Source organism: Trichomycterus rosablanca, chromosome 3, assembly GCF_030014385.1.
Source record: "Trichomycterus rosablanca isolate fTriRos1 chromosome 3, fTriRos1.hap1, whole genome shotgun sequence".
Lineage (NCBI taxonomy): Eukaryota > Metazoa > Chordata > Actinopteri > Siluriformes > Trichomycteridae > Trichomycterus > Trichomycterus rosablanca.
In genome coordinates, this window is record NC_085990.1 from 25,588,188 (window position 1) to 25,703,789 (window position 115,602).

At 39.9% G+C, this 115,602-nt stretch overlaps 1 protein-coding gene across 3 annotated transcripts; it reads left to right on the plus strand.

The window, feature by feature from the left end:
* The first annotated feature begins 12,373 nt into the window (after window positions 1–12,373).
* Window positions 12,374–104,779, plus strand: LOC134309792 (rho guanine nucleotide exchange factor 4-like). Of its 3 annotated transcripts, XM_062991105.1 has the most exons (14): window positions 12,374–12,597; window positions 13,941–15,271; window positions 18,174–18,440; window positions 20,605–20,734; window positions 76,497–76,642; window positions 84,395–84,574; window positions 84,717–84,911; window positions 85,540–85,719; window positions 88,192–88,424; window positions 90,175–90,304; window positions 95,236–95,367; window positions 101,256–101,499; window positions 102,340–102,417; window positions 103,774–104,779. In XM_062991105.1, exons 1-14 carry the CDS (start codon window positions 12,420–12,422, stop codon window positions 103,929–103,931), a joined length of 3,582 nt encoding a protein of 1,193 aa, XP_062847175.1. In that variant the 5' UTR covers window positions 12,374–12,419; the 3' UTR covers window positions 103,932–104,779. The 3 variants fall into 3 exon arrangements, with proteins under 3 accessions (XP_062847175.1, XP_062847176.1, XP_062847177.1); XM_062991106.1 differs by lacking the exons at window positions 12,374–12,597; window positions 13,941–15,271; window positions 18,174–18,440; window positions 20,605–20,734 and adding an exon at window positions 26,466–26,710 and having other exon boundaries at window positions 76,500–76,642; XM_062991107.1 differs by lacking the exons at window positions 12,374–12,597; window positions 13,941–15,271; window positions 18,174–18,440; window positions 20,605–20,734; window positions 76,497–76,642 and adding an exon at window positions 78,789–78,851.
* Window positions 104,780–115,602: the final 10,823 nt, after the last annotated feature.

Below are 115,602 nucleotides of genomic sequence, written 5' to 3' on the forward strand. Positions count from 1 at the left end.
TTTGGTGTTAGAGAAACGGTTGTAGATGGGGAGGGTGGGATAAGGGGATTAGGTGAACACAACAATCTCCTGATTGTATTGTTGTATCACCTTGTTACAAAACTCAATAAAAAGAAAGAAACTAAACATCCACAAAGGTCTACATAAATTCAAAGCTGATGGAACATAGATGACTCTGTCTACAGTCAAGCTATATTTCAATTACCATGCGTCTCCCACAATATCACCTCACAGTTAAGGTTTGGTGCAAATTACATGGATGGCAGTCTCTAAGCCTGGAAAAATGTGCAGTGTCACCTGTCACATAAGTTACAGCAGCTTTAAGGAATGGCAAAAATTTACTGTGATTTTATTATTTTAATAACAGTTATTTAGGTTGTTGTATTCATGTTTTGACCCAGAAAAGATTTCTTTCTTTCTTTCTTTCTTTCTTTCTTTCTTTCTTTCTTTCTTTCTTTCTTTCTTTCTTTCTTTAATTTTTCTTTTCTTTTTTCTCTCTTTTTTTCTTTATTTTCTTAATTTCCTTTTCTTTTTTTCTTTTTCTTTCCTTCTTTTTTCTTTTTTCTTTTCTTTCCTTCTTTTTTCTTTCTTTTTTCTTTACTTCCTTTTTCTTTCTTTCTTTCTTTCTTTCTTTCTTTCTTTCTTTCTTTCTTTCTTTCTTTCTTTCTTTCTTTCTTTCTTTTCTTTCTTTTTTCTTTTTTTCTTTCTTTTTTTCTTTCTGTTTTCTTTCTTTTTTCTTTTTTCCACATTCCAGTCAATGCATTGGCTTCTGTTGATGGCTCTGAATATACAGGATTTCATCAAGCTCTAGTCTTGCATGAGGTTTAACTAAAATCCATTTTTGCTAATGTAATAACCTATTTTAACCAACTGTCCTACTGTTTACCTAAATCTCAATGTTCTTGTTCTGTTCTAAATTCACTCTGTATTTTAATCATAGTGTAACAGCACTAGAGAGAATTATGGGAATTTTAGCACTTATCAGAATGCAGACTACAGGCCTGGTGCGGTTTCCTCTCGGCTAGTGTGACTGGAGGTGACAGATTTCACACCAGACAATTGTAGGAGTGCCAAAAGAAGCTTTTAGATTATGTGTCATGTGTGAAGGAAACAGAATGCTAGAACACAGTCACTTACTCCTTCAGGCTGTTTAATCTGATCTCAGTGTGATTCCTGATACACACTTAAAACAGCTGGGATGTGGCAAAATAAGAGTGAAAACTTTATAGAATATTCAAGTAATACTGTTCTGAAACATTCCACAATAAGCAGGTGAGATGGTAATAGGTGAAGAAATCACAGAGTCCCACTTTTTGTAAATGGGGTTTGTACACCTACATTCCAGTTAATCAGTTACAGCTACAATATACCACACCTGTTAATTAAAAGGTAGAACTAAGGGACCATCACTGAGCAGGTTATGATTTTGATGGTGAATCACTCTTTGACAACTAGTGTATTTACATTCAAAAATAATCCAATCAAAAACTGATTTTCTGCTGTCCAATTTAAAATAAATAAATAAATACAATTAAATACCAGTTGCATACTGGGGCCTTGATCTTTTAGTCATGGAACTTAAGTTGTGCGATTAACATCCAGGAATGATGAACTTAAATGCAGATATTTTTTTATTAAAAGTGTCTGCTAAATGCTGAATAAGTTTAATGTAAATGTTGCACACTGATGCTGGTCTCTGGAGATTGAAATGAGCCTCTTGAAACACTTCATATGATTGTTTAGTCTGTTGATGGCTAAGATAATAAACATGTATAAATCTTTAAAAAAGATTTATTATTATTATTATTTTTTTTATTATTATTATTATTATTATTATTATTTAACCTACACATTAAAGCAAAAAAAAATGTGGTATGGAAATGTTAATATTCATATTATTATATTATTAGTGTTCATATTAATATTATTGATATTATATTAATATATTATATTATATTAATGTTAATATTAAAATTGCTACATGTTTCTTGCCTAACAGTGTGGCAGTGAAGGTATTTTTAATCAATTTGCTAAAGCATAAATTCTCACGTGGTCAGGTCTACTTATATTTCTCTATATATGCCCATTTTTTACACTGCATGGTACACTGCAGTACAAAATTCAGAACTTACCATATTGTACCTAACGTGCTATAGTCTGTTTCCAATTGCACTATTTGGACGAATGCTCTTTGGACTACATGGGCACAAATTCTCACAGATATTCTTTAGAGTCTTGTGAGAAGCATACTCAAAAGAATGGCTGCTGTATTGCTAAAATGATCAAATGTCAATACAGCGGTTGTAGCCTAGCGGTTAAAATGCTGGACTAGTAATCAAAATGTCACTGGTTTCAGTCCCACCACTGCCAGGTTGTGCTTTTAGGCCCTTGAGCAAGGCCCTTAACCCTCAATTGCTTAGACTGTATACTGTACCAGTACTGTCGCTTTGGATAAAGGTGTCGTAAATGCCGTAAATGTCAATATCATAAATGTCAATATCATTTGTTTTACCATGGTCAGGTGTCCAAATACTTTTGGCCATATAGTGTACATTACAGATCCTTTAATCCCCAAACAACCAGTTGACATTGGACATAATTAAAACAAGAGATAAACAAGGGTGTTGACCAGGGGTCCCACATTGGCAACTTGGCAGCAGTGGGGCTTGAACGCTCAACCTTCTGCTCTATATATACAGGGGTTGGACAGAATAACTGAAACACCTGGTTTTAGACCACAATAATTTATTAGTATGGTGTAGGGCCTCCTTTTGCGGCCAATACAGCGTCAATTCGTCTTGGAAATGACATATACAAGTCCTGCACAGTGGTCAGAGGGATTTTAAGCCATTCTTCTTGCAGGATAGTGGCCAGGTCACTACGTGATGCTGGTGGAGGAAAACGTTTCCTGACTCGCTTCTCCAAAACACCCCAAAGTGGCTCAATAATATTTAGATCTGGTGACTGTGCAGGCCATGGGAGATGTTCAACTTCACTTTCATGTTCATCAAACCAATCTTTCACCAGTCTTGCTGTGTGTATTGGTGCATTGTCATCCTGATACACGGCACCGCCATTGGATGCACATGGTCCTCCAGAATGGTTCGGTAGTCCTTGGCAGTGACGCTCCCATCTAGCACAAGTATTGGGCCAAGGGAATGCCATGATATGGCAGCCCAAACCATCACTGATCCACCCCCATGCTTCACTCTGGGCATGCAACAGTCTGGGTGGTACGCTTCTTTGGGGCTTCTCCACACCGTAACTCTCCCGGATGTGGGGAAAACAGTAAAGGTGGACTCATCAGAGAACAATACATGTTTCACATTGTCCACAGCCCAAGATTTGCGCTCCTTGCACCATTGAAACCGACGTTTGGCATTGGCACGAGTGACCAAAGGTTTGGCTATAGCAGCCCGGCCATGTATATTGACCCTGTGGAGCTCCCGACGGACAGTTCTGGTGGAAACAGGAGAGTTGAGGTGCACATTTAATTCTGCCGTGATTTGGGCAGCCGTGGTTTTATGTTTTTTGGATACAATCCGGGTTAGCACCCGAACATCCCTTTCAGACAGCTTCCTCTTGCGTCCACAGTTAATCCTGTTGGATGTGGTTTGTCCTTCTTGGTGGTATGCTGACATTACCCTGGATACCGTGGCTCTTGATACATCACAAAGACTTGCTGTCTTGGTCACAGATGCGCCAGCAAGACGTGCACCAACAATTTGTCCTCTTTTGAACTCTGGTATGTCACCCATAATGTTGTGTGCATTGCAATATTTTGAGCAAAACTGTGCTCTTACCCTGCTAATTGAACCTTCACACTCTGCTCTTACTGGTGCAATGTGCAATTAATGAAGATTGGCCACCAGACTGGTCCAATTTAGCCATGAAACCTCCCACACTAAAATGACAGGTGTTTCAGTTATTTTGTCCAACCCCTGTATATAAGCATTTACCAACAGCTGTGTTCACTTCAAAATGAAAAAATATTATTTTTAGATGTATCCACCTTGAAGAGTGGACTGAAAAACATGCTTTGAAGGACAGGAGGGCAAAGTAAAAAAGGAGCATAGGTAATTGAAGGCCTAAGTGTGTAGCAGTCATGCTCAGTATACTATAATCACTGCTTTGACAGCGCTAGTCTTTAAGCCTGTATTTACTTGCCACAATATTTCTGCCTCGTGGATCCCAGATGATTACATGATGTTCAGTGGTAGGTGCTTCTAACTCATGCATGCTCATTGCTGGTTGCCATTGGTTGACTTTTCTTCAGTGCAGATTGATAATGGAGGTATTATCAGAACTCAGATGCTAATCAGTCACCTGTAATGATTTTAAATGAGGTTGCTAAGTTGCATAAACCATTGCATTCACCTTACTCAAAATGATGACTTGCAAAGGGGACCATGAGCTTAAAAAAAAAAATATGTACACAGATTCAAAGGTTTTTGTGCTCTTTTTGTTTTTCACAGTGGTGTGCAAAAGTAAATGACCCTCTTCTAATTTACCTCTGATGCATATTTTTCAACAACCTGGCAACTCACTGCTAGTTGTGGGATGAGACTTACGATCGCTCTGGTATTTATTTCCTCCTTATATAATAATTATAATACCTAACAAGTAGAAACAATGATGTCTCGCAGCACTCACAGAATGTTTTTTTCTTGTATTACCAGGTCATGGCTGTTTGTCAGACTGTAACCCAATTCCTTTCTGCTCTCTTGCTTTTTAAGAACACATAAAGTTACACAATGTGCAGATTTACACATTCAACATGACTCCTCATGTGGAGGGAATGATGGAAACTTCTAACCAGAATGCAGATTAACAGGCCTGGTGCAGTTTCGTCTCAGCTAGTGTAACTGAAGGTGACAAATTTCACACCAGATTGCATGGATAACACAAGCTTTCTGTTAGTCCCCTATACAGATTATCATCTTGAGCTGTTATGTTGATGTTGCTAAATATAAAGGACACAAGTTTTGGGTATTATTCACAAAAATGTCATACTGATTTATTGAATGCACCCTGCAAAACAGTCCCTGGCTTGGATTATTTTGCAGATCATTCACTTTCACCCAGTGCTTTCCTGATCATGTTTTTTTTAGCATATTCAAAGAACATCCCACATCTGTTTTATTATTTATTTTATTTAGCACAACTGATCTTTGTTTCTACATCATTATGGCTGTTCCATGTAAAGTTTTCATACATATTTATGAGGATGAAACTTAATTTGTGAGTAGATAATAGAATGTGTGGCATGAATTGGCAACTGATTGTGTAGTGTCCTCTACTGAATGATGTCAAAATGGCAATCACAAGCAAGTGACATAATCTGTTTAAGGTTTAACTAAAAGTGCAAATCCATTGTTCTGCAAAAAATCAAGGGGTCTGAATACTTTCTGGCACCCATTGTGATGGACTGCCACAATGTCCAGCATGTATATACAGAGACACCAAAAAGGATGATTAGTGGTTGCTGGATATGAGTAAACAATTCAACATCATTCCTACTTACTGCTAGTTGAGGGATAACACTTAATACTTGATTATGACCTCTCTGGTGTCTATGTCCTCCTTATATAATAATTGTAATACCAAGCAAGTAGAAACTATGACATACTCTGCTTAAGGTTTAAGATTATTTTTAGAATTATTAGGATTTGCTGGACATGGTTAACATAAGGCTTCTTTTTTGCACAGTAAAGTTTTAAGTTGCATTTGTGCATGTAACTCCGTTTTGTAGTGCTTAACAAAGGTTTGTCAAAGTAATCCCTCGCCCATGTACAGTAGTTATATCAGCTATTGTTGAGTAGCGGTTCTTGATGCAGTGCCGTCTGAGGGATCAAAGATCACAGGCGTTCAGCTTAAGCTTGCGCCCTTGGCCTTGACACACTAAAATTCCTCTCGATTCCTTGAATTGTTTAATGATATTATGCACTGTAGAGGGAGAAATATGCAAATCCCTTCCAATCTTTTTTTGAGGTTCATTTCAATCATTTTTTCACGCATTTGTTGACAAACTGGAGATCCTCTGGTCATCTTTGCTCATCAAAGACTCAGCCTTTCCTGGATGCAGCTTTTGTACCAAACCATGATTACAATCACCTGTTGACATCACCTGTTTGGAATCACATCATTATTTAGTTTTTTCACCTCATTACTAGCCCTAAATTGCCCCCGTCCCAACTTTTTTTGGAATGTATTGCAGGTCTGAAGTGCAGGAATGGAGGTATATTAACAAATGAAATTAAGTTGAGCAGATAAAACATGAAATATCTTGGGTTCAAACTGACTGCAAACAAATAAAAGTCAAAGTAAATGTAAGGAACACTGCATTTTTATTTTATTTGCATTTTCCATACTGTCAGCTAACTGACCAAAATAACATATTTTGTGATAGGCAGATCAGATATTGTTATTAGGAATTGTCAGTTCCCTGACTAAACATAATTGAAAACTGACAAATATTGTGGTTTTGAAATATGATATGCATGTAAAACAGCCTTAGAAGGAATATCTCAGAACTGAAAGTGTTATTTAAGAAAGAGTTGGTACACAGAAAGGGTGTTTGCAGTCTGTGATACCTGCCAAGTAGGGTTTCACATGAGAATAGAAAAAGTCGTTAATCCATTCATTTTAATTAATTTTCATATTGTTTTTAAATATTAAACACTTATTGCCTGAGGATGATCTGTTTCACTATGGTCTTTGATATCTGATAAATCTTTAGTTTTAGTATACACTCATTTTTAAGGAGTAAAGCATGTTTAAATGTGTTGGTTTTCTTACATCTCATGCTGGAGAGGATCTGCTCGGATTAGGCTTAGCTTAAGTGTACCAGTCGTTCTTAAAGCTCTTACTGTACCAGTCCTAACCTTTTACCTACTGTCTCTCACCATCTGTTCACCTTCTCTGGCTGCTGGTGGTGGTTATTGTGAGGGTTTTCATTATGGCTTTACCCACCTCTGTGTCTGTAAGGTAGGATTCCTCTCCATGGGGAATGGTCAGTGGAAGATAAACAAAGAGATGAGAGGAGTCAGCTAAAGTGTAATCAGCCATTGTAATTGTAAGAAGCCATGGGTGCAGTTTTCAGCTGGATCTCAACACAAATATGTATGCTGTTGCAACACACCACTGCTATCATCAAGTTTTGGACTGAGAATAGTGGAGCCTGACTGACTGTGTGTGTGTATGGGTGCTGGTACAGAGATGGTTTAATAGTTAGGTGTTGTGTAATGCTTCCTCACCTTGTGTTTGTTTTGGTCTCTAGAGTTTTTATAGCTGCCGATTTATTAAAATTAAAACCCCCTTTTTTCTTGGTTTTAAAAGAGCCATTTCTCCTCTGGGAAGGCTTTTCCCAAGATTTTAGAGTGTGTCTGTGGGAATTTGACTTGTCAGACTTGGTAAATCGGGACATCTGTTTAATTATGTAGTAAACAATAAATGTACACAAATATACACTGATCAGCCATAACATTAAAACCACCTCCTTGTTTCTACACTCACTGTCCATTTTATCAGCTCCACTTACCATATAGAAGCATTTTGTAGTTCTACAATTACTGACTGTAGTCCATCTGTTTCTCTGCATGCTTTGTTAGCCCCCTTTCATGCTGTTCTTCAATGGTCAGGACCCCCACAGGACCACTACAGAGTAGGTATTATTTGGGTGGTGGATCATTCTCAGCACTGCAGTGATACTGACATGGTGGTGGTGTGTTAGTGTGTGTTGTGCTGGTATGAGTGGATCAGACACAGCAATGTTGATGGAGTTTTTAAACACCTCACTGTCACTGCTGGACTGAGAATAGTCCACCAACCAAAAATATTCAGCCAACAGCGCCCCGTGGGCAGCGTCCTGTGACCACTGATGAAGGTCTAGAAGATGACCAACTCAAACAGCAGCAATAGATGAGCGATCTCTGACTTTGCATCTACAAGGTGGACCAACCAGATAGGAAGTGGACAGTGAGTGGACACGGTATTTAAAAACTCCAGCAGCACTGTGTCTGATCCACTCATATGGTAAGTGGATCTGATAAAATGGACAGTGAGTGTAGAAACAAGGAGGTGGTTTTAATGTTATGGCTGATCAGTGTATATATTGTTAAATGGTTTAAGGTTGGTGATATAGGTTGATTAGTATAGAAATATTATATATAAGAAGTAATGATACACGCTTAAAGGGGACACCTGATACATGGGGGACACAGGTTGACAGAAAGTAAAGTATTGTCCTCTCTGAATTACGCTTCAAAGCAAGTGCTGCACCTCAATAAGCGTTACTCATTACACCTGGTGGAAATGCTTGAAAAGTTTATATTTGACTCAGTTATGGACTGAATCCTTTGACTCCCTAATGTACTCCCTGGCTGTGTCCGAAATCACATACTTCTATACTGAACAGTACGTGGAAGCAGTACGTGAGAGCGGGTATTGTGTCTGAATACGTAGTATTTATTAAACAGTACGCGAAAAGTACCCAGATGACCTACTGCATGAGCAGCCATTTTTGAGTATGCAAACATAGCACACCTGTGGTCCAATAATCTTTCCCATTATTTAACTGGAGCTTCAAAGGCATCCATAGCAATGAAGAAAGATGGCAGAAAGTGGAGTAAGACAAAAATTTAAAATGTTATGATTAAGTACAACTCTGAGTAACGTTATCAGTAGCTTTGTGGAGAATTACAAAATTAATTTTGTCTGATTTTAAAATTGTTATAACTGTGTCATTGTGACGTTGCATCACGTGACGTTGGTAAAATGGTGGACGTAGTACGTCCACTGTTATGTGCATACTGCACACTTGTGTACTGAAAGAGATTACTGCTTTACTGGTCAAGCACTGCCTCCAATTTAGTACGTTCTGTTTAAGTATGCGATTTTGGACGCAGCCCCTGTCTATCCTTTGCTAGTGTTTTTCGGCTCTGGTACTCTGCAAACTGTAGCAGTTTTCTGATTTCTCTAGCTGCCATAATGATCCTTAGTTCTCGGGTATTCCTATTGTTGGAGAGGCAGCTTCTTTAGTTCTTAGTCTCTACTGGTTTTTAACATATGGGTCAAAACTTGCTTGTGGTTTGAGGAGCTAGCAAAGTGCCAAGTGCTGTTTTGTTTCTTCTCCAGTCTCTTTGTTTTCCATGTTTCCTTGCACTGCACTCACCTACCCTTTTCTATTCTTGATTATTTGCTTATGGCTTGTTTTTGCTTTATTAACTTATCATTTGGTTGTCTCCTGCAATCTTAATATCCGTTTGTCCCTGTCCCCTCACGACCTCATGACACCATTCTATATAAAACCTTAAAGTTATCAATGTATTCATTGTTTTCTTATTTCTTTGCAGTTGCGGGAAGCTATCGAGGAGGCACCGAACAACTCATGTGGAGCAGAAGATTCTGAATTCAGATCAGACTTACAAGATTGTAGAGAGCAGGAATCAGACTGGATATACTCATATTGGGAAACATATAACAATGAGGATGAATTCCTGGACCTGTTAGATGTGGATCATCTTCACACTGGAGGGAATGTAGAAAACGGACTGGAGGAGACAGACTGTGAAGCACAGCGAGGACTAAGGAATACACACTGCGGAAAACAGGAGGGACAAGAAGCTTTTTATGCAGAGCAACTAAACACAAAAAATGTAAACACTCATGGTGCAAGCACAAACAGACTGAATAAACATGCTGACTTACACAGTGCAGAACACTTTACAAGAAGCACTAAGGAACTAAAAACAAATGACACAAAAACATATGATTGCAAAAAAGAAAATACAGACCTTTTGGGTAAAACTTGGAGGGAAACTGAAAGCAAAGGAAGGCCACACCGCAACAAAACCACAAATCAAATTTTAGCAAGGTCACAATGTCAAAACAAGACAGAAAATCAGAAAGGCTGTACACACAGACTAAGTGAAGGAATACGAGAAGTTGGTGAGAAACCTAGCACTGAAACGAAAGACCATGTAGATACACATTGTCAAGATGGAGGTCAGAACGACAAGACTTGTTTACAGAGAAATTCCTTTGACACACTTAGCAAGAACAACTTACACAATATTATATCTACCAATGACATAAAAAGTGCAAATAATTACATGGTTACTGACAGTGATGCTCTACCCAATGCAGGTGTGCCAACTTGCTTTCAGAACTTGCAAAGCACAAAAGAAGTGGATTTTGAAATAGGTGAACACTTTAAAGACTCCAGTAGGACAGCACATTGCCAGGAAAGCCACTGTATCATAACAGACACTGCTATTCACACTCTAGAACAGCTAGTACAAACGGGAGATGACAAAGGCTCACAAAGCACAAATGATCAAAATCAAAGGCTATGCAATACAGAGACACCTAGCGGACAGGAGAGAGGCAACACATACTCTAAAAGCACACAAGCCTTAGCTTATCTAACAGAGGAAAATGATGCCAAAACTCACAATAGTGTGAATGAAAAAGCACTAAACGCTGTCAAGCCCTGCAAAGACACTCAGATTGTTAAGACAACAATAGCGTGCCGAGATGATACATGTGCAGATGTAGGGTCATCCTGTAATGAGACACATTACTCCAGTATCCTCAATGAATGTGAAGCAGAAACACATGTCAACACTTTTGTTGTTGGCACCAAGCCTCCCGATGTGGTTAATGTAATAAGTGTTTACTCATCGGATATGCCAGCAGTGCCTTTGGCAGGTGAAAAGGCGTGCTTAGACGAATCTCTAAACTCTCTGGGGTCTGTAACAGAGGCTGGTCTTGCTATTACCTTAAATGGCAACCAGTTGCCTGATCATTTAAAAAAGAAGGAAGAGACATCCGCACAGACAGACTCTTTTGGATTATACACTGAAACATTCCCTGTTGATTTTAAAGAAGGGAGCACGTTACAGTCTTGTTTGAGTAAATGTGAGGATGTTGATGCAATAAACTCTCAGGTTATTTTTTTAGACAAAACTAAAAGTACACTGTCTCTCCTCGAAGGGTCTGAACCTCCCCTGACTGGAGAGGAGAGAAGAAGCAGATACAAGGATACAATTTCCTTTGAACCTCCTTCTCCTTGTAACATTGCACTGCAACCTGAATCTTTAGACAGCATTGAGGAAGAGGTTCCAATCCTTCAGATAAATAGTGAGTGCAAAGTTCTTAACTCCTACAGCCTAGAGCACCTGATATCCATTCATTCCTTGGATAGATCGAGTAACTCCATCTTTCCAGGGGATGAGGTGCAGAATGTATGCCAGGAATTTGCAAGGTCTGTAGAAGGGGAGAACAACTTGTACTTGAAGGAAGAACTGAAACTACAAGAGCTAAGTCTAGTCAAGTCAGCTGGTGCTAATCATTGTTGCTTGACTAGCACAACCACAGATAATTTTGTGGCATCCAAGCTGCTTGAAACACAGGCTCAGTTATGTACTGAATTTCAGCCAACGCATATGCATGAGAAGTGTGTCGCTACCTTGCAGGACCATACACTGGTTGTTGACCTGGTACACAAGCAAGACATTGACACGTCTAAGAGAGATAACCAAGAGAAACCATTTTCAGACACTAGAACTGTTGGGATTATTGAAGAACCCCATGATAGCCTGATAGAAAAGGACAGTGCTCAAGCAAATCAGCTTGTGTCTTGCTCTGCAAAAGCTACAAGTGTTAAGAGCTGTTTTTTACCAGTCTGTAAAGAAGGGTTTTCCAACAGTCCAGAGTGTGACTCTAAGAATAGTAATCAAACAACTTCTACCCCTCAATATGAATGTAACTGCCTAAAATATGAGGGTAGTGAACAAACCACATCTAGTTGCTTGAGCTTGTTCCAGAATCAGGAAGCACTTAAGCAAGATGTGTCCAGCTCGAAAGGTGTAGGTCTAAAAGAAATATCAGGTCTGTGTCCTTTAGATTGGATCAGTGTTGATTCTGCAGTCTCTGGGCTGGGTGAAGAAGACTTGGAGGTGTTTCATTGTGATTTCTACCAACCACAGGTGGGAAGCCTTGGGTACCTTCAACAAAAAGTGTCCCTTGATAACGATTCATGTTTACACTCTCAATGTAGGATTAAATGTGCTGACAAAAACTTGAACAATGTTGACAAAGACACAGAATCTTGCACTGGAACAAAGCCTATGCAGTCACTTCATGTTGGACACAATCAGTTTACACACTCTTCAAAGTGTGAAGATACTAACCACACACATGACTGCATACAAAAGACTGATTCTTCGAAGTCTGATGATTTTCTGGTGACAAGGAATATTCTTTGCCAGGGGAAGGATGACATATCTCAACCTGCCCAGTTTATTTCTGACTGTACAGAAAAAGAAGAAAGTTCACTGACTTTGTCTAAAGTATCAACAGTTCAGTATGCCCAGTCTGAGAAAGGACCTGTCCACCTCTCGTCTCAAAGCCTGGATATGATTCCAGAGGGAGGAATCTCCCTGAATAAGTCCTTTGCTTCCATGGACGAAGCCTTAATAAGTCATGAAAAAACAGAAGCTGAGCAGTTCATAAGTCAAAAAATTAAACCTGCAGAGTCAGATCAGGACATCCCTGAGCTGTCCTCCTGTGAGCAAAGTCTGCTTTTAACCACAGGTAACTCTCTATATGCTATCCTCAGACAATGTATTTATTTTTTAATTGGTGTGCTTACTGAGTTCCAATATTACTGTGATCCAATTCAAAATTTTTTACCGTAAATGTGTATTTGCACATAATCTAGAAACAATATACATTGTTCTCCAAATACGGCATTTATATCACTAATAACATCTTACTGTGCTGATGTAAATGGGAAAATATTATATTTATATAAATTTGAATGCACTGTCTACACCGATGAGGCATAACATAATGACCACTTTCCTAATATTGTGTTGGTTCCCCTTTTGCTGCCAAAACAGCCCTGACCCGTCGAGGCATTGACTTCCCCAGGTAAGCGATGCACACACACCCGGCAATCCATGTGATGTAAAAGAAAACGTGATTCATCAGACCAGGCCACTTTCTTCCATTGCTCTGTGGTCCAGTTCCGATGCTCACGTGCCCATTGTTGGTGCTTTCAGCGGTGGACAGGGGTCAGCATGAGCACCCTGACTGGTCTGTGGCTATGCAGCCCCATACGCAACAAAATGTGATGCACTGTGTATTCTGACCCCTTTCTATCAGAACCAGCATTAACTTTTTTTAGCATTCTGAGCTACAGTAGCTCATCTTTTGGATCGGACCACACGTGCCAGCCTTCGCTCCCCACGTGCGTCAGTGCGCTATGGCCACCCACGACCCTGTTGCCGGTTTACCACTGTTCCTTCCTTGGACCACTTTTGATAGATACTGACCACTGCAGACCGGGAACACACCACAAGAGCTGCAGTTTTGGAGATGCACTGACCCAGTCCTCTAAGCCATCACAATTTGGCCCTTGTCAAACTCGAGCAAATCCTTACGCTTACCCATTTTTCCTGCTTCTAACACATCAACTTTGATGGCTAATATATCCCACCCACTAACAGGTGCCGTGATGAAGAGATACAGTAATCAGTGTTATTCACTTCACCTGTCAGTGGTCATAATGTTATGCCTAGTCGGTGTATAAAATCTTCTAAACAATGCCAGCTTCTTTTATGAAAGCATGTCCAATTTTCAAAAGATATAAAAAATTCAACCATCAATTTAATTTGTAAAACATTTTACTGACTTTTCTGGTCATAATTCTATGTGCAAAGTCAAAGAACATATCAAATGTGTTAATAAGTGAATGTATGCCATAAAATTTTACAAAATAAAAAACAGTGATTGAGTACTTGAGTCCTGGCGTTGTTTAGGTAGGACTATTATATCTTAGCTTTATTTTAATCAAATCCATAAATAATCAATAGTTCATTTTTCTTTAAAACACTAAACTTGTAATAAAAATTAAATATTTTCTTTTCCATCAGGAGAATCACAGGATAAGCAGTGCTCTGACACCTCAGAAACAAATGGATTTAAGCCCCTACCGACTGATGAGGAGGTTTCAGTCAAATGTCCATCTGCAGCATCCTTGGAGCTGGACACGGGCAGTGTAAACTGTGAGGACCAAGAAGAGCAGCATTCTCCAAGCATTAAACCTCAGAAACTCATGAAAAATAAAAGCAAGCTGCCCAAATTCTCAGTTTTTGCCAAAATGCCCTCATTCAGACGAGGAAAGGGTACATCAAAAGATGACAAGGCGAGTAAATGTGAGACTTCACTCATGGACTCAGTAGAGGACCCACCTGAGGATGAAGGAGAGCAAGAGAGTCAGGCTGACAACTCAGATGATGATGTATTTTATAAAAGTGAGGTTGGTAATAAACCAAATACACCAACACATCAGGTAGACACAGATGAAGAGGAGGAGGACAGCCTTGGTGATAACGTCCTAGAAACAGGAGATATGGAAGTGAGTGAGGGCACTGAGTTTTCTCATCCTAAACATAGCACAAACAATGACTGCTCAGGCTACAAGAGGAGCAAGAGCACAGAGGGCTTAAGTTTTCGCTTGCGTTTTGCTCAGGCCCAGAAGTCTCTGTCCAGCTTGTTTGAGACTCGTTCCCTAGACAAGGACAATGAGTGTCTGAGTGCAGAAGATATGAGAAACAAGCCATTATGGAGAAAGCAAAAACGTGTCAAGGACATGGACCCTCAAAGGCGTACTGTCTCTGTTCCCGAATCAGATGAAGATGGAACTACTAAAGCAACTGAGCACCACACTGATTCACTTGTTAAACGTGATGTCCATCTGGACAAATCTGATGAATCTCTTCAGGGCAGCAAATCAGATGGCCGCAGCAGAAAGTGCCTTTCAATTAACTTCACTGAAACTGGCAAACTCTCATTGGATGATTTCTCAGAGGCTACATCAACTATCGACTCTGGTCCCCTTTCATCCATGGACATGTCAACAAATCAGTTATCTTCATCCTGGTCCCAAACACAACCATGCACTAATGAGAGTCCTGAGTCGCCAATGAGACCAATGAGTCCCAAACCCAGCAGTCCAAGGTCTGCCGTGCAGAGGCGTGGATTCCGTTATCCCTTGTCACGGGCAAACGCGATCTCTTTGATTCTTTTTGGACAAAGTGTTAATATTACTGACCCTCCAGAGAGACCAAGGACCCTTAAACCCAAAGTGGGGGGACAGGGTTTGCTTAGCCCAACAGGAGCCAGCTTTTCTTTTGAGGATGGCAGTGTAGACGGCCAGTCTCACATAAGCCTCATACATTCAATAAACACCAATGGATGTGAGGTAGGCAGTGTTATTTAGATCTGTGCTTTAATTTACAGTGATATCTTGTTTGCCAAGCAATTTATGTATATTCTGTGTAGTTTATAGATGTACTATATGTGCTGTATTTACCTAATAGATGTACATAATGCAATTATAGTTACAATTAACTGTAACTGTAACCTCTCTGTGCTAGTTAGACTACACATACAAAAGAACTCTTGCCAAAGTCAGACAGAAAACTCAGTCACCTAGTGCTAAGGGAAACTGGGTCTGGATGGTAAGATGTAATCCAAGACTTAAATTTGAAAGCTGCCAAAACACAAGTGACACTTTTCACAGTCTAGCAAGCTTTACATCACCGTAACTTTAGAGGCAAACAGAAAAGTTGGGGCAGTATGAAAAAATGCAAATAGAATAAAAATGCAGTGTTCCTTACATTTACTTTGACTTTTATTTGATTGCAGACAGTTTGAACCCAAGATATTTCATGTTTTGTCTGCTTTCAATTCTGCATTTCAGGCCTGCAACACATTCCAGAAAAAGTTGGGACGGGGGCAATTTAGGGCTAGTAATGAGGTGAAAAAAAAAACTAAATAATGATGTGATTCCAAACAGGTGATGTCAACTGGTGATTGTAATCATGGTTTGGTACAAAAGCAGCATCCAGGAAAGTTTTTGATGAGCAAAGATGATCAGAGGATCTCCAGTTTGTCAACAAATGCGTGAGAAAATGATTGAAATGTTTAAAAACAATGTACCTCAAAGAAAGATTGGAAGGGATTTGCATATTTCTCCCTCTACAGTGCATAATGTCATTAAACGATTCAAGGAATTGGGAGGAATTTCAGTGCATAAAAGCCAACGGCACAAGCTCAAGCTGAACGCCCATGATCTTCTATTCTTCAGACAACACTGCATCAAGAACCGCCACTCAACAATAGCTGATATAACCACATGGGTGAGGGATTACTTTGGCAAACCTTTGTTAAGCACTACAATACAGAGTTACATGCACAAATGCAACTTAAAACTTTACTGTGCAAAAAAGAAGCCTTATGTTAACCATGTCCAGAAGCGGCGTCGACTTCTCTGGGCTCGGATACATCTAGGATGGACCATCACACAGTGGAAACGTGTATTGTGGTCAGATGAATCAGCATTCCAGGTCTTTTTTGGAAAAAATGGACGTCGTGTGCTCCGGACCAAAGACAAAAAGGACCATCCAGACTGTTATCAGCAAGTCCAAAAGCCAGGGTCTGTCATGGTATGGGGCTGTGTCAGTGCCCTTGGCAAAGGTAATTTACACTTCTGTGATGGCAGCATTAATGCAGAAAAGTACATTGAGATCTTAGAGCAACATATGCTGCCTTCAAAACATCATCTTTTTCAGGGAAGTCCATGCATTTTTCAACACGACAATGTAAAAGCTGCACACATTACAAAGGCATGGCTGTGGAAGAAGAGGGTATGGGTACTGGACCGGCCTGCCTGCAGTCCTGACCTGTCCCCAATAGAGAATGTGTGGAGAATTTTGAAACATCGACGACCCCGTACTGTTGCACATCTTAAGACGTGTTTGCAGGAAGAATGGGACAAAATAAAAGCTGAAACACTAAATCACTTGGTCTCCTCAGTGCCAAAACGTCTTTTAAGTGTGGTGAAAAGGAATGGCAACATTACAAAGTGGTAAATGCTTTACTGTCCCAACTTTTTTTGGAATGTGTTGCAGGCCTGAAATGCTGGATGTTTATAAATAAATAAATTAAAGTTGAGCAGATAAAACATGACATATCTCAGGTTCATCCTGTCTGCAATCAAATAAAAGTCAAAGTAAATGTAAGAAACTCTGTGTTTTTTATTTTTTGCATTTTCCATGCTGTCCCAACTTTTTCTGATTTGGGGTTGTAAGTTCCCTCAGTGTGCTGGCTTTGATCAACATTCAATTATCAATGAATCCAGTCACAAATATGGTGGCCAGCTTAAACTTTGAGAACATTGCCATCTAGAGCTGTCCTGGTAAATCACAACAAACCAGCAGACATCGTTTTAAGTTCACAGAATGTAATTCACAGAGTGTAAGCCAATTTACTTTCTTATTGAAATTAAAATGAATAAAACTACACTTATTTTAGTTACCCATGGATATTTTGTTCCTTTTTTAAATGATTAATTAACAAAAATTAGAAAATAATAAAAAAAGATAAAAAAACTACACCTGACATTTTCATGAACACAAGAACAGTTTTAAATGGAATAAATAAACTCTTAATTAATAATTAAAATTAATTAATAAAATAAAATAATCAATATCAGTTAAAAAAAAGCCATTATATTCATGTTTACTATTCATAAAAATGTCCCCATCTGCATGTCACATGACTTTTTGGATGCATTGTCCTTCTCATCTAACATCAGTGTCAGACCTCACAAAAGGTATTTTGACTAAAGTAACACAAATTTCCACAGACACAATCTAACATCTTGTGAAAAGCATTTCAGAAGGTTTGAGTCTGTTATCACCATAAAAAAGAAAGGGACATCCAATAAGCTAATGGTTAGGTGTCCACATACTTTTGACCAAATAGTGCATATCAACTTTGACCTATAATAGTGTGCACTACCCACTTTTTTTTTTTAGCTGTGCCATAGTGACAAGTTACCTGTAAGTTAATTTGCTGATTTAAATGCATTTTTGGCAGGATGTCATCATTATTTTGCCACATGCTAGTACCCATATGGCTGTGCCATAAGGGCCTAAGTATGGTCCTGCCAACCCTATTGTTTAGAGCTTATTCTTCCACTAGTAATTCAGTCTTGCCTTTTAAAACATGGAACCTTTGGTTACTGTTTTCTTTTTTACTATTACGTATTTTTACAACTCATATATGTTCACCACCTAAAAATGCTTTCTCTAAAACAGCCCTGTGTGCTGCTGAAGACATCACCTGAAAGTCCTCATCTCTCCAGTCACCCTGCAGTAAAGAAGATAGCAGATGTTCCTCCTCATGGATCTTCCATCCTGAGATGTGGATTCAGGACTGGCACTGTCAATACTGTATCCAGGCAACCTGCAGCACGAAGATGTTTTCATGATGATATGTGGATTGAGGAGGAGAAGAAGCTACAAAGGAGGCTGGCGAGAACTGGGCCAAAGCTGGGTGCTCGCCCGCTGGAAGTGCTGGATCAAGTAAGATTGCAAATCACTGGCTACTGGAGCAAGACCAGAACATTCTTCTACTTCGACTTCTTTTGGTTTTCTTTTTCCTTTATTTCTTCTATGAGCTAAAGAACTTTTGCATTGTCTACTTTTGTTCTGCCTTAAAGTTTGTCCTGTTTCTTCTTTTTCAAACAGCTTTATACTTGATTAGTTAGCTAGCTTGTTTTTGATGTTCCAATTCATTCTGAAAATGTTCAGAGGGGTTGAGGTCAGGGCTCTGTTTATGTCATGGTAGTTATTTTAAACTTGTTAAAAGGGGACACAGTCATGTTAAAACAGGAAAGTACCTTCTCCAAATTGTTGCCACAAAGATAAAAACATTTATGGAAACTTTTTTGTAGTCCCCCCCACAAATACTGGCATCCCTGAAATTCTCTGACTTTCTGTTTCTTAGTCAATCTTCAACATGAGAAAGACCAAAGAATTCACAATTGAAATAAGGAAAAAGTATGTTGACCTTTATAAGTCAGTAAATAGCTATGAAAATAGCTACTCAGCTGTAAATGTCCCCAATCAGCTGGAACTGTTGCAAACTTGCCTGCACAAGGACCCAAATTTTGTTGTCCCATAGACACATAGTGCAGAGGATGGTAAAAGAGGCCAAAAAAATCCCCAAGGATCACTATTGGAGAGTTATATAAAAAAGGCACCTGGGGCTACCAAATCTCCAAAAGCCTTTCCTGTTATCTGTCCTCAATAATAGGCACCTGGAGTCTGCTAGTACTTTAACAGGAACCATGTTCTATGGTCAGATGAAACAGATGATTTTGGCAACAAACACTGAAGGTGACTTTGGTGTAAGAAGAAGAATGAATACGTTGATAAGAACCTGATGCCCACTGTAAAGTAAAGGCTTTTCCTCCAAAGGCCTGGGGAACCTTGTCAGGGTAGTACCAGGACATTATAAGTCTGTCTGCCTCTGTCAATAAAAATGGGTCCTTCTGCCAGGGTCATCTCAGTCCCCTGATCCTACCAGATGGGTGAACTAAAGAGAAGAATGCCCTGGAACATCTGGAGAGATTCTGTAAAGAGGAATAATCTGTTTTATTGGCAAATGGCAGTTGTAGCCTAGTGGTTAAGGTACTGGACTAGTAAGCAGAAGGTTGCTGGTTCAAACCCCACCAGTGCCAAGTTGCCACTGTTGGACCCTTGAGCAAGGCCCTTAACCCTCAATTGCTCAGATTGTAAGTCGCTTTGGATAAAAGCGTCTGCTAAATGCCGAAAATGTAAATGTAAATGGACGTTGTACAAAGTATTAAATACTGGGCTACCAATGATTGTGGCACATGGTTTGTAAAGAATAATTTTCCACACTCTGGACAGGGCGCCAATCCATTGCTTGATAACTCCACCCTCAATACATAACAAATCGTGTCTCCATGTAGATACCTGACCAGCTGACAGCACCACTGGTGATTCAAACCCTAGATCCCAGCGGTAATAAGCTAGCACAATTTACTTCTGAGCCACCCGAGCACCCAATATCAATTTTAATATTTTAATAACCGTGTTTATTGCAGGCACGCAGGAAGATGTAAAACAGCATTTTTTCCCTTTTCCCAATCTACGTAGTTGTATCCAATTACCTAGTTTCTCTACTGCTGCAGATTTCTACCTTGACCAAGGTGGGCCATACTTAACACATGCAGCGTTTGACATGTGTGCAAGAGCCAACCACTTCTTTTCACCTGCTAGAGACGCATTCACACAGTGATTATTATCTTGTACAGGGAGTCATGCAACATTTTCTATTATTTATCATCTATGCAGGAAAGGATTCCAAGTGACACTTATAGGTTGCTAGCTGACTTGAACCTTGATGTATTACTATATATACAAGTAACAAGCAGGCTCACGAAACAACTTAAACAGAGCCAAACAACTGCTCAGATGGATAGGCTCTATTGAAGAACACCAGACACACTGGGCATAAGATTTTCTAAGAAAATTGTGGGTGTTGTTTATTTCAGTCACTGATATTACTTCAGCCAGATGTTTCTTCTAATCCAGCTTTCAACATAACTGGGCCAGGTAATGAAATACCACTGTTGTGTTGGAATCTGGACAGAAGCCAACCTCTGGATTGGTGGGAATTACCAAGGAGGTGTTTGTAATAAACAACTTCTCTCTCCAGGTGAGGACCCGGTTGTCTCTTTCTGCTCTAAAAGTCTTTCCTGAAGTGCCTCTACAAACCCTGATCTTCTCCCACAGCACCCCTATTGACCTGGACTGCCCTGGCTGGAGACGACGCATGTCCTCGTGTGGTGAGTACTAAGTCTGTACATGTGACTGACTAGTCAGATGTGGGACAATTGGTTGATTTTTTGTACAGCTTATGGCTGGCATTTGTTATGTTAGTGGTGTTTCACATAAGCACACAAAACCATGTCATTACCATGTTAGTGTCAATGCAGTGCTGTTTTTAGGCAACATAATAAAAGGCTTATATGTTTGAAACCTAAGGCCCTTAAATCCTCAACTAGACGGATACAGCATCACTTTGTATAAACGTTAACAATTTAAACATTTAGAGAGCCTAATTTATTTACTGATAAGTGGCGCTTGGGTTTTTACTGCTGCTTTTAGCTGACACGTTCTAGAACAATGTTTTTGTAACATTGACATACTACCAGGAGGGGGCATCTGAACTAAAATCAAGTCTGCCGCAGATCATTATTTTCTTTCATACCTGCACATTTCTAAATGTCAATCCACTCCTCCTCAGAGAATACACAGTGCTCTAATAAGCTATGATGTACTGATTTTTATTGTTTTGTTTAATTGTTTTTTTTATATGTATACAGCACTAACAGTCCCCATACTCATAGGTTATTGTAGTCTAGGTTGTTGCAGTATCCTACACATATGTATAGTGAAGGTACTTCTCTTTTTGGTTGTGTAATGGTACATCACAGTGTGTTATATTATTTTTGTATCTACTAAGGCCTAAATTTCCTTCAGGATCATACTTAAATACCTTCCTACTTACCTACCTATCATGTTGAAGATAAACAAACTGCCTACATTTTTCAAGAATCAAAATGATTAAGCAGCCTTTAAACAGGAAAGAACTGAAAAGCCATAGCAAACACCTTAAATGCCCATGCCAGTACAACTGATTAGATAATCCCTAGGTGAAGACTAATCATGAAGTAAGTAAGGAAAAACTTTTAATGGTCTGAAAACATCAGTTAGACTGGAGTATAGAATGCACTGCAATTATCTACCTTTGCTAAAAACAACTGGCCAGTCTACACAGACACTTGGTTAAATGCATTTCCGGATGCAGACAGTAATAGTGGCTGAGCCTCACAGACCGAGAGTGAGGTCACTGTGTAATTTAATCCATTTGTGTTTACTATGCTGGGATAACAATTTGTGGCTGCCCTTAACCATAAGCTTTGAAACCTTTGAGGACTCATAGCTGATTCCTTTGAGACATATTAGTGGATTATAGTATGCTGGTATTTATTATGGTCCTTGTCTAACCCAGTTATGGCTTTAGGCAAAATTAGCATAATAAAACAGCACTTTTAAGCAACAACCCTTCTCCTATAACACCTTATAATACCATTTCTCCTAAAGAATCTCTCCAGATCTATCTATCTATCTATCTATCTATCTATCTATCTATCTATCTATCTATCTATCTATCTATCTATCTATCTATCTATCTACCTACCTACCTACCTACCTACCTACCTCTCTCTCTCAATATATACACGATCAGCCATAACATTAAAACCACCTCCTTGTTTCTACACTCACTGTCCATTTTATCAGCTCCACTTACCACATAGAAGCACTTTGTAGTTCTACAATTACTGACTGTAGTCCATCTGTTTCTCTACATGCTTTGTAGAGACATTCCTTTCATGTTGTTCTTCAGTGGTCAGGACTCTCCCAGGACCATTACAGAGTAGGTATTATTTGGGTGTTGGATCATTCTCAACACTGACATAGTGGTGGTGTGTTAGTGCGTGTTGTGCTGGTATGAGTGGCTAAGACACAGCAATGCTGCTGGAGTTTTTAAACACCTCACTGTCACTGCTGGACTGAGAATAGTCCACCATCCAAAAATATCTAGCCAACAGCACCCCATGGGCAGTGTCCTGTGAGCACTGATGAAGGTCTAGAAGATGACCAACTCAAACAGCAGCAATAGACGAGCGATCGTAGGTCTGTAAAATTAAGCAAATTTCCCAGTGAATTTAGTAGGGCCTTAATCATCAACCACAAGAGCTCTATGTGCCGCCTTGTTTGATGTAAAAAAAAAGCTTTATTCTTTTACTGCAACTTTATTACAAATTAAAATTTTTTACTTTTCCATTAAATCTGTGATGCAGTGCATTTGCATTCAAGTTGGTCAAAAACACATTTCAACTTCCAGTGGTCATTCCAATAAATTTGACCCAAAAATTTGATTTTAGTGTTTGTTTTGGTGTTTGATTACATGACTGTACTAAATTATACAGCAAGGTCATGTTTAAGACAAGACAATTCTGAACCACAATGGGACATCCTGGCTTAGGGCTGGCTCAATGTTTTGGGCTTGTGTGGTGTAATGGTAAGAGCCACTCTGCTGGTAACAGCATGGCCTGTTCTGAGTTCTGGGTGTTTGAATCCCAGGCTGTGCCCCCAAACAGCACAGATGGGTGCATAGCATTATGTGAACCTAGCATTGAGGGAACACATATCGGTGCAATCTTTATGCCAAAAGGCCATGCAACACTGGGTGAGTTACCCAGAAAGAACATATGGAATGTTGACATATGAACTGGTGGAAAACCCAGTCTGGACTGTGCACAGTATTACAGGCTTGGAGAAAACAAGTGAGAAGCCAGTAACAATCTGGAAATGAGGCTGGTATTTAATAAGACTCCCTCAGCAGAAAGAGGTGCGCCATGATTAATGAGATGCGAAGCCTGCTAACTGGCACTGTTTCCATGCCCACCTGCTGGTCATTAGTGTCATGGCAGGAAGGCATGATATTGTTATTGTGCCCCCTTGCTGAGCTATACAATATATACACCGATGAGGTATAACATTATGACCACCTTACTAATATTATATTAATCCCCCTTTTGCTGCCAAAACAGCCCTGACCCGTCGAGGCATGGACTCCACTAGACCCCTCAAGGTGTGCTGTGGTATCTGGCACCAAGATGTTAGCAGCAGATCCTTTAACTCCTGTAAGTTCCGAGATGGGGCCTCCATGGATCGGACTTGTTTGTCCAGCACATCCCACAGATGCTCGATTGGATTGAGATCTGGGGAATTCGGAGGCCAAGTCAACACCTCAAACTAGTTGTTGTCCTGTATCATATTATTGTCTGTATTTTTGTAGATTTAGATCTTTCGATGTTGATCCTGTAGTACTGATAAATACACTTTTGGACTTTGTAATGACTTCCTCTGTGTACTACTAATAAATTATGTTATGAATGTTTCTGAACACTGGGAGTATCATATATCATTATCAGGCTGCCAAATCATTAAGTAAGTGGTTGGGTGAACTATTTGTTGGGACACTTTAGTTCAGCGTACCACAGCTGTAGTTTATGAGGGTTATTAATACTTATCACTGACGGAAAAGTGCCTGTATAAATTTAGTTTTATTTTCTTTTGTGGATTATATATGGATCATATGCATTTACAGTTGGATTGAAGTATATAAGCTTTGGTTATTAACACTAGTGTGTGGATGGGAATAAGATTTGGTCCATGAGGCAGGAAATTCCATCGCTATAGCTTCCTGTGTGACAGGCTGAAAGCTCCAGGGTTTACCATTACTGCCAGATTTCAGCAGGAGAGAGAGAATGTGATAGTGAAAAGAACAAGAGAGAGAGAGGTCATGTGAAGGGGATATATGCTTGTTTTAAGCTTCTTTAAGTGCCAGTCAAATGGCACCTTTTTCATCTCCTGCATCCCCTTTAGTGCCTGATTGTGTGTCTAAACTAGGCATTGTGTATGCTATTCTAAGTAAGAAGTAACAGAATGAGTGTAAGAGTGAGAAAGCATGCGAGTTTTAGGCAGGTGTGGAGCAAATGCCTCAAAGAAAAAATGCTTTTAAAATAAAAGTGTTAACAGTTTGTTTTTGTCAGTTAACAAAACTGACAAATCAGTATTTAGTGTGACCACCCTTTGCCTTTGAAACAGCATCAGTTCTTGTACACTTGCACAAAGTCAGGGATTTTGTAGGGATATAGTCAGGTTTATGATTAAACAGTTGTACAAAACATGTGATAATGATCATCATTTTCATATGTACGTAGGTTGAAACCCAGTCATTAACTGAAACACAAACAGCTGTGTAGGAGGCTTACAACTGGGTAAGGAACAGCCAAACTGCTACAAAGGTGAGGTTGTGGAAGACACCATAGCTAGGGTGACCATATGTCCTCTTTTTCCCAGACATTTCCAATTTTTGAGACCTAAAAAATGCGTCCGGACAGGAATTTTAAATCACCAAAAATGTCCGGGATTCGGCTTTTCTAGTCTGCACTCGCTGTTCTGTGTGTATGTTTTTGCATTGGTTTGCATTGGTTTGTTTTTAGGTCTTTTTAGGAGTGCATCTGTTTTGTTAAAATAAGTCTGATTTTCACGTGCATGTACTAACACAGAGGCTCTTGTCAACCCCGTGATGGCACTGTATTCTTTGGAAATTGCTCAGCAAGCACTAGAAGACACATCTTACTGCTGGGTTTCTACTGATGGGAGACTCATTTGTCAACTATTTAAACCTCTACCACATTGACATTGCCATGGTGTCATCAATGACATGAAATACCCCCCCCCCCCCCCCCTTTCCTTTCCCGAACCTCTTTTTTAAAAACCAAAATATGGTCACCCTACCATAGCAAGAATGAGCAACAAGACACAAGGTAGTTACACTGCATCAGCAAGGTCTTTGAGGCAGAGATTTCATAGCAGACTGGCATTTCAAGCTCTTTTGAAGAAGCACTAAGCAACAGAAAATGCTGAGGACTGTAGACACTCTGGTCGGGCAAAAACACTTAGTTCAGCAGATGAGACACATCATGCTCACTTCCCTTTAAAATCGCAAGATGTCCAGCAGTGCCATCAGCTCAGAACTGGCAGAAAGTAGTGGGATCAGGGCACACCCATCTAATCTTTGGAGAAGTCTGTCCAGAAGTTGTCTTCATGAAATAACTGCGGCCAAGACGCCATACCTTTAATATCGAAACAAGGCTAAGCGACTCAACTATGTATGAAAACATGGAATCTGGGTGCAGAAAAAATGGCAGCAGGTGCCCTGGAGTTATGAGTCAACCTTTGTTCACCAAAGGGCTGGAGGGCGGTACAATAATGAGTGTCTGCAACCAACAGTAAAGCATGGTGAAGGTTCCTTGTACGTTTGTGGCTACATTTCAGCAAATAAAGTTGGGGATTTGGTCAGGATTAATGGTGTTCTCAATGATGAGAAATATAGGCAGATCAGTTCTCCCACAACTGATTGACTTCAAATTTATTCTGAAGCAAGACAATGACTCCAAACAAACAGCCAAAGTCATTAAGAATTATCCTTAGCGTAAAGAAGAACAAGATGTCCTGTAGGTAATGATATGGCCCCAACTGAGCCCTGATTTCAACATTATCAGGTCTGTCATGCAGAGCTGTAATAATTGCACAGTGTAGACTGTACTTCTTTGGCAACAAAGGTCTCACTGTCATGTCAACAAAGCTTCTGGAATCAGAATTTTAAAATGTGAGAATACGTGAGAGTGATAAAGACAAGGAGTGAAGAGAAAGATTGAGTGAGAGTGAGAGAGTAAAGGAATGAGAAAATGAGAGAGTGAGCTAGAGAAGAAGAGCGAATATGAGTAAGACCTAGAGAGAGCAACGAAGAGAATGGCGAGAGAGAGAGAATGAGTGAGAGAGAGAAAGAGAGAGAGAATGAGAGGGAGCTGCAGATCCAGTAGTACAGCAGAAACACTGTTGCGAGTAAGGAAGCAGCACCACCAGCTGCTACTCTCTGGATCACATACATACATTTAGATCTGGTGGTTTGTGCACTGCCATGCGCACCCAGCAGGTAAGCACTGAGTGCCCAGTACCCCTGCCCGGCAGCTGTGGCAGCAGCAGTGGGAGCTCTGGTTTGTCACCTGGATCTGACTCGGATGCCAGTCTCGGCCCTGGAACTTACCCCAGCTATGAGGGCACACTCCGAGGCATTTTATCACGATATTGGAGCCTTGAGAGCCTGCATTCCACCACAGGTAGGCTGCAAGAATATCTTTAGTACTTGTGGGTCATGTTTGTTTACCTTTCTGGTTAGCAACATATTAATACATTTGTGACAATTCACAAATAGAAATTCTGAATGTGTAAGGGTAAGGGTAAGGTTTGGTTTAGGGTATAGGCAGGGTTATCATTCTTAACTTTTAGTTATGACTTTTGTTATAAGAAACTGCACAAAATACTACTGTATTAGTTTAGCCAGTATGCTGAAAGAATACCAAATTATTCTAGCAGAAGCTGTGATTTCATGGTGAGGACTTCATGAGTGAAGCTCCTGTCATCTGTGCCCCCATAATAAGCCCACTTGTGTGGGAAAAAAATGCACTTGTTATGTTATTCTAGATACACTCTCCGGCCAATCACAAAAGTATTCAGACCTGCAAAGCTTCTGCAGTTCATCTCTACAACTACTGCACACCTGATTTTGGGCAGTTTATCCCATTCTTCTTGCAGTTACTTTTAAACTCTAACTGATTGCATGGTGAGCATCTGTGAACTGCCATCTTTAGGTATATCTGTAGATATTTGACGAGGTTTAAGTCTTAAAGACATTTAGAGACCAAAACTCCAGTGTTGTTCTGGCTTTTGTAAGAAGAACTGTTTCTCAAGAGGTTTTTTTAAGGAGCACGCTGCCATATACAGTGTATCACAAAAGTGAGTACACCCCTCACATTTCTGCAGATATTTAAGTATATCTTTTCATGGGACAACACTGACAAAATGACACTTTGACACAATGAAAAGTAGTCTGTGTGCAGCTTATATAACAGTGTAAATTTATTCTTCCCTCAAAATAACTCAATATACAGCCATTAATGTCTAAACCACCGGCAACAAAAGTGAGTACACCCCTTAGTGAAAGTTCCTGAATTGTCAATATTTTGTGTGGCCACCATTATTTCCCAGAACTGCCTTAACTCTCCTGGGCATGGAGTTTACCAGAGCTTCACAGGTTGCCACTGGAATGCTTTTCCACTCCTCCATGACGACATCACGGAGCTGGCGGATATTCGAGACTTTGCGCTCCTCCACCTTCCGCTTGAGGATGCCCCAAAGATGTTCTATTGGGTTTAGCTCTGGAGACATGCTTGGCCAGTCCATCACCTTTACCCTCAGCCTCTTCAATAAAGCAGTGGTCGTCTTAGAGGTGTGTTTGGGGTCATTATCATGTTGGAACACTGCCCTGCGACCCAGTTTCCGGAGGGAGGGGATCATGCTCTGCTTCAGTATTTCACAGTACATATTGGAGTTCATGTGTCCCTCAATGAAATGTAACTCCCCAACACCTGCTGCACTCATGCAGCCCCAGACCATGGCATTCCCACCACCATGCTTGACTGTAGGCATGACACACTTATCTTTGTACTCCTCACCTGATTGCCGCCACACATGCTTGAGACCATCTGAACCAAACAAATTAATCTTGGTCTCATCAGACCATAGGACATGGTTCCAGTAATCCATGTCCTTTGTTGACATGTCTTCAGCAAACTGTTTGCGGGCTTTCTTGTGTAGAGACTTCAGAAGAGGCTTCCTTCTGGGGTGACAGCCATGCAGACCAATTTGATGTAGTGTGCGGCGTATGGTCTGAGCACTGACAGGCTGACCCCCCACCTTTTCAATCTCTGCAGCAATGCTGACAGCACTCCTGCGCCTATCTTTCAAAGACAGCAGTTGGATGTGACGCTGAGCACGTGCACTCAGCTTCTTTGGACGACCAACGCGAGGTCTGTTCTGAGTGGACCCTGCTCTTTTAAAACGCTGGATGATCTTGGCCACTGTGCTGCAGCTTAGTTTCAGGTTGTTGGCAATCTTCTTGTAGCCTTGGCCATCTTCATGTAGCGCAACAATTCGTCTTTTAAGATCCTCAGAGAGTTCTTTGCCATGAGGTGCCATGTTGGAACTTTCAGTGACCAGTATGAGAGAGTGTGAGAGCTGTACTACTAAATTGAACACACCTGCTCCCTATGCACACCTGAGACCTAGTAACACTAACGAGTCACATGACATTTTGGAGGGAAAATGACAAGCAGTGCTCAATTTGGACATTTAGGGGTGTAGTCTCTTAGGGGTGTACTCACTTTTGTTGCCGGTGGTTTAGACATTAATGGCTGTATATTGAGTTATTTTGAGGGAAGAATAAATTTACACTGTTATATAAGCTGCACACAGACTACTTTTCATTGTGTCAAAGTGTCATTTTGTCAGTGTTGTCCCATGAAAAGATATACTTAAATATCTGCAGAAATGTGAGGGGTGTACTCACTTTTGTGATACACTGTACCTATTAGTGGTGGACTGTCTTACCACTAATTAAAGGTCTGGTTTATGAAATGCTTCAGCGATGGTCTATCTAATGCATTCTTCATCTAACAGGTTTTGAAACTGTTTTAGAATGACCTTTAGGTACTTTCTTATCTACCTGACCAAGGCCCTTCTTTCCCAGATTGCCGGATGGTTAACTGCCATCTTTAGGTACCTCTGTAGATAGTCTTAAGGACATTCAGAGACTTGCACCAAAGCCACTCCAGTGTTGTTATGGCTTTTGGAAGAGAACTGTTTATTAAGAGGTTTTCTTTAAGGAGCATGATGCTGTCTCCACTATGTTTTACCTTAGAAATGGTATTAGCCAGATGATGTGCATTGTCTGTTTTCCACCAGACATATGGCTTGCTATTCTACCCAAACAGTTGCATTTTCCTCTCATTAGACCAGAGTCTAGTCTATTTCTTCATAAGTCTTGTCCATGCCATTCAGCAAACCCAGAGCTTGCTGTAATATATCTTTAAATCAGTGTTGGACTCTGTCTTATCACATGCTTCAGCGATGGTCTATCTACTGCATTCTTCATCTAACAGGTTTTGGAACTTTTTTAGAATGACCTTTAGGTTCCTTCTTATCTCCCTGACCAAGGCCCTCCTTTCCCCAGATGGCCAGATGGTTAACTCTTTAAGGGTTTAATGTTGTGCCATGCTTTTTCTTCTATTTGAAGCCACTGTGGTCTTAGGAACAATCAAAGCCCTGGATATTTTTGCCCTGACCAGTGCCTTGCCAAAATTTGATCTTTGAGATATACAGACATTTTTTGGACTTCATGGCTTGGATTTTGTCCTGATAATGAAGTGTGGGCATTTAAGTATGTGCCTCTCCCAACTTTGTTTTTGTATCAACTTACATTGCAACAGGTGGACTCGAGTTGAAACACATCTTAATGGTTAAACAAAATGCACCTGACCACAGTTTAGAATGCCACAGCAAATGGTCTGAATACTTTTGTGAATAAGAGATTTCAGTTTTTAAAAAATGTTAGGATGGGGTGAAATAGGAGTCTTTTACCATCTACTTACTGTACATAATATTGTGAACAGATTCAGGGAATCTGGAGAAATCTCGTATAAAGTGTGTGTAGGGTAAGGCGAGAAACCACTGTTGAATTTTTGAGCCCTTTGTGATCTTTGAGCCCTCAGACAGCACTGCATGAGAAGCTGTTATGCTACTGTGATAATTATAGCCACATAGACTTAGGAGTGCTTTGAAATAAGGTTGTCACTTATACAGTCCTTTGCTGCATCAAGAAATACAACCTGGGCTTGAGCTTATCTTAAATAGACTGACGTATGGCACATCATGAAGAGAAGACTTAGACAACAGCAAGCACAAACTGTGCAGCAGGTGAAGTCTTGTGTCATGCATGACTGGCCAAAATTACACTTGCAAAAGTGCAACAATTAGTGTCCTTAGTGGTAATGTAACTCAATGGTGCCTCTATCCCAACTTTTTTAAATATGTTACAGCTGTCAAATTCTAAATTGAAAACATTTGAATCTTTTCTTTGTAATTTGCTCAGTAAATATTCAAGAGAATAAACAAATCAAATATTCTTCTTTAAAATGTACCAACTTGGTTTGTAGACTGATTGGTAAAAAGGTCAATTATGTGTATTCAAAATTAAATCCACAACACAATCAAGTATGCAAACAGTGGTCTGAATACTTTCTGAATCATTCATCCAGAGACACTGAATCAGTCTATTAGACTGATTAAAAAAATACACCTGGGTTCCACTGCTGTCAACAAAGAATGTAGGGCTAAAGTGGCTCAGTTGAGGAACGAATAAATCTGGTCTGATTAATCCCTAGTTCTATTTTAACATACATACGGCAGAGTCAAAATTTAGCATAAACAGCATGAATTCGTGGACTCCTTAAAGGAGGTACAAAAGTGTGAGGAATCCACAGCCTATATAGGTTTTGTTGCTGACTATGTGCATGTTTTTAAGGCCGCAATTTATAATGCCTATTTCCAGCTTGAAAGTGAAGCACAATTCATCTGAATACTGGCTCAATCATGTAAGTGTACTTCAATGGCCTCCACAGTTACCAGATCTGAATCCAGTAGAGTATATGTTGGAAGTAGTACATTAGGATGCATTTGCAGCAGTTATGTGAGTAGTCTATTGCTGGATATGTGCATGTTTTAAGGCCACAGTTTATAATGCTATTTCCAGCCTAAAAATGCAGCTCAATTCATCTGAATACTAGCTCAATCATGTAAGTGTACTTCAATGGCCTACCCAGTTATCAGATCTGAATCCAGTTGATTGTGTTTTAGAAGTAGTACATTAGGATGCATTTGCAGCAGGTATATGAGTAGTCCGTAAAGTAGCAGACTAGTGCTTAGAAGGTTGTTGGTTTATGCCCCACCTCTATGAAGTTGCCACTGTTGGGCCTTAAAGCAAAGTCCTTAACCCTCAGCTGCTTACATGACATTGTATTCAATTACAATTGTAAGTTGCTTTGGATAAAAGCGTCATCTAAATGCCATAAATGTAACATTGTCAAAAAGCTCAAAACCTTGTAAAATACAGAAAAAATAGAGGGTGTTCTAAAAGCACAGAGGCTAAGTATTAGTATGGTATTCCTAATAATGCGGCCAGCAAAAGTATGTTTAGTTTAGATATATACTGTACTTCATATATGACAATGACTTGCTAGATCAGCACTATGCTGTGCTTTATCTTCATAGCGACTAATAAATTCCTTTGCTTACTACACATAGACATTTGCTTTATGTGTGTATTTGTTGTATGGTTAAATAAGACGTGGGTTTTGTGAATGGCTGGACAGGGATCTGTTGCTTTAGTAAGCACCAGATGCAAATGTGTTCGTGTTTTTGCAGCTTGTATTAACACATTGCCATCGTGTGAGCCCTCTCCCCTCTGTTCCTTTCTCTGCAGCTTAAGTGTTGTTCTATTCAGTTCCCTCATTCCTTCATCGTCATGGTGACGGAGGCGAGGTAGACTTTATTATAGATATCAGATGATGATAAATGTAAACACGACCATGCAAGACTTACAGAGACTTCTACAGATCGATGGCAGGCATTGATGATTGCACAACATAAAATGCATATGAAGGTTCTGCATCATTTAAAAACCAAGCATCGACTCGCACTTTCACCTGCTACCTGTCACGCAGCATCTGCTAAAGCTCAGCATCTGTTCATATTCAGTGGGTGTTGGCTTATTTTCGAATTCCTCTCTCTCTTTTTTCCACACATACACAGCTGATGGTGGAGAGTGTGGTGAGACTTACTGCATGCTAAACATACCAGTCTGATGAGTATGAGCTCACTGGTGATACGCAGGAGATGCTGACAAAAACCAGACATGCAGAGCTGGAAGCAATCATGTTCCATTCACAAACCAAATACAGTGGTTGGAAAAAGTAATTGCCTTCCTTTTTGCCCCTGTTTGCATATTTGCACTGAATGAATGCAGTAAACAAAACATGGTATTACTCAGCACATTCTGTTAAAAACTAGTTTTAAGGGTTCACAGTTATTTAACATTTGTTTTACTGTTAAAAAACTGTTAAATTCATTTTGGCAATAGGTCTCTTGATTTATATGCAAACCTTGATTAAAGACAGCCCTCAAGGATATACACTGATGAGGCATAACATTATGACCACTGACAGGTCTGTTAGGACTGTTAGTGGGTGTGATATATTAGGCAGCAAGTGAACATTTTATCCTCAAAGTTGATGTGTTAGAAGCAGTAAAAATGCTCTGACTTGACAAGGGCCAAATTGTGATTGCTAGACAACTTGGTCAGAGCATCTCCAAAACTGCAGCTCATGTGGGGTGTTCCCTGTCTGCAGTGGTCAGTATCTATCAAAAGTGGTCCAAAGAAGGCGACAGGGTCACGGTATATATACACAGTGGGGCCAAAAAGTATTTAGTCAGCCACTGATTGTGCAAGTTCTCCTACTTAGAAAGATGAGAGAGGTCTGTAATTTTCATCATAGGTACACTTCAACTATATATGAGAGACAAAATGAGAAAAAAAAATCCAGGATATCACATTGTAGGATTTTTTAAGAATTTATTTGTAAATGATGGTGGAAAATAAGTATTTGGTCAATAACAAAAGTTCAACTCAATACTTTGTAACATATACTTTGTTGGCAATGACAGAGGTCAAACGTTTCCTGTAAGTCTTCACCAGGTTTGCACACACTGTAGCTGGTATTTTGGCCCATTCCTCCATGCAGATCTCCTCTAGAGCAGTAATGTTTTGGGGCTGTCGCTGGGCAACACGGACTTTCAACTCCACAAATTTTCTATGGGTTTGAGGTCTGGAGACTGGCTAGGCCACTCCAGGACCTTGAAATGCTTTTTACGGAGCCACTCCTTCGTTGCCCGAGCGGTGTGTTTGGGATCATTGTCATGCTGGAAGACCCAGCCACGTTCCATCTTCAATGCTCTCACTGATGGAAGGAGGTTTTGGCTTAAAATCTCACGATACATGGCCCCATTCATTCTTCCCTTAACACGGATCAGTCGTCCTGTCCCCTTTGCAGAAAAACAGCCCCAAAGCATGATGTTTCCACCCCCATGCTTCACAGTAGGTATGGTGTTCTTGGGATGCAACTCAGCATTCTTCTTCCTCCAAACACGACGAGTTGAGTTTTTACCAAAAAGTTCAATTTTGGTTTCATCTGACCACATGATATTCTCCCAATCCTCTTCTGGATCATCCATATGCTCTCTGGCAAACTTCAGACGGGCCTGGACATGTACTGGCTTAAGCAGGGGGACACACCTGGCACTGCAGGATTTGAGTCCCTCTCGGCGTAGTGTGTTACTGATGGTAGCCTTTGTTACTTTGGTCTCAGCTCTCTGCAGGTCATTTATCAGGTCCCTCCGTGTAGTTCTGGGATTTTTGCTCACCGTTCTCATGATCATTTTGACCCCACGGGATGAGATCTTGCGTGGGGCCCCAGATTGAGGGAGATTATCAATGGTCTTGTATGTCTTCCATTTTCTTACAATTGCTCCCACAGTTGATTTATTCACACCAACCTGCTTGCCTATTGTAGATTCACTCTTCCCAGCCTGGTGCAGGTCTACAATTTTCTTCCTGGTGTCCTTCGACAGCTCTTTGGTCTTGGCCATGGTTGAGTTTGGAGTCTGACTGTTTGAGGCTGTGGACAGGTGTCTTTTATACAGATAACGAGGTCAAACAGGTGCCATTAATACAGGTAACGAGTGGAGGACAGAAGAGCTTCTTAAAGAAGAAGTTACAGGTCTGTGAGAGCCAGAAATCTTGCTTGTTTGTTATTGACCAAATACTTATTTTCCACCATAATTTACAAATAAATTCTTTAAAAATCCTACAATGTGATTTATTGGATTTTTTTTTCTCATTTTGTCTCTCATAGTTGAAGTGTACCTATGATGAAAATTACAGACCTCTCTCATCTTTCTAAGTAGGAGAACTTGCACAATCAGTGGCTGACTAAATACTTTTTCGCCCCACTGCATATACTGTATATATATATATATATATATATATATATATATATATATATATATATATATATATTAGGGCTGTCAAACGATTAAAATGTTTAATCGCGATTAATCTCAGAATTTTACATAGTTAATCGCGATTAATCACATTTAAAAAAATCTGTGTAAATGTTATAGAAAACAAGGATTTTTAAGGGAAATGTTACAATTAAAATGGTGAACATATTTTATGCTAAATGTACTGATGTTAAAAACGGCTGGGACAAGAGAAAACTGTAAGGGAGTTTTATTCACTCACATATTAGGCAGTAATACTATCTAGCAGAGACCCTTGACTTCGTACATATGTCAGATGCGTAGTTATTGTAACAGACTTTTCTGTGGTTGTATCGTGACGATGGTTTGATGGACGTTTCTACACGAAGTGAGTGTGTTTTCACTAGGGATGCATCGATACCATTTTTTCCCAACCGAGTACGAGTACATGTATTTTTGTACTCGCCGATACCTATTTAGAATGATGCAATCTGGAGCATTATGGAATAGTTTAGTTTTTAGTGTAAAATAGTGCAGTGGAACAGTTGCTTGCCATCACTAATTGTAAAAAAAAAACACCGCACAGACATTATTGAGAAAGCTTCTGACAAGCTAACGTAAACGTTCATTAATAAACGCACGTAATTAACGTTGTGCACATCATACATGCGATGCGATTCTGCTGATTGAAATATTTACTTTAAAAAGATAATACAGTCCGATCCCATCTGAGCCGATTCTATCAGCACGTTCGTGGTTCACCTCGGTAAATCGTAAACGACTCTGAGTCGACTCCCGCTCTGTGGTAATAACCAGTATAATTAAGCCTGAGCTTTATAAGGTAAGCGAGTCACACAAAATGTTCTGTAGTAGTTGGTGTTTATTTACAACCGCATCATTCATTATAACAGTAAACACGGAGAGATGACTGAGAAAAGAAACTTACGCTGCGCTTACAATGAATCGATTCTTGAATCACTTGTATCGACACTGTGAACAGAGAATTGAACACAAACAGCGGTCGCTGCTTTTGTAACCGGTTATCTTCGCTGTTAGCTCTATTTTTAAGTGGTTTTTTTTGTCAAACGGAACTAAATAACATTAAACGTGCGTGTGAGCGTGGTCAGTGAGAATAATTCAATCTGTCTCCCGTGGGTGAAAAATGAATTGCTTTAGTTTTAGAAGTGAAAAAATCTCGTAATGTAATTAGTGCGTTAACGGCACTATTTTTTTTAATCTCGTTAAATTGAGATTGCGTTAATGCGTTATTATCGCGTTAACTTCGACAGCCCTAATATATATATATATATATATACAGTGTATCACAAAAGTGAGTACACCCCTCACATTTCTGCAAATATTTCATTATATCTTTTCATGGGACAACACTATAGAAATAAAACTTGGATATAACTTAGAGTAGTCAGTGTACAACTTGTATAGCAGTGTAGATTTACTGTCTTCTGAAAATAACTCAACACACAGCCATTAATGTCTAAATGGCTGGCAACATAAGTGAGTACACCCCACAGTGAACATGTCCAAATTGTGCCCAAAGTGTCAATATTTTGTGTGACCACCATTATTATCCAGCACTGCCTTAACCCTCCTGGGCATGGAATTCACCAGAGCTGCACAGGTTGCTACTGGAATCCTCTTCCACTCCTCCATGATGACATCACGGAGCTGGTGGATGTTAGACACCTTGAACTCCTCCACCTTCCACTTGAGGATGCGCCACAGGTGCTCAATTGGGTTTAGTCCATCACCTTTACCTTCAGCTTCCTCAGCAAGGCAGTTGTCATCTTGGAGGTTGTGTTTGGGGTCGTTATCCTGTTGGAAAACTGCCATGAGGCCCAGTTTTCGAAGGGAGGGGATCATGCTCTGTTTCAGAATGTCACAGTACATGTTGGAATTCATGTTTCCCTCAATGAACTGCAGCTCCCCAGTGCCAGCAACACTCATGCAGCCCAAGACCATGATGCTACCACCACCATGCTTGACTGTAGGCAAGATACAGTTGTCTTGGTACTTCTCACCAGGGCGCCGCCACACATGCTGGACACCATCTGAGCCAAACAAGTTTATCTTGGTCTCGTCAGACCACAGGGCATTCCAGTAATCCATGTTCTTGGACTGCTTGTCTTCAGCACACTGTTTGCTGGCTTTCTTGTGCGTCAGCTTCCTTCTGGGATGACGACCATGCAGACCGAGTTGATGCAGTGTGCGGCGTATGGTCTGAGCACTGACAGGCTGACCTCCCACGTCTTCAACCTCTGCAGCAATGCTGGCAGCACTCATGTGTCTATTTTTTAAAGCCAACCTCTGGATATGACGCCGAACACGTGGACTCAACTTCTTTGGTCGACCCTGGCGAAGCCTGTTCCGAGTGGAACCTGTCCTGGAAAACCGCTGTATGACCTTGGCCACCATGCTGTAGCTCAGTTTCAGGGTGTTAGCAATCTTCTTATAGCCCAGGCCATCTTTGTGGAGAGCAACAATTCTATTTCTCACATCCTCAGAGAGTTCTTTGCCATGAGGTGCCATGTTGAATATCCAGTGGCCAGTATGAGAGAATTGTACCCAAAACACCAAATGTAACAGCCCTGCTCCCCATTTACACCTGGGACCTTGACACATGACACCAGGGAGGGACAACGACACATTTGGGCACAATTTGGACATGTTCACTGTGGGGTGTACTCACTTATGTTGCCAGCTATTTAGACATTAATGGCTGTGTGTTGAGTTATTTTCAGAAGACAGTAAATCTACACTGCTATACAAGCTGTACACTGACTACTCTAAGTTATATCCAAGTTTCATGTCTATAGTGTTGTCCCATGAAAAGATATAATGAAATATTTGCAGAAATGTGAGGGGTGTACTCACTTTTGTGATACACTGTATATATATATATAATGTTGTAATATAATATATCTGCATCATGCATAATGCATCTGAGTTTCCATTTGGCTGGACAAGAAAGGGTGTCCTCTAGATCCCAGATGATACCATAGCAATTTATGGTCTGTAATCCAAGAGAGCATAATTGTCTATGCTGTGATAAGTGACTTTGATAAGATTGTTATGGCCAGACAACTGGGTTAAAGTTTCTCTGAAACAGCAAGGGGTGTCACAGGCAGTCATGGTGAATACCTACCAACAGTGTTTTAAAGAGAGGACAAGCCATAAACTGCAGACAGGTTAATGTCAGAGAACTTGAAAGAATGTTGTCTGGTACTGACCAACAGAAGAACTACTGTGGCTAAAATTGCAGATCATTGTAATCCTGGTGATGAGCTGAATGTGAACACCTCGGTGTACAGGTCCAGTCAAAGTGTCCATGCTAACCCCTGCCTACTGTGGAAAGCACCAACAATGGGCAAGGTGGCATTTGAACTAGACATCAGAGCAAGGGAAGAAGGTCGACTGTTAAGAGAAATTCTGTTTTCTCCAAGATTATGTGGACAACCAGGCATGTTGATTGTTTACCCCTGAGAACAATGGCACCAGAAAGCACTCTCAGATGATCCACATCGCAACATACATAAGTTGATGTACATAATGTCCTGGCTAAAGACACCACAGGATTCAGATGTCTGGGCTGTTTTGACAGTATATTAAGCAGGTGGTCCTAATGTTTTGACCGATCAGAGTGTGTGAAAAAAAATGATTAAGTTTGGAGAAAGGATAGTTGTGTAATGGAGTGGCTTCTAAACATGATTTGGCAGTTTACCCACTTTAGGAGTAATGCTCTGCTGTACGAACTGATTTGGCTGGCAGATCTGATCTTCCGGTCCACTCTGGTTTCCCGCTGACTTTATATGGTCAGCGTTCTGTTGTTTTCTGGGAACTCGCCCCAGTCTTTCGGTGTTTAGGGCCAGGCGAGAGGAACTCACTGGGAGAGCACACCCTTCACTGGGAAAGCGCATCCTTCCTGTTACAGAAGGAGCTGGCCTTATGGCCTTATCAATGGTCTAATGGCATTTGTCCCTCCCCCTCCCTCCCTGCTTTCTGTATGGCAACAATGGGCACTTGTGTTTTAGGGGTCTCCCAATTTATTCTCAATGGTAATTTTTTTAGCCGGTCCTAAGAAAGGTGGTTCTGTGATGTGGTAGCAGCCTTCTAAAGTTTATTTTGACCGGCAACAGGGCACACAGAGATGCAGCAGGATGTTGATCTGTCAACCTCTCAGTTTACAATCACCTGTGCTTTGTATCCATCTGCACTGCATCTGATCTGTCAGGTGTGTGGATAACTTCCTTATTCTCGCTAGCGAGGTGCGTTCAGCCCTGTTACAGGTTATCTTATCAATCACAGTGAAGTATGGAGGTGGGAGCATCCCATGATATGGAGCTTCCTCTCTGCAAATGGTACTGGGGTATTAGACATCAATGACAAAGTAGGGGGTTATTTAATTCCAAAAATTGTAAAAATATAAAGTCAATATTTTTGGGTCTTGATCTAAAGCAAATTTGAATTATGTGTTATTTGTAGTAATAAATGATGTATTCATGATAGTACATTTATATATATATATATATATATATATACAGTGTATCACAAAAGTGAGTACACCCCTCACATTTCTGCAAATATTTTATTATATCTTTTCATGGGACAACACTATAGACATGAAACTTGGATATAACTTAGAGTAGTCAGTGTACAACTTGTATAGCAGTGTAGATTTACTGTCTTCTGAAAATAACTCAACACACAGCCATTAATGTCTAAATGGCTGGCAACATAAGTGAGTACACCCCACAGTGAACATGTCCAAATTGTGCCCAAAGTGTCAATATTTTGTGTGACCACCATTATTATCCAGCACTGCCTTAACCCTCCTGGGCATGGAATTCACCAGAGCTGCACAGGTTGCTACTGGAATCCTCTTCCACTCCTCCATGATGACATCATGGAGCTGGTGGATGTTAGACACCTTGAACTCCTCCACTTTCCACTTGAGGATGCGCCACAGGTGCTCAATTGGGTTTAGTCCATCACCTTTACCTTCAGCTTCCTCAGCAAGGCAGTTGTCATCTTGGAGGTTGTGTTTGGGGTCGTTAAAACTGCCATGAGGCCCAGTTTTCGAAGGGAGGGGATCATGCTCTGTTTCAGAATGTCACAGTACATATATTGGCAGTTTACCCACTTTAGGAGTAATGCTCTGCTGTACGAACTGATTTGGCTGGCAGATCTGATCTTCCGGTCCACTCTGGTTTCCCGCTGACTTTATATGGTCAGCGTTCTGTTGTTTTCTGGGAACTCGCCCCAGTCTTTCGGTGTTTAGGGCCAGGCGAGAGGAACTCACTGGGAGAGCACACCCTTCACTGGGAAAGCGCATCCTTCCTGTTACAGAAGGAGCTGGCCTTATGGCCTTATCAATGGTCTAATGGCATTTGTCCCTCCCCCTCCCTCCCTGCTTTCTGTATGGCAACAATGGGCACTTGTGTTTTAGGGGTCTCCCAATTTATTCTCAATGGTAATTTTTTTAGCCGGTCCTAAGAAAGGTGGTTCTGTGATGTGGTAGCAGCCTTCTAAAGTTTATTTTGACCGGCAACAGGGCACACAGAGATGCAGCAGGATGTTGATCTGTCAACCTCTCAGTTTACAATCACCTGTGCTTTGTATCCATCTGCACTGCATCTGATCTGTCAGGTGTGTGGATAACTTCCTTATTCTCGCTAGCGAGGTGCGTTGTACATGTTGGAATTCTTGTTTTCCTCAATGAACTGCAGCTCCCCAGTGCCAGCAACACTCATGCAGCCCAAGACCATGATGCTACCACCACCATGCTTGACTGTAGGCAAGATACAGTTGTCTTGGTACTTCTCACCAGGGCGCCGCCACACATGCTGGACACCATCTGAGCCAAACAAGTTTATCTTGGTCTCGTCAGACCACAGGGCATTCCAGTAATCCATGTTCTTGGACTGCTTGTCTTCAGCAAACTGTTTGTGGGCTTTCTTGTGCGTCAGCTTCCTTCTGGGATGACGACCATGCAGACCGAGTTGATGCAGTGTGCGGCGTATGGTCTGAGCACTGACAGGCTGACCTCCCACGTCTTCAACCTCTGCAGCAATGCTGGCAGCACTCATGTGTCTATTTTTTAAAGCCAACCTCTGGATATGACGCCGAACACGTGGACTCAACTTCTTTGGTCGACCCTGGCGAAGCCTGTTCCGAGTGGAACCTGTCCTGGAAAACCGCTGTATGACCTTGGCCACCATGCTGTAGCTCAGTTTCAGGGTGTTAGCAATCTTCTTATAGCCCAGGCCATCTTTGTGGAGAGTAACAATTCTATTTCTCACATCCTCAGAGAGTTCTTTGCCATGAGGTGCCATGTTGAATATCCAGTTGCCAGTATGAGAGAATTGTACCCAAAACACCAAATTTAACAGCCCTGCTCCCCATTTACACCTGGGACCTTGACACATGACACCAGGGAGGGACAACGACACATTTGGGCACAATTTGGACATGTTCACTGTGGGGTGTACTCACTTATGTTGCCAGCTATTTAGACATTAATGGCTGTGTATTGAGTTATTTTCAGAAGACAGTAAATCTACACTGCTATACAAGTTGTACACTGACTACTCTAAGTTATATCCAAGTTTCATGTCTATAGTGTTGTCCCATGAAAAGATATAATGAAATATTTGCAGAAATGTGAGGGGTGTACTCACTTTTGTGATACACTGTACCACAAAAGTGAGTACACCCCTCACATTTCTGCAAATATTTCATTATATCTTTTAATGGGACAACACTATAGACATGAAACTTGGATATAACTTAGAGTAGTCAGTGTACAGCTTGTATAGCAGTGTAGATTTACTGTCTTCTGAAAATAACTCAACACACAGCCATTAATGTCTAAATAGCTGGCAACATAAGTGAGTACACCCCACAGTGAACATGTCCAAATTGTGCCCAAAGTGTCAATATTTTGTGTGACCACCATTATTATCCAGCACTGCCTTAACCCTCCTGGGCATGGAATTCACCAGAGCTGCACAGGTTGCTACTGGAATCCTCTTCCACTCCTCCATGATGACATCACGGAGCTGGTGGATGTAAGACACCTTGAACTCCTCCACCTTCCACTTGAGGATGCGCCACAGGTGCTCAATTGGGTTTAGTCCATCACCTTTACCTTCAGCTTCCTCAGCAAGGCAGTTGTCATCTTGGAGGTTGTGTTTGGGGTCGTTATCCTGTTGGAAAACTGCCATGAGGCCCAGTTTTCGAAGGGAGGGGATCATGCTCTGTTTCAGAATGTCACAGTACATGTTGGAATTCATGTTTCCCTCAATGAACTGCAGCTCCCCAGTGCCAGCAACACTCATGCAGCCCAAGACCATGATGCTACCACCACCATGCTTGACTGTAGGCAAGATACAGTTGTCTTGGTACTTCTCACCAGGGCGCCGCCACACATGCTGGACACCATCTGAGCCAAACAAGTTTATCTTGGTCTCGTCAGACCACAGGGCATTCCAGTAATCCATGTTCTTGGACTGCTTGTCTTCAGCAAACTGTTTGCGGGCTTTCTTGTGCGTCAGCTTCCTTCTGGGATGACGACCATGCAGACCGAGTTGATGCAGTGTGCGGCGTATGGTCTGAGCACTGACAGGCTGACCTCCCACATCTTCAACCTCTGCAGCAATGCTTGCAGCACTCATGTGTCTATTTTTTAAAGCCAACCTCTGGATATGATGGTGAACACGTGGACTCAACTTCTTTGGTCGACCCTGGCGAAGCCTGTTCCGAGTGGAACCTGTCCTGGAAAACCGCTGTATGACCTTGGCCACCATGCTGTAGCTCAGTTTCAGGGTGTTAGCAATCTTCTTATAGCCCAGGCCATCTTTGTGGAGAGCAACAATTCTATTTCTTACATCCTCAGAGAGTTCTTTGCCATGAGGTGCCATGTTGAAAATCCAGTGGCCAGTATGAGAGAATTGTACCCAAAACACCAAATTTAACAGCCCTGCTCCCCATTTACACCTGGGACCTTGACACATGACACCAGGGAGGGACAACGACACATTTGGGCACAATTTGGACATGTTCACTGTGGGGTGTACTCACTTATGTTGCCAGCTATTTAGACATTAATGGCTGTGTGTTGAGTTATTTTCAGAAGACAGTAAATCTACACTGCTATACAAGCTGTACACTGACTACTCTAAGTTATATCCAAGTTTCATGTCTATAGTGTTGTCCCATTAAAAGATATAATGAAATATTTGCAGAAATGTGAGGGGTGTACTCACTTTTGTGATACACTGTATATACAGTGTATCACAAAAGTGAGTACACCCCTCACATTTCTGCAGATATTTAAGTATATCTTTTCATGGGACAACACTGACAAAATGACACTTTGACACAATGAAAAGTAGTCCGTGTGCAGCTTATATAACAGTATAAATTTATTCTTCCCTCAAAATAACTCAGTATACAGCCATTAATGTCTAAACCACCGGCAACAAAAGTGAGTACACCCCTTAGTGAAAGTTCCTGAAGTGTCAATATTTTGTGTGGCCACCATTATTTCCCAGAACTGCCTTAACTCTGCTGGGCATGGAGTTTACCAGAGCTTCACAGGTTGCCACTGGAATGCTTTTCCACTCCTCCATGACGACATCACGGAGCTGGCGGATATTCTAGACTTTGCGCTCCTCCACCTTCCGCTTGAGGATGCCCCAAAGATGTTCTATTGGGTTTAGGTCTGGAGACATGCTTGGCCAGTCCATCACCTTTACCCTCAGCCTCTTCAATAAAGCAGTGGTCGTCTTAGAGGTGTGTTTGGGGTCATTATCATGCTGGAACACTGCCCTGCGACCCAGTTTCCGGAGGGAGGGGATCATGCTCTGCTTCAGTATTTCACAGTACATATTGGAGTTCATGTGTCCCTCAATGAAATGTAACTCCCCAACACCTGCTGCACTCATGCAGCCCCAGACCATGGCATTCCCACCACCATGCTTGACTGTAGGCATGACACACTTATCTTTGTACTCCTCACCTGATTGCCGCCACACATGCTTGAGACCATCTGAACCAAACAAATTAATCTTGGTCTCATCAGACCATAGGACATGGTTCCAGTAATCCATGTCCTTTGTTGACATGTCTTCAGCAAACTGTTTGCGGGCTTTCTTGTGTAGAGACTTCAGAAGAGGCTTCCTTCTGGGGTGACAGCCATGCAGACCAATTTGATGTAGTGTGCGGCGTATGGTCTGAGCACTGACAGGCTGACCCCCCACCTTTTCAATCTCTGCAGCAATGCTGACAGCACTCCTGCGCCTATCTTTCAAAGACAGCAGTTGGATGTGACGCTGAGCACGTGCACTCAGCTTCTTTGGACGACCAACGCGAGGTCTGTTCTGAGTGGACCCTGCTCTTTTAAAACGCTGGATGATCTTTGGCCACTGTGCTGCAGCTCAGTTTCAGGGTGTTGGCAATCTTCTTGTAGCCTTGGCCATCTTCATGTAGCGCAACAATTCGTCTTTTAAGATCCTCAGAGAGTTCTTTGCCATGAGGTGCCATGTTGGAACTTTCAGTGACCAGTATGAGAGAGTGTGAGAGCTGTACTACTAAATTGAACACACCTGCTCCCTATGCACACCTGAGACCTAGTAACACTAACGAGTCACATGACATTTTGGAGGGAAAATGACAAGCAGTGCTCAATTTGGACATTTAGGGGTGTAGTCTCTTAGGGGTGTACTCACTTTTGTTGCCGGTGGTTTAGACATTAATGGGTGTATATTGAGTTATTTTGAGGGAAGAATAAATTTACACTGTTATATAAGCTGCACACAGACTACTTTTCATTGTGTCAAAGTGTCATTTTGTCAGTGTTGTCCCATGAAAAGATATACTTAAATATCTGCAGAAATGTGAGGGGTGTACTCACTTTTGTGATACACTGTATATATATATATATATATATATATATATATATATATATATATACACTGATCAGCCATAACATTATAACCACCTCCTTGTTTCTACACTCACTGTCCATTTTATCAGCTCCACTTACCATATAGAAGCACTTCTACAAAGTTCTACAATTACTGACTGTAGTCCACCTGTTTTTCTACATACTTTTTTAGCCTGCTTTCACCCTGTTCTTCAATGGTCAGAAGCCCCACAGGACCACCACAGAGCAGGTATTATTTAGGTGGTGGATCATTCTCAGCACTGCAGTGACACTGACATGGTGATGTCACTAATAATTATATCAATTATAAATTATAATTGATTATAATTGATTTTTAATTTGTATAAACATGCACAAGTGTCATTTATTTGCAAGTTTGGACTTGTCAGTGACAATTTAACCATTTTCGGTACACAGACGGAGACGTTAGTTGACATGCTAGCGCGTTGTGCCACCTCATCCCATTGGTTTGAATGGCATGATGCTAACTGTGCTAGCTTAGTAAGCGAAAACCGATGTAATTGCTGTCTAAGTAGTGCATTCGAATAACCTGCCTTATTAGTCGATGACTTTTTAGAATCCTCTCTACTTAGGCAGCTTCCTATGTATACAGTAAGAGACCAAGGTAGCTCACTAGGTTTTCGAACACACCCATGGTGTCTCCAGAATGAAAGTGCAACCTAATAGGAGGTTGGAGCAAATAGTTACACATAGAAGTAGAGGTATTGTTCACAACAACCTTTTTCAGCATTTATTAATGCTAATGGCATTGATTTCAATAGGAATGATGCTGTGATACAGTAGATCATAGTCACTTATCATTGGTAATTTGACAGGTGGACCAGATTTAACCATCACTGTAATCTCAGGTCAACCAATTAGAGACTGAGCTTTAGTATTTACAGTACTTCTGTGATCTGCAAATTCAGGATTTGAATCTCAGAAGTGCTATCAACCGGTCAGGCACCTGGATGAATGGCCAAACAGCATAGCTTTTGGGAAATGCACTTGACAGTGCGCTCTCAGATAAAAAAAAGAAAGATTGCATTGGGATGCAGACTAGATCCACTGTAACAGGCTCTTTGGTCTTTCTCTCTAAAATCGGCATGTTCATGCACACAGATTGCTAATCATACTCTAGCTCATTTACAGTATATAGGCGTGACTACACAGCATGTGATGTGATTCATATCACTGCACTAAGAGGTTTCCCAGCAATCTGTTGACCTGCTGGCTTATCTGAAAAGATAAATATGATGTCATGTTGTGTCATGGAGTCCAGGGACTGACCAGAAACTATGACACAGGAGTCACTGTGGGCCTGAAACCACACTGAGCTTCCTTAAGTTAATTTAGTTAATCTTTTGTTAATCGATAGCTGTTTATTCTAATTGAATTTTATCACCTTATCTAGGCATCTTGTAATCTTTTTAATGGCACAGAGTGGTGGTAAGTGCCCAAATTTAAATTTCTGATCTCATTCTAACATGGGGTTATGTCATCCTGACAGCATCCACCACGCACATGCACACACAGCCTCCATTCAGCCAGAAACGTCCACAAAACAATGCAGTCATGTCCCAAAGCATTTCTCAAAAACAGAAAGACGGGTTTCTAAAGTAGGCCGGATTTCTTCAGCCCTACAGCCTCGCACAACACCACCATGCACTAGTGTGATAAGTCAAGCCTGAGTAATAGGACAATGAATTCTGCTCACAAAGACTTTTAGCAAGCTGTATTTCCTCAAAAGACCCTTGCAGGGGTGAATTTTCTGCTGAGTGGAAGCAGAATAATTGCACTTTTATGACATGAGCATCTTAGGATTGGATGATGTGACTGAAATATACCAGTAAAACATAAATACATGTATTTATCTGTTTATTTATTTTTAACAAAAAGTGCTGATGTACAACCCCATTTCAGAAAAAGTTGAGACAGTATGGAAAATGCAAATAAAATAAAAATGCAGTGTTTCTTACATTTACTTTGACTTTTATTTGATTGAAGACAGTTTGAACCCAAGATATTTCATGTATTATCTTTCATTTCATTTTATTTGTTAATATACCTCCATTCCTGCATTTCAGGCCTGCAACACATTCCAAAAAAGTTGGGATGGGGGCAATTTAGGGCTAGTAATGAGGTGAAAAAGCTAAATAATTATGTGATTCCAAACAGCTGATGTCAACAGGTGATTGTAATCATGGTTTGGTACAAAAGCAGCATCCAGGAAAGGCTGAATCTTTGATGAGCAAAGATGATCAGAGGATCTCCAGTTTGTCAACAAATGTGTGAGAAAAATATTGAAATGTCTAAAAACAATGTACCTCAAAGAAAGTTTGGAAGAGATTTCTTCGTCTACAGTGCATAATATCATTAAACGATTCAAGGAATTTCAGTGCGTAAAGGCCAAGGGAGCAAGCTTAAGCTGAACGTCTGTAACCTTCAATACCTCAGACGGCACTGTATTAAGAACATTGCACATCTTAAGACATGTTTGCAGGAAGAATGGGACAAAATAAAAGCTGAAACGCTAAATCACTTGGTGTCCTCGGTGCCAAAACGTCTTTTAAGAGTGGTGAAATTGAATGGCAACATTACAGAGTGATAAATGCTTTACTGTCCCAACTTTTTTTAGAATGTGTTGCAGGCGTGAAATGCAGGAATAGGTGTTTATTAATAAATGAAATGAAGTTGAGCAGACAAAACATGAAATATCTCAGGTTCATCCTGTCTGCAATCAAATAAAAGTCAAAGTAAATGTAAAAAACTCTGTGTTTTCTATTTTTATTATTAGCATTTTCCATGCTGTCCCAACTTTTTCTGATTTGGGGTTTTACATACAATCAAAGGTTTAATCCCAATTCTATGGACACTTTCTGATTACATGATAATGTGGGTTTTATATTTTTGGTTTGACCACTATTCCTCTCCCATCGTTAAAACTGGGGTGTTTAAAAATCACAACAACACTGCTGCAAGTCATTACAATATCATTACGAGTCATTGCAATGCTGAGAATGATTCACCATCCAAATAACATCTGCCTGTTTTTGTTCAATGACCTAAAATCATTACCTCTAATAACTATCCAATAACAAAGACAGGCAGTAAGGGGGCAATGACTTTTTTCACATAACTGTAGATAGCATGTATTTAGTGTGACACACATGGATGTCTGATAGCATATACACATTGCGAATAATCACTGAGATTTAATGACCCCCCCATCTGCCCTTCCTGTCTTTCATTTTTGAAAATTATTTTTAGTGATGTCATATCATAGAGAAAAAAGAATCAATGGGCAGAGTGTAGTCTGATTCACATTCATCCAATTACTTTTGACAGACAGTCGATGAGACGTTTATCAGGTCTGCATGGTTTATTTGGTGTCTGCTGCCTGTTCATTTCGATTCTGTCCTGTTTTATTTTTAGACTGGATCAGACTGGTTTTGTAATTTCATGGCAGTTATGAGGTAGACCTTTATACTTGTGACTGAACCAATAATTACATCAGAGAGGCCTTAAAAATGACAGGGGGCTGAAAATTGCCTCTATCATCAAGACTGCTTTTGTGCTTTAATAACTGTATGAATCTTATAATAGATTCAGAAGTAAGAAATAAAATGGTTTTATTTCCAACCCATGCTGTTTTGGACTTTATTATAAGTTGATTTGAGTTGTCTATGTGGGAATTTGTGCCCATTTAATCAAATTACACCAGACACAAAAGTTTTGGGCTGAACTTGAACTGAAGTTGTTCGGTTAGGTTGAGGTCAGGGCTTCTTGTAGGCCACTAGCTTTCCTCCACAATGATCAATCCTAATAATAAATAAAATCTTAATAATTAAAAATGGGATGCTTGGGTGACACAGAGGTTAAACACATTTGCTACCTACCAGCAACCCCCCTCCCCAATTCCCAGCCGAGGCCCTGTGTATTCACCACTGGGGAGTCAAACCCTGAATCTTAGAAGTAGTGGACTATCGTAATTTATCCCTGTGCCACCCAAGCAGTGACAATAATAATAATAAGAAAAAGAAGAAGAAAAAGGAGAAAATCTGCACATACACCTACTTGACATAACATTATGACCACTGGCAGGTGATGTAAATAACATTGATTATCTCTTTATCACAACACCTGTTAGTGGGTGGGATGTATTAGGCAGCAAGTGAACATTTTATCCTCAATGTTGATGTGATAGAAGCAGAAAAAATGTCAAATTGTGATGGATAGACGACTGGGTCAGAGCATCTCCAAAACTGCAGCTCTTGTGGGGTGTTCCCAGTCTGCAGTGGTCAGTATCTATCAAAAGTGGCCTCTTTCAGCAGGATAATGCGCCCTGCAACAAAGCAAAAATGGTTCAGGAATATTTCATTGGATTCCACAATGTCTAGGTGGTCAGCAGTTTAGGCAATGCACTGTGTATGTGTGTCTGTTCCATTTAGAAAGATGTGTTGGCAGTGCAAGCTTAGTGGTAAAAATACTGGACTATTGATCAGAAATTGGCTGATTCAAGCCTTTCAAACAGTTTGCAACTGTTTGGGCCCTTGAGCAAGGCCCTTAACCCTGACTAGCTTTTATTGTATTCAGTCACTTTGGATAAAAGTACAAACTAGATGCCAGAAATATGTATGGATCCTGTTACGGGCCCACCTGCCGTGGAGATTGGCAGTGGGCTCAGAGTGCAGAATCATGCCCATCTGCCCTTCCACCAATGGGGCATGGAGGCATTTAATCAGTGGTAATGTTATGCACCTCGAAGAGCCCTTTAAATACCATTCTTGTTGGACTTTTGCTTGCTGGCTCATTGGTCCTTTCTCTTTCATCTCTCTTTTCTGAAAACATAAGTTACCACATACTGGTGGGCCGAGCAGCTGGTGTAGTTTTCACCCCTGTCTTTTTATCTCATTGCTTTCTACTTTCCTCATGTTCCTGTTGGGCGAACATATGGCCACCTGAGTTTTTCCACTTTTGCCGGGAACAGCATAGACTTATATTCCTGTGGGGTGAATGTCTCTTTTCGTTTCTGAGTAAGCATGTGGAGTGTGATATCCCCTACTACACCAATGTGCTCGTCCATCTGCTCTATGGCCTTTTCCGCTTTGGGTTGTGGATTTTCTTTGTCTTTCTGTTCTTTTATGAGTTACTATTATTTTGTCCACTCTTTATTTTATAATTAAATTTTTGTTTGTGGATTGTTAGCCACAGTATCCTGTATTCAGTATTCTGGGTTCATCCTCCCCATTCTCATGAGGCTACACCTGCTGCCTCAGTGGCAGGGCATGACCCATCCTGTTACAGATCCTTATTTTGGACATATTTGGAAAAGATTTTGTTACTATTTAAAAGTATCTGGAATGGCAGTGCTAGCATGTTCTGCTCTTAAATATTCCTAATGGAGGGTGCCAACTAGTCTGTTCTGTAAATGTAAGCTTAGAACTGGATTAAACCCAGGTCCCCAACTGACCCACTCTGCCAGCTTTGCCACAGTGTTGCCCTTTGTGTACTTTGGCAAAAACAATAAAGCATTTAAAGACCAAAGTAGTGGTGGGAATAACCTTCAGGGCACATGGGCACATTTATGGAGTCTGATTTGATGTTATTAAAACATGATTTTTTTAGACCACAGCATTATTCAGAATATCAGGGTTTAATTGTACAGATGACCTGCTTTGTCTGAGTAAACAGCAGGAAGATAATTTGCTTTTGTTTCTCTGAATGTGCCCACATATTATCTGGCACTCGGATTTGCCTTCTCAGTTTGGAAATTATTTTCTGTAAATAGGCATTCCTCTGCCCCTCTATAAGCCCTCTCACCCTGCTGCTGAAGACCATGAATGCTTTGTGAAGAGAAGTTGACAGGGAAACATAGTTTTCACAAATCAGAAAAGATTTTATCAGACCATGTAAGAAAAGCATATATTATTTTAGTCTTTGTTTTGTTTTGTGACTAAATTATTTAGTTAAAGTAGACCCTTGAGTTACGAAACGTTAACCATACGAACATTTTGGGTTACGAACGATCTTTTTCAACTTATTGTACGAACAAATTTTGGTTTACGAACCGAAATTTGCGAAACACGTGATGTCACGAACAAGTTGACTCCGACCATCTCTCTCTATATATGTGTATACAGTGAGCGAACATTCAGACAGCAGACGGTGTTTTCTTTATATTTTGTAAAATTCTATATTAAAATGGCCCCAAAGAATGTGCAGAGAAAGCTTAGTGCTGAGAAAATGAACAAATCTATTACTATTTGTTGTTGTGTAATTACTCCTCCCAGTAGCTGTCACTGTGTATCAGACAGAGGGGACAGTGAGTGAGAGAGAAGAAGGAATTCGGCTCAGTAAAGTATTCTTTCTTTTTTGCAATTACACCTACAAAATACAACACTATTGAAGTAAAGAAGGAAATAATAGAGAAAAATGAGAGTTATTGTTGTTTCTGGTAGATACATTTTATAAAAATAAAAAAAAAGAAAGAAATGTATTATGGTGTATGGTACAGCACATGTACTGTGCTGAAATGTGTTTTTTTTATGTACAGTACTAATGTGTATTGTTGTTTATTATTGTTTATTACAGGAATGTCTATTCTATGTCTATTCTAAATATACATGTATTTATAACAAAAAAGACCATTTAAGACATTAGAAAGGTTAGATAAGGGGGTGGTTTGGGAGGTCTGGTATGAATTAATTCTATTTACATTATTTCTTATGGGAAAAATAGGTTTAACTAACGAACATTTTGACTTAAGAACAGCCCTTCTGAACCAATTGAATTTGTAAGTCAAGGGTCCACTGCATTTCAAATGTTTTTCATGTTACAAAATCTACTGGGCCAATGCACATACAACAATGTAGTAAGTTCTGTAATGTCAATTAACTTTGTGGCATGACCTCTACATGAAAAGTCCACAAAGTTGAATCAGTTCATCTGGACACAAGTTTGTTGTAGAGATACGTTTTGTCACTCAATCCGAATGACAGGATTTGTGTACCTGTATTATTGAGCATGCATCAACAGATTCTACATGAAAAGGTTTTTGCGAATAAAGCCTAAACTGTTGCCTTATCTTAAGTTGAAATTGCCAGCATGGTCCGATGTAATTGTCACGAATCAAGCCTCTATGCTCCTGGAGTTTGTTTATGTTCCATGCCTCTCTCTCTAGGAGCACATGGTAGAGTGTTTGTTTTCAAGTGTCAAGCCAACGCCCCTCATCATGATTGATCTTCTGATAATTGTCCACAGCTGCACCTTGTTGTAGGTGTAATGCTAAGAGCATTTAAGTAAGCAGCTGTGGATCCTACAGTGGGGACTATTTTAGTTTGGTTTTGACTTTGTCATGCTTTTGTTCTAAGCTCATGTTGTTTTGGTTGGGTTGGGTTTGGTCTTGTTAGTCCATGCTCTTGTTCATGCTTAGTGTTAGTTAGTGATGGGCAGATGAAGCCTCATTGAAGCTTTTGCAGCTTATTCCTGATTGTGCTGAAAATGATTGGAAGTATTGAAAGTGGACATCAGAGCAGTGTGACACCTGGTCTGGAATGTATTGCAGCCTGGCCGCTCAGGTGGCGCAGCGTTAAAAACACATGCTGGAACCAGAGCTGGATCTCGAATACATCGGTCGAACCTCAGCTCTGCCTGCTAAGGCTGAGCGGCCACATGAACAACAATTGGCCTGTTGTTCAGATGGGCGGGACTAAGCTGAATGGGGTCTCTCTCTCATGACTGGTGCAATTACGACCTCTGCTGGTTGATTGATGGCGCCTGCACAAAGATGAGAAAAGAGTGCTATCAGGGTGTGTCTCTCCGTACACAGTGCTGAGCTGCACTGCACTCGTCAAAGTGTAGGTGATAAGATGCATACAGCATGCTGTCCACGTGTCGGAGGGGGCGTGGGTTAGCTTTGTTCTCCTCAATCAGAGCAGAGATCGGCATTGGTGGAGAGGAAGCATGACGCAATCGGGCAATTGGACGTGCTAAAAAGGGAGAAAAAAGGGAGAAAATGCATAAATAAAATATATATAAAAAAAGAATGTATTGCAGCCTGCATCTACTCAACACTGTGAAACAAACGACCTTGGTGGTTTAATGGATCACCACATATTTGTTTTATATCTTTACTTTAATAAAACATTGCGTTGAAACTTATCATGTACAATTCTCTGAGACTCAAAGAGTGATCAGGGGTTTGACTGTCTCTTAAAGAGTCAGTGAGATAAGGGACAGCACCATGGGCGGCTCGTTTCTTAGGGCGATCGGGCGACGCACCACCAAAGGGCGAAAGGGAAGAAATTTTTCTATCACATTCAACCAGTGTTAAACTAGCTGTGACTGTTCTGAAGTCTGTCTTGCCTCTGAATATCGTAGTCCAATCAGCCTTGAGTTGTGTTCTGTACAGTACCGCCCCTTTTGGGGCGATTTCAGTCTGACTGAAAATCGCTCGGGTTGCTCTGATAGACTCTCATGTTAAGGCTCTTTTTTTTTAACTGTAGGCACTGCAATACAGTCTGTATGGGGACCGGGAGTGCTAGCACTTACGTACTTGCGTCACACGTAACCTGGTGTCGCAATCTCATCACCATGACTACCATTACCTCAGTTTGGAGCAACTCCATCGTGTCATTAAGGGAAATGCCATTCAGTCGTCGTAGTAATCAGGATAAATTAGCAACTAAAGAATTAGGGCCACCCAGACCAAATTTAAACATCAAGCAAGTATCTACAAAGGGGGAAAAATCATATGAGTTACAAGTAAATTACAAGTAAGTAATGTAATTTTTAAATTGTGAATTGTGATTGCACTTATTGTTTCTCCCCAATTGTTTAATTGTACTTCTTTATTCATTGCACATCAGCCCTGATGCCAATCTTTATTCTGGATCTGCTGCACCTAAAATAAAATGCTATCTGATGAAGACTGAATTAAATTGTTAGTGTGAAGGCTTTCCTTAATTTTATGATTAATGGTAAAGCTGGTCTGTCTCCATGTTCAAAGTTATTTGTGAGGGCAAACTGACAGATGACTTAAGATGGTAATTATTTAAGCTTTAATTTACCCATTGAACGGGTCACCTTGGCCATCATCACAACAATTGCTTCCCCTGAGAGATTTGGCAGGAGCCGCCCATTTCTGGCAGTTCATTGACGTTTTTGAAGCTTTCAACGTCATAGTCACGTGAGGGCAGGGCTCTAGAGTGCGACCTAATTTCTCAATGGTGCGACTGAAAAAAATCTGAGGTCGCACCGGTGCGACCAGCCGTTCGAGGCAAAAAAAAGTCTCTGTGACTCTGAAAGTCTCTGGTGCAACAACAGACACACATTAGATCCATATCTAATCATATCTAATCATATCTATATGTCTAACCAATCAGAGTTAGTGAAGGGCGGGACCAGCGTCTTCAACAGTGGGCGTGAGTGTCTGTGCTGCTGTTACAGATGTTGGTTTTTATGTAAAAACATCAAACAAATATCGGTGATTAGAAGACGTGACGTGTTTGTCTCAGTTGTTGTTTTCTTTAGTTCACTGACGTGAGAAGCGTTTTGCGCTTCGCTTTCACCACGACTCTCGGCGCAAATAACCGATTTGATCAGCGCTCGACTCGATAGATAAAACATCATTAAAGTTCCATGATACAAACAAACATCTGTGTGAAATAACAATCAAACCCAGTCTAACAGCTCCACATGTATCTGTGTTTAGCTGGATTTACTTTACGTGTGGTGTCATCTTTTTTAAGGCACTTTAAAAATATCAGCGGCAAACTGACTCAAAATGTAATAATGTCATGTAGCCTATGTCAATAATATGTGTCTCGTTACTGCATTAACCATATGTAATATTCGTATCATTAAATGAGATTTGAAGCCCTTAAAACACTTGCACTGTTCATTTAGATTTTTTTTTAATTTCATTTATCTTGAGTTTAAATTTCAGCTCAGTGAAGCACTTTAATCACCAACACTTTTTCAGTAAGTTACCTTTCTTGTAGAATTGTGCTTCAAATAAAGAACTTTATGTTGACCAGATTGTTAGTTAATCATTTACAAGGCAATATTGCCTATATGGACAGTGAAAAAAAAAAAAGTGAACCTGTAGAACTGAGGTGTTAAATGCGATGCGGTCGAAAATTTGGGTGCACCTAACTTTTGTGCTGGTGCACCTAAGAAAAAAAGTTAGGCGCACCAGTGCAACCAGTGCAAAATGTTAGTCTAGAGCCCTGCGTGAGGGTAGGGACTTCAATACAAGCTCTGATACACTGAGTCGACTCAGCAAGTGTTACAAAAGTGAAACAAGCTTCGAAGCCTCAGCATCGAATGTCCCATCCCTAGTGTTAGTCTTGTTTAGTTTTCTTCATATCTTGTGTTAGTCTTGTTTGTGTTTAGCTTTAGCATTATTCATGTTCAAATTTCTGTTAGCTTAACTTAGGGTTTAGGCTTGGTTAGGTTTTTGTTTCATGTGTTTACCATTAGCATTTAGTTAAGGTCATGTGTTGGTGTGTCTTGTCTTGTGCTATCCTGTCTTGTGTTTTGTGTGTGTCTGCCCCTTGCTATGATTCAAAATCAATAAGACTTGTGGTAGTGTCTGTAGTCAAGCAAGCTTTATATCACCATGGACTTAGATAATGCCAGGCAAGAAAGAAGCCCCTGCTCTGGCTTTTTTCTGGTGATTGTGATCAACAATCTTCAGTTAAGCATTAAAACACAACTTTGAAGCAGGGGCTTATTTCTTCGCAGCATCCTCGACGCTTATGGCATTTTCAAGGTTATTTGATTGTGGACAGCATCACTATGGTTACAACAACCCTCGATTCACAGCAGACCTGGTTTTCATTTACATTTAACACATTTCTTCATAAGACAAACCATACAGATTAACTTTTTGGGCATGCAATTACTGACTGTATTACACTTTGTTTCCTCCTGAACCCCATTAATCAATGGAAAGGGACCCCCTTATAGTCCCTACTGAGCCAATGTAATATATAAAAAAATAAATAAAAATATAAAGCCAACTGTATCCAGTGATTAGAAATTTTCAACTGATAGAAGACTTGGAGATTTAAACCAGATTTATAAATCCCAACAACACTGCTGCACCTGCTACACTTATACATAACGCAATCTGCCACGTTATTACCATGTTGGTGTCAGTGCAGTGCTGAGAATGATCCAACATTCAAACATTATCTGGTCAGTCTGTGTCTTATGTTGTATGCTTTCAAACGGTAAATTGGTTACGGGGGTGTACAGAGCAACATATGGGCACCAGTCTGTAATTGTATATTGTATTGTATGTTCATCTATATCAGGGGTGTCAAACTCATTTTCACCAAGAGCCACATCTGCATTATGGTGGCCCTCAAAGAGCCGATTGTAACGTATCCTGCTGTGATTGCAGTCTGCCTTTTAAGTCTTGGACAATTTGTTGTTTTTCTTGGAGGCTAAATTTTGTGTTTGGTGTAAAAATGCCAAATTTATACTGTATATTTATAATGTATATCTACATTTATAACACAAGAGACGTACCGGTTTTTCTTCTTGAAGCACAATTTTGTATTCACTTTCACATCTTTCATTAGATTACCTCCTTCTGCGTCAGTTTTCACTTTTGGTACATTTTGGGATTATTTGTAAATATTTCTCAACATCACGTGTTGGAAAACCGCCTAAATTACCTTCCTTCTGCTTAAACGCTGATGTGGAAACACTGCCATCTAGTGGTAGGATGCGGTCACTTTGCGTGTCACAAAATCGGCATGCATTGTGGGAGATGCAGTTTATGTATGATTTTGCAGTGTATTTTAAGACAATCATACATCTTTTAAGCTCTCTTGAGTCTGACACGTGATCTATATAGTAGGTGTACTTTATAAAATATTAAATGAATGTATGTACCAGATATGTATTCCTAATAAACTGCTTGGTGATTCTGGTTTACAGTTAGGAAGTAGCAACTAACTAGTGGTATTGTTGTAATGTAAAATATACCTGATGAAATAGTAAATGTGTAAAAACAGTAGGTTACATCTCTGATAACTACACTTATATATACACCAATATATAGGATACTGCATAGATAATTGCCATGTGGTTCATTTTCTTCATCATGTGTAACTTGTTTACAAAAATGTAAATATAGCCTGTCCAAATACTATTGGATATAAGCTACAGTGAGCTTTGTATTCGGTCGATATTAGGAGTGGAAAGTCTTCGGTTGTTCTGTAACTCTGGTTTGATGCAATAATGTCAGAGCTAAAGGAAGGTTTTCTCTCCTCTTCCTCCCTCCTGGCAATTACAGCTTGATCCATCTCAGTGCTCTCGTTTCTCTCTCTGGCCTCCTTGCCCTCACGTCCTGCATGACACTAAGCTTTGTGTTTTATCCTCCCTGAAGGATTTCTCTTCATGATGACACCTCAGCCCTGTATTTCCTGTTATTATGTGGATAAACACACTGTGTGGCAGCTCGTTACAGCAGCACACAACAGGAGCTGTGGTTTTAAAAAGTGCTAAAGTAGGCTTTTTTTCTTTACTACAGGGTGAAATAGCTGCTGATGATTATGTTTCTATATGTGATAACATCTCTCCTGTGTAAATGTATGATACAGTAGTGCTTGTTGTGTGATGCTACTGGGACTGTGTGTGTTTGCACCCTCTAATCTAAATTTAGGCTTCAGGGCTTATTGGCTTCCTGCAGGTGCTGGCATGTGAATGTATACTACAGTATATGGCCAAAAGTATTTGGACACCTGACCATGACCATTGCCACATTAGGGCTGTCAAATGATTAAAAATTTTAATCGCGATTAATCTCAGAATTTCATATAGTTAATCGCGATTAATCACATTAAAAAAAATCTGTGTAAATGTTATAGAAAACAAGGATTTTTAAGTGAAATGTTACAATTAAAATGGTGAACACATTTTATGCTAAATGTACTTATGTTAAAAACTGCTGGGACAATAGAAAACTGTAAGAGAGTTTTATTCACTCACATACTAGGCAGTAATACTATCCAGCAGAGACCCTTGACTTTGTATATTTGTCAGATTGTAGGTTAAAATTTCTCCATCAGCAAACATTGTAGATCAGCGGTGCTTCAGGTGGGATAAGGCGTAGTTATTGTAACAGACTTTTCTGTGGTTGTATTGTGACAATGGTTTGATGGACGTTTCTACACGAAGTGAGTGTGTTTTGACCCTTTGGGGTTTCCATAGTGCATGGAATAGCATGCTTGGCTAACGCGATGACTCTAGCTGTCCGCTATTCGGTACTGTAACAGAAAAAGTAATAAAGTGTTTTGCTCCCGACAATTTGTAAATACCGTGTATTTATTTCTTCATTAAGCAAGTGCATCACTGCGACGCTCATTACATTTAAGAAACGCTGTTTTAATGAGAGATGCCGTGCACGGTCAAGTCTCAACATGAACTACGGATGACCCGCAGAGCCAAATAGAATTTGCGTTAACGGCACTATATTTTTTAATCGCGTTAAATTGAGATCGCGTTAATGCGTTATTAACTTCGACAGCCCTAATATATACGTATATATATATACTGATCATCCATAACATAAAATTTATACACATAGTCCATTTTATCGGCTTTGCTTACCATATAGGAGCACTTTGTAGATCTACAATTACTGACTGTAGTCCATCTGTTTCTCTGCATGCTTTGTTAGCCCCATTTCATGCTGTTCTTCAATGGTCAGGACTCTCCCAGGACCACTACAGAGCAGGTATTATTTAGGTGGTGGATCATTCTCAGCACTGCAGTGACACTGACATTGTGGTGGTATGTTAGTGTGTGTTGTGCTGGTATAAGTGGATAAGACACAGCAATGCTGGTGGAGTTAGTTTTACTCTGGGTCAAAGAGATGGGTGGAGATCTTTGGAGTAATTGAATTTTTACTGGAAAAACATTTTCTCCAGCAGTACATGGGAGAGCAGTCAGCTGAGCGGGACTTCATTTGGCATTTACAGTAGAGGACGCTAGGCTCTGTGTTCATATATAAACTAGAATAAACAAAAAATGGAAAAAAAACATTAATGGCTAAATCATTAATGTAGGTTTATGTCTTAATTGTTTCTCCAGTAAAATTAGCTTAGCTTTACTAAGCACAAGAACAGATATTTTATTTTATGTTTTTAGATTAGCCTTTATGAGTTCCTGACCTTCTGTTCTAGGCATTTGCAGGATTTTTACCTACCCACTGAGTATAGTGAGCTTTATGGGGTGGCCTGTATGTGATGATTCATTGTTTCTTTTAATCATTAAATTTCCATGGATGAGACTCAAATACACAATCTCCAGCCAGAGACTGATGCCTTATCCATTAAGCCAGTGGGCCACATGAAATTGGTTTCACCATGTAACCTACAATTTTTGTTTTGCATAATCTATTTGTGCTGGTGTTTGTTTCTGTCTGGGTTTTATTGCTAGGTTCACTGGCTACTCTAAGTTGCCTCTGGTAAGTAAATGTAAATGAATGAATGAATGATGTCATGAGATGAAATGGGTGGATTTTCTGCACATCTAAACCTCAGGAGCTTTATCTGTTACAACAAGTTTGAAGACTTAGCCAACTGATAAATCTCCTGTCCAGTTTGTACAATAAACCAACTGCATTTTCACATCCTTAGTAGTTTGTGTTGTTTTTGTGTTGAGAAGTTGAATGAATAGGTACTCCTTTTTGAATGTTAAAGTGACCCAGGTGGGCCTCCGGAGACTTGATGCCTTATCCAATAGGCCACTGGGCCATATAATTACTTTAAAAATCACATCATTCCCCTCAAAAAGCAAAGCCTTTTTTTTCTTTTTGTTGTATGGTAGATTTGACCATTCCGTCCAGTGCCATGGTGGGTTTGCTTCAGGCACATTTTCTTTTCTTTCACACTCCCAAAAAATGTTGCTTGGTTAATTGGCAGTCTAAATTACCTTTAGTGAGTGAGTATAAATGAGCACATATATGAATGTTGCCATGCAATAAACTGGGTGTACAAATGGAAAATACAAATAAAAAACCAGCAGTCTTTCTTACATTGACTTTGAAACATGAAATATCTTCGGGTCATACTATCTGCATTGAAGTAAAAGTCAAAAATTCTGATGTCTCTAAATGTTTTCACGCCAACCAGGCTTGAGCTTTACCTGATACAACTGATCAGTAGTTTAAAGAACAAGACCAACTAATTAATACATAAATTACTTTATGTATTGTTTGAGAGTTTTTACTTAATTGTAGCTATTGGGTTTTCACTTCTCCTCTAGTTGCTGTTTAGCAGTTGAAGTAATGGAAGTAATTATATTAGAAGGATCTTTCATTTTAGTCCACAGAATTAAATTTGTCAAACAAAGCTGACCAGACCTCAGTGGTTTTGTTTAGCTGTTAATGTTATGTCTTTGCTATGAACCATAAAGAAATATGCAAAAACAGAACCCAAGATGGACAACCTTCAGACCACAAGTTTTAACATCATTGTTTAACCCATCATTGACTTTACTGTGTGAACTGTTTAGCCATTTTACATTTTTCGTGCCTCCAGTGTATTGTTTCACTGTGATCTGGTTCTTTGGCTCAAAGCATCTGTTGCAGGGATGTAAATAGTTTGAAACAATGGAAGTCATTATCAGCTGGTATTCAACTGAAGATCTTTAAAATCATTGACTTGTTTTCTTACCTTTTCTGAACTTTATGGTTATGGAGAGTTTACTGACTTGTGTGACTCCTTTGTATATATTGTATATTTGTATATACAAGTAATGTATAAATACAGATATACAAATATACAATGTATACAGATATACAAATATACAATATATACAAATATACAACATATATCTACACGTCTGTGTTTTCCAGATAAGCATATTAAAAATGGTTTAGCTGTCAGGAAAAAAAAATTTCTAACAGTATTGTTAATTTTATAAGCTACCACTTTTTAAGGGCAGTGGTACCTTAATAGTTAAGATGCTGGACTAGTAATCAGACGTCAGTAATCAGATTGTCACTGTTGGGCCCTTGCGTAAGGCCCTGGTTTATGCTCTATATCTGCCACGTTGCCCCTGTTGGGCCCTCAAGCAAGGCCTTTAACCATCAATTGCTTAAATTGTATTCCTAACTGTTGTAAGTCGCTTTTGATGAAAGCATCTGCTAAATGCAGAAAATTTTAATATAAAGAAGCAAACTAAGGTGAATCATTGCAGCTTTTGTCATAGTATCAGGCAAATAGTATCAGTCACAAAGCAAGTGATAAAAGGTCTTCTTTATTAAATCCCCTCCAGCAATGATTTCTTGGTAAGGTGACAGAATGTAAACACTGGCGGTAAGACTCAAACCCAGAATTCACAGCTCTGTAAGCTAATATTTTATTCATTAGACCACTGGGGCACACATGAATTAGAAGCATAAATTTAAATAAAGCACAGTCCTTATTAAACCTTAATATTGTTCCTAACTCATCGCTTTATAAAACTCCCCCAGGAATGTTCCTCCACACTTTGCTATTAGATAGTTTAAAACAGAGCCGCAGTCGTACACACACTATCTGTAGTTCAGTCACAAAAGGTGAAAACATAAGTAGTTTAAAATAAGGTAATGCTTTGCTTTTTACACCAACAGCATTCAGCAGACACTTATCTAAAACAATTCACAACAGAAACCTGCTAAAGCCTCAAGCTACAACTGTCTGTGTGTTGTAAGCAGTCGCTGCATTGTTCCAGATGTGGCCTTGAAAAATTACAACTTGACTTAAGGGTGTATGTTTCACAGCTGATTTGACTGAAGTGTTTCATTCTGGGTTTCATCACAGGGTAAACTGGTTAAAATTAGAATGATTTTTGCAGTAATGGGAAATATTGTAGTTCAAATGTAAGAATAAGTGACCCACATCATGCTCTTGGTGAACCTGTCATCTTGCAACAGATAACCTGGGCCATGAGTTTGTCTTGTTTGGGATCCACTGCATGATGTGTTATGTCACATTATTAATAGATTGAGCTCTTCATACCCTAGAGCCATGGATACAAACACAACCAACTCAATAGAATCATCACCAGTATACTAGACACCTCACAGCTACTGCTGACTTTCATTACACTGACAGAGAACATGGGAAGACCAAGAGCCAGAAAACAGACATATTAGGACTAAGTCAGTAAATTTAGCAAGAACAAGCTAAGTGAAAGTGCATAAACAATAACAAAAGCCAAAATTGTGGAATGTAAACAATGGAGAAAGAAGGGAGTCAAGAAGTAAGAGGGTAGATGGGAGATAATTGGGTGGAAAGAAAATATAAACAGAAAAGAAAGGGTTAGATGAAGACCATAAAGAGAGAAACTGTTTCAAAGACAGAGGTAGGGAGGGACTTTTATGGGATATTTCACAACCTTAAATCAGAAAAAGTTGGGACTATGGAAAATGCAAGTAAAATTAAAAAGCAGTGTTTATTACATTTACTTTGACTTTCATTTGATTGCAGACAGTTTGAACCTGGATGAACCTTTTATTTATTAATAAACATCCATTCCTGCATTTTAGGCCTGCAACACATTCCAAAAAAAGTTGGGACAGGGGCAATTTAGGGCTAGTAATGAGGTGAAACTAAATAATGATGTGATTCCAAACAGGTGATGTCAACAGGTGATTGTAATCATGGTTTGGTACAAAAGCAGCATCCAGGAAAGGCTGAGTCTTTGATGAGCAAAGATGATCAGAGGATCTCCAGTTTGTCAACAAATGCATGAGAAAATGATTGAAATGTTTAAAAACAATGTACCTCAAAGAAAGATTGGAAGGGATTTGCATATTTCTTCCTCTACAGTGCATAATATCATTAAAAGATTCAAGGAATCGAGAGAAATTTCAGTGCATAAAGGCCAAGAGCGCAAGCTTAAGCTAAACGCCCACGATTTTTGATCCCTCGGACGGCACTGCATCAAGAACCGCCCCTCAACAATAGCTGATATAACCACATGGGTGAGGGATTACTTTGGCAAACCTTTGTCAAGCACTACAATACAGAGTTACATGCACAAATGTCTCTTAAAATTTTACTGTGCTAAAAAGAAGCCTTATGTTAAACATGTCTATTACACAAAGAAAAATGTGTACATCAAATCTATACAGAAACACATATGTGGTCAGTCCACAGTTCAGCTTGTTTTTGGGAAAAATGGGCATCAAGTTCTCTTTGCCAAAGATAGAAAGACCATCCAGACTACTGTCAGTGAATGGTGCGAAAGTCAACATCTGTCTTAGTATTGCTCCTGGCATGGGTGACTTGCATATGTGACTTGCAGTGATTTGGGATTTTAGAGGCAAATGCTTCCATTGAGGGGATGTCTTTTCCCGATAAGTTCATGATGATTTTAGCAAGATGATGCCAGGCCTCAGTTTGTATGCGCTACAACCATAGACTCAGACTGGCCTGCCTACAGTCCAGATCTGTCTCCTATTGAAAATGTATGGTGCAGCATGAAGTGGAGAATCAGACAACAACGACAACAGAATGTTAAACTGCTAAAGTCTTGTATAAAGCAAAGATAAATCTTCCACAAAACTGCAACATTTACGTGCTTAGCAAAAGGCACATGCCAAGTTACCGGCCACTTCTTTCAAACCAGCCGGTGGTGGATACTCACAGATGACCACACTATGTCCTATTTGTTTTATACTACCACTACCCTGTTAGACTGCTGAACCACTCTATAATTGAGTGCTGAATGGATACAATGAATGTGTCATCATTTTAGCCAGGCAGCATACCAGCTACAAAGTTAACCACCTTGTTTGCAAGCTCAGTAGAGGTTAAGATTCTTACCAAAAGCTTATTAATCTTAGTGGGATAAACATAGATCGATTAGGCATATTGTTATGACCACCTCTTTGTTTCTACACTCACTGTCCATTTTATCAACTCTACTTACCATATAAAAGCAATTTGTACTTCTACAATTACTGACTGTAGTCCATCTGTTTCTCTACATACTTTTTTAACCTGCTTTCATGCTGCTTTTCAATGGTCAGGACCACCACAGAGTATGTATTATTTGGGTGGTGGATGATTCTCAGCACTGCAGTGACACTGACATGGTGGTGGTGTGTTAGTGTGTGTTGTGCTGGTATGAGTGGATAAGACACAGCAATGCTGATGGAGTTTTTAAACACCTCACTGTGACTGCTGGACTGAGTATAGTCCACCAACCAAAAATATCCAGCCAACAGCACCCCATGGGCAGCGTCCTGTGACCACTGATAAAGGTCTAGAAGATGACCAACTCAAACAGCAGCAATAGATGAGCGATCGTCTCTGACTTTACATCTACAAGGTGGACCAACTAGGTAGGAGTGTCTAATAGAGTGGACCCTGAGTGGACACAGTATTTAAAAACTCCAGCAGCGCTGCTGCGTGTGATCCACTCATACCAGCAGAACACACACTAACACACCACCACCATGTCATTGTCACTGCAGTGCTGAGAATGATCCATCACCCAAATAATACCTACTCTGTGGTGGTCCTGTGGGGGTCCTGACCATTGAAGAACAGGGTGAACAGGCTAAAAAGATATGTAGAGAAACAGATGGACTACAGCCAGTAATTGTAGAACTAAAAAGTGCTTCTTTATAGTAAGTAAAGCTGATAAAATGGACAGTGAGTGTAGAAACAGGGAGGTGCTTTTAATGTTATGGCTGATCGGTTCAAGAAAAGCATTTATTAAATCCATTTTTAAGTCATGATATTGAAAAGTGGTATGTCTTTTGAATCTTTTAATTTTACTTTTATTCAAAGCGTCTAATAACAATTTCAAGCAATTAAGGGTTAGGGGCCCTGCCAATTACAAGTCTAACCTTAACCATTGAGCTACCACTGTCACATTCAGCTATTTTTTTTATCCAAAACACAACCTACAAGTTAGGCTGAATTACAATCAAAGCAAATGAAGGTTATGAGGCTCCACACAAGTGGTAACTTGATAGTGGAGAGGCTTGAACCATCATTCTTCAGACTGATAGACCAGCGCCTTTATCTATAGGCTACCAAGTTGGCTTAAATGTATTAAAGCTGGTGATATTAATAGTAATGTTGTGATATTTTTATGGTTCATTTAGGGATTCACAGAAAAAAAATATTGTACTCAGGGTTAGGGACCCTAGGGGTCTAGTGTTCTCAAAGTGCATGGGAAAGTACAGCAGAGGCAGAGAGAGTGTGGGAATGAGAGAGAAAGGAATGAGGACAGCAGGGATATGGAGGTAAAAGGACAGGCAAAAAATAATACAGCAGGCTAATGAAAAGGGAAACATGTGGTTCCTTTGCTTACCAGCTTGAATAAAAAAACGTAGTGTCTATTTGCACCCGGGTACACATAGCATTCCCCACACAGTACAGCTATTCGTACCCCAAAAAGAAAAAGAGCAAACAAACTCAACTGCGCATGTCTACCAACAATATATAAACACTATACTGTACATGGACATGCTAAAGGTCAAGGGATAGCAGTAAATTGATCATGAAGTGGCGTTATCTGGGGACGGCTTGGAAATGCCCATATCTGTATAAGTTGTGAGGTATTATCTTGTGAGTAAGGCTGACCACTGGTGCTCATGGCAAGGCGATGCAAATTATTGGCGTTTGAGTGAGGCAATATTGTGGGTACCAGACGGGTGGGACATTTAACATTCCTTAATCCAGTGTCACATGTACTGGGAATATGTCATAGAGGGACCAGAGATCCTGCACCTACAAATACCACTGACCTGTGGGTGGGTGTCCAGATGGCACGGGTCAACACCCCTCCAGATATTTCCGTCCACTTGTGGAACCAATGCCTGCTGCACTTAGCCAGGCTAAAGGGGTACCTAACATGATACTAGTTCCTGTACCAAGACTTTTGGCATGTCAGTATATATTGCTATTTTACACCTGGGTGTAGATAATGTATAATGTAAATAATACAATCTGAAAATATTATACAATCTGAAAATAATATAAAAAATAGTGAAATTATTTGTAATCTTGTGATATTTACACCTGGGTGTAAATAGTATAAATTGCTGTTTACACCAGGGTGTAAATTGTACACTTTGCTGCTTACACCAGGGTGCAAATAGCATCTGCCATAAAAAAAATGCCAGTAAACAGTGCTGTGTAAAAATAAATGACACCCTTTCTGATTCCCATTGTTATTTCATATTTGTTGCCTGCAGTCCTGACCTGTTCCCAATAGAGAATTTGTGGAGAACGACGACCCTGTACTGTTGCACATCTTAAGACGTGTTTGCAGGAAGAATGGGACAAAATAAAAGCTGAAACACTAAATCACTTGGTATCCTTGGTGCCAAAACGTCTTTTAAATGTGGTGAAAAGGAATGGCAAAATTACAAAGTGGTAAATGCTTTACTGTCCCAACTTTTTTTGGAATGTGTTGCAGGCCTGAAATGCAGGAAGGGATGTTTATTAATAAATGAAATGAAGCTGACCAGACAAAACATGAAATGTCTCAGGTTCATCCTGTCTGCAATCAAATAAAAGTCAAAGTAAATTATTATTTGCATTTCCCATGCTGTCCCAACTTTTTCAGATTTGGGGTTGTAATATCCAAGCTCACCAGTGTTGAAAGCTTGAGCTCTTGTGTCCAAATCTCAATCTTTCTATTAACTTGCCCAGGTATCTAACTGACAAAAAGAGGGTTGACAGGGTTTCTTCTCATTGGAGCTGCAGAAATGTGACCTTTGCTGTCTGGTGCCTGCGAGTGTACTGGGGATTCACAAAGAACACAGCACGATTTTGCGTTAACCATACAGTTCTGTTTGATTTCTGGTTTTAGGTCTACTGGTTTCAAGTCAGGGCTTTGATTAGGCCACTTTTGGCACAAGTTTGGTTGGATCCTTGACCACTTAAAGGCAGGGGCTTCTTTCTTGCAAGGCAGCCCCCGAGTCAATGATGTAAAGCTAGCTTGATGGTGGTTAGTGATGCCTGTGTTTTAAATCATCACAGACTGTTTTTTGGTGGTTCTTGAATTACATCTGAATATCTAGACATATTTCGTTTCTGCATAAGGTAAAGTTTGGGTTTTTAGTTTACTGGAAAAGGGACCACTGTTTTATTTATTTACATTTTTTGTTTGTATGGATACTTTTGGGACATGAAGCTGCTTAAAAATATCTGGTTCACTTTTTGAGATCTATTAAGGGCTCTCAACTAGACTTTCCAGTTGTTATGCTTGAAACTCAGTTTAATGGGCACATACACTGATCAGCCATAACATTAAAACCACCTCCTTGTTTCTCTACTCACTGTTTATTTTATCCGCTTCATTTACCATATAGAAGCACTTTGTAGTTCTACAATTACTGACTGTAGTTTATCTGTTTCTCTGCTTGCTTTGTTAGCCTCCTTTCATACTGTTCTTTAATTGCTGTCAGTAATTGTAGAACTACAAAGTGCTTCTATATGGTAAGTGGAGCTGATAAAATGGGCAGTGAGTGTAGAAACAAGGAGGTGGTTTTAATGTTATGGCTGATCAGTGTAAAGTAACCAGTAGTAGAAGGAATTAGGAGGCCATGCCATAAAGATTTCCAGTGTTTTCACTGATCAGCCCCATTGTATTTTTTAAATATAAATATATAAACAGCAGTTGTAATCTAGTGGTTTTAAGGTACTGGACTAGCAATCAAAAGGTCACTGGTTCAAGCCACACCAGGTTGACACTGAGCAAGGCTCTTAACCCTCAGTTGCTTAGTACTGTAAGTCGCTTTGGATAAAAGCTTCTGCTAAATGCTGAAAATGAATGAAATTAAATAAACATATGTAGAATTTGATGCCAGCAACTTTCTCAGACACAGTGTTTTATCACTTTTCCTGTTAATTACACTTTTAATTGGTTTGTAAACTGAGGACACTAATTGTTTTGCAAGCAGATTTTTTTGCACGTTTGCTTGATTTAGGACTTAATGTGAAATGATGATTTTTTTAAATGATTGACAATTCTCTGAGAAAGTTTGGCACAAAGTGGTGAGCCTGACCCACAAACCTATTAAAGAACTTTAGTTGTTAAGTTGCTGTATCGTGCTGAGGGCTCACATGGCCTCCTACTCTAATGTACTGCATGAAACCCTTTACTAATCATTATGATCAAAATAGACAAGCAATGTCTGAGTTTGCTTGCCCTTAGCTACACACACACAGCACACTCATACACAAATGTCTGATCTCTAAAAACAATAATGTAAATAGAGCGGAAGAGTGAGGCTTGATTTGTGCTGTCATTCTGAGGACAACTTCCCTCCCCCAACCCCCCACCACACACACATACACACTCACACTCAGTAAAAGTTAAACTATGCCAACTCCAACATGGGTATCTTGCATTAGGACACAGTTGCATTAGAGCAGACTTTCACAGATAGAGAAAATACATCTACTCCTCCGGAATTGACATATACAACTACAAAGGCCATACCTCGTTTTTGGGAGTGGCAGCACAGATAAAAAAAAACACAAATAAATATACATTTTCGACATTTAGCAGACGCCTTTATCCAAAGCGACTTACTTTACAGTATACAGTCTGAGCAATTGAGGGTTAAGAGCCTTGCTCAAGGGTCCAACAGCAGCAACCTGGCAGTGGTGGGGCTTGAACCAGCAACCTTCTGATTACTAGTCCAGTATCTTAAGTACAGTGTATCACAAAAGTGAGTACACCCCTCACATTTCTGCAAATATTTTATTATATCTTTTCATGGGACAACACTATAGAACTAAAACTTGGATATAACTTAGAGTAGTCAGTGTACAACTTGTATAGCAGTGTAGATTTACTGTCTTCTGAAAATAACTCAACACACAGCCATTAATGTCTAAATGGCTGGCAACATAAGTGAGTACACCCCACAGTGAACATGTCCAAATTGTGCCCAAAGTGTCAATATTTTGTGTGACCACCATTATTATCCAGCACTGCCTTAACCCTCCTGGGCATGGAATTCACCAGAGCTGCACAGGTTGCTACTGGAATCCTCTTCCACTCCTCCATGATGACATCACGGAGCTGGTGGATGTTAGACACCTTGAACTCCTCCACCTTCCACTTGAGGATGCGCCACAGGTGCTCAATTGGGTTTAGTCCATCACCTTTACCTTCAGCTTCCTCAGCAAGGCAGTTGTCATCTTGGAGGTTGTGTTTGGGGTCGTTATCCTGTTGGAAAACTGCCATGAGACCCAGTTTTCGAAGGGAGGGGATCATGCTCTGTTTCAGAATGTCACAGTACATGTTGGAATTCATGTTTCCCTCAATGAACTGCAGCTCCCCAGTGCCAGCAACACTCATGCAGCCCAAGACCATGATGCTACCACCACCATGCTTGACTGTAGGCAAGATACAGTTGTCTTGGTACTTCTCACCAGGGTGCCGCCACACATGCTGGACACCATCTGAGCCAAACAAGTTTATCTTGGTCTCGTCAGACCACAGGGCATTCCAGTAGTCCATGTTCTTGGACTGCTTGTCTTCAGCAAACTGTTTGCGGGCTTTCTTGTGCGTCAGCTTCCTTCTGGGATGACGACCATGCAGACCGAGTCGATGCAGTGTGCGGCGTATGGTCTGAGCACTGACAGGCTGACCTCCCACGTCTTCAACCTCTGCAGCAATGCTGGCAGCACTCATGTGTCTATTTTTTAAAGCCAACCTCTGGATATGACGCCGAACACGTGGACTCAACTTCTTTGGTCGACCATGGCGAAGCCTGTTCCGAGTGGAACCTGTCCTGGAAAACCACTGTATGACCTTGGCCACCATGCTGTAGCTCAGTTTCAGGGTGTTAGCAATCTTCTTATAGCCCAGGCCATCTTTGTGGAGAGCAACAATTCTATTTCTCACATCCTCGGAGAGTTCTTTGCCATGAGGTGCCATGTTGAATATCCAGTGGCCAGTATGAGAGAATTGTACCCAAAACACCAAATTTAACAGCCCTGCTCCCCATTTACACCTGGGACCTTGACACATGACACCAGGGAGGGACAACGACACATTTGGGCACAATTTGGACATGTTCACTGTGGGGTGTACTCACTTATGTTGCCAGCTATTTAGACATTAATGGCTGTGTGTTGAGTTATTTTCAGAAGACAGTAAATCTACACTGCTATACAAGCTGTACACTGACTACTCTAAGTTATATCCAAGTTTCATGTCTATAGTGTTGTCCCATGAAAAGATATAATGAAATATTTGCAGAAATGTGAGGGGTGTACTCACTTTTGTGATACACTGTACATCTTGCCCAACATATAGAATTTCTTTTTGCAGACTTACATTTATATATTTCATCTAGTGTGGGTGGCATGGTGGTGCTGCAGTTCCCAGGTTCCTAAGACCTGTATTTGATCCTACTGTCTGGTTAGTTTGCATGTAGGGTTTGCCTGTCTGCCCGGGATCTAATTAGATATTGTTTCACCTCCTAAAACTTTGAATATTGTGTGATGCCCTGTGCTGCATTGTCCAATGTGTGTTTCTAGCCTGTGGACCTCTATATTCTTCAAGGACAAACCCACACACAATGACCCAAGCCCTTTAATCTTACATGATTGACATGGGGGATGATCACGAGGATAGATTTAATTGGGTGAAAAATGGCTTTCCCTTTCTTTCTCTGTTCCTTTGTGTGTAATCTTTGGAGAATCATTCCTAAGAATTAAAGCCATCACCTCATCTATACTTCTCTGACCTTTCTAAATCTGATTGCTCTTGGACAAGATGACCAGTTCTATTTTATCAGGACTTTACCTTTAGCACCAGCTGACATGTGAATGCTTGAATACACTTGTAAGGGTCATGTATGTCATAGTCATAGCAATCTTTGGACTGCAATCTTTAATGATTTCTGCCACCTTTTTTCACACCCACTTCTTTGTCCAAAAGCACTTTTATAAATTTTAGAAATGTAGAAGATTAACTTTACATAATAATTCTCCACAAGTTTACAAGTACATACAGCCGCCTCTTTGCAAAGGCTCAGAAAGAAACCCCAAATTGTCACCTTGTGTTAAAAGGAAATTAGTCCAGAAGATCAGATGAAATCCAAAAACCACCAAAACAGATTAGCTGGAACACAGGTGATACTGTTCACTGTCAAGCTAGATATACTGATATGAACCTAAAGTCTGGCGAGCAAAAAAAGACGCTGCTTATGCTTTTTTTGTCCATGTGATCAGTAACAAACCTCATTCGAACTTTCAGGTGTTGTTTTGGGAGAGGGCCACAAATCTTGAGGCCATACACTAGGGCTGGGCGATATGGATAAAAAATAATATCTCAATATTTTTTTGCTGAACGACGATATACGATATATATCTCAATATTTTTTCATCCCATAAGGTAATAACAAAAAGACACTTCTGAGACAAAGCTACATGTTCCAAATTTTTTACAGGCACTTCTATTAATATTCATGCTGGGAAGCTTCACACAAGAACTATTTTTCCTTAAAAAAAAAAAAAAGAACTATTCTAAGAAAACGTTTGTTGTTTTCTAACGTCTCACCTGTCGTGTAATGTGAATTACAAATATATTGTCTGGCTCTTTAAGAATGTTAAGTGTACTATAGGGCTCAGGGAGCGAGTGTGTAGGGAAGATATCAGAATTGATCGTTTCCGGCTGTGCTCATGTTCATCTGTTGTTTTGCACTGAGCTTGTGTGACATTAAAAGTAGCGTTCTCGTTAAACCCCCACTCAAATGTTTGGACTTTATACATTATTTTACATCACTGTTGCCACAACATTAACATTTACATTATAATTTTTTTTTACCGTATAGAACTGAATTCTGTAATACAGGCATAACTAATCGTTCATGTAACTGTGTAACTATTACAACATTTAATGCATTTTAATCAGCGTTCTGCTTAATGCACTTATTATTATTTAACAGCTTTATGTGTTGTTTAATTGCTGTTTGCTCCTTGTTTACTGCAGAGTTAGTTCGTGCAATTTTACTTATGTTTGGATGTTTATTGGCCGAGAACAAGAAATACTATAATACAAGATAAATAAATAAATGACGTCTCGTACGTCGGGCAATCATCCAGTATAAACTAACACGACCACGTACAACATCCAGTACAGAAATCACTCCCCATAATGTTTGTTTTTTACAGATAGAGCAAATATATGCACATCACATATACAAACACACAAGTCAGAACAACAGGAGACGCACCGTTACATTATTATTACTTTCTCAACACTTGTATGATTTACACTGTTTATATATGACGTAAATACGTGCATGTCAGTGCGTGCGCTTGTATGTTAATTTCCGTTTTCCAATATTGGTTTTTGAAACGAATAACGACTTGTTTTCTTGTTTTTCAACTTTGGGATTTGAAGTGAAAAACGAATGACCAAAGGTACACGGAGCTGGAACCTTTTGTCTGGACTTGTTTTCGGCATTCTCTACAGAATACATTATTCTGCTGCTCATCTGACACTTCTCCACCACTGAATCCGAACTATCTCCAAATAATTGAGCCATTATTATTCTTTTTACTAACCAGCTCCTCAACCGTCTCCATGCTATCATGGGAGTTTTACTTACAGAAATGTGTTCTGAGGGCAGAAAGAATTGGCGGTGGGGAGGGGCGAGTTGTGTTCAGTGAGGGAGAGGGGCGGGGCAGGTGAACATGTACAGAGACAAACTGGGAGAAGAGAAAGACGAACTGTCGGATCTAATTGGAACGCAACATCTATATCGATATAAGCGATATAGTCTTATCTTATATCGCGTATGAAAATATATCGATATTTTATAAAATCTCGATATATCGCCCAGCCCTACCATACACTCATTTTTAATGAAAGACCTAAAGCAACTCACACAATGGCTTTATGCCCTGCTTAGGGTGTATTACTTCCTTGTACCCAGTGTTTGTTATTGATGCCGGATGATGTAGCTAGTGAAAATAATTTAATTAACTTTTCCATAGTTAGCATTTACGTTTGATTCATAAATTATTAAATTACTAGACCATTTGCAACTACAATTTTTATTGTGATGTCCATTCAGATCTTCATTTCTCAATCACTCTAACTTGTCTAACTTGTTGACATTCAGCTTTTCCTGTCTGTTTCCTGTCTCTTTATTTTATTGTTTAAAATCAGTTGCATAAAAAAAAAAAAATCTGGGCATCTTACATGCCAGTGTGTCCCAGCATTTATGGCTAACTGTACTAGTTTTGTACACCCTCAACACCTTTACAATAAACTACCATTAAGACTTGCACATATCTTACTGGGTCGCAATCCTGCTACAAATAAAGACTTAATCTCTTTTTCTGTTTCTAACAGAACTGCATTCTAAACTAGGCTACCTGACACAATACCTGACACAGTAATATATTGTTTTACTGTGTCACCTATGTGTTTACAGTGTAAAAATCATTAAATGGTTAGTGTATTTATGGAACTTTATACAGTCTAGGACTCATCTGGAGGACTTTTCCTAATGCTATTCTGTCTGGTTGATGAAAATAAGAGCAAACCCATCTCTGTACTCTATACTGACCAGGACAAGCTATTTTTTTGCAATTTGGTTGGTTACACATATTGTATCATGATTTTATATACAGATCCCAAAACCAAGTGCAGACAAGGTCATGTTTGTAATTAGGGTTGCAGAAAATTAGGTGTGAGGTGTGAAGTGATGTCAACAGTTATTTACTTTTAAAACCAGACATATGTAAAATCAATCTGACCCAATATAACTTCCAAGCCTGTCTTTCCAACAAAAAATGGAAAGTGAGAGAGGGACAGTGAGTTGGACAAGAGTAGGAAATGGACAGACAGAAATTGGAAAAGAAATGTGTAGAGAAAAGGATTTTCTGGAAATGTTCAGTGTTGGCAGCATTGTTCCACATAAAAACATGCCAATACAGCTGCACTGAACTAATGAACAGACAAGACATACGTAGATTCTGGGTGTATGTTGATGTGTTGCATGATGGTTGTGTTCAGTCATCAGCATTTATTCACTTTTGTAACTCCTCTGTTTTGAGATTAAGTGTGGTAGTATTTACTCTGTAATTAATCCATCATTAGTAAATGATCCTGTGGGTTCAAAGCTTTACCAGGTACACTAGGCAGAATTTGGAAACACACTGTGGACAGGGCACCAGTTAATCCAATGGCATCACACACTCATACATTTACTCACACCTAGGGGCAAATCAAAGTAGTCAACCCCACAATCTGCCATTTTTAGGAAAAAACTGAAGTACCAGTATCAGTGAAGTACCCCTACCTAAATACCAATAAAGAACATGCCACAACTCACAAAAATGATCAGAGGTGAGAATCAAAACCAGATCTCGATTATTCTATTACTGTGCAACATCTAAACTACCTTCTGCTTCACCATGGGTGCCCATTTTATTTACCTTCCTCATCCTGTACAGAGCATGATAGTCTTGATACTGTGTGATGCAGTGCCACCTGCTGGGCATCTCTCTCTCTCTCTCTCTCTCTCTCTCTCTCTCTCTCTCTCTCTCTCTCTCTCTCTATCTATCTTTCTCTCTCTCTCTCTTACACACACACACACACACACACACACACACACACACACGTGTCTGTTGGGTAGTACCTTAGCAAATAGCTTTTAATCACTACAAAGGAGTGATACAAGTCTCCAGCTCTTTATGTCAGTCAGGTCACCTTTTTGAGGGAGTAGAGTCAAGACCGCTCTGCGACAGCTTGTCGGGCAACATCCTCTGGTTAAAATGTCATTAAGTACTGCCAGCAAGTCTTCTACTACCTTCGACCAAAAGGAATTGTAGAATTCTGCTGGAATACCATCCAGTTCAGGGGCCTTGCCACATTATGTACTTTAAAGGGCTTTCTCCAGCTTCTTCACTGTCAAATCAGCATCAAACTTGTCCAGAGACCTGTGACAGGTTGTACAGATGTATAGATTCTGATAGAATTGAACTGCCCAGTTTGGAATTTCAAAAAAGTCTGATGATAGAACTCTTTTCTGGTATTTTTTTGGAAAATTCTGGCAAAAACAGAGGTATTGGTACATTCATCTGGTCCACACTTTGAACATAGGATGGGACTAGCACGCTCTTTATTGTGGTTCCTAGCAGCTCAGGTAAAACACCCTTTTTCACAGTCAGATTTTCAATGTGATCGTGATTCCCAGTATTATATGTAAGGTCCTTAGTTTTTAATATTTTTTTTCTGGGTTACCATAGACTGGATTATGTCTCTTGTGATGTTTTGAAAATACTGCATGCACAGTTTTAGGTTTGTATTTTGCATATATCCCACATTATTGTTTTAGGTGTTCTAAAATTAAAAGAATGTAAAATGTAAATTTAAAATTTTTAAATGTTTGTCTTGTGTCAAAGTTGTACTAAAGTGCCATTACTGCTATTCGGACACTCACTTTGAGAATTCTCCACTCCAGTCAGAAAAATCATCATAGCTACTGAGATTCAGGTCATCAATGGCCCTGTGAATGTTCTTAGATTGAGTCATTTGTTTTATTATGGCTAGCTTTTGTTTTCCTGGTGTTTTAAGTCTGTTTTTTCCTGTTGGAAAGGTTTGGAGACCTTTGGAGACTAATATGGAGTCTCTTTACTCCAACTTTAATAACCAGATTAGAATTAGTTAGAAGCTAAAAAAAAATGCATTGCGAGAGTAAACAATGTTTGCCACAGTAATTAAATGTTGGCTGAATCATGGCCTAAAAAGTGATGCCCCCTGAATATTTCTCTTAAAGTTCAGTGGACTCTCCTTCAGCTGTCAGTTCTTGGAATTATCACTTTTAATCCTCTGTCTTGGCTCCTTTGGGGTGGTCCTTTGGTCATGTAAAAACAACTTAACATTAATATTAACATGTAAGGTGACCAGTGGTGTGAGTGCTGCATATCAACCTGGGGTTATACCTTGCCCCTGGTATCTGTGAGAAGTTTTGCATGTTATCCATGTGTTTGCATGCATTGTCTCCAGGTACTTCAGTGTTTTTCCACCGGACACTTTAAATTGCCTTTGTGTGTGAGTGAAATTAAGTGTTTTACCTTCTTTCTTTAAAACATATTGGTAATTGTGGCCAAATATCATCTATGTTTCAATTGACCACATAACTTTCTTTAGAAGCTTTTTCATTAACATTTGCAGCGTTTAGCAGACACTTTTATTCAAAGTGTCTACCAATTATGATAAATATCATTTGAGCATTTGAGAATTAAGGTTCTTGCTCAAGGGCCCAGCAGTAGCAGCTTGGCAGTGGTGGGGCTTCAACCGGCAGCATTCTGATTAGTACCCCAGTACCTTAACTGCTGAACGTCAGCTAAACCTTAAGGAGTTGAGGTCTAATGCTATTTGCTATTTGCCATAATGTTTTAGGCTCAATCTAATTCATTTAAATCACAGTCAAACCAGCCCTTTTTATATGGGCACAAAAAAGTCACCAGCTTTTGACATTCATATTCACTAACAAGGAATTAAAATGTCATGTCACAAAGTTAAGTGACAGTATTGTTTTATTATATTTTTGGCTAAGCACATTTTGTCAGCATTCCTACAAAAATGGAAAAACTTAATTCCTGTTTGAAACACAAACCAACAACATGAAATACCAATGTTTCACTGGCAGCTATCGCCAGACCAAAGAAAAACTGTGGAAGTGTAGCGTCATCTGGTGGTAGAGCATTAGAACTTCTTGGCCTCTATGGGAATTTAGTGGCTAAAACCATTTGAATGATGGACTTCTGATTCTGCCGTGATGAATATACAGCCACGGAATTGATCAAAACAAAATTATCATGCATCTACAATCACAGCGACAACTGGTAAAGCCTGTTTCAGCCGAGGATCCAAGTACTACCTCCTCACACAATATTTATCTCTTTTTTTTCTCTGTGTCCGTCTTTCAGCAGTGATTGTTCCTGAAGGTGCTCAGGAAAAACTGTCTGTGGGTGATGAGGCAGGCTGTGAAGATGATTTCTATGAGGAGTTACGAAGCTTAGGTCATCGCTTTCCTTATTCAGGAGGAGCAGGAGAGCAGCTGGCCATAAACGAGGTACGAGGCAGCTGTGATTTGTATTTGAATTTGAAGAAAGTTCACTATGCAGTGACATTTAAAACTTTGTTCCAGTTGCTAAAATCCTAAACTATAAACCATATTTCCAGAAAAGTTGGGACAGTAAGTAAAATGCAATAAAAAGAAGAATCTGTTGCCAGAAAGTTGAAAGTACAACCCCAGGTCAAAAAAAGTTTCCGTCTGTAACCATTCTGCCTACATACTGTCTGCAATAGACCTGTAAGCAATGGGTGTGACATTGACAAGGGCCAAATTGTGATGCTAGATGCTAGGTTCAGAGCATCTCCAAAACTGCAGCTCTTGTGGGGTGTTCCCGGTCTGCAGTGGTCAGTATTTATCAAAAGTGGTCCAAGGAAGAAACTGTGGTAAATCGGCAACAGGGTCATGGGCAGCCAAGACTCATTGTTGCACGTGGAGAGCGAAGGCTGGCCCGTGTGGTCTGATCCAACAGACGAGCTACTGTAGCTCAAATTGCTGAAGAAGTTAATGCTGGTTCTCATAGGAAGGTGTCTGAATACACAGTGCATCACAGTTTGTTGCATATGAGGCTGCATAGCCACAGACCAGTCAGGGTGCTCATGCTGACCCCTGTCCACCACCGAAAGCGCCAACAATGGGCACGTGAGCATCGGAACTGGATCACGGAGCAATGGAAGAAGGTGGCTCGGACTGATGAATCATGTTTTATGGCCTTACCTGGGGAACACATGGCGCCAGGATGCACTATGGGAAGAAGGCAAGTCGGCGGAGCCAGTGTGACACTTTGGGCAATGTTCTGCTGATAAACCTTGGGTCCTGCCATCCATGTGGACGTTACTTTGACACGTACCACCTACCTAAGAATTGTTGCAGACCATGTACACCCTTTCATGGAAACGGTATTCCCTGATGGCTGTGTCCTCTAAGGATAATGTGCCCTGCCACAAAGCAAAAATGCTTTAGGAATGGTTTGAGGAGCACAACAACGAGTTTGAGGTGTTGACTTGGCCTCCAAATTCCCCAGATCTCCAATCGAGCATCTGTGGGATGTGCTGGACAAACAGGTCAGATCCATGGAGGCCCCACCTCACAACTTACAGGAGTTAAAGGATCAGCTGCTAACATCTTGGTGCCAGATACCACAGCACACCTTCAGGGGTGTAGTGAGTCCATGTCTCGATGGGTCAGGGCTGTTTTGGCACCAAAAGGGGGAACAACACAATATTAGGAAAGTGGTCATAATGTTATGCCAGATCGGTGTATATATATACACAGGCTACAGGCACTGTAGACATTGTTGAAGTATGTATACATCATAACATCTATTATACAACAAATATAATATTAAAGTGTGTAGACATTTTTGGCCCCCTAATACATGATGATGATGATGATTATTCATTTTGGCAGCTCCAGTGAGGGGTCGCCACAGCGGATCATTCATACATTTATTCGTACAAATAACAACATATCAGCTCCATATTCTTTTTGTTGCCAAGACCCGCTTTAACCACTCTGGTTTCCAGGATACGTGCTTTGATTGGTTGCTAGAAGCAGGAATGGGAGCAAGAGAGAGAGAGAAAGAGAGAGAGAGATGCTGTGAGAGAGATGGATGAGCGTGTCAGTGTAGCTGCAAGAAGAAAAGCAAGCTCCATTTTCAGCCTGTGTGTTTACTTATGTGGGAAGACGCAGCCATGGAGGAGAGCCTTCATCATCCCGAGTGAATGTAGAGAGTGAAAGGTGTAGAAAGGGGTAGAAGAGGGTAAAGTAGGGTAGGGAAGTGAGGTAGAAAAGAAAAAACGAGAACTGGGCCAAGCTACAGAACAGAATGAAAGGCAGCATCAGCCAGGCATTACAGGTGAGATTTGCATTCTCCTGACGTCTTATCTGTAAAAGAAGAGGAAAGGAAAACCAATACAGGAGGATCCTGAGGGGTGCACATGGCTCGTAGCTTGGTGAAGAACTTAAGGCCGCGGCCGGGCCTCCTCCACACACTCCTCCGCTGCAACTTGCAGCCCGAGACGCAGCGCATGGTCGTTTTCTTTATCATGATGTTCCTCATAGTCATCAACGTGGTGCTTGTTTTCCTGCTCTCCTTCCAGTAAAGAGAAGCTATTTCCAGAAAAAGGAAAAGGGATTTTAACTGGGACTGAGTGGAACTGTGCTTTTTTGCATGAGCATCTGGCATGGTCGTGCCCAAAGAGCCAAGGTAAAGCAAGAGATTTGCATATGGCATATGTTTGAGTGAGCATTGTTCTTCCATGCACAAATGGGAGGAATTTAGAGATTTCACCATCTACTAGTTGTAGCCTAGTGGTCAAGGTACTGAACTAGGTACTGAACTAAGGCACTGGTTAAGGTACTGAACAAGTAATCAAAAGGTTGCTGGTTCAAGCCCCACCATTCCCAGGTTGCCGCTGTTGGGCCCTTGAGCAAGGCCCTTAACCCTCAATTGCTTAGACTGTATACTGTCTCAGTACTGTTAGTCACTTTGGATAAAAGCGTCTGCTAATTGCCAAAAAAGTAAATGTAAAATTATTAAACAAATCTGGAGAAATCTTTGTGTGTAGGGCAAGACCAAAACCAGTGTTCAATGTCATTTATATGGCACTGCATTAAAAAAGACTTGCTTGTATAATAAAAATGCGCAACTAATCTGCTTTCACTAAGGTGAATGCAAAATATCAACAACAACAATATCCAGAAATATTGCCGACTGCTCAGGGCTCAAGCTTATATGAGATAGACTGATGCAAGGTTGAAAAGTAAGCTGTCCAGAGACTTGCAATATCTGCAAAGGCAATGTTCATGCTGTCAGCTACTGTACATGTGTATTTTGAAGTATGTGAGTACAGGTGTTAGACTGGCCTGCCTGCAGTCCAAAATTGTCTTCCATTGAAAATAGGAAGAGTATTAGAACAAGCAGTATATTGCAATGGAAACCTAAGACTATGATACAGTTGTGAAGATTTTACTTATACAACTACAACATCTGGTGTTTTTATTGCCAAACAATGATAGTATGTAATTGAATGTGCAGGCCACTGGAACGTCTTGAAACAGCAATAATTCATGTTTTTACGGACCACAAATTTCTTACTAATCAGAATCAGTTCCAGTTGGTGGTGTCCATCTAGTTTTATGCAATGTAAACACAATGTACATATACCTTACTAATAATACACAGATTGATGGCGTCTACACAATATACAAGAGTCTACAGAATATACAAGTAACTTCTTTTATAGAGACAAGCATTATACAGTAGTAACATGTGTGTGTGGTAGTGTAAACAACAGTGATGTATCAAGGTTATTTGTACAGTGCTTTTTACAACAGATGTTGTCTCAATGCAACCAGAATCCAGGACAAAAAAGAAAAAAAAAAACCCTGTTAAGCAAGCTGAGGGCAACAGTAGTAAGGAAAACTAGAATTAGAATCAAACAAATCAAACATATATACATTTATTTAAATACATTTATTTCTAACATAGCCTATATAAAATTATTTCTAACATATCATGTCTGTATGTAGATGCCTGACTGGCCGAACCCTGGCTCCCAGAATTAGTGGTCAAGTGTAATTTACCACATTGCCACCTGACCTGCAAAACTATTCATTTTTGTTTTAAAATTTTGTAAGAAGTCACATGTATTTGCATAAAGGGCAACATAATTAAGATACAATATAAATAAAAATGATGAATAACAATTATAAAACTACAGTGGGGTCAAAAAGTATTTAGTCAGCCACTGATTGTGCAGGTTCTCCTACTTAGAAAGATGAGAGAGGTCTGTAATTTTCATCATAGGTACACTTCAACTATGAGAGACAAAATGAGGGAAAAAAAATCCAGGAAATCACATTGTAGGATTTTTAAAGAATTTTTTTGTAAATTATGGTGGAAAATAAGTATTTGGTCAATAACAAACAAGCAAGATTTCTGGCTCTCACAGACCTGTAACAACTTCTTTAAGAAGCTTTCCTGTCCTCCACTCGTTACCTGTATTAATGGCACCTGTTTGACCTCGTTATCTGTATAAAAGACACCTGTCCACAGCCTCAAACAGTCAGACTCCAAACTCGACCAAAAAGCTGTCGAAGGACACCAGGAAGAAAATTGTATACCTGCACCAGGCTGGGAAGAGTGAATCTACAATAGGCAAGCAGGTTGGTGTGAATAAATCAATTGTGGGAGCAATTGTAAGGAAATGGAAGACATACAAGACCATTGATAATCTCCCTTGTGGTCAAGATCTCATCTCGTGGGGTCAAAATGATCATGAGAACAGTGAGCAAAAATCCCAGAACTACACGGAGGGACCTGATGAATGACCTGCAGAGAGCTGGGACCAAAGTAACAAAGGCTACCATCAGTAACACACTACGCCGAGAGAGACTCAAATCCTGCAGTGCCAGGCGTGTCCCCCTGCTTAAGCCAGTACATGTCCAGGCCCATCTGAAGTTTGCCAGATAGCATATGGATGATCCAGAAGAGGATTGGGAGAATATCATGTGGTCAGATGAAACCAAAATGGAACTTTTTGGTAAAAACTCAACTCGTCGTGTTTGGAGGAAGAAGAAGAACCCAAGAACACCATACCTACTGTGAAGCATGGGGGTGGAAACATCATGCTTTGGGGCTGTTTTTCTGCAAAGGGGACAGGACGACTGATCCGTGTTAAGGGAAGAATGAACGCGGCCATGTATCGTGAGATCGTGAGCCAAAACCTCCTTCCATCAGTGAGAGCATTGAAGATGGAACGTGGCTGGGTTTTCCAGCATGACAATGATCCCAAACACACCGCTCGGGCAACGAAGGAGTGGCTCCGTAAAAAGCATTTCAAGGTCCTGGAGTGACTTAGCCAGTCTCCAGACCTCAACCCCATAGAAAATTTGTGGAGTCCGTGTTGCCCAGCGACAGCCTCAAAACATCACTGCTCTAGAGGAGATCTGCATGGAGGAATGGGCATATGTTTTAAATTACATTAAGTCCTGTATTCACTGCACATTTAAGGGTTCAAATAATGATGTTTGGTGAACGCTGAAAATTAAGACTCCTTCCTACATACAGACTGGTCAAAAATAAAAGGACAGACTTGAAAAAATAAAAGGTGAATGGTAATGATTCCAGACTGTAAAACTGCATAATACAATAATAACAAAAATTGTACAACTCCCAGTTTGAATAATATTACATATTTCTTTCATGTGTGACCCTATGGTGGCTCTGTATTCCTGTGAAATGCATTTTGCTAGCAGGGATTGGGTCTTTTTTTTTTTTTGAGGAAAGGGTCACAATATATTTTTTTTACTCTGATAGGAGTGGTTTCTTTTAGGGTAATAACTTTCCATCCACAAAACATGATGTGTAACTAAATGGTTTAATAAATATGCAAATTACAAAATAATCCATCATAGATTTTAGCTTCCCAGTCACTAGTTCTCATGGATGTCATTACATATTCAACAGAAAATCTTGAGCACCATCTAAACAGCAGCAGTGAAAAGATCTGGATGAATGTTGTTGGCATTCAGAATTAATGTTAAGGTGGACTGAAGCAGTTCTTGCAGCACTCTGTGTTGTTTTGTTTTGTATTGTTATGTAATTTGTCTGTCTGTCTATACACATGGAGGCAGGCACATGACAGACAGACAGGCAGGCAGGCAGGCACATGACAGACAGACAGGCAGGCAGGCAGGCACATGACAGACAGACAGACAGACAGACAGGCAGGCAGGCAGGCAGGCAGGCAGAAGGCAGGCAGAAGGCAGATAGAAGGCCCCATTGAAACAAAGAGACTTAAAGAAATATATGCTGACATCAAGGTCTTCTTGAAAGATCTTTTTCCTGTGACTTACAAACTGAACTACAATTATTAGTATTGTTAGTTCCCAGACCATTAAAAACATTAGTTGAAAAAGTGATGAAATCTATTCCACCCACACGATGGCAGCAGAAACAGAAATCCAATAGACATGTAATGATGATGAACATGTTGCCTAGCAACAAGCCTTTTTTCTTTAATGATGGATAGAGTGAAAGAAAAAAAGGATACTAGATGTGCGCTCAGCAAGCATTATATTAGGGCTGTTCCAATCAAAGTCCAGAGCAACCGTCAGCAAAAGAACTCAGAAAAGCATGAATTGAAGACACAATAGATGAACCACTCTATACCAAGAACACAGACACTCTGCACATATAAATACACATCTAATCAAATAGGAACATAGACAACAGGTGAAAACAATAAACAGGTGATAAATCAAAACTGGGGTTGATGACATGGAGTAGGAAAATAACCCCAAAAAAAAATTTTTTTTATTTTTACTGTACATGTGTATTGAATTATTGAATTCATGTGTTTAAGACACAACAACTGCTAACAGGTGTAATACATCAACTGGTGGATGTGAGAGTTGAAACATTGAACATGAGCAATATGACTGGTAAAGGAAAAGAGCTAGCTGGTGTGATGGAGAGGAGAAGGGTTGACAGTATGTGTACAAGAGAATAAGTGAAGGTGACGTAAGACTAGGAGTATTTGGGGTGTGTTAAAACTGTTTTACTATGGTGTAGATGGGAGAAGTGAAACGAAATTATCTGAAATTCAAAAAAGATGTGAGACAAATGCTGGTGGGTGTTGAAGGAGTGCTAGACAGTAGGCAAGGACCACAAAAGTTGTAAGAAAATCAGCTAGGAAGGTACCTGGTGTGACATCTGGACAAAGGAAGGTAGAAAAAGACACCTGGTGGTGGAATGGGGAAGTGCAGGATAGTTTAAGAAGGAAGAAGTTGGCGATGAAGAGAGTTTTTGTTAATTATTATTTTCTTTATGCATTTGATCCCCTTTTTTCTCCCAACATTTAGCGCGTCTAATTGGTCGATTGCGTCTTGCTTCCTCTCCACTAAAGCCGGCCCTGGCTCTGATTGAGGAAAACAAAGCTAACTCACACCCCCTCCGACATGTGCGCAGCAGTCCTATGCATTTTGTCACCTCCACTAGACGAGATCAGCTGTGGATCAGCTCTGTGTATATAGAGACACACCCTGATCAATGCACTCCTTCCCCGCCCCTGTGCAGGCGACATCAACCAGCCAGCAGAGGTCGTAATTGCATCAGTTATGAGAGAGTCCCTATCCGGCTTCATGCCCCACCCCTATATGAACAACATGCCAATCATTGTTCATGAGGCTTCTCAGCCCAGACAGCAGGCAGAGCTGAGCTGAGACTCGATATGATGTATTTGAGATCCCAGCTCTGGTGTGCTAGCGCGTGTTTTTACCACTGCGCCACCTCAGCAGTGAGATGAGGAGAGTTGACTTGAGAATAAGGTAATGTGGTGTAAGGCAAAGAGAAAAGTGGCAAAGCCTAAGGAAAAAGAAGTTGGCTACTAAGGTAGGTGAAAAGGTAAAGGTACACAGCAGGTTAGAATGATAAAGGATACATGATGACAAATGAGGAGAGTGTTCTGAGAAGTTGGAAGGAGTATTTTGAGGAGCTTTTGAACAAAGAAAATGAGAAAGAGAAGGTTGAATGGCAAGATAGTGAACCAGGGAGTGCATCAGATTAGCAAGTAGGAAGTGAGGGCAGCTATAAAAAGAACGACGAGTGGAAAGGCAGTTGGTCTAGGTTAGGTCGAGAAAAAAGATTGGGATTTTTGAGCAGCAATGTGAGATAAATGAGCTTCTATAATAATTGAGATTATTGAGAATGAAGGATGTAAAAATGTTTTCTCTTGTTTTTACTAGCTGATCAGCGATGGCAGTGTGGTGTATGCTGAGGCATTGTGGGATCACGTGACCATGGACGATCAGGAACTCGGCTTCAAGGCTGGTGACGTTATCGAAGTAGTGGACGCCACAAATAAAGAATGGTGGTGGGGACGCATCCTGGACAGTGAAGGCTGGTTTCCAGCTAGCTTTGTCAGGGTAAAAAGAGCTACACTTGTTTCTTGTTTTAAGATTCATTTGATTATTATTTTTCTTATTATTATTATTACTGCTGCTGCTACTACAACTACTACACAAACCAGAAAACCTTGTTTGACCCTGCTTGTCTCATGTTCCTCAGCTGCGAGTAAACCAGGATGAGCCAATGGAAGACTACCTCTCCCAGCTGGAACAGTCACAGGAAGAGCAGAGATCCAACGTTGGGCTGCTCCTCAGGCCTGGTATTCCCTGTAAAGAGCAGATGAGGACCAACGTCATTAATGAGATTATGAGCACTGAGAGGGACTACATCAAACACCTCAAGGACATCTGCGAGGTTGGGTTTTCTACACAATAACAAAGACAGAACTGGGAATGTAATTTAGATTAATAGAGGATTACCAAACATTTATAAAAGCAGTTCTAACGTCATGTGAAAATGCTAAAAATAGGCCGCTCAGGTGGCACAACGGTAAAAACACACGCTGGGATCTCGAATACATTGTATCGAATCTCAGCTCTGCCATCCAGCTGGGCTGAGCGGCCACATGAACAACGATTGGCCTGTTGTTCATATAGGGGTGTAGTATTAAGTCAGATAGGGACTCCTCGTAACTGATGCAACTACGACCTCTGCTGGCTAATTGATGGCGCCTGCACAGAGGCGGGGAAAGAGTGCGTTGATCAGGGTGTGTCTCTCCGTACACAAGGCTGATTCGCATATATGCACTCGCCTAGTGTGGGTGACAAAATGCATACGCCTGCTGCCTACGTGTCGGAGGGGGTGTTTAAAAATTTTTTTTAAATAAAGAAAAACAGCTATATATGGTCCAGACTGTTGTTGTATACAAGTATTTGCTGGTTGAAGCAAGTATTGCTGGGTAAAGTGTATCATTATTGGTTTTATTGTCCCACTAAAGCAAGATCTAGGTGGTATTAATGGCACCTACCTGTTCTCTTCACAGGGTTACATCAAACAGTGCCGGAAGCGCATTGACATGTTTACAGAAGAGCAGCTTTGCACCATCTTTGGAAACATTGAGGACATCTACAGGTTCCAGAAGAAGTTTTTAAAATGTCTGGAGAAGAGATTCAACAAGGAGGAGCCTCACCTCAGTGAAATTGGGTCTTGCTTTGTAGAACATGTAAGCAAGTGCAAATTAATTTATTTCCTTCAATATATTTCATATTTATTTATTTATTTCTGTTATCAGTTTTTTTTAATAATGGTATTGATCACTAGTACCATCTTGGTTATGACAGCACTGATTTTCAACTAGATTTGTCAGCTAGATCCCTTTGCCTGTTGTTGCCTATAATATGTTAGTCAATAGAGTTGTCTGTTTGGTACTATCAGTTACTGATGCCTTATTGCCTTGTACAGTATATTATTGCTTATGATGCCCCTTATTGTAACGGGGTGTAAAGGTAGTGCCCAATACCTGCAAGAATTAAAACTGAACCCAAGTGCATAATGCTTGATACAAGGTAGATCAATACTGTAGCTAAAACGCCACAAACAATAAATGGGTACATTCAAATAAATTAGGTGGCCAAAATAACAGAAACAAATTAACAAATGAAAGAATTAAACAAAAAACTTGCAACAGAGAAAGTAGATAAAATAGGGATAGTGCAGAACTGAGTTGGCACAATATGATGGGTTGCTTCAGCCATCTGCAACAACCCAGTTATTGGAAAAGGAGGATAAAAAATGCTGGGGATGGCAATAAATGTGCGGCACCCCAACCTCACCAACCAATTCAGATTCACTCCATAAATGAGCCATCTTTCAGGGTGGTTCCGGCATGACACCTGAAAAATGCCTTTACACTGAGTAAGTTCCCAGAATAAGAAAAGTGTGCCAGCAGAAAACAGGACTAGATCAACCTTTGATGTTGTTTGTTAATCAGTTTAATCATGCTTTTCATGACATTAGTCAGTAATGCCCTTTTGTATGTTATGTTTTATGACCATCAATGCAATCTTGCTTTTGACATCAATGATCACTAATGTAATATTACATTTTATGCCCTTAAACACTGATGTCACTGATATTACAACCCCAAATCAGAAAAAGTTGAGACAATATGGAAAATGCAACTAAAATAAAAAGGCAGTGTTCCTTACATTTACTTTGACTTGTATTTGATTGCAGACAGTTTGAACCCAAGATGATTCATGTTTTTTCTGCTCAACTTCATTTCATTTGTTAATCTACCTCCATTCCTGCATTTCAGACCTGCAACACATTCCAAAAAAAGTTGGACAATGATAATGTGATTTCAAACAGGTGATGTCAACAGGTGATTGTTGTCAACATAGTTTGGTACAAAAGCAGCATCCAGAAATGAGCAAAGATGATCAGAGGATCTCCAGTTTGTCAACAAATATGTGAGCAAATGATTGAAATGTTTAAAAACAATTTACCTCAAAGAAAGATTGGAAGTGATTTGCATATTTCCCCCTCTACAGTGCATAATATCATTAAATGATTTAAGGAATCGGGAGGAATTTCATTGCGTAAAGGCCAAGGGCACAAGCTTAAGCTGAACACCCTTGATCTTCGATCCCTCAGACGGCACTGCATCAAGAACCACCACTCAACAATAGCTGATATAACCACATGGGCAAGGGATTACTTTGGCAAACCTTTGTCAAGCACTACAATACAGAGTTACATGCACAAATGCCTCTTAAAAGTTTACTGTGCAAAAAAGAAGCCTTATGTTAACCATGTCCAGAAGTGGCGTCAACTTCTCTGGGCTCTGAGGCATCTAGGATGGACCATCACACAGTGGAAACGTGTATTGTGGTCAGATAAGTCAGCATTCCAGGACTTTTTTGGAAAGAAAATGGAGCCCGTGTGCTCCAGACCAAAGACGAAAAGGACCATACAGACTGTTATAAGTCTAAAAGCCAGAGTCTGTCATGGTATGGGGCTGTGTCAGTGCCCTTGGTAAAAGTTATTTACACTTCTGTGATGGCAGCATTAATGCAGAAAAGTACATCTTAGAGCAACATGTGCTGCCTTCAGGATGTCATCTTTTTCAGGGAACTCAATGCATTTTTCAACAAGACAATGCAAAACCACATGCTGCACACATTACAAGGGCATGGCTGCGGAAGAAGAGGGTACAGGTACTGGGCTGGCCTGCCTGCAGTCCTGACCTGTCCCCAATGTGTGGAGAATTTTTAAACAAAAAATGTGACAACGACGACCTCGTACTGTTGCACATCTTAAGACGTATTTGCAGGAAGAATGGGACAAAATAAAAGCTGAAACACTAAATCACTTGGTCTCCTCGGTGCCAAAACGTCTTAAGAGTGGTGAAAAGGAGTGGCAACATTACAAACTGGTAAATGCTTTACTGTCCCAACTTTTTGGGGAATGTGTTGCAGGCCTGAAATGTAGAAATGGATGTTTATTAATAAATAAAATTAAGTTGAGCAGACTAAACATAAAATATCTCAGGTTCATCCTGTCTGCAATCAAATCTTGTTTATGACATTAATGATCATCAATGCTGCCTTTGATCAATGTCGTTGGCCAACACCACTTGAACAGCAATGTTGTCTTGCCTAAAAGCCTGCAATCTTTTCTTGTGTCTCCCTAGCAAACAGATTTCCAGATATACTCGGAGTACTGTAACAACCACCCGAATGCCTGTGTCCAGCTCTCCAAGCTCATGAAGCTTAACAAGTACGTGTTCTTCTTCGAAGCCTGTCGCCTACTGCAGAAGATGATTGACATTTCTTTAGATGGCTTCCTCCTTACTCCTGTTCAGAAAATCTGCAAGTACCCACTGCAGTTGGCCGAGTTACTGAAGTACACCAACCCCCAACACAGGTACAATAGATATCAATGGCAAGACAGTGTACAGGGTGGGCCATTTATATGGATACACCTAAATAAAATGGGAATGGTTGGTGACATTAACTTCCTGTTTGTGGCACATTAGTATATGGGAGGGGGGAAACTTTTCAAGATGAGTGGTGACCATGGTGGCCATTTTGAAGTCGGCCATTTTGGATCCAACTTTAGTTTTTTCAATGGGAAGAGGGTCATGTGACACATCAAACTTATTGAGAATTTCACAAGAAAAACAATGGTGTGCTTGGTTTTAACGTAACTTTAAGTTAACTTTAAGTAACTTTTGAGTTATTTACAAGTTTCTGACCACTTATAAAATGTGTTCAAAGTGCTGCCCATTGTGTTGGATTGTTAATGCAACCCTCTTCTCCCACTCTTCACACACTGATAGCAACACCACAGAAGAAATGCTAGCACAGGCTTCCAGTATCCGTAGTTTCAGGTGCTGCACATCTCGTATCTTCACAGCATAGACAATTGCCTTCAGATGACCCCAAAGATAAAAGTCTAAGGGGGTCAGATCGGGAGACCTTGGGGGCCATTCAACTGGCCCACGACGACCAATCCACTTTCCAGGAAACTGTTCATCTAGGAATGCTCGGACCTGACACCCATAATGTGGTGGTGCACCATCTTGCTGGAAAAACTCAGGGAACGTGCCAGCTTCAGTGCATAAAGAGGGAAACACATCATCATGTAGCAATTTCAAATATCCAGTGGCCTTGAGGTTTCCATTGATGAAGAATGGCCCCACTATCTTTGTACCCCATATACCACACCATACCATCAATTTTTGTGTTCCAACAGTCTTGGAGGGATCTATCCAATGTGGGTTAGTGTCAGACCAATAGCGGTGGTTTTGTTTGTTAACTTCACAATTCACATAAAAGTTTGCCTCATCACTGAACAAAATGTTCTGTGTAAACTGAGGGTCCTGTTCCAATTTTTGTTTTGCCCATTCTGCAAATTCAGTGCGCCAATCTGGGTCATCCTCGTTGAGATGCTGCAGCAGCTGGAGTTTGTAAGGGTGCCATTTGTGAGTAGCTAATATCCGCCGAAGGGATGTTCGACTGATGCCACTCTCCAGTGACATGCGGCGAGTGCTACACTGTGGGCTCTTGCTGAATGAAGCTAGGACAGTCACTGATGTTTCTTCATTAGTGGCAGTTTTCATGCGTCCACATTTTGGCAAATCCAACACTGAACCAGTTTCACGAAACTTGGCAAGCAGTTTTCTAACTGTAGCATGGGAGATGGGTGGTCTCGTAGGGTGTCTTGCATTGAAATCTGCTGCAATGACCCGGGTACTGTGTTCACCAGACATCAACACAATTTCTATCCGCTCCTCACGTGTTAACCTCTGCGACATGTCAATGGCTGTAAACAAAGAGAAGCTTGTAAATAACTCATGAAAGAATAAAGTTACATTAAAACCAAGCACACCATTGTTTTTCTTGTGAAATTCTCAATAAGTTTGATGTCACATGACCCTCTTCCCATTGAAAAAACTAAAGTTGGATCCAAAATGGCCGACTTCAAAATGGCCGCCATGGTCACCACCCATCTTGAAAAGTTTCCCCCCCTCCCATATACTAATGTGCCACAAACAGGAAGTTAATATCACCAACCATTCCCATTTTATTTAGGTGTATCCATATAAATGGCCCACCCTGTATATGCTTATGTAGTATTAAAAAATAGCTAAACACTTTTTTTCTTTCCATAGGGACTACAAAGATGTAGAAGCTGCCTTAAATGGGATGAAGAACGTGGCCAGGCTAATTAACGAAAGGAAACGGCGGCTGGAGAATGTGGATAAGATTGCTCAGTGGCAGAGCTCCATTGAGGACTGGGAGGTGCGAAACAAAGCACATATACACTGATCAGCCATAACATTAAAACCACCTCCTTGTTTCTACACTCACTGTCCATTTTATCAGCTCCACTTACCATATAGAAGCACTTTGTAGTTCTACAATTACTGACTGTTGTCCATCTGTTTCTCTGCATGCTTTGTTAGCCCCCTTTCATGCTGTTCTTCAATGGTCAGGACTCTCCAAGGACCACTACAGAGTAGGTATTATTTGGGTGGTGGATCATTCTCAGCACTGCAGTGACACTGACATGGTGGTGGTGTGTTAGTGTGTGTTGTGCTGATATGAGTGGATAAGACACAGCAGCGCTGCTGGAGTTTTTAAACACCTCATGTCACTGCTGGACTAAGAATAGTCCACCAACCAAAAATATATCCAGCCAATAGTGCCCCGTGGGCAGCGTCCTGTGACCACTGATGAAAGTCTAGAAGATGACCAACTCAAAGAGCAGCAATAGATGAGCGATCGTCTCTGACTTTACATCTACAAGGTGGACCAACTAGGTAGGAGTGTCTATTAGAGTGGACAGTGAGTGGACATGCTATTTAAAAACTCCAGCAGTGCTGCTGTGTCTGATCCACTCATACCAGCACAACACACACTAACACACCACCACCATGTCAGTGTCACTGCAGTGCTGAGAATGATCCACCATCTAAATAATACCTGCTCTGTAGTGGTCCTGTGTGGGTCCTGGCCATTGAAGAACAGGGTGAAAGCAGGCTAAAAAAGTATGTAGAGAAACAGATGGACTACAGTCAGTAATTGTAGAACTTCAAAGTGCCTCTATATGGTAAGTGGAGCTGATAAAATCGACAGTGAGTGTAGAAACAAGGAGGTGGTTTTAATGTTACGGCTGATCAGTGTACATTTTACCCAAAAAAGTGGGCTGGGTAACCACTGCCCTCAGTATTAAAGTATTAAAGAGAATTGAGTACACTAGATAGGACAGTAAAATAAAATGTAACAAGTAGAATTAAATAACTGGAATACTTTGTACAAACTCTATTCTGGAAAAAATAGGAAATTTTGTAAAATGCAGTAAAAAGAGGAATCTGTGATTGGTTTCCTCAATCTTTTACAAAAATAAGATTTCCTTAAAGCCTGAAAGAAGGAAGGAGGAAGAACAACACATTTAGGCTTTTGAAAACTAGGGCATTAGGAAACTGCTGAAAATCTCTTGAAGGAAGATAATGACCACTGACCAACAAAAAAGGAGTTACTGAACCACATTAAGTCCTTTGAGCTACTTTAGGCATGTGATAAGGTAGCCACATGACAAAATTAAAGGCATTGCTATGGCAGGAACTGTGGGAGAACAGCATAACATCACGACATGGATTGCATTATCAGGTGTTAGTTTGCTACAAGCAACACAAGACAGAAGGAATTGAGGAAAGCTGCCTCCTCTGTGCAGCCAAATGTATGTAGCAAGTGACTTATTTGTATTTTGTAGATATAAACAAAATTTTTAAATTTGAGGCTGTGTTAGTTTCACTGCTGAATACTCAGCAGTTCTACTTGTTTGGTCCATTGTGGTTCCTCTATTCTGGTCAGGAGATCTTTCTTTTATTATGAGCACAAATTGTATATATAAAATGAAGATGGGGTTACATTCTGCAACAGAAGCAGACAAGTAAACCAAAATATTCAGATCGCATGTTGCATAGCATGTTACATACAGAAATTTTAACCTTACAATCTGACATTCATATGAAGTCAAGGGCCTCTGTTGGACAATTTTGGAACTTGCTGACTGAGGAAAATTATCTGAACATAAGAAAATGTGACACAGTAAGAGAGCAGCTGGGAGCAGCTCTCAGAACTCCATTTACCAGAAGCCCCAGCACTAATTACTGCTGATCACGGCTGATCAGACACACCTGCAGGGTGCTGCATAAAAAGCTCACCCAAACCATGGTTGAGTGCTGCACCTTTGTAGAGGGGCAGACAGTATGGTAATTAGTAAAAAGCTGAAAAGAAAAGAAAATGAGAGACAAGACCAGAAAGCTGAAAGAAAGAAAGAAAGAAAGAAAGAAAGAAAGAAAGAAAGAAAGAAAGAAAGAAAGAAAGAAAGAAAGAAAGAAAGAAAGAAAGAAAGAAAGAAAGAAAGAAAGAAAGAAAGAAAGAAAGAAAGAAAGAAAGAAAGAAAGAAAGGCTAGGATTAGGATTAGGCTAGGATTAGGATTAGGATTAGGATTAGGATAGGATAGGATAGGATAGGATAGGATAGGATAGGATTAGGATAGGATAGGATAGGATAGGATAGGATAGGATAGGATAGGGATAGGGATAGGGATAGGGATAGGATAGGATAGGGATAGGGATAGGGATAGGATAGGATAGGGATAGGATAGGGATAGGGATAGGATAGGATAGGATAGGATTGGGATTGGGATTGGGATTGGGATTGGGATAGGATTAGGTTAGGTTAGGTTAGGATAGGATAGGATAGGATAGGATAGGATAGGATAGGATAAGGATAAGGATAAGGATAAGGATAAGGATAAGGATAAGGATAAGGATAAGGATAAGGATAAGGATAAGGATAAGGATACTCAGCAGACAGCTTAACGTAGGGACGTTGCAGCCTAGTGGTTAAGGTACTGGACTAGTAATCAGTAGGTCACTGGTTCAAGCCCCACCTCTGCCAGGTTGCTGCTGTTGGGCCCTTGAGCAAGACCCTTAACCCTCAATTGCTTAGACAGTACTGTAAGTCGCTTTGGATAAAGGTGTCTGCTAAATGCTGAAAATGTAAATGTAACTGGTCTAAACTCAGGAAGAGAATCTAGGTGAAAATAGTGAGCTGGACTTAAAGGGGTTCAGTAAAGTTTATTAATTTCTGAGAGCAAACATTTTAGTTAAAGGAGAGTTTTCAGCCCCAAGGTTGAGGATAGTTTTGTGACTTGTTCTGCTTACTATTGTCTCCCTTTGTTTGAGCACGCTATTTTCAGTGTCTCCTTTGTTTGCCGTTCCCGCCTTTTTTAAAACCTCCTTTTGGAGTGCTTTTTCTACCTGTTTTTCCACTCCCCCTGAAGAGCAGTGGTAAAGCCCTGCTCCTTGGTTCAGTGGGTTACTGGTTCAAATCTGGCCTCAAGCACTCGCAACTGTGAAAGCTCATAAAAGTTGTCTGTTCACCTAAACACCTTATACATTGTTTTCTTTCTTATATTAGCTTACATTCACTGTTTAAACCTAAAGTAAATAAACCAGGTGCTCTGCTCTTGGGTCCAACTCCAATCCCATAACATAAGGTGTTTATCATCATGGTCTAGGTGTTGGGGTAGCATCTAGGGCTGCCATTAACGACTATTTTTCTATCGATTAATCTATAGACTGTTTTACCGATTAATATAAACAATTGACTTTCCTCCAAAAATTTCATTTAGAATCTCATTTAAGCTTCTTTTATTTTAACAACAAACTGTGTGGCATAATAATATGGCACAAAACTAAATGTAAACAGGGTTTATGTCAACATTATCAAATTCTCAAGTGCTTCATATTAAACAAAGTGCAACATGTGTTTATGGCATTCTGTACACAAAGCAAAGTGCTTAAACTTATAGCAGAAATAAAATAGTTAGAGGTGGGCACGTCTCATTAAGTCCAACGTACAGTAACGACAGAATGAGCCCAGATTCTAACCTACACATTAGCTCAAAACTAACTTCACATTCTAAGCGATGTAAACAAAGTGGTGAGCATTACGACGCATTCACATGAGAAGCTTTTTGCCCTTTGAGCGCCAACCGCAAAAATCTTGAGCCCAACGCAGCAAAATACGCTATTCCTTGCGTTTAAGAAGCTTAATGAAACAATATAGATGTGCAACATTGCATTAGTGCTGCTGTGTAGTACACAACAAGTAGTGCTGAGGAAAATCATATAAATGGCTATATAAATGGAGACATTGTAGAAATTAAAAGGGATCATTTATAAACAGTTTTAAAACAATGCATCAATTTTAAAATATTGGCATTTTTAGTGTCAACGTCATCGATTAGGTCGACCAATCGCGGCAGCCCTAGTAGCATCAGATAGGAAGGATTAACCATTTGCTTTACCAACCTAGAAGCTCTATAACAGCTGCAACAAACATGGGCCAAATGAACAAATCATAATAGCAGCTAGTAGAATGGTACATATAATGTTAATAAGCCAATAAACCAAGACCCACCTAGGTTACCTGACCGAGAGTTATCTGCAGTGGTTGGGTTGGTGATGGCATTCTTCATATCTGAAATAATATCAGGGATGTTATTATGGTGATCAAGGATATAAAAACAGCATAAGGAATTTTAAACTTTGCATACACCACCTTTATCAGCCAGCAAGATATCTAAAGCACCAAAAGTGTCATTGGACAATTTTTAAACAAACCAGGCCAAAACCATTGACTTCAGAGCTACAGCTGTCCCTGCTCCCAAAAACAGGGACAATCCTATATTGTCTGCTGGTGTGGTGAGTAGTGAGTGTATGTTGCACTGTGATGGACTGGTAATATTATTAAGCAGTGATAAATATTCATTTTTCTTATATTTTATGTGATTTTTTTAAAATTTGTTTTATGACACAACACTTCTCACTGATATCTGACTCCCATTCTAAAACACTCATGATTTCTTGTTCTTAATAAATTAGAAAAGCTGATCTGGCTGATCTAAATTTTATTAAATGTCATTGCATTGATTTAATTGTGGCCAATATTATTTTAAAAAGAAGAAAAACACACTAACTGTGATATGCAGTGTACATTATTTACTGTATGAGACCAGTATTAACTAAAACTAATCCCTAGATTCACAGAAACACTGAAAATAGTCTTACAGATTATACCAGTTAAATTGTGGTTTTGTCATTTACAATAAAAGTATGGGTGTGTGTGTGTGTGTGTGTTTGTGTGTGTTTAGGGTGAGGATATTCTCAGCAGAAGTTCAGATCTGATCTACTCAGGAGAACTCACCAAGATTTCACCACCTCACACCAAGAGCCAACAGCGCATGTTTTTCCTCTTCAACCATCAGATGGTCTACTGTAAAAAAGTGAGCAAATAAAAACACACTGCCATTCTTTAACCTTGAGAATTCCTTACAGGATTGTTTCATTGTCTGCTGCACTAACAAATTCTAAAGCTTTTTATTTAGACAGGCAATAACAACATTTTGAAGATGTCCCTCCAAAACACAAACAAAAATATGTTCTTGAAAATAATAGAAATAAAAAGAAAATACAGGGTTGGCTCTGGGGCTAGTCAGACTCCGGCCACTAGGGGTCAACAGTGAGCCGGCAATCAGGCCTAAAGCACAACACCTGTGCACAGGTTTATAAATGAACAGAGAAGCAGTCAGAACTTGCTAAAGGAATACTGCAGAATCATCAAAGTGGATTTCGAAGAGGAAGGAGCACTATAGACCCAGTTATACGACTAGAAGATGACATAAGAAAAGCTCAAATAAATAAAGAGACATTGATAGCTGTATTTTTTGACATAGAAAAGGCATATGACATGTTATGGAAGGAAGGTCTGTTAATTAAACTAAACCAAATAGGAATTAAGGGACGCATTTTCCAATGGGTTAAGGAATTCTTAACAAAAAGGACAATAAAAGTTAAAGTTAATGGAGAAGTTAGTAAAAGTTACATCATTGAAAATGGTGTTCCACAAGGAAGTATTATTAGTCCTTTACTATTCTCTGTAATGATAAATGAAATATTCAAAGATGTAGGACAGTCGGTAAATGTTGCACTGTTTGCAGATGATGGAGCTATGTGGAAAAAAGTTTTGTGATAAACAAGATGCAGCAAGCTATAAATAGTATCGAAGAGTGGGCCCTGCAGTGGGGATTTAGAATATCAATCGACAAAACTAAAACAATGTTTTTCACCAGAAAGAGAACAGATTTAAATGTAAAACTTAAAATATCAGGGAAGGAGTTGGAAAAAGTAGAGTCATTTAAATATTTAGGAATTTGGTTTGATAAAAGACTTACATGGGCAACACATATTCAAAAGATAATTGACAAATGTAAAAAAGTATTGAACATAATGAGATGTTTGCGAGGTGTTGAATGGGGAGCAAGCAGAACTGCGTTAAAGGCTATCTACACAGGGCTCATTAGATCAGTGTTTGATTATGGATGCTTGGTGTATGGATCTGCGGCCAAAAGTTTAATAACCAAACTAGACATTATTCAAAACCAGGCATTAAGATTATGTTGTAGGGCAGTTAAAACAACACCGGTTACATCAATTCAAGTAGAGATGGGGGAGATGCCTCTACATCTTAGAAGAGACCAACTGGCCCTGGTATATTGGGCAAATCTTAAAGGTCATAATGAAAACCACATAAGCCAATCAGTATTAAGGCAGTGTCAAGAAAGAGTGAAAGAAAAAGTTAGAAGCTATGGATGGACAATAAATAGCAAAGTTAATGACATGGAAATAAAACAGTTAGAAGTAAGTCCTACAGTGGCATATACAGCTGTCCCTCCCTGGGTACAAGAAGAAATAACAATAGACTGGTGCCTGTTGAACAAAAGACAAGAACATGAAATAGACAAATACTGGGTGATGAATTATATGGATAAAAAATACAAAAACAATACTATAATATATACAGATGCATCAAAAAGAACAGACAAAAGAATGGGAATATCATATGTCATACCAGAACATAAAATATTCTGTAATAAAAGAATAAATGAGTTGGCTGTATATACGGGAGAATTAGTGGCAATTCAACAAGCAATGACATGGATAGAGCATAATAGACCAAAAGAGGTGGTAGTGGCATCAGATTCCAGCTCAGCTCTATTAAGTCTTGAATTATCTCAGGTTGAGGCAAGACAAGATATTGTATGGGAAATAAAACAGTTGGTAAATGACAAAACAAAATCAGGGACAAGAATTTCATTTGTATGGGTTCCGGCTCATATAGGAGTAGCAGGGAATGAATGTGCAGACGAATACGCAAAACAAGCAGCAGGAAAAGAAAGAATTGAAATTAAGATAAAATATAGTAAAGCAGAAATTAAAAGTATTATTAAAGCTAAAATGAAAGACAAATGGCAAGAGTTATGGGACACAGCACAGACAGGTAGACAGCTTTATAATATTCAAAGAAGAGTGGGAAAGGGCAGAACCACAAGCAGAGGAAAACAAGAGGAAGAAGTGATATCAAGGTTGAGATTTGGGGACACAGGGCTAAATAGCACACTAGCAATAATTAAGAAACATGAAAATGGGAAATGTAATTACTGCAATAAACCGGAAACAGTAGAACATGTAATTCTTCACTGCTCTAGGTATCATTATTATAGACTCAGATTAATACAACTAGAAGAAAATAAACTTAAACTGAATGTTCAGGACATCCTAAAAAAAGGGTCAGGAGAAATTGATTTTAAGTTTCTTTTTTTCTTTTTTGAAGGAAACAGGATTAGTAAACAGGATATAGGAAAATAGATTAAAACTCTACAAACTACTGTTTCCATACTCCAGTCTAGATGGTGGTGGTAATGCACCAAAAAGCTAGTTGCCATCCGCCAAAAAAAACAAAAAGAAGAAGAAGAAGAAGAAGTCAGAACTTGCTGGGTCTTTGTCTCATGTTGAGCAAACACAGCCGGTATTCTGGGTAGAGGGCTGAGAGCTTTCACTCTCACCCTCATTTCTCTCTTGTCTTAAGTTCCTCTCTCGCAAAAAAGAAGAAAATATATATTAGTTAATAAATATAAAAATATTAGTTCTAAATTATTTTAGTTAATCTACTGTAGTTCTACTCTTCTGTTTGGAAAGACTTTTGTTATAATTTCCTCTTCCTTGTGAATCTTGAGGTGGCCAGTTTTCCCCCTGGCAGTCCTTTGTTCTCAGCTTTCCCGTGCAACCATTTCCCTAAAACAGGTGGTTTTTGTATTTTCCTTTTGTATCTCTTTTGAGACAGTTGGTCTTTTACGGAAGCGTATTGCTGCCACACAGTTAAAAAAAAAATACCGTCAGTATGTCGTTATAACGAGAAAGGATGTCGTTATAACGAGAAAAGGATGTCGTTATAACGAGAAAAGGATGTCGTTAAAACGAGAAAAGGATGTCGTTATAACGAGAAAAGTTCATTACCTCAAATGCTGCACAGCTGATGGAGCGTATCTGCTGATGGAGAGACAGTTTGCACACATGCATGATGCTGTAACTTGTGTAACCTTACAGCTTGTGGTGCCGATCAAGATTCTCCTTTAGGATCTAAACTTGGTTTAATATTCAACATTTGTCTGACATTCGGCATTCCGATCTAAATAAGTGCTTCAAAAAACACCTAAGACCTTCTTATTTGATGATTTCTTACACAAATGAAAATAGTCAACATACTACAAAAACAAGTTTATGTTCAATTTAAGATTACGTCTATTTATCTAAAGAAAGGTTATAATGAAACCGTTTATCCAGCTCCCACTTCATGTAACGAGTTAGGGACCGTCATAAAACTAACTGAGAAACGTAGGAAACATGCACTTATCCACACTAATAAATCCATTTAAATCTGGTATGATTTGTATTTTTGGAAATATAATTTGTATATTTGAAATATAAATTTATTACAGATTTATTTATCTTTATTTAAATGTAATGTAAAATAAATACCATGTTATTTCAAAAAATAAGGTTTTTGTAGTAGGTGAGAAACATTGATGTGTTTTTGTAAAAACTGTTTGACATTAATTCATCAAATCATACCAGATTTAAATGGATTTATTAGTGTGGATAAGTGCATGTTTCCTACGTTTCTCAGTTAGTTTTATGACGGTCCCTAACTCGTTACATGAAGTGGGAGCTGGATAAACGGTTTCATTATAACCTTTCTTTAGATAAATAGACGTAATCTTAAATTGAACATAAACTTGTTTTTGTAGTATGTTGACTATTTTCATTTGTGTAAGAAATCATCAAATAAGAAGGTCTTAGGTGTTTTTTGAAGCACTTATTTAGATCGGAATGCCGAATGTCAGACAAATGTTGAATATTAAACCAAGTTTAGATCCTAAAGGAGAATCTTGATCGGCACCACAAGCTGTAAGGTTACACAAGTTACAGCATCATGCATGTGTGCAAACTGTCTCTCCATCAGCAGATACGCTCCATCAGCTGTGCAGCATTTGAGGTAATGAACTTTTCTCGTTATAACGACATCTTTTCTCGTTAAAACGACATCCTTTTCTCGTTATAACGACATCCTTTTCTCGTTATAACGACATACTGACGGTATTTTTTTTTTATCTGTGTGGCAGCAATACGCTTCCGTAGTCTTTAACCCACCTGAGTTGAGACACTTTCTATAGAGCCTGCTTGGCTGAGTGGTAGAGTGTTTGGTTAGTATTCGAGTCCCATTCAGAAAGTCTTTGTCCTTAAATTTAATTATCTGTTCCACGATCCGACTACTAAGCATTTGGGTCCTATTCCTAACTAGTCTGGTAGCTCACCTGGTAAAGGCACCTGTGTGGTATGTAGGGGTTCTGTGTTCAAATCCACCACTGGACGAGCACCATTACAGAAAATATTTTAAAAAGGCATTTTGAAAAACTGACAAATATAAGGCGGTGTTTTGAGTAAAAGCAGGTTAGTGCCTTAGCACTATTATTTTATTATTATCTGGTTGATATTTAATTCTCTACATGAAACTGATGATTAATAATGAATGAAGAACCATATTCGTGAACGTGGTTGATTTTAAAAGGCACACTGTAAATGTGTGAATAAAACTATTGTGGTTCTGTTTGCCTAAATACTAAAAATTTCTACAGTTTTGGCACTCTAGTGGAGCTATTAAACTGGCTGGGCATCCAACTGCTGCAGCTGGTCATGTCTGAGGGACGGCAGCACTATCCTAGTGCCCTCACAGCACTTTATATTAAGGCCCATATGTGTTGATAATATGGCACTCTGGTGGAGCTATTGAACTGGCTGGGCATCCAACTGTTACAGCTGATCGTGTCTGAGGGAGGGAGTCGTATGGGTACTTTTATTACTGCTGCAATTGTGACCCCTGCAGGCTGGTTGAGGTGCTTGCATGAGAAATGGATAATTCATAGATAGCAATCCATGCAAGAGGGGGGGAGCCAAAAAAACACTTATGTAAATACATTTTTATTGTTTTTCATTGTGCGTTTTTATTATATTACTTATTTGTCTTACAGGAATATAAGCCAAAGAATCAACATTCTTCACATCAACTTTAAAAACAAAATATAAATTCAGTAGATACTGATGGCATTTATTATACATATTTTTTTTAATATCTTCAATATTTAATGTAAATACAATTATAAAAAGCAATTATTGATATTCAAGCTTTAAATTATTACTGCAGATGGCACTGGACTTAATTTTAAAGCGGCATTAAAATCCACTGTTGGGCTGCTCAGGTGGCGCAGCGGTAAAACACTCTAGCACACCAGAGCTGGGATTTCGAATACAGCATATCGATTCTCAGCTCTGCCATCTGGCTGGGCTGGGTGGCTACATGAACAACGATTGGCTGTTGTTCAGAAGGTGGGACAAGCCAGACCAGGGTTCCTCATAACTGGTGCAATTACGACCTCTGCTGGCTGATTGATGGCGTCTGCGCAGAGTTGGGGAATAATGCTGATCAGTGAGTGTCTCTCCATGCACAAGGCTGATCCACATATGAACTCTTCTTGTGCAGGTGAAAAGATGCAGTCAGTACTGCACATGTGTCGGAGGGGGCGTGTGTCAGTTGCAAAGCTCCTCAGTCAGCAGTGGAGGGTTGTATCGGTAGAGGTGAAGCGTAACACAATCAGGGTAACTGGATACGACTAGATTAGGGGAGAAATTTGGGGGGGGAAATTGGAGAAAAAGAGAAAAAAAAAATCCAGTGTTGGTCTTTATTACTCTGACATTTTCCTTTTTACATTTCTCTCAGGATCTGCTGCGACGGGACATTCTGTACTATAAGGGCAGAATGGACATGGACAAGATTGAGGTGTTGGATGTGGAGGATGGGAAAGACCGAGAACTGAACGTGAGTGTGAAAAATGCAGTGAAGCTTCGGTCTCTGGGTGGAGATGAGGTGCACCTCCTGTGTGCTAAAAAACTAGAGCAGAAACAGCGCTGGCTTCGAGCTTTCAGTGACGAAAGAGAGCAGGTGCAGCATGACCAAGAAACAGGTAATTTATAAATGTTTACAGCTGTTAAACCAACTAGGATTACGAACTTTTACGTACAGACACACACAGAAAAAATATCCATACACCTTATGTATTATTTACATACTTACATAAGGTGCAACACCTTGTGTTGGTGCTGCGCAACTTCATTTTATATGTATATACACTATATATATAGTAGTGTGTGTGTGTATATATGAAAATGCACAAACTAATATATATATATATATTAGTTTGTGCATTTTCTCCCGAGTTTTAGCACGTCCAATTGCATCATTATTCCTCTCCACTAATGTCGACCCCCGCTCTGATTTGAGGAGAACGAAGCGAACCCACGCCCCCTCCGACATGTGGGCAACAGCCGTATGCATTTTGTCACCCACACTAGGTGAGTGCATATATGCGAATCAGCCTTGTGTACGGAGAGACACACCCTGATCAACACACTCTTTCCCCACCCCTGTGCAGGTGCCATCAATCAGCCAGCAGAGGTCGCAGTTGCATCAGTTACGAGGAGTCCCTACCCGGCTTAATACCCCACCCCTATATGAACAACAGGCCAGTCGTTGTTCAGGTGGCCGCTCAGCCCAGCCGGATGGCAGAGCTGAGATTCGATACGATGTATTCAAGATCAGGCCAGTGTTTTCACCACTGAGCCACCTGAGCGGCCGTTCTGCACAACTTCATTAAACCACGTTTAATCTATAATTCATAATCTTCAGTGTGGAGTCTGGCATGTTCACGCTGTATCTGTGTGAATTTCTTGTGTACCCCGGTTTGTTTTACTTGTAATCTACTTGTAATGAAATGTGCCCTCTTGTTTTGTGTTGGTCACTGCAGGCTTCTCCATCACTGAGGTGCAAAAGAAACAGGCCATGCTAAACGTCTGTAAAAGCCATCCAGCTGGCAAACCCAAAGGTGAGATTCAATAATTACTAGAAGTAAATAAGTAATATTTATTCATTTGGATTTAAATAATTTTCAAGTAGGTTAATATAGCAGACAAAGTAATAATTCACTATTAGGAAAAAATTGTGAGACTGGGTTTTAGATAGCAACTCAATGCCTCCTAATTTTTAGTAAGCTCTTTAAGATTTAATGCGTCCTTTGATTAAAGCAATAAAGTTTTATTACAGTTTTATATTGAGCCATATCCCTTTTATTTTCTTTATTGTCTCAAAAAGACAGGCACTGCCAGAACTAAAATACATTTTATACAAAACTAAATGTGAATAAACCATCAATACTGCCAGTCAATATTGTGTATTGTTTTCAAGAAATAAAATAATGACTACTGTGAAAAACAACTCCTCGAGTTGAGTATGTGTCAGATTTGCACTGTTCAGTGTTAGATGGCTTAAACAAATAGTCCTGTAAAAAACATGGGCCAAACTCTTAGTCTCAACAACATCAAAAGCAAGAAACAAACAAATGAATAAAGAAAGAAATAAGTACAGGAAGATTTATTTTATTTTAATGATAGTAATTATCATTTTATTGAGCTCTCACAGTGAAGCAGCTTACCAGTACTAGTAGCTGAAAAGGCTTCCAACACAGTGACATCTTATTTTTGGAAAATAAGATGTCGGCTGGGCGCCGTCTAGCAGGCATAATTGGCTAATGCCTGAAGCAGACAAAATTGGCCTCCAGTCTGCTAGGGTGGGAAATGACCGGATTTAACAAAGGGGTGGGGCTACGTAGGGACTTTGGTTGCCCAGGGTGCCTGCACAGCCGTGGAGGAGCGCAGAGGTTGGGATTTGGCTCTCCGTGCGCAAAGCCGGCGTCACACGCAAATCCACCGAGGTGTGGGTGTATAAGAATGGATCAGTAGTCTGTGCACACATCGGAGTGTGTCAGTCAAGTCACCTCCTCCTTGGGCACCACTAGCACATTGACTAACCTAAATTGGGAGAAAAAGGGGGTAAAATGCAAAAAAAAAAAAAAAAAAAAAGATAAAAGTATTTGTTTGATTCTTGCCAATTTACAGGTTAGACTAACAAAAACACACCACATAAAACCAAGACACAACCAGGAACCATGCCAACTGAGACCAATACCTATACCAACCAAGACCAACATAAGACTAAAGCCAATACCAACCAAAACTAGGACAAGACTAAAATGATTTCTATAGGATGCTTCAGATTAATGGTTAAGGCTAATCCATATTAAAGACAAAATGGGCTTGCTATGACAAAGCCAGGATCAGGTTATTGTGACCTGGCTTGAAAACTACTAACCTGCTAAACAGTTTTTTGGGGGTTTTTTTTGCAGCCATGACCAGGCCCTACTACGACTTCCTGCTGCGCCAGAAACACCCAACGTTACCCACCAGCCTCCCACAGCAGCAGGTCTTCATGTTAGCTGAGCCCAAACGCAAGAGCTCCAACTTCTGGCATAACATCGGCAGACTGACACCTTTCAAAAAGTGAACATGGACCATATATAGAAATACAGGAGCTCTTAGCTTGTGCCTATGCTTACCCTTCAATCCTTATTTTATTATTATTATTATTTGCATTCTATTTTATTGCTGTAATTACTAAATGCTACACAGATTTATTGTAATGGTGTTTGTGTTTATTTTTTGGAGAAAGCACTTTATTAAGGTGGTTACAATCAGACCGGTGACTGGCTTCCCGGGACTGTGTGAATATTATCCAGGAGTATTATTATTTTTTGAGCTCTGATTGGCACCTGTACACACTAATGTTACTAATTTAATGTGTTTTTTGTCCTCTAATGCCAGTTGTGCACAGTGCCACAGGCTTTCATATTTAAGTTTGTACTAAACAGTTTTTACTTCAGATATATTTGAGGACTAAAGCCTGGCCAAATAAAGTCACAATGTGCTTGACTGGGAACAGCACCCTTAAGTCTGTCTCAAGGGGTGAGTCTGTTGTGACTCTCATTGTCAGTTTTTATTATTATTTGGTTTAAATAAAATAAAAGGCAGCTACATCAGTAAAATGAAAGGAAATGCTCCTATTTTTGAAATAAACTCAATGAGGGTGCAAGCTTTTTGGCACCATTATAAAATTTGACTGCTAGGGTTACTTAGATACACATGACCAGTGTAGCACTTTGCCCTGCATTGATGTAACATTCTCAGTGTAGGAAATGTCATAATTCTTGTGACTGAACCAGCTGCCTAGTCTTTTTCTGAAATCCATGTCTAAATTATTAATTTATTATCTTAAAAAAGTACCTTTTACCGTGAAACTAACCCATTTACCCACTTTCACTGTAAAAGAATCTTTCACTGTAACTGTGTTAAATCATGAACGTCTATGTTGAAGGTTTTTCCTGACTTTGCAACAATATTCTAATACAATGTTGCTTCATTTGGGTCTTTTACTTTGCACTACTAATTGCTTTCAGATTTACTGATCACAATTTGTTGGTGAAAAGCATTACGGTTATCCTAGGATTACACTTTACACACTTCTGGCTTTCCATCAAGCTACTTTGACTATGTTGTTAATATGTACATAACCTTTGAGTGTATTATTATTATTATTATTATTATTATTATTATTATTATTACTACCACACTAATACCCACCACACTTATATACTATATGGCCTGACATGAGCTTGTCGGAGTCCCATTTCAAAAACAAATGATATTAAAATACAACCCCAAATCAGAAAGCTGGGAGGGCATAAAAAAATGCAAATATTAAAAAGAGTTTCTTACATTTACTTTGACTCATTTCATTGCAGACAGGATGAACCTGAGATATATCATGTTCTATCTGCTCAACTTTATTTCATTTATTAATAAACATCCATTCCGGCATTTTAGACCTGCAACACATTTCAAAAAAAGTTGGGACAGTAAAGCATTTACCACTTTGTAATGTTGCCATTCCTTTTCACCACACTTAAAAGATGTTTTGGCATTGAGGATACCAAGTGATTTAGTGTTTCAGCTTTTATTTTGTCCCATTCTTCCTGCAAACACGTCTTAAGATGTGCAACAGTACGGGGTCGTCGTTGTCGCATTTTTCCTTGAAAAATGCATGAACGTCCCTGGAAAAGATGATGTCTTGAAGGCAGCACATGTTGCTCTAAGATCTCAGTGTACTTTTCTGCATTAATGCTGCCATCACAGAAGTGTAAATTACCTTTGCCAAGGGCACTGACACAGTCCCATACCATGACAGACACTGGCATTTGGACTTGTTGCTGAAAACAGCCTGGGTGGTCCTTTTCATCTTTGGTCCGGAGCACACAGCGTCCATTTTTTCCAAAAAAGACCTGGAATGCTGATCCATCTGACCACAATACACGTTTCCACTGTGTGATGGTCCATCCTAGATGCCTCCGAGCCCAGATGTACTGAAATTTTTCCTGATTTCTTGAATGGTTTAATGATATTATGCACTGTAGAGGGAAGAATATGCAAATCCCTTCCAATCTTTCTTTGAGGTTCATTGTTTTTAAATATTTCAATCATTTTCTCACACATTTGTTGACAAACTGGAGATCCTCTGATCATCTTTGCTCATCAAAGACTCAGCCTTTCCTGGATGCTGCTTTTGTACCAAACCATGATTACAATCACCTGTTGACATCACCTGTTTGGAATCACAAAATTATTTAGTTTTTTCACCTCGTTACTAGCCATAAATTGCCCCTGTCCCAACTTTTTTTGGAATGTGTTGCAGGCCTGAAATGCAGGAATGGATGTTTATTAACAAATGAAATTAAGTTGAGCAGATAAAACATGAAATATCTCAGGTTCATCCTGTCTGCAATCAAATAAAAGTCAAAGTAAATGTAAGGAACACTGTTTTTATTTGTTTTGTATTTTTTATGCTGTCCCAACTTTTTCTGATTTGGGGTTGTAGATTGACCTCAGTGTGTTCGTTTTAGCCATAACAACATTCACTCTTCTGAAGGCCTTTTGCAAGACTTTGAAGTAGGTCTCCATTTGTGTGAAAAAATGTATTTGTATGGCTGGGCACTGATACTGGTGTCTCAATAGCTTGCTTCGTGCACAGTGACACAGTAATTCTGAAACAGAAAAGAGCCTTCCCTAACCCATTGCTGCAAAATTGGCAGTGTATAATTATCTCTATATAAGTGATTTATTAAACCTGTTCACAGTTGTTGTAGCTGAAACACATAAATTCCAAAATTAGAACTAGACTTAGTCTAATAAACTTACCTTACCCGGATTCATCTGGACCAGCTTGAACAGCTGTGCCAGCACACTGTAATATTAATTATCCAACTTGGCAAACTTTTCCCAACAAAGTAAAACGGCATATGTTATAATGTTTAACATGGTCACGCTGATTAAAAATAAGATATATTGTCACTGTTTCCTCAGGTATTTGTGAGTAAGCTTTTAATCATTATTGCTAAAACCTTGTTTAAAGAAGCAGCAACTCACATGTAAATAAAGCATACACATTGCATCACAACCAACAATTTACACCGATCAGCCATAACATTTAAACCACCTCCTTGTTTCTACGCTCACTGTCCATTTCATCAGCTCCACTTACCATATAGGAGCACTTTGTTGTTCTACACTTACTGACTGTAGTCCATCTGTTTCTCTACATATCTTTTTAACCTTGCTTTCACCCTGTTCTTCAATGGTCAGGACCACCACAGAGCAGGTATTATTTAGGTGGTGGATCATTCTCAGCACTGCAGTGACACTAGCATGGTGGTGGTGTTGGTGTGTGTTGTGCTGGTATGAGTGGATCAGACACAGCAGCGCTGCTGGAGTTTTTAAATACCGTGTCCACTCTGTCCTCTATTAGAAACTCCTACCTAGTTGGTCCACCTTGTAGATGTAAAGTCAGAGACGATCGCTCATCTATTGCTGCTGTTTGAGTTGGTCATCTTCTAGACCATCAGTGGTCACAGGACGCTGCCTATGGGGCGCTGTTGGCTGGATGTTTTTGGTTGGTGGACTATTGGTTGGTGATAGTGAGGTGTTTAAAAACTGTATCAGCGCTGCTGTGTCCTATCCACTCATACCAGCACAACACACACTAACACACCACCACCATGTCAGTGTCACTGCAGTGCTGAGAATGATCCACCACCCAAATAATACCTGCTCTCTAGTGGTCCTTGGAGAGTCCTGACCATTGAAGAACAGTATGAAAGGGGGCTAACAAAGCATGCACAGAAACAGATGGACTACAGTCAGTAATTGTAGAACTACAAAGTGCTTCTATATGGTAAGTGGAGCTGATAAAATGGACAGTGAGTGTAGAAACAAGGAGGTGGTTTTAATGTTATGGCTGTACGGTGTATATCATACCAAAACCACACCAATACATTAGTACCAAACTCATCTCAATACTGTATATATCAAAGTCTGTACCAATAGAGCAGAACCAAATCTCTTCTTAATACATTAAAACTAAAGTTACTTTTAATATGTAACCCTTCCAGCACACTAGAACCAAAATTACTTCCAACACACCAAAAAACGAAATCTTCTCCCATAGATCAGGTCCCAAAGCTTTGGTTCAATAGTGAAAATGGTAACAAAACCCCCTTTCCAATACAACAAAAGAAAAACATCTACTAGTACATGAAAATGCCCCCCCCCCCCTAGCCCCCCCCCCCCCCCCCCCAAAAAAAACCCTTCCTCCCAGCCTTGAAACAGAGACCACCATTTCCTGTTCTTTGATTCTTCATACTTATAATCTTAATAATCATATGTTGTTGTATGTATTCCTACGACCGAATATTTTGCCATACTACCAGAAAACAACTACAAAATCCAGTTTTTAGTGTGTTCCAGTGTGTTCCAATTAGTCAGTGACAAAATAAAAACAATGTCACCCACAGGTGTATGTAAATTTTTTACTTTAATTTGTTTACATGGTAAAAACTAGGGATGGGACGTTCGATACCGAAGCTTCGAAGCTTGTGTCACTTTTCCAACACTTGCTGCTTTGACACAGTGTACCGGAGCTTGTATTGAGTCACTTACCCTCACGTGACTGACGTTTGAAGCTTTGAAAATGACAATGAACCACCGGAAATGGACGGGACTGGTTCAAAGTTTTGGCACTATCCCATATCTCACTGACCATTTAAGAGATCCACCACCTAAATAACACCTGCTCTGTGGTGGTCCTGTAGGGGTCCTGACAATTTAAAAACAGGGTGAGAGCAGGCTAAAAAGGTATGTAGAGAAATAGATGGACTACAGTCAGTAATTGTAGAACTACAAAGTGCTTCTATATGGTAAGTGGAGCTGATAAAATGGACAGTAAGTGTAGAAACAAGAAGGTGGTTTTATGTTATGGCTGATCAGTGTATATGGTGATAAATCAAGACATGAAATGGTGATGGGTTTTGCTAACATGAAAACAGAAATACATAAACAGTGCAAAGGCAAGTTTTAAAACAATCATTTATTTCCAGTGTTTTTCAACGTTCTCTTTTCTTGCATTTTGGTCATCACACATGCATCTGTCATGAACACAAATGCTTTGTTAGGCTCTCCAACCTGGCCGTGTCTCACTAACATGCTCATTACATGTATGTGATTAGGTCTCTGTCTCATAGAAACCACAAATGAGAGTAAAATGAAAAAATTTAACCAACAGAAGATGACTAAAGTCTGGAAGCACTGGTACATCGTTTGGTACAAAATGTAGAACAGGTTTTGTGATCTTTTAGAAGAATAGATAACAATAAAACCACCACCCTTTTCCGTTTCCCGTATCAGCTAAATGAGGCACTTCATTATTTTAAAGGCAAAAATGACTGCATGACATTTTCATTTACTTTAGTTTAGCAGTTTCTGTAGTACCAGTATAAATAATCTGACTGGTGCATATACTGTACATCAGCACCCAACACACAAAACTCATACACACACACACACACACATTTCTACTTCATTCTTTTCATGTCTGATGGCTCTACTGAACTGTGCAAAAGCTTTCCACAGCACAGAAAAAAGCCCCACAATGGATGTCCCTTTTAAAATAATCTTAAAATAATATAAGTATAGTAAATAAATGTACACATTAAATTTTTTCTTCATTTCTTTATATATTTTTCTTCATTACTTTATATAAATATAACTTGTTTGCTTGTATGATTTTCCATATTTTCCGAACAATAAAATGGTGTTTAAGCGGGGAAGAACCGGCCTTAATGAAACAGTATACTTGCTTAGTAATATTCTGATTAAAACAAAGCTTTACAAGCAGAGCAGCAGAAATATAAATGCACACTTGCTATGAATTAGCTGAATTTAAAACATTAAAAAATAATTAAATACCAAATATGACATGTCCAAATATGGCATGTTTGGGTGCTTTTCCATTTAATACATTAATGTTACGTATTTATTAGTTTATTTTGTAGTGAATCATCAAACCATCATGACATAACCAGTTAGGTTAATAATACCCCAGAACATTTTACACCTGCCAGCCAAACTAGGCAACGCAGAGAGGTATAAGGCACAAGCAATTGTCAACTAAGAGGTCAAATGATCAACATCTTGCTGTGTCAACATATCCCCAGCTGCCACTCAAACTAGACCATGCTGAGAAACAAACCTCTGAATGTGGAGCAGCTCTTGGACAGCTGCCACCATAATACAGTATTGTGCTTAAATTTAACATTAAACTACTCAGTTGCATTTTACATACTGTCTCAGCTTCTTCTGACGTTGGGTTGTATGCAACATAATTTTCTGAAATGATTTTGCTGGCACTGAATAACGCCATGTAAACTGTGAGTTTGTTGGCAATCTGTCTCGCTTAGTCAGTTGATAGTAAGCTAAGATAACTTGGCATGCAGAACAAGAGATGTACACAGCTTGTCACCCTGCCTGCCCAGCTGAAAACATAAGTAAACTATTAATACCATCAAATTTAGCCTAATTCAGATTAATATTAGATGAAATCACATGTCTGTGCAATGATGTAAAAACTTATTTGTGGAAATGGAACTAACAATGCAGCATGTTTGTCTAGTTTTGCTTAGAAATAATTTTCCACCTAATGGTGTACACCCACCTATTGTGGTAAACTTCAAATGAAATAGACGTTATTCGGCATGCGCAATTCCACTTAACAAAATATGACATCCTTGTGGCTTTCAGGGATTTTTACGTCTAATTTTACGTTTTATTTAGGCTGGTTATTATTTAAGTAGTCTGTCAACCACAAAACCAGTAATTAATGAGCAAATTACACTTGACATTAATGACACTTGCTAATAATGTTAGTATTAGTATTAGAAAGTATTACATACACAGTGCCCTGTCATAAACATAAACTCTTGCTAAAGAAGAAACGCATCTTATAGTTCGGAAAAATACAGCAAGCATTGTTTTTTTATATAAGAATAAAAAAGGTTAGTGTTATTTCAGTTGTGTGATATGAGAGCTATTGCTCGTCTGTCAGTCAAAAAATGTAAACAATGTTCCTATATTAGAAAATTAAAAATCAGCTTCATAACTTCATATAACTGGTATTTTAAGAGAAAGGCCCAACCCATACATCCATCATACATTACATTTACAGGAATGGTTCAGCCAAAACATGGTTCAGCCAATGGTACACAGTAACAACTTTTCATTCACCCAATATGAAGCAATCGTCCAACGTTTGCTTATTTAGTTTTGCACTGGCTTATAGGTAACTAATTGCACTGGGGCTAATGGGGCTAACGAATACTCTAAGTCCATACCACCCAAAATTTATTCTGTCTCAAATCATATCTAGTTTTTTCAGATTTTATTGTAATGTAGCATAAACTAAATTTATACATATTTCAAACCTAGAAGGGTAGCCATCCTGGCATAAGAATAAATTTATGAGCAGTGACTAAAGTTTGTGGGCGCCTCCCATGACTACCATAACCTACCACTTGATGGATATCTCATTCCAGAACCATGGGCAAATGGGAAGGCTTTTCATTTAAAAGGCCATGAAAGGGTCTAGATTGTAATCAGTGTTTTAATTCCCAAAAAGTGTTCTATGTGGTTAAAGTCAGGGTCAGGGCTTTGTGCAAACCACAGGGAGGGGTGTCCACATACTCATGTCACAGATTTAGCACAGTCCCGCACAACTGTAAAACGTCATACTTTACTATATGACAGTGCTAATCAGAAAATTGAGTTCAAATTGCAGTTCCACCAAGCTGCCCTGATTGCCCTGAGCGAGAGCCTTAACACTCAACTACTCAGCTTAATCGTGAATCACTTTGAATATAAGCATCTGCACACTAATTATTAACTTTGTTTTAAGAATTATCTCTTATCTTGGTGCTTTTGGTTAGAAACTTAGTGTGGATAAAAGGGCAAAACCTATTAAAGAGATGCATTTTCTCTTGAGCCCTAATCCAAGGTGTTGCGTTAAACCTGACTGGGCATCCTAACAGGCACAACTGGAGGTTGATGGGGCTTCACTGCGCTGTACAAAGATAAAGATAAAAAAGAAAGATGAACTTTTTTAATTTAGCAGTGATAATATGGTGTAAATGTACATCTGTATCTACTTTTTTCCCTAAATGGAATTTAGGAATCAACTCCAAAGGTACATTGGCTAATATTCAGGGAAATGTCAGGAATATTCACAGCTCTGGAGGAGCAGTGCTTCATACTGCAGTGCACTGGATTTAAAATAGAGGAGGCACTAACTTTAACAGTGGAACTGCCTGAAATTGTACACAGGACACAGTAAGTCAGTGCACAGCTAGTCAGATTACAAGATTTTGAATGTAATTTATGATTGTTCTGGTTGGCTGTCCTGGCTGTCTGTCTTGGTTGGGTGTTAGCAGGCTAAGCTAACTCTGCAACCATGAATACTGGAAAGTACAGTCCCAAATTTGCATGTACAGCACCTTATTTATCATTCCTCACTCTTTTGTAGCATAATAGGGCTCCAGTGTTTAGAAAGTTGTAATTTATTCATTGAATTGGATCTAATATACTGTACACTGATCAGGCATAACATTATGACCACCTTTCTAATATTGTGTTGGTCCCTCTTTTGGTGCCAAAACAGCCCTGACCCATTGAGACATGGACTCCACTAGACCCCTGAAGGTGTGCTGTGGTATCTGGCACCAACATCTCAGCAGCAGATCCTTTAACTCCTAACACTGCCTCTGCCAGCTTGCCCTCTTCCCATAGTGCATCCTGGTGCCATGTGTTCCCCAGGTAAGCGACGCACATGCACCCGGCCATCCACGTGATGTAAAAGAAAAAATGATTCATCAGACCAGGCCACCTTCTTCCATTGCTCCATGGTCCAGTTTCTATGCTCACGTGCCCATTGTTGGTGCCTTCGGCTGTGGACAGGGGTCAGCATGGGCACCCTGACTGGTCTGCGGCTATGCAGCCCCATAGGCAACAAACTGCAATGCACTGTGTATTCTGACCCCTTTCTATCAGAACCAGCATTAACTTCTTCAGCAATTTAAGCTACAGTAGCTCGTCTGTTGGATCGGACCACACAGGCCAGCCTTCGCTCCCTACGTGCATCAATGAGCCTTGGCCATGACTAGGGTGGCCACATTCAAAGCCACAAAAATGAGGACATTACACCCCAAAAAGGAGGACATTACACCCAAAAGGACATCATACCAGGAACAGGGGGACATGATACTGCAACACACAGAATGAAACCATAACCCATATAACAGAGTTTTTGACCAATTTAAGCAAGAATTCTATAACAAATTACTGTTTTACTCATTAAATGTTGTGTCTACTTTTGATATTTAAGTCCGTTCCTCGCTGCCTCCAAAAGTGTACTTTTTGGCATTTTCACAGCGTTCCTGAGCATGAGAACTGACTAACTGACTCTATTAGAGGTGTACACAGACCAGAGCGAGCGGGCGAAATTCAACCACCAAATCACAGACTAGCATTTAGAGGGCGGACCTTCTGCGATTGGCCAGTGGTAGCACTATAAGCAGTCAAATGAGGCTGTTAAACCAATGAAATACAAAGCATTTTTTTTTATGTGTGCCTGAGCCAATGACAGATAATATTGATCAAAAATAAAACCAGTTCGCTCCAAAAGGAGGATTTTTTTATTTTATTTTTTTTTAACCCCTTTTTCTCCCCTTTTAGCGCATCCAATTGTTCAATTAGCATCGTGCTTCCTCTCTGTCTATGCCGAACCCTGCCCTGACGGAGGTGATTGAAGCTAACCCGTATCCCCTCCGAAACACGAGCAGCAGCCAGATGCATCTTTGCCACCCACACATTGACGAGTTTGGCGCCACCTAGCGTTGCATGCGGAGAGACACACCCTAAGGGCACCCTCTCCCATCTCTGTGTAAGCGCCTCCAATCAGCCGGCAGAGAACGCAATCGCATTCTGACAGAGAGAGACCCACATCCGGTTCTTTGTCCCACCCCCCACATGAGCAACCGGCCAATCGTTGCTCATATAGCCACTCAGCTTCGAACCGGTAAAGCAAGGCTGGATTCGATACCACGCTTCTCAGAATCCAGCCCTGGTTGCAGCGCGTTTCTTTTTACCGCTGCGCCACCTGAGCGGCTCAAAAGGAGGATTTTTAAGTGTCCGTCCTAGCGTTGCATGGATGGAGGACTGGCAGCTGAAAAGCCGGACTGTCCGACCTAAAACCGGACGGCTGGCCACCCTGCCCATGACCCTGTCGCCGGTTTACCACTGTTCCTTCCTTGGACCACTTGTATACTGACCACTGCAGACCAGGAACACCCCACAAGAGCTGCAGTTTTGGAGATGCTCTGACCCAATTGTCTAGCCATCGCAATTTGGTCCTTGTCAAACTCGCTCAAATCCTTATGCTTGCCCATTTTTCCTGCTTCTAACACATCAACTTTGAGGATAAAATGTTCACTTGCTGCCTAATATATCCCAGCCACTAACAGGTGCCGTGATGAAGAGATAATCAGTGTTATTTACTTCACCTGTCAGTGGTCATAATGTTATGCCTAGTTGGTGTACACTTGGAGTTAGGCATGGCAAATTTTTCTAGTACCAATTTGGTCAGGCAGCAAGACAACAAGAAGCAAACCAAAAGTGTCTGGTATGACTTTAGTTTCACAGTAACGTTGCTTTAACCCACAAAACGTGAAGGTGGAATTGTACCTTAAATGTAATATTTACACAATATCTTCACTTTAAACTAAAAGTTGTAAATATGACATACTCCTTCTCTACTATTTGGGGAAGAAAGTTTATATATCTTAGCAAAGAGGTTTAAGGCCAGTACAAAGCAAGTGAAGCAATTATTTATTAGCTTTGTAGCTCCAGTGCAAAAGTAAATAAGCAAAGAGAAAACCAAATCTGATTACATTTGGTGTACATGGAAAACTGTATAAATTTGTTTTTACACACAAACCAATCCATCAAAGTAAAATAACAAACCAAATCTGATACCCCCTCTAAGCATATACACATATAGACATATACAATTTATATTTATATATACTTCTTTATATTTATACAGTACTGTGCAAAGGTCTTAGTCCACCATTAGGTTTGTTGTTTTAGCAGTGGTATAATGACCATATATAATTATTTATCAGTCTCTTTATTAAAATACAACCAGAAAATAAAGGAAACTTGGATGCTGTATTACAAACAGTAAAGAGCTTCTATAGGCTAAAGTGGCATGTATTTAGTGTGACACTTGAGCAATAGCAAGAACCTGGCTCTCTTAAACCTAAATGGAATGGAACCCTTATTAGTGTCGATGTTAACACCTGTATTTGTCCTACTACAGTATTTCATGTCAAAATGATTGCTGCAAAAAGGTTATTTTACACCAGGTTTGTCTAAGACATGCTTGAGCATTACATACACATATTGTATGAGTTCAGTTAATTGGAAGCTTGCTAATAAGAATAAGTCCAACTTTCACATAATTTCATAAAAAATGCCAAAGATCACAGAATTTGGCCAACATAAAATCATAATTTTGCATCACCAAGGCCATTCTCAAATTGGAAACTAAAAATAAGGTACTCAAGCTGTTTTAAAGAAATTTGAAGAATCAGGAGAGGTCATGGACAAAAAAAGACTGAAAAATCCATTTCACAATCTGAGGAGAAATTTCTCAGAGTTTCTTCTTTGAGAGACTGAAGGAAGTC

Excerpts from the sequence above, each read along its gene's own strand:
- LOC134309792 (XM_062991105.1), top strand. The coding sequence starts at position 12,420 with ATGATTCCAGAGGGAGGAATCTCCCTGAATAAGTCCTTTGCTTCCATG. Across the intron at positions 12,598-13,940 it reads AAGTCTGCTTTTAACCACAG|GAGAATCACAGGATAAGCAG; the intron begins GTAACTCTCTAT and ends CTTTTCCATCAG. Across the intron at positions 95,368-101,255 it reads AGATGGTCTACTGTAAAAAA|GATCTGCTGCGACGGGACAT; the intron begins GTGAGCAAATAA and ends CATTTCTCTCAG.